This window comes from Urocampus carinirostris, chromosome 9, assembly GCF_059441175.1.
Source record: "Urocampus carinirostris isolate Australia breed hairy pipefish chromosome 9, RoL_Ucar_1.0, whole genome shotgun sequence".
NCBI classification, from domain to species: Eukaryota; Metazoa; Chordata; class Actinopteri; order Syngnathiformes; family Syngnathidae; genus Urocampus; species Urocampus carinirostris.
Window position 1 is genome coordinate 11,814,588 of NC_142357.1, and position 140,533 is coordinate 11,955,120.

Consider the following 140,533-nt stretch of genomic DNA (forward strand, 5'->3'; position numbering starts at 1 on the left):
TGGCTATTGAAAAAAGAGTTTTGAAAAATAACGTCCTTGGTGGGGACGGGACGGGACGGGGGGCAATTTCGGAGGGGTAATCCTGATTGGAAAATAGTTTGATGAATGTTGACGTGATGACACCAGGAGAAGTTAAAGGGGTCAAAAATTGCAAGATGGGACACAGCAAGCGTCTTGTGATTGTGTGGGCTTGTGTATTTTAGTCAGGACAGTGCATTGAGTTTTGTTTTGAGCAGGACTTTGTCGTACTCCTGTGGATAAATTAATGCAAATTTACTCAAGATTGACTGCTGCACTACTTGATTAAGACTGACAGCTGTTGACACAGTCTGCAAATGAGTGACTAAATGACAGAACAATGTGTTACTTTTCTTTCCTAGACATTTCCCCGCTGATTTTTAAAATGTGAAAAATAGACGTATATGTATTCCTTGTTTTTTCTGTTTGATCCTGCGGCTTATAATCTGGTGTGACTTGTACAAAACAAAGTTGATTTTCTTCCTTAAATTTGTGGATACAGCTCTTAATCAGGAGTGCTTTGTAGTCTGTAATGTATGGAATTTACTACAAATGAATGCTGCGCAGTGAAAAATGTGTCAAAAACCCTATAATTCTTGACGACAACGTTAGGGCATTTTTGACATCCTCATAATGAACCAAACTATGGAGAACAGGGCCAGATTGCCACAAAAACGTAAGTGGTCGTCTCTTTCTGTTTTGGTCATTAGTGGTTGCTACAGTATTGGACCAAATTGAATTTGTTTGTCATTGTTCCTTGAGGATTAAAGGGAAGTCTGATAAAATCTAAAGGACCTTGTAACTTTCCCTGCAGTTTAATTCAGATGTATAAATTGAGGATTTTGCTTAATTTGCAAGTGAAAAAGTTGAAATATCATGAGTACATTGAAAATATTATAAATATCGTAAAACTATTTGTTTTGCTCCTGTTATAATTTATCTGAATAATGTTGGCTCATAGAAATAAAAATCACATTATCTATCCCCTATAAGGGCATCTGAAATGTTTGCAGAGGGCGACGCCGTGTTTTGTATTTAGAGTGCATGCGTTGTGGAAAAGAGCAGTTACCGTTTTCCCGTGGCATGCGCACATGAGGAATTCAAAGCCCAATACGGCAAAATTATCAAACGTTTTTGAAACACTAACCTCCAAATAGTGCCTGCGCAACTCTAACGCTAGAAGCACAAATAGGAGTGCGCTTCACTTAGCAATTGGAATATGTAACATAACCGGAGTGGGTGAATTTGTGTCGATGTTTGTAAGATGGACAGTTCATGCGCTTACTTGAGTTTGACTTAAGTTTCTGGATGTGTTTTGGTGTAAGTTTATGTTTTTAAGGTCCTTTATACTCTGGATCATTAAAGTTGTCATAATCATGATGACTAAGGTGATGTGCATGCAAGTTTGCCAGTATATTTGTGAAAAGACATTTATGTATGTGACGCTCTGTGTACGTTTGTTTAGAGTGTGCACGTATGTAAGTCGGTGTAAATTTGTTTTGAAACATGATTGTGCATGTAGATTTATGTAACTGCAAGAGTGATTTGATGCCAGTTGGTTTTTACATATATGAAGAATATTTGTATTGCAAATTGATGCATGTTAGCGAATGCATACAGTAAGCTTACGTCTGCAAGATGAGGGGATGAAATTACAGGTGACTTTTGTGCAAATTTACTACCACAAAAGTGTTGTTTCCATGGTCATCACAGTCATCATAATCATCATCGGCCTCTCACCCTCCCCTTAACGATCTCCTTACCCCCCCGACAATCCCAACCAGGACGTAAAAAGTGTGCAAGATTACTATTGATTTTTGTACACGTGTCGATCACATTCCTCCTGGTGACCATTCTTGGTATTGCATCCAACAACACGAAAACAAAACGAAAAAAAACAGATACAACTAAACAAAAGTGATCGACTAAAGGGACTTTAAACGCCTGTTTTTGGAACAGTGTCGGACTTTGTGTGTCAAGTTACGTCAACGTTTCTTTGACATCCTGCCGCCGCTGCCAAAATAAAACATCGTTTAGTGCTATGTACACATTACATTTTTATAAGACATACCGTATGTGTGTGTATGTTAATATATATTTATATGTCTATATCATCTTATATTAGTTTCTCTTTATGTAAACCATGATGTAAACATTCAACGTTCGTGTGTGCGTGCGTGTACGTGTTTTTAGATAAGTTGTGGAAAGACCAGGAAAATCACACAGAGCTGCGTCTTATTTTGGCAAGGAGTGGAAGTGCTTTCAACTAAAGCCTTCTGCACGCCGCCATTTTGGTGCCGGGGCATCAATCAGCGGCAGCCATTTTGAGCTACGGCTAATGCTAAGTTTTGTGTTAAAGATGTATGCTGCGGTCTGATAGCTATAGCATATCGGAGGCAAGATGTCATCTTTCTAAGACTACGAAAATGGTGGCGTGCAGACCACGCTTTAGAATGAACCCAGGCGGGATTTGCAGACGGCGGCGAGAGCATCGGCGCATGGACGTGAGGTAGAGATGCTCAGCTTACACCACCCGGCTCATTTTCATGCTTCCTTCAACGCTCCTTTCCCTTTTATTTAGGTATTTTTGGGGTGGGCGCCTCCCACTGGTCACATTGTGTGCAACCAACTGCCGCTAAAGGGGATGTTTACATTCAGAATGACAAATACATTCTATCAGATCCAACCAATACAAGTCAGTCGGAGGTGGGGCTGGGTGATTTTCTGTTACAGCGCCACCGCCACTGGTGACCAATCATATTGATCTCTTCCACCCGCGACCCGAACAAAGCAAGCTGCAGATTAGATGTAAACAAGACATGTTGCATTGGTCGATTAGACATTTCACCAGCCTTTAATGTGGGAATGCTACACCTTTACTGACTTTTTCAGTAAACTGACTTGCTAAATAAAGCTAATGCTAGCATTGGATGAAAAACATGTTCGCTAAAGTTCTTTCAGATTGTGAATGAATTTGTGTACAAATAATGTGTGTTATCGGATAAAGCTAAAAAATCAGATAGATACTACCCAATCAGTTAGCCGTATTTCTAATGGGAGTTTTAAAAGTAATGTAGTCTTGGTATTTGGGATTATTATCAGCAGTGATGGGCTGTCGGGGCCTTTCCTTTTGGCCAAATAATATTTGAAACACGTGTTGTTAATTATATTTTCTCCAAGGATACTTAATGAATAATTCCAAATTATATTTCAGTTTCATTTAATTGTTCTACTTTGGGAGGTGTATTTTCATATTTATGCATTTACCCAAACATATTTCAGCTATAACTCGATGCCAGGGTCTGTAATCTACCCGGAAGCTTTCAAAAATCAGTTCTGCAGGACCTGAGGCATAACATAAGTGACGATAAAACTGTTGGTTCAGATTTTGACTCCGTGTAGTCAGGACCTTGTAGAAGGTCTTAGGATTCGTCAGCTGTTTCACGAACTCTGGCGGTAACAGAAAAATTGCAACAAAAAGGTGAAGAAAAAGATCCCTGTGACCACTGCTTCCGTGTACATTTTCAGCCCTACTTTGAAGAAAAACGTATGCCAGAAATATGACGGAACCAAAACACATGGATAATCCGTACGACAGAGTAATTGAAATCTTCTCGAGGAAATAAAGGAAGAAGGATTTTGTGCAAAAATAAAAATTATTTTTGGTGCGTAAAATTTGAGGTTATGATTGATGCTTTTTTTAGATGTGTCACAGCTGTAGCTGAAGTAAATGTTATATAGTGTTTGAGGGTTTGGTCGATTCAGATGTAGCCCTACCGAGGGCCTAGGTGTGAAATGCACAGCCCACCACTGGTTATCAGTGAGCAGGGTTGGGTAGGGTTACTTTAACTTGATTACTTTCAATTACTTTTGGATTACTCCAATACCAAATATGCTAATAAAAGACAAAAGAAACTAAATATGAATAAAATTACTAATTTTGTGCAGGCTTGGGGAGTAACGGAATACATGGAACGGCAACTATGATGTTGGCAAGCTGTTTGGATTTATTTTCATTTTGTTTCTGTCGCATTTTATGTTAGTTTTGCCGGAGATCAAAGAGATCAAAGCCAGGAGAGAAAGCTTACCACATGTTGTGAGTCGCAATTTTATTCATATTTAGTTTCTTTTGTCTCTTGTTAACATATTTGGTATTGGAGTAATCCAAAAGTAATTGAGAGTAATCAAGTTAAAGTAACCCTACCCAACCCTGTCAGTGAGTACTCAAGAGTGTGTACTCATTCTTGTTTGTGTTTGAAAAATTGTTAAAATTCCTACTTTACCGTCAATTTCAGACAAGAAGCGCAGTGGCCCTGTTAGCAGAATGTCAGTGAAATGAAAGGTATGCAATGGTCTTTCTAGCTGGAAAAATTAAATCATGGAGTCTAAATCAAGATAGCTTACTAAGGCTTATAGTATATGTAAAAATGATTCACTGTGCAGTTGGGTTAACAAGCTAAAGCTAATGCTAAAAAGCTTCAAAGTCCTAAAGGATAGACCCTTCAATAGAAAGAAGTAAAAAAATGAATGTTTACAGTAATCAAGGGAGACTGTACTAAATGACTGATGCTTACTTGAAGGGCATTTTCTAACTAAACATAGAGATGTGCAGTGCGCCTGCGATTGTTTTTTGGCTAAAGCTAATGCTAGCACCGTTTCAAGTACCGTATTTTAAAAAAAAAAGCTAATCATAGTGTAACATTAGACTCTTACTCTTCAGATAAAGCATTCCCACAAAGGATTTGAGGTCTGTTTTCCCTGTCTCTACCCAAACAAGGGCCAGTAGGGGGCGCCTTACAAATACCGGGGTTTGGGGATTTCGCATTGACGGTGACAGCAGGTAAAGCAGAAAAATCCTCCCAAGGGTGCATAGATCAAATCAAGGAAGCACTACAATTACAAAACAAGAAATAAAATCTTCATTTTTGTAAACTTTTGCCAACCTTTTAACATTGAACGTTATACTCTTTGCACACACACGACAGCTTTTTTTCCACGTAGAACATCCAACAAAGTGGGTTTCTTTTTCCTTTTTTTTTCAACAACCACACACAAGGTATGCATTTTTTTTGTTTGTTATTTTTTGTTTTACAGTGATAGCACTCCGCCCGCCACCCGGATTTTTTAAATTCCACACAGAGACACACAAACAAACACACGCACACGACAATAATTTGCTACGGAGGTCTCTCGGCACGGATTAGCGCCGCGGCTGGACTCTTAGCTCAAGGTAGCCGCCATTCCCTCCCGAACGAAAAAAAGTTCACGTTGACGCTTTATTCCCGTGGTTTTTCTTTTTATAAATGTAAACATTTTTGCGTGGAGCGGTGCGTACCACTTCTTTCTGATGTTGCGGGGTTGCGGCATTTAATAAGGCGGGACAGTCGCGGCGCGGGGCCAACGCGGGCGAAACAGTCAGCGGTGGTGCAGCGACTTCTGGGCCTCCTTAAGAAGAGTGTCAAAGTCCAGCGCGTCGTACTTGCTCTTGACCGGGCCCGGACCGGCCTCGTCTGGAACAAACGAAGTCAGAAATGATAATCAGGCACGAAAAGTGGTCAGAGGTTTAAAAGGTGCTAAGGAGATATGTTCTGATACATCAACTAAAATACAGTGGTGCCTCTACTACTGATCCACCCATCTTACGAATGTTTCGATATCCCAAGTTGGCGTGCGACTAAAATCTTCCTCGTAACCAGTTATACAGTATCCCTATCTTTTTGTGTTGTTATTGATGGTTGCCGCAGGACCGGACCAAATTGCATTTGCTTGTTATCGTTCTTTGAGGATTAAAGGAAACTTCAGGGACCTGACATTGACCTCGATGATACGGAGAGAAGTGTAGCCATCTTGATATATTACTTCCATTGATATTCAATTCAGATGCATGAATTGAGGACATGATTTCTGGGTTGAAATAGTTTAAATATTGTGAGTATGGCATAAATATTAAATCAAATACTTTCAAAACATCCCGTTTTGTTACTGTTATGCATCATAAGCTATTTTACCCTTTATTTTCTTTGTTTTGTATGTTTGTCTTGCTTTTGGTCACCTCCCTTGAGGGATATGACCAAGGTAGATAGATAGATAGATAGATGGATCATATGAATAATGTTGGAAAAAACTTTGACTAATTCCTCCTCTAGAAGGGCGTCATAAATGTTTCCACTGCTGTGTTTTGTATTTAGAGCACACGTGTTGCTGAAAATAAAGGGCTCGCCATTTTCTTCGGTGCCGCTTCAAGATTAAACGGTATTTAAGGCCACCGTGCTTGAAATTTACGGTAGTCGTTCGATAGGTAGTTACCAAGGTCAATGTAGCGCTTCCTGGTCAGTCTCCTCCCACTCACAGGTGTGCTCGGGAAAACATTCTCACGCTCCCGCCTGTGCCGCTGAATACCGGAATGGCGGATCTTTATTACACCACAGCGCTCCCTGTTGGCATACAGTGGAAGAGACAGATTTTTTAAAAAAATGATCCTGTGGAGTGATGGAAAAACTGGATCTCAACAGTATCTGTAGACATAATGAGAGAAAACATGTCTAGCAGCTCCTGCTAGCTATTCTAGAAGTGACAAGTTCATTCTGTTATGCATCAGATGCCAGTCAGTAATTTTTGCTATTATTGCAGTGTTCTTCATTGTTTTGAAATTGTATATCACTATCGACCAATCGCATTGCTGTTTTTTGAATTCCACACCCTATCGGGCAGATTTGCATTTGTAAGGTAGGAGATTTAATAAAAGCAAAGGAATCAGGGGAAAGCCGTTAGAACAGGTTGACATTTCTTTTCTAAAGTATTACTTCCTCCCTGTCCTCCCTTTGCAAGATCAGAATCCATTGATGTCTTCTCTCCTTATTTCGAGGTGTTTAATAAACTTTAAACTTCAAGGGGAGATTACTTATTGTTTTGAATTCACTGCAAAAAATGTATATATTGTATTCTGAATTTCAATGGCTCTATACTTTTAGCAAAATTTTACTTTTCATGGGCCAACTGGATTTAGGTCGGCATATCATTATTGGCCACTAAATGGCAGACAGTGGTATATTAAAGCAGCATGTAAATTTTGTGGCACTCACCTAAAATCCACCTTTAAAGAACTCCTTAAAGAGATCGTGTGTATTATTTGCCGCCCTTAGTGGTAAAAAAAACGTAATTAACAATTGATTTTAATGATATGCAAAAATACATTAACTAACATAACGTTAAGTAAATCATTTAATGTATGTTACAGTAATAATCGATTGACTGTTTTTCTGTGTTGTGATTTGATTAATCATTCTGGGTTTTTTTAGGACATCTACAAATAGGTTTGCTGAGGATGCCAGGGCTGTTTGTTATTTTGTCTATTATTATTGTGCAAAGTTGTTTGGTATATTAGGTCATTGTTTGTTGTTATGTCTATTATTTTGCACAGTGGTTTGTCATTTTAATTATAATTCCATACCCCTTAGGGCTGATCTTTTTGTAACTTTGAAGATTTATTAAACATAAAAGGCTCAGTATAAGGCCTTTAGAACAGGTGTCACTTTCTTATCTGAAGGTTTCTCTCGCTGTCCTCACCTTATTTAAGGTGTCTACTAAACTTTAAACTTAATACATACAAAAACACACTTTTAAAAATTCTCATAGGTCTAGAAATGAGCATTTATTCTATATAACAGCTAAAGGGGTCTAATTGTTTGCCATCTTGCTGCTACAGGTACACAAAAAACTTAAAAAAAAAAAAGGGGGAAATAAGGAGAAGTACAATGGTGCGTTTTGGGTACTTTGAGTATCCGTAGTTTGTATTCTCCCTTGTGATTTTTAGCTCTTGTTTTTGGTAGCACCGAACCATACAGCGATAGAAAATGATCAAATAATTGACACTCTCTCTTTAATGTAACCTACATTGGGCCTTGTTAGCAGGTTTTTTTTTTAGGTTACTTCAATATAGACACGGATTTTATGTCATAAAAATGTTGAAAGTAATTTATGTAACCTTTACTTGTCATTGACTGCAATAGAGGTATTTAATACTTGTATGTCTAGGCTAGCAGTGGATTGAAGAAAGCTTATTTTAGAAACATTTTCCATTCATCATCGCTACATGAAACTGCTGAGTACAGTTCTTTAAGTGTAGGAAATGGTCAAAAGGAGCCGGAAATGGTAGCCTTAATTGGAAATAGAGGACCTCGAAGATTTTCAGAAAAAGGTGTCAAGATTTTGGCGTTGTCAGCTACTCTCGTGTAATGTGTGGATTAGTGGATTTAAAAAGTACTTGGTCTGGTCACATACTCATTACAGATGATGACTTTGCAGTCTTCAGCGGTGCCAAACACCTGGAAACGCTTCCTCAACATGTTCTGGGTCATGCTGCTGGGCAGGTTGTGGATGTAGAACACCTGACAGTTCTCCTGGCAACAGGGAAACCATAGCAACGGTTAGCAACGGGTGAGAGAAAGCACACAGACGGACGTGGGAGGTTTTAGCATTGCAGATGTTGTCTCGGCACACACACACACACACACACACAGACAAGCAAACTTGTAGTGATTCACTACAGAGTTGGACCGGAACAATTTGTACCTCTTCGGATTTCGTTATCTTCTTTTGCTCGTCGTCTGGGCACATCTCCTGTTGTTCACTGAGGATGGGAGAAAAACTAGTTGAAAAAAGGAGCAAATGAGTGCAACAAACTCAAACAAATGGAAAAAAACTAAACACTTCGTTTTCATCATCATTCCGTGCACAACCAGTAAACCTTGTGCAATTATTTGGAATTTTTATGAGACGGAAGTGAATCACTCTTCAACGGGAATGGCATTTTTCTTGATCAAGTTATGCTTTCGTTCTTTTGGGTTTTATCAATTTTGAAGTAGCCGTTCACTTGTGTATGTGCAGTAATCCCTTGCTTTATGGCAGTTTCAATACTGGGAGGATTTAGAGTGTTCTGCAGCAGACAACACACAACAAAAGCTATCACGGGGGCAAGTTGCCAAGGTGTGTGTGTGTGTGTGTGTGCTTGGCGGGCATGGTGTATGCTGTCAGTCGGGCAGGTGCACCAGTCAATGTGTCCACCCAAAACAAACTTTGAAGCAGGGCTACAGCTGGTATTTTAGCATCTTGTTGCATTGAAATAAAATTCATCAATTAAATTGGACTCTGAAGAAAAGTCAGAACAGCGCAAGAAAATGATGATTACCAGCAAGTGCTACGAGGATTGTTATTGTGTCCGGGAAGAAATTAAGAGAGAGAAAGCAGGTCCGTCCTAACGCTACAGCCAGGCTACATAACAAGCAACCCCAAAGACTATCATATATTTTCTACTGCGTCGAAAGAAAACACCAGTAAAGGCTGCTTCGCATAAACTTTGGCCTTTATCTTTCTAGATGACAGTCCCAGGACAATCACACTTTGGAGAAGAGATCCAGATCGAAACACAGAAGTCTCTTTTTGTGTTGTTGTCCTTGGTGGTTGCTGCTGTAATGGGCAAAATTGCATTCACTTTTTATCATTCCTCGACAATTAAAGGAAACCTCAGTGACCTTTCATTGTTGCCGACGATAAGGAAAGACAAGTAAAGCGTTTTTGATGAATAATTTCCACTGCTGTTTAAATTGTATAAATTGCGGACTTGATTTGTGGGTTAAAAAGTAGAAATATTGTGAGTACGTTGTTAATATTTAAGAAAGAACTGTCAAACATCCGGTTATGCTCCTGTAGGAAAATATATGAATCATGTTGGAAAAACCTGTTTTTGCCAGTGATTATGCCGCACCGTTTGTAAAGACGTACAAAATGTCGCAAAAAAAGTAACGTAATATAAAGTATGTTAGTCAAACCCTTTCGTTTACCTGGAGTCGGCCTTGCTAGCAGGGGAGTCTGGACAAACATGAATGGATGGCGAGGGCGAGCGGGACGCTGCAGAGCACTCCGCCTCTTCCTCTGAGGTAGGAGGCGTAGTGACCTCCGATTGGCAATCGGGCTGGGTCGGTGACGATGTCGGCGGCTCGCTTACGTCCGAGCAAACAGTATTTTCAGGCCCTGGGTCGCCAGCCCCCTGCAGCAGGGCCCCCAGCATGGCAACGCTCCGGCGCCGTGATTCCCCGAGGCTGGGCGCGCAATAGTCGTGGTCGCCAAAGTCCCGGCAGGCTTCGCCGTCCCCGGCCTGCCCCATGCGGCGAAGCTGAGCGTAAAGCTCAGTCTGCTCCGGGAGTTTGCGTTGATGAGCCCGGCCCAGCCAGGAACCTCGGACAGCTTGAACAGATTCTTCACCGTCGACGTTTCTTTCGCCGTCCTTCCTGGTCTCGCTAGGTTTGAAGAGGTCATCCTCAACTGGCTTGTGAGGCGGCGTTGTAGGTGGCGTCAGACCTGCAGGGGATTGCATTTATTATTAAAAGGTGTTCAAAGGGTCCTCCTTTTAAGGTATTTCCCAATAGATTTTTTTTTAATTTGGCACAGAACATGTAGTGATCCTTCCCACAGTTATGCAAACATGTTGCAAAATATTCTACCCACCATGGTACTCGAGAAACTTAGTCTTAAAGTTGACCTATCTGGCGTATTTCCTCCAGAGCTGTGATGTCATTGAAGGAACAAAACACTTTCAAAATGAAAAAGACTGACCGATTTTATGGACGATTATGACAAAAAAACGTCCCTGACAGATATAGTATGTCTAGAGAAAAAAACTGTTATAGTGCCAGATAACTTTATATAAAGCCGTATTGAGGCGAGGGACAACAATGACTTAACAATCGCCACGAAGAGGAGAGAAAGAGGGATTGTTTCCTAGACACATATTGATAGCTTGTGTTTAATAATCTTCTTCTGATATAGCGTTCGGTCTAATTACTAGCTTCTGTCCTTTTATCATAGAATTATTTTAAAACAGTTCGTTATGACGTTCAGTTCACATACGAAACACACCGATGGGAATGGGCCATACTAAAGACCGACGGAGTAAATATACCCACTGTTGTAACATATAGATGTTGCACTGCAAATATCACATAAACATTGTCTTGGTGTATTGTTTATTCCCTCATGAACAATATTTTTCAATGTTTAGTGTATTTAGAATTCACTTTGGCACAAAACTCCGTTTTAGTGACGGTGCAGGCTTCGAGTGTTCCACAAACTGCACGCGACAACACCCACGGTTGTCAACACAACAACGATGACTTTGATGGCCTCTCCCCACTTGGATATTCAGCCTGAATTGTCAAATATCTCGCAACGTTTTTGTTTTTCGGCTACTGAAAAAGTCTAACACCGTAAAGCTCTACCATTACTTCATTTATCAGCCTCACAACGCCTAGGCATTGCCCCACAAAACGACCAAAACTCGTAACCTCTTCGACTAATCAAAACGTAAAACAATATGGCGACTGGCTTTCAAGCGTGCTGGTTTTACTCCAATGAAGTCACAGCTCAGATGACAAAGACAAGATATGGTGGCTTCAAAATGCATTATCTCGGAAAATAATTGGAAAATAGCGGTGATTTTATGAAAAAACATATACTATTTCCTCACATTTTACATGATTAGGGATTTGGGATTACTTTGAATGACTTGACATTTACCTGCAGTTCCGCAAAGATCCACACCCAGCGTCTGTTCAAAAGTCTTGCTGCTGAACTCTCTTCAGTCATGGAAAAACACAAAAGAAGAGAATCAAGTAAAACACTTTTCATCATGACCCCTCTGTTCTCATCACAGCCAACCATTCAGGCCTAGACACCATTCTTCTTCTATTTTTTGGTTCCACGAGCACACCGAACACACATTCACACACACACAAAACAGACAGTGGACGTTCAGAAAAGGCAGGCTAATGTGAAGGGTGGACTCATGCCAGGGAAACGCGTTCAGTGCAGAATTCAGAGGGAGTTGGAGATGCTCCAGGTACGCCAGCGGGAAGTTAATGAGGAAAAGCGATGGCAGGGAGGATGCCACACCCATCTGAACTCGGATTACAGTCAGAATCATTAAGCATCTTGGAGTACAATCTGTTTTGGATTACAATGCATCAATATTGGGTCGCTCGGATAGGCAATGACAACCTGGCAAAGCCATGCGTATTCATTTGGACGCGGGGTTTCAATTACCGGTTGTACTTCAAAGTGAAATCATGTATATATGTCTCCCATGGGCACACCTATTCAAATGACTTACACCGCACCTTTTATAAAAGACTTCCAAGAAATCCTCAAAAGAGCTTTTTGGAAGACCACACAGGGTTCTTGTTCAAAGATCTGAATCGGTCCTGGAATTGTACAGTAAATTCACTCAAGGTATGGAAATTGACTCACTCTTTCAGTGCCATTGATGCATATTGGGCCTAGATTGATCTTCTCAAGGATGCCTCTGGAGACCAAGGTTTCTTACGGTGACCTCTATTGCAACTTCATACCTAATCAAGCCTTCAAGATCTCTTTGTTGACCTTTCTCAAGCTCACATACTTCTAGAGAGAACTCAATCTAGATCTCCTACATGCATTTGTTCTTGACTTTGATTACTGGCTGACTGCTAAAATCCAAAACACGATGGCTACTGATGCAAGTAAATTACTAATGATCCTGGCATAAGTGTGACAAAGCAAAGGAAAATTCTTACCCTGTAGACTTGCTGGAGTCAAGAGGCAGACACAGGCAGGCTCGCTTTTCTGTCAACACACAGGAAAAAGTTTTTTTTTTTTTTTTTTTTTAAATAACAATGTATTGTTTGGGGAGGGGTCACTAAAGTAGTCCCCACAGCCACTTGATATCCCTCAAGGAACACCTGGGTAGCCCACAGACCGTTTTCGGAAGGAGCTCACCAGTGATAATGTAAACAATGGAAAGACTTATAGAGAGAGTTTTATATTGGCAAAATATTGTAGTATAGTATAGTAGCAACTTTGTTAATATTTCTGATTATTTTTTCTGATATTCTTTTAACTCATTTTTCTCTTTTCGTTCTTTATTACGTGTTCATCCCGGAATACCATGTCTAATCTTGTTGCAAACAGTGTTCACTACGTTGGTATAAATGACAATAAAGACTCTTCTATTCTATTCCATTTTAGTATATGCTTTGCAACTGGTACAATATATCATAATATTATCTGGTGTAGAGCATAGCCGGTGGTCTCACCGTTGTGGCAGGAGGTTTTGGTGACCCCTGTAGGTTCATCTTGCGCTCCCACTTCCGTCGTGGTCCCCCCTCCTGCCTGGGTTGGAGAAAGCTTGCCCTCCGCCTGCCCGGCGTCAGGCTCTTCCTTCCCGTCACCGTCCCTGGACTGCCCGGGCCGCAGCCTTTTGGCAAAACGGCTGGGGAAGGAAGCCAGACGTCTGGAGCGGCGGACCGAGAATGAGCCTCCCTCCTCCGCCGGGCTTTGAGGCGCATCGCAATGTGAGTTTTTTCTCACGGGAGAAGGAGGGTCTGTGGGGATGCCTGTCGTGCGGTTGGAAGAAGAGCATCCCGGTCCTGCTTGGGTGTATGGTGGACTATACTGTCCGTAAGGCTTGCTCACGTCGAACGAGCTATTTTGCTGAAGGAGTTCGCGAAGAAGTGAGTCAGTCTTCATCTCCCGCCGCCTCATGAAGGGAAGTCTCCGTGGGGCAAACCTTGGGCTGCCGGTTGCCACCAAGACTACCCGATTGTGAGAGTTCTTTAATGGGCGAGCAGCATCAGGTCGAGCCCGAGGCCTAGCCGGGTCCTTGCGGTCCAGACCCTGCTGCTTACGTGCGGGCAAGCAGTACGTGTGCATGTAGGTGATTAGCTCCACCACAGAGCGCAGTTCTTTTTCTGAGCTGAATTGAGGCTTGGCTGGCTCGGTAGGGGCCATACTTTGGCTTGCCTCTACCTCGCTACCCGAAGATTCTTCTTCTTCCTCATCGTCTTCCTCTGATTCACTGTCCTCGTCATCGTCTTCCTCTTCTTCCTCTCCGTCATCCAGATCAACAACTGGGGGCTCCTGGGTGTCTCGCCGGGATGTGGTGAGGTGGCGATGGAGCTCTGTGCACAGGCGGCCAGCAGGACGCATGGCGCGCTGTTTCCGCACCTGAGATGGATCCATCTGAGGGGGTGAGTGAATGCACTTACAAATTATAGGATGCTTTACAGTACAATAATATCTCTACATGTGAAACTATTCTCTTCCCGGATCGTGCCTGCATCTAGAATTGTTCTTATTATGAGCGAATCTTGAGATGCGAAAAAACTGAAAACCAAATACCGTATTTTCCTGACTATAAGGCACAATGGGTTATAAGGCGCACCCCCCAAAAATAGTTTTTTGTCCAATATTTTCCATACAAAAGGCGCACCGGACTATAAGGCACTACAGTGGGAACATCAAATAAACAGTCAGATAGTTCAGTCAAAGTTATTAACCCCTTCACATTCCGACGGCTCGCAGAGGAGCAAATACGTGTCTCAGACATCGTGTCTATACGACGTCACCAATCACTCAAATGCGTCATTCCACATATCATTTGGAAGGTTAAACTCTTGGGATTCATGAAATGCCAACCATTTCTTAATTTCTATTTCCTTTTTGCAGACATCTGCATCAATAGACGTTGCTTTTTGCTAGCTGTCTGTTTAGCCCCATAATTCCTGTTTACAAATACAGACTAGTAAAAAATGTTTTTTCCATGCCATAGGTCAACCTAACGCGTGATTCACATTCATCTTTTTCAGCCAATTGAAGGCTTTGTTTTGCCCCGCTTTAGCCTATGCGGGCCTGTAAATGCTAAAAAGCACCCAGCTCCTTTACCTCCGAAAAACTTTAGCCAATAGTGACCGATTCAAATGATGATTGACACATTTGTTAGGAAATGAAACGCCGATATATATATATATCCCAGCATACACCGCGGACTACTTGGTCTACGGGGGAAAATCTATTCAGCGACTGCTTGCCTTAGTTGCGAGATCTTGCTACTCAATATTGATCCATATCTAAGGCGGACTGTATTATAGGGCGCATGGTCAGCCTTAAAAAAAAAGGCTTTTAAGTGCGCCTAATAGTCGTGAAAATACAGTAATCTGTTCCCGGCCTCCCAAAAATATACAAGTTAAACTTATGTAGCTATAAAACAAATCTTTCTGATAACTAAAAACACATTCAAAAAACAATTAAATAATAATAATATTTAACATAAAAATCCAATACCAAGATATATTAGGTGATAGTAAAATCACTTTTTAAAAGTCTACAAAGCTGAATACTGAGTAGTGCTGGGATACAATTACAGTCTAAAAAATGCTTAGTAAAGATCCCTGATTAGTGCTATTCCCTATTACGCTCTGCTGTCTCAACTTGGACAGACAGTACCACATAACCATCAGGGCAGATGCCCAATTTCTCTATGAGCAATTGAATTCTTCTCAGATCTACACACGAGGCTACAGTGAAATGTATGGGGATGTTGTTTGTTGTTCCTGACGACCTTAGAGCGGAATTAAAATGTGAATAAAGACATCAGTAACGTATTCAGGTTGGCTGTGTCTAGAATTCCAAAAGACTCTTTCAGTGTACATGCCGCAGTTTATTGCCGCTCTGCCAGGGGAAATGGGATTGAATTGCAATGCAATGATGCTAAAAGTCTCCCAGACGGGCTAATTTAATAAAACCGCTAGTGTGATACTCAACAACAATGCCAAAGAGCAAGCGTCACTTAAAAGAAAGCATTGGTGGCTGTTTGAATGGATTTCTATACGTCATCTGGAGCACCAACTTGACATTAAAAGGTTATTTTATTGATTTTCTTTTATCTTAGAATTAAAGGAGTACAATTCATGTCATAGGTAAACTGACATCAACAAAACCTGTCTGGTGGGGAAAATTCAACCAGTTTACAACTATTCTTGTCCAATGATCATTGTAGTCAAGGATTTTTAATTATGTTTTTTTTAATTGAATTTTTTTTTTTGTAATATGGCTATGGTGACTTAAATCTGGTTGTTGGCAAATACTCATTTGGTCCTACCCTGATAATAGTTTCACTTCAACCTGATCCTTGGGTTGTCCACTGGTCTTGAAGTGGCATTGATCACCTTCTAATCTGGTCCCAGTTGGTTGAATTCTGGTTAATATGACTCTTCCCTAGTTTGACACTAATTTGGTTATGCTGTGAACTATTACTTCCTCACCTTAACCGGAGGTCGGACTGTTCGTGAGTGCAATCCCCTGTTGGTATAGCGATGCCCGTGGACGCCATTTTTGCAAACGGGCACGTTGGGCGGAGTCAGCAGCAGGATCTTCAGCTGGTAACAAGACAAAGCACAAAGCAAAATATTAGATTACCATTTAAATTTGGTGTGACCGGTGTGATTATTGGAACTTAATCTTCACATCATCATCATATTCAGTATGTGGCTCTAATATTGGAGGATACAAATACCATACTGTATTTGTCAAATCTGGGTGGGTTGATCCAAATGAGACTCATTTGTTTTAAAGAGATATAATAAAAATTGACTTGACACATATCATCATCATCATTATCATCACCATCATGGTCCATCTGCTTTAACTATAAAAAATAATTTACTATATTTTCCAGGCAATTAGGCACACCTAAAAACACAAAAATTGCCAAATATGCTAAAGTGAGCCTTATAATCCAGTGCGTCGTGTGGTCCAGAAAAAGCGGTACATATAATCATACCTGTCAACCTCCACGGCTCCATGCCCTTACAAACTGACGTATTTTCCCTTACAAAATAATCTTACACCATATTTTTTTTCAAACGTGTTTATTTATGTAGTTTAACATGTTATATTGTACATGCGTTTCTTTATATCATATATATTGTTAATTAACATTTTGTCGTGAGATACTGAGTTGCTTGACATGAATGAGGTTTATTATAAAAAAAGTTCAAAAATTAAGTCGCTTGGACGTTCGCTGTAGAAGAAAAAAGCACATGCAAATATAATTAAGTAGAATAATACCGTTTTTTTTTTCAAATTATTAATTAATTTCCTGCCTTAAATTATTGTTGGCAATATACTGATTAAAGGGATAACCAGAAACCTGTCTTTTTTCGTTTTCTCCTTTTATACTTCCTTTTTTTCTTAACTTCTTCAAAGACATAATCATTCGTAATATAATGCATCAAAGCAAGTGAGCCGTTTATGAGCCGGCTCTCTTGAATGAGTTGAGTCGAAAAAGCCGGTTCTCTAAACCACCACATGAAATAATAATAATAATAATAATAATTTCCTTGTATTGTCATTCTGTGTAACAATGTACACAGAACGAAATGTCGATTGCACCTGACCCGTTGTAGCGAGCCGATGCAGCCGCAGCCAACAGAGGGCGCCGCCGACCACTTTTTAAGTCTTAGGAATGACTCTGCCGGGGCGCGAACCACCGACCTCCCAGTCTCAAAGCGGGCGCCTTACCATCTAGGCTACTGAGGCGGCAGACGCATGCGCACAGTAGCATCAAACCGCTCGCTTTGTTTGCAACGAAAAAAAACGATACCGAGATAGAGGATACCGCAGCGAACTCGTTTGACTTGATTGATTTGCCGTTTCGTGATAGTCGGTGTATACCGGATGGTACCCATAATTGACAAATTTGCGTTTTTCCGTACAGATTTTCTTGTACGTCGTACACATCTTAAAATGCATAATAAACGTACTTTGTATGGCAAAAACGTTCAGGTTGACAGGTATGATATAATTGAAAATGCGTCAATATAACAGCATTTTTGTGGTTTATGTTCTCTAATTCTACCTTCTCTTACCATAGTTTTAATTTCATGTGCTCTATAGTCCGGTGCAGCTTATATAATAGTTTCGGATAAGATTAATTTAAGGTGAGCACCTTATAATCCTCATTTTATTGTCCGAAAAGTACAGTACTCATATCTGGAGCATTGCGTGACTTTTTCTTATGTGGTTGAAATCGGATTGTAGTCAGGTAAGCTAAATAAATGCGTTTTACTGGTTTTATGGTTGTAGTCAAGTGCAAATTTGGTTAGACTACATTGCGTGTACAATTATTTCATTCCTTTTTGATCAGGATTCTTGCCTTTGTCTAGCATTAATAGAGTAGTCAGATACATATTTATCGCGACTAGTATGGCGAACAATCACCTACCTTTGTTGCTAGTCTAGCACACTTTTGAAACATTTTGAAAACATGTTCTATTTCAGTACAATCTTGACTGCAATCTGGAGGTACAGATTTTTAACACGTAATTTTATTAGAAAATTAATTAAATCTTGTTCACAGTTGCTCTACTAGTCCCAGTCTAGCTGTCAACTATCTCATTGTTCAAACACGTTGCATTTGGGTTCTAGATTAGTACTAGTATAGCTTTAGTATGGTACCATTCTAACTTTGCCCATCATGCACGTAAAGTGTCTGTGGCATGTTTTACTAATAAGTGAGCACCTGGAAGCGTTTGACTGAACTAGAGAGGAAAAGCTTTGTGAGTCTGACTGATAGCCATCTCCCCTTTGTAGCTGAGCCAATTTGGCTGAAAGGGCAATGACGATGCTGATGAGAGGAAGAAGAGGCGGAGGAGGTGGCCATAGAGCATCCTGGAGTGGAGCCTGAAGGTTAGAGTGTGTGGGCCACATGCAAAACCAAACAAGCATCCGGAAGCACGAGCAAGTGTCCAGGGCCTCTCAAACACAATCTGCTCTACACTGGGTGACTTTCTAGCATCCATCAATGAGGGCTTTGTCACCCAATCTCACATTGAATCACATTTGGTGTAACACATTGAAGAAACTCTATCCCTCTACTTTTTCTACCCAGTCTAATCCCCTAACTACTGACCGACGTCCACAACCACCTATATACCTACCTACCTACCTACCTACGTACCTACCTACCTACCTACCTACCTACCTACCTACCTACCTACCTACCTACCTACCCAGCCAACCACCCACCAACCTGCCTACCTATCTACGTTAAACTACTAGTAATCTGTTTGCCATACTAAAAGAGGCGTAACCATTCACTCACATTTATTACTTAAACGACCCATTAAAATCTATAATGTTTAGCTGATCAATCACTTAGTTTATCTGCACATTTAATTACAATAATTTGTCTTCGAAATTATTGGAGTAAATTTTTATCTTTTCGAGATGGTTAATTCAGATCAAATCGATTGGCCTGGGGGAGCCAACTGTAGTTTACATTCAAACAGAGGGAACTTGCAACTTAAAAGCTGAGTGGCTGTTAGTTAATCTACAACAGAGGTGGGGATCATGGCTCGCAAGCCATTTAAGGCTCTTTTCATGAGTATATATGGCTCAGAGATAGGACTTGTGCAATTTTTCAATAGATTGGTTCATGCAAAGCCGAGCGATTCTGATCTGCAAAGGTTTGATACAGTACATATAGGACATACATTTAACTACAGTTTACAGTCAAAGTGTCACACCAACAGACCCTGTTGTGGCTGTAAATTGCTAAGCATTTTTTTTATCTGGAAGCTCAATTGACAATCGATGTTCATTGTTGCGACATTTAATGATGAAAAGCCACAGAAACAACTTTAACCCAAAACGAACGTTTTACCTTGAAGCTCTAGAACAGCTCTAAGAGCAATCTGATTGGTTGAGCGGCAGGAATGGGCTAGGCAGACCGGGTGCACTCTTTCTTATTTGTGCTGGATGTACTGAACGTAAATACGTTGGAATCCTCAATTGCAGTATTTGGTGACATTTTACAAATTTTGAGCGATATATTTAAATTTATATGGGACACAAGCTCTGGCATTATCATTATTTTATCAAATTACCAAACGTCACACAATGAAATGAAATGTAAACAGGTTTGGGGTTTTTCTTGAATTTTGTCTTGAATTATATTCTGAGGAAAAATATTATATATATATATATATATATATATATACTATTTGGCTTTGATGGCTCTTCAAGTCAAAAAGTTTCCTGGCCCCTGCTCTTTAAAATCAAATGTAAAAATCAGTAAGAAAATCAAATACAATAAAAATATAAATAAAAATAGTATCCAGGGAACATTAAATTATATTTTATTCGAACTGCCTTAAGGGACTTCTTCTTTATTGGCTCAATTACTGTTGTATTTCCCTAAAGAATTTTTAACTTGATGCCGCCACATCCTGGCGTGTGTCATCATTGCAGCCTCAGTCAGCTTGTTCATGATGCGCGTGCAAATACTTGCAATTCTTAAATGTGTTCGAAATAAAACAATTTTTTTCTTTCTAAGAGTTTTGATTGGCGTTTGGACTCTACTTATATAGATCTTTTTTTGATATATAGTGCTGGGACGAGCATGACGTTGCCCACAGGCACTCCCCCCACTTCCCATTCTCCCTATTTAATGTGTTACGCCCTGGGCAGTTTTGCTAAAAGTAAGCTAAAAGCAGATAAGCGCAGTGAAAAATAAAGTATACGGGATCAATTGGGCATTGTTAACTCATACTTAATAGAGAAATGATTTAACTTTTAACCTTTTAAGGACATCTCAAACAACGCACTCTACCCTTAAACATTCCAACGTGGGATAACTTTTTTCTAGCACAAGCGACTTTGACTTTTAATCATTTTCTCTCCCACTTCCTACTCTTTCTTAACATAACTGATTAACCTGCTTGCTTTGCTTCTCATTGAGAATGTTTAATCATCAATGTCATTCAAGGACAGGCACCGGTGCACATATTTTGGGTCAAAACATCAAGACGCTTTAGTCATGAGACGTATTGTTTTGGAACTAAATAATTCCACTGTGCCGTTTTGCAACCTGATTTTGGTGCAGCCTGCAGGATGATATTGTGAGGCCCCCTTGCCCTAACAGCAAGTTTAATGTAGTGTTCCTTTCGGGGAGTAGATCACCATTACGGTTGAACTGAAGCTTAAAGGACAATAGATGCACCTCATAAATAACTTTTTGTTGGTTTATCCTTAAACATGTTTCATCTTGTCCACCTTTGATTCTGTAAAATAAAACTGCTGTATTTGCTTTGTCCTACGTCACAGGAGTTAAGTGTAACGATAAATTATTTTGTAAAAAGCCATGTTGAGAACAGCTACTGTTCAGAAGATTAAGCGGTAAAGATATAAATTAGAAAAGGAGTTAAAATAAATACATTTTTTGACCCACATATCTAGGTTTTCCTGATTGATGTATTAAACTTAAAAAAATCTGCAAGAAATTCAACAGCATGCCTTGTGATCCAATGTGCTTAGTCCAGAAAATAGGGTAATTAAAACAAAACCTCTTCAGTGTGGAAGTGTGTACTGTAGACCAAAGCTCATAGAAGGAAGTAGAATGAGATTTCCAATATCCATCCATCCATTCATTATCTGCACTGCTCATCCTCAGTAGGGTCGCGGGGGTGCTGGAGCCCATCCCAGCTATCTTCAGGCAGTGGGCAGGGGACACCCTGAACTGTCGCAATGCACACAGGGACAGACAATTCGCTCGTTCATTCACACCTAGGGACAATTTGGACCGGCCAATTCATCTGACATGCATGTTTTTGGAATGTGGGAGGTAACCGGAGTGCCCAGAGGAAACCCACGCAAGCACGTGGAGAACATGCAAACTCCACACAGGAGGTTCGATCTCATGACCTCAGAACTGTGCCGCGCACACACCAACCACTGCCCCGCCATGCTGCGATTTCCAATATAAGAAATCTAACTCTACATTTTCTTATCCTATATAACATTAGGAAAGAGTGTAAGGGCATAACATTGTTAAAAAGCACAGGTTGGTTCATGCTACAAATGCCCTCATATATGAAAGCTTCTCTGAAGAGCATATGGTGATTTTCAAAGAGCGGACTTTCAAAAACCTTATGTCCCCAATTTTCAAGAGTTGGTGTAACTCAGGTGTCGAGAACCTAAGGCTCTTTTCATGAGTACGTAGGGCTCGGAGACTAAATTGTGTCTGTGCATAATTTCTCCATGTCGTTTGAACAAGCCAAGTATATGCATGCAAAGCCGAATCAATGCTCAAGCTGATTGGGGTACGGTCCACTATATATAAGACACACTGTTACCTGGAATTTACAGTCAAGGTGTAACACCAAAAAAACTCGTTTTGGCTGTGCATCGCTAGGGAATCATTTAAATGGAAGCTCATTAAATAAGCTGTGTTCTACGTTGAGACACCCAAAGATGAATATCCACATAAACTGTACATACGCCAAAACGCCAAAAGATCACCCAGAGCAATTTGATTGGGTGAGCCGAAGCTATGGGTGGAGCTATGGAAAGAACGCAAGCACTTCCTCCTGTCTCTCACCCTGCGCCGTCTGCACCGAATGTAAATACGTCGGGATCCTTGTTTGCAGAATTTGGTGACGTTTTTACAAAATAACAGCTTGCACTTCTTTTTAAAACCTGTTATTAACATCAAAACGATCTTAGGTAATTGCGGGAGGGAGACAAGTTTAAAGTGGTGTATTGATATTTGGGACACAGGCTCTGTCATGATTCTTATTTCATAAATTTGATCATTAAATGTCACACAGTGAAATAAAATGTGCTGAATAATAAGCTTTTGTCTGTAGAGCGTGTTTAGTGGTTTTGTTGAATTTTGTTTCAAAATATATGGTGTAGCTCATTCTCAAAATAAAACACAAATGTTTTGCTTTTATGACTCTTCGAGTCAAAAAGGTTCCTGACCCCTGGTGTAACCCTTTCGACACTTTGATGTATCACATAAAAAAAGCATGTCTTAATTAAAATTCTAAAGATTGATAGAATACCACCTTCCAAACAAGCCATGCAAACGGTGAAGCCTGGTGAATATTTACGCTTCAGCTACAGAGGACAAAAGCATCTTTGTGGTCTAGCTCCGGCACACATAGACACACACAAACACACGAAAAACTCCTTTAAGCATCGTGCACAATGATTTAGCGTCCTCCTTTAAGGACACGTGAGCGTTGTAGCTGGAGTCTATCAAAGTTACGAATATTTCACATCCGCTTGGTGGTTCAGATCTGGGACAGGACAAACAGTTAGATTCCAGGAAGTCTTTGGACTTCAGAGAATAACAGGGGCCTAACTGGGGGATCAACTAAGGCATCCCACAATGATGTGTGATCGGTGAAAGAATGGTCGCACGTTGAAAGAAAACAAACTAGTAGGAACTAACAACTGGTTGGATTCGACTTGACTAACGGATTTAAGCATCGTAAGCATACAGAAAAAAGGACGACAATCACAAGTGTTCAAATTAACTAATAATCCATAAAAAATTCAGGGATTCAAAACGATTACATGTAAATTAACTCTGCGGAAAAACGTGCATTGAATAATAGGCGAAGTGTACAGCCGACATAAGTAGTACTTTACAGGAAAATCAGGAAAGAAAATCTATGAAGTAGACAGGGTACTGTTGTAGAGGTTATGCATATTGTGTACCTAGAAGACTTCTAGGTTGGTCTGTGTCATCTAGGCAACAATTAGTCAACATTGACAAGAAAAATGATAAAACATTGTCATCTGCATGAATTTAATCTCTGCTGAGGGCTGTTCATGTGCAATAGCATCTCTGTCTCGACAGGTTTCATAAAGAAGCGACGGCGTCAACATAAAATATTTGTACCACATTTTCTAAAGTATGGGAGCATTTTACCAGAATAAGGCGAATAAAAAGACTACTTGCAAAGTTAGCCAAGCAGATTTTGTGTATGATGGCAATATCACAGTGATGAATGAACATATAAGAAAACAGTTGCACAGTTTACCAAAATGGAGTCTGACTCAACTCGGTGAGATTCAAATAACATTCAAGCTATTATGTTTTCATTACATGCATTGTACATTTTTTACAGGTATATTTCACTACAAATGATAGCTGGAGCATTAATCCAGACTCTTGTCTGACAAAAATATTAAAACTCAAATGCATGCAGTATGAAGAACAAAAGTCAGTTGATAAAACGTTAAAAAACGTTCAATAGCATTTGTTAAAACTGTTTGATCTCAAACTGTTGAGAATTGGTAACAGACCAATGGATGTACTTCACAAAATGCACATAATATTAGTTTTATTTATTGTTCTACTGCTGCTAGTGAGCCTGTACTTGTTTCACAGGGATACAATATGTTTACTTGATTTAAATTCGTTATTTATTTGCCTGTCCCTAAGAAACATTAAGTACACTTATGGAATTACATCTATATTGACTGAGCACTGTGCCTTTGTGGTTTTCGATCTGGCATTTATATATTTTTTGGGGACAAATACGCAGCGTCTTTGTTAAAGGATGTATTTTTCATTGTACCAAATTGTATTTTGTTTATCAACAGTTGCCACATAAATAAACTTCATGCTAAAGTTAAGAAAAAAAATGTAAATCAGACTATTTGACGAATTGTTTTAATAGTCGGTGACCATTCGAAGATTAAAAGTAGTCGTTATTTCCGTCCATTGTGGCAAACAAATAAGACAGGAAATAAAGATTGTAATGGGAAACAAAAAAGGTAGCATTTAGAGTCAAGCAAGTATAAAAGTCAAGAAAGGTGAGAATGTCGCACATGAAGTAAATGAAAAATACGCAGAAAGTAGAGCAAATGAAAATCGAGAGCATAACAGGACATGGTCCTACCAAAGAAGGGTCCTCTGTGTCCTGTGAGCAGCGTGTGATGTGATTAGCCCCAACGGGAAGATGATGAAGATGGTCCTGGTCGTCCTCGTCTTGTTCGGGCTCGTCCTCTTCCAGTGCGGGAAAGACTGAGAGACCGCCGACATCTGCGTCCACCATGCCATCAAGGCTGTCTGTCAGAGCGGCCAGCAGTGCCGCGTTCTCTTCTTCAATCTGGAATCGTTAACACAAACATATATCTGTTTTCTCTTTGGATTATATTCTGGAAAGCACATCGAGGTGTAGGTAAGGTTGTCAAAACACGTGAATGGGGACAAGAAAGACCCTTGCCTCAAAAAGCTCATCAGGTGTGCTGTAGCGGATGGAGGCCGGCGAGGCGTCTGCCACCTGGTCGGTGCACCACTGCAGTTCGCTGAGGCAGTTGACGCTGTCGAAGTCACTGGTGTCCAGCTGCGAGAGGTCAATGTCGGCAAAGTCGGTGTCCAGGCGGTCTGAACACACCTCCTCCTCCCCATACTGAAAACGTAAAACACAATAGAGGGTCAGACCAGCAGAATATATTACTTTAATGGATGACATCGAGTCTAGCATAAATTGTGATGTATGCAATTGATAGAAAATTGGAAAGTTCAATTCTTTGCCAACTATTCTGCATTGGTACCTTATACAACGATCAGCACTTTACGAAAATTATTTTATTTTTCTGCTCCCAAACACTTCTCAAACAGTCACATGTAAAAGGAAGAGATTGGAAGGGAATTTGGGGGATTGGTAGGTCTAGTTCAGAGGTGGACAATGGGTCCTTGAGGTCCACATGTCAAGAATGTTTTTGGATGCTTCTCTTCTTTAACTCAGGGGATTTAAATCACCAGGGCCATTAACAAGCTCCCACCAGCTTTCTAACAAGCTGATTAATTTGCATTAGAGTTAAAAAAGAGAAACTTCCGAAAACATGGGGGGTATGCGGCTGTCGAGGACCACCGTTGCACACCTCTAGTCTTGTTAATAAAAAGAAAAGGAGTGTGCAAATGGTAGAAAAGTAACAACTTTGGAAATCAGTCAATTTTGGACCACAACTGAACAACACACTGTGGTGCGGGTGCGAAGAACCATCGTTAAATTTGTGGTATAACTTTAAAGCCTCACTCCTTAGTAGGTGCCTTTTACAAAGAAGATATGTGTGTAAAAATATCAGGGAGAAAAGGTCTTTGCCAGGCAGAAATTTTCATAGATGTCCCCAAACTCTTTAAGCCCACGTCCTGTAAGTACTGTTCACATGAATTCGAAATCATCGTAATCCGTCCAGAAAAATCACAGGACCCAGAAAATATGTACCTTTCACACAGCACACTGATTTGGTGTTAAGTTGGGATTCTAAGCTTTGAGAAACATGCAATTACTTCATCGCCTCTTCTTCATGTTGGTGCCATTAAAAAGTGTGTACATATTCCCTCAGAAAAGAGCTACGCTCTCGACACAATCGAGGTCTAGTCTAGTACAAGTCCAACAAAACTCAAAGCTATCCATGATATTTTCTTTTCATACAGCCAAGACAAGATGAGGGTGACAAGAATCCATGCTATATATCTACTGGTACTCCTGCAGCAGGAGTAATTTTCCAGACAGGAAGCTGAAAGCCTTGTGTTTTACGGTCATACACACTGACAAACATATAGACACATATAAACTGAGGACATTGAAAAGCTAAGGAAAAAATTAATTGCATGACACTGTGGGATGAAGTCAAAACATTATGCAATCCTGGAGACATTGAATATGAAAATGCAAGTAGTTGAGTGACAGCCATTGAATCATAAGATGACTGAAGTCTACATGTGAAACAATGTCTACATTGTTGACAGTTTCTATGGGCGACTAAAACAGAAGAGTGCTATTGTGTTTTGGATGACAGCATGTCTCCCGCTACACTGACTCATTTGGTTTTGCTAATGTTCGGAGATCTGCAATGGCTGATGAACCCTAAAAGTCGCAAACGTCATTGTAGTAAATAATGATGTGGCCATATGTGTTGCAAAATTTGAGGCAATGATCAGGAAATTTTGACTGCATGTATATAAGTTTATAAGAAGCTAATATTGGCTACCTGCAATGCCGCCGCTAAGTTTTAAAAAATGCTAATGTCACTGTAGTTTTGCATCACTTGGGAAACATTGTCAAAAAAGAATAATGGATTATTTTCTAATGACATTTTAAATTATGATAGCAATCAAAACAATATAAAATAGTGGTGAGAAATATTAACACCTCATTTGTTATCCACTCCCAGTCAGTCAATGAGAATCGTGCAGCATTTATTAATTCACAAAAGCACCTCATCCACTTCAAATCTACTAAAGCCATTTTTTTTTGTTCACGCCGTTATGAATATCGAAAAGATTAACTGCTCACGTTCAGAACATTCATTAATCTTACTGCTCGTTAGTGTGTTTATATGCCTTTTAAAAGGGCGATTATGGATTAGCATATGCTAATTATGGCCTAGTCTTTGCGATCCAATTTGGTAATCACAGCTACTTCTGCCCTTTACGTGTGTTTATTTGGGACTATGTATGAAATCAAAATGTGCTGCTATTTTATCAAAATTACATAATAGTACATAAAAGTCGCTAGTGTCCTTTTGCAAAGCCACAGTGAAGAGCATTCTGGCATATGATATCGCGGTGTGGTATGCTGGGAGCAAGGTACCTGACAGACCAACCATAAAGAGAGTTTCATCACAGCCCAGAAAATCATTGGCTGCTCTCTATCCAGTCTGGAGGACATTACTGACTTGCGATACAGCACCAGAACCATCTTTATAAACCTTTCTCTCACCCCGGCCACCTCCTCTTCGACTTGTTCCCCTTTTGGTTGGCACTATATGTCTCTTAAAACAAGGACTAAGGGGCTCACAAACCATTTCTTGCTTAGAGCCATCACCACCCACAATGTCATTTAAAAACCTACTGGTTGAAATTTGGTTTGTCTATGGTTTGTATTATGCTTTTGACCCTCCTGTTTTGCTGTTGCCAGCTGAGGGAAAACAGTATGAAAGCACCTGGAAAACAAACAATACTAACAGCAGCAGGCTCCAAGCTTAGATTCGACATTAAGAACTCGAAAGACCTAAACCTGTAAGTTTTTGATTTATATGAAACTGGTATATGACTGCTTTGACGTAGCAATTTAATATGTATATGTACGTAATAGAGCTTGTGTAGTATTTTACTGAAAGACCTTCTGTTGTCCGTTTGTGTGTTTGCCACATAGGTGAAGAAATGGAAAGACTGTTTAACCTAACAGAATGCAAAACAAATGTAAATTCATGCAAGTCAGTGTTTCTGGCACTGTGAGTAAAAAGTGAGATAACGGGATTAAGGACTATTTGTATGTCATACGTACTAGTGATGATCTAATGGTAAAGAATCAGCGCCCTCACCATCACACCCCAAGTTCGAATGGCGTTTGAAACACTATATTGCGATTTGGGGCATCGATGATTATCGATTTACAAATAATTTTGCTTGAATACAGTAGTATGGAGTAAAACCCGCGTAATAACACACACCGATAAATACTGTATGCATTTCCAATTGTATTCACGATAATCTACGGTATATAAGGCGCACCAGGGCTTAAACCGCACTTGCAAATTTCTGGTTAATGTAAGGGTTTTTAAGTGCGCCTTACGATCCGGAAATTTGGTAGTTCCATCAAGCGATACCTGTGATATCAGGATAATAGGATGAACAAGGCAGTCGTGACTTGCTAGAAAAGACAGAAAAGGGGGGTTGCAGACGCCCTTCATCAGACACTCCCACTGCTTCATCTTCCTCCAGCTGCTCATGCAGGTGTTGGAGTGCGAGTTGTGTGTCTAACACTCTTTAGCATGCCGATCACATCTTCACTCCCTCACGTGCAGCCTCAAATCTGTGGATTGGCGCATCCTTCTTCTCTTTCATCTCACGAAGCTCACATCCTAACGCTAAAGTGGAGCACGGGCCTCTGTCGAGGCCTCACAATCCTTTTAAGATTCGATGCAAAATGGAATTGGCCCTCGCACCACTCAACAGTTTTTATCTTCTAAATAAAATAAACAAACTCACAAGGATTTCACTCTTGATGTCGATATTGGTCATCAGCAGTGTTCGGACTAACGCAGGGGTCGGCAACCCAAAATGTTGAAGGAGCCATATTGGAACCCCTCAAAAAACATGTTTGGAGCCGCCCAAAAAATTAAAGCTTTAAATAAGCCTTATGAGGAAGGCAACACATACTTTATATATATCTATAATCATTGATGAACGTCGAGAATTTTTGTGTCAAGTTCTTCCTCCGAAGAAACCATATTTTCCATTATCAAACGCGTCAGGTAGCCGCTTGGGAGCGCTAAAGAGCTGCATGTGGCTCCAGAGCCACCTGTTGCTGACCCCTGAACTATCGCGTTACAAAGGAATGCATTCACGGTAACGAGGTCAGTAATACAATATTAACTCAACATTACTCCGGTCCCTATAAAAGATGATCATTATAGAGAATACTTGGTTGCTTACTGTTCCTCCTTCGCTTACGATATAACAGAATACGTACCTATGCCAGCAAGTATATTCCCTGTTTAAAGGTCACAGATTTACCTTTAAAGTACACCTACTGTATATACAAGTTATGGTGGCGCTGTCTAAAGCCCAGAATATAAGAGCACTGAATCTTTTGTCTTGGAGATACTCTCCCTATCGTTTATTCTCACACCCATCAGTCTGTCAGTTTATATGCTTATATTTGGTCGTGTATCACCTGTACCGAATGGTAGGCACTAAGTGGGGAGGATGCATGGCTTAAACCGGAACAACTTAATAAACGCGGCAAACGTAAGTACACAATTTAAGGTAATTGCATGCTGAATTATGGTCTTTTTATTTGTAAAACAAGTTTGGCAATACACCATGCTTTTGGGACATAACCCAGAATCAAAAAGGTAAATCTTCAAGTGGTTTGAAGCCTAGAGACAAAATGGATATGGAGTTTCTCAAATAAGTCTTTGTTTGCCAAGAAATACGTAGGTTTAACAGCTCGACAATTTGGTGCACAAATTTTCTTCTATTTCTTTTATTTATTTTATAATGTGCTGTTTTAAAGGGTCGGCTTCTATGCGAGTATATATTGCAATCTGTAGGCGGTCATTACTATTGCATGTCAGTAATCTGGAGGCAATTACTTTATAAACGAAGTAACTAAAAACTGTAACTAATTACTTTTCTTCAGTAATGTGCCCAATACTGGTGCAGACAATGAACAACAGTTTCAATTTACTGGCCATCCCTCATTACAGGAACACGTCACGATCCAAAAGCCGCCATGATTGCAGCAGAGCTCGGGAAAAGGCTTCTCTCACGCAGCCCGGGGAAGGGTCAGTCAGAGTTCACACCGTGATTATTCAGTTAGCGCCTTTGGGTGCCCGCTGGAAAAGGTAAAACACGCTTGAGGAAAGGATGTAAAGAAAAATGTGAGTTTTTTTCCCCCTTACAAAGACAATAGCAGACGTTAAACGAATCCTTCAGTGTGTCTTTGCTTCCTGATAAGAGGCTTTAACTAGGCCATTAGGAGGAAAGAAAACGGCAGATTAAGCAAACAGGCATAAAGTAATATAGAAGACTACTGATACCTTTGATGTTATGGAAAAAGAACACTTCTAGGGAAATTTAGAGTTCAGACGAAGTTCAGCCGATTTAAAAGTGTACCAATATGATTATTAAATACATGGGTAAAACCATATTATGCAATTCTTCCGCGCTTGGTCCCGCTGCTCCGATGATTACCGTAAATTCCAGACTACAAGCTACTTCCTTTTTGCTACATTAGGCTTTAAATTAGGTGCGGACTATTCTTTTTTTCTAAGTGGCACGGAGGAAAACAGCAATTTGCTCTTTTCCTTAACGCATGCGTTTCAAATTTGAAACACAGTGGTGACGTTTTGAGACATTTATGAAATCCTATCAGATAAATTAGTCGATGTTTTTTTGCCAACATAATTCATGTAATACATACCAGGGGCCAAACAGGAGGATTAACAGTACATCTGAATTAAACAGCAGTTGAAGTTGTCTATCCAAAGCGCTTCTGTTGTGTTTCCATACGTCACAGGCCTGCACTCAGGTTTTGACCCTTGTCTGCCCTTTTAGATCACTGTCTCCTCGACTGCCTTTTGGATCAAAACTGCTGTCTCTGGTGTTGTAGATACTGTTGCCTCAATACCAAACTCCCGAAATAAAGACCACTGCACTAATTTGTTTTTGCATTGTGCTTCTGGACCCGCCAGTGGGGCCCTGATACCTCATCATCAGAGTAATTGTTAGGTTACTGGAGTTTCCTTTAATCTTTGAGGAACAATGACAAGCAAACAGAGTCCATCACAGAAGGAACCACCAATAACAGCAAGAAACCTACATCTGTGTTGCAATCTGGCATGATTCCCCACAGTATGGTTGCCCTGGCGCAGCCGTCTAGAAATACAGGGCTCACATTTTTACATGACACAGCCCTAATTCGCGTTCTCTTTTGGCGCAGTAGTAGATATGTGCTCGTCTTTGTAATCTTCATCTTTGATGGTCACATGATCCACTAAGTGAAAATGACACTGCTAAAAACTTGTCATTCGTTCGGGGGAATGACGCTGTTGGCGTTGTGCGACGTCAAGTCCAAACTTAAAATGGACAGGAATTAGTATATTTTTATGGATGTTTAAGAACGCGGCCTAAAATCCTGTGTGGGTCGTACAAAGACAACATTGATTTTCGTTCTCAAATTCGTGCATGCTGCTTTAAATCAGGTGCGCTCTGTTGTTAGGAATTTAAGGTACTTTAGCATTTTCATACTTCCAACAGCAATAGGCATCACTGATCTGAAAAAAGTAGTCAATGGAACAGAATGTCACATGCTGTCTTACAATGTAAGGGTGATCTTACTGATCCTGTCATTGGACTTGCCAGTTAATCACGCCAGCGGTTGTGGCACGCAAAAGAAATAGTCCTTGACATGCTCGTGACTCCCCAAGACTCACATTTCAAACCATCTCTCTACGGATGAACGGAAATAGCATGAAACCGTTTCAGCTGTCCCTCCAAACATTGCTCAGTCTTTAAAAAAATTTTACAATTCACAAAGTGAATATGTAGTTTATTAAGATCTTTTGAAGTCTTTCGGTCATTGGATTTTGATCTATCAAATGGGGTTGTGTTCAGTCTATTTAAAGTGGACCGAAAAAGTAATTTCGAAGTGTCTTTTTAGGTTTGTAAAACTTTTTTTTTTTCACAAAGTTCACTTTTGAATCTTATAAAGATGTCTTGATGTCGGAAACTTGATATACGTTTTATCTATTTCCATCAGGTTTTTGCAGACAGGGAATAGGATAGAAATACATGTATACACAAATAAATACCACATACACGACAAATACATTCCAAATAAATAATGAACACCTTAATAATACACGTAATCCCTAAATATAAGACATGAATGTAATATTTCTTTTATGAATTTATTATTTATTTGGTCATTTGTTTTAGTTGTGATTTTGTCTCGTATTTTGTCTTGTATATGGTGTCTATTTTGTAGTGTATGTTTATGTGTATTTAATCAGTGATAAACAATTTGGCTATAGGTAAGTATGCCAGTTTGACATGCCTCCTTATTTAAATAACGGTTTTATTGTAATAAAATACACTACGAAACACAAGACAAAGTACATACCCCCCAAAAAAGACAGAATAGATAATTTTTTAATAATTACAATCTCGATTTTATCACGATTCCTTGAAAAAAAAAAAGCAATTTGGAACAATTTAGCACACTGCTTATCAATTACTCTCATGTGTTACAAAAATATAATAAATAGCTGACATTTTAGCTATTTTTTCAGTAAACATCTAATGAAAATTTGCATGAACAAACAAAACCAAGAAACAAGCATTTGCAGCTGGCAAGAGCGACCACAATTCTAGCATCAGTAGTTTTCCTTTGTAACGCTATAATTAGCTGTTCAAATAACTTGCATAAGCAAATCTATCGGCTAAAGCAAAGCTAGCGATTTGTCAAAGCAGCTAGCAGTTGCGTTAGCCAAAATATGTGCTAAATCAAACACCAGACACAATATACACAAGGCTCCAGAGACAATTTAACAATCTTTCGATTTGTTGAAATCTTGTTTAACGCCTTCATACTTTGATTTGGTCATGTCACCCATCTAATGGTAAAGAATTAAACTCAATTCATTAAATTAAATCCAATTCAGTGGGCACTATGCTATTTTTTGTTGTGCTGCGATTATAGAAACCAAAAGGCAGTAAAAAACAGACAAATTTGGAAGTAATGTACATGCCGAACGTCATGACTCCTCAGTGGGCTGCAGGAAATGTGGTCATCCCACAGTGACACTGATACTATTCCTTTACCCATCTTGGACTTTTATATTGTTTCCTAGCATTAAACAACAGGGAATCATAACACAATGTTGTGAAAGTCTGTTTTGTTATATTGGGCTCGAGAGTGAACTTTGAGTGAGAGGTGATAAATAAACTACCGTATTTTACCCACTATAAGGCGCACTGGAATATAAGGTGAATTTGCAAAAATAGTCTTTTCTCATATATTTTTCATATATAATGCATGCTGGACTATAAGTCACCTGGAATTTAAATTACTGTAAGAGTTATCTGAGTGCACCAGTCCCCTATAAAAAGTAGTGCAATCAATGATCAGTTGAAAAATGTCACTGACCAAAATCCCAATCATTGCATGCAACAGGAATTGAACCCGAGCCACCAGTGATACAGATGACATACGAAAGGGCATTTGCATTCATCCCATTATCACACCTCTTTTACTCATGGTGCCAGAAACGAATGTTAAAAGAATAGAGAAAACAGAAAGCCCTCGTGAAGGATATAAAAAAACGCTAAAAAAAAAACACAAAGAAAGAAACAACACTTTTATGCATTTGAGGATGAATCGGACCTTCCATTTATTTACATCTTTCAAGACAAAATTTGTTGTCTCCAGTCTCTAACTTTCTTTTCTGGCACTGTGAGTAAAACATAGTCTGATAATGAGAGAAAATCAAATGCCTTTTTATATATAATCTGTATCTGTTAGGGTTTGATATGTCCCCTTCCACAAAAGGAGCTAACCGGGTCTTGAATGGGTTGAATCACCACACACCTGTCCCCAAATTTCCTGACTTTTTTTAATGAAGTTTTTGACACGTCATGTCGTGAGGTCATTTTCATTGTCATTTCCACTGCAATTTCTAAATCTGATTAGTTTTTTTTGTTTGGACCTCTTGTGATTGTGTTTGTTACTTTGTGCATTGCAATTCCAGCCTATTTCTCACTCTCAACTTGATTTGTATTTCCACTTCCATACCAGGTTTGTTTTCTTTTTTTTCGGGGTTTTTTCTTGGACACTTTTTTTGTAATTGTGCCTACTTGATAGTTTGTCAATTTGTTCCTTGCATTTTACATTTCAGGTTTTATTCTTTGTTTCTGTTTTGGACTTTTAAGGTTTGATTTTCTATGAACATCTAAATTGTTCTGTGCCCTCTTGGTTTTTTTTTTGTTCCTGGTTTTGCCAATATATATCATTTTTGTTTTAAGCATCCCTGCCTCTGTTACTCCAATATGGGTCCAGCCTCAAAAACATAACAATATCACTGGTGGCCTAGTGGTTAAGTTTAAGCGCTCTCACTGCCGCTACCCAGGGTTCGATACCCATTTTATACTATGTATTGCTATCTAGGTCAACTATGTTTTAGAAATGATCAATCATTGCACAGATACGGTAATATACTGTAAAACACACTACACGTTTAAATACTGTATACATTTACAATTTTATCCACCAGTATTTTACGGTACATAAGGCAATACCGAGTTATAAGATGCACTTTTACATTTCTGGCCAAGTTGGGGTTTTTAGGTGCGCCTTACATTCTAAAAAAACACAGTACAGTAGTACCTCTACTGCGGATTGAATTCGTCCTGGGAGTAGCGTCGTAACCTGAAAACTTCATAAGGAGAGAGGCATTTTGTATATAAGTTTGCTAATCCGTTCCAAACCCCACGAAAGTACAGTATGATTTTTTAATAAATGGTAAAAGCATCACAACATGAATCAAATACATGTTGAAATTAGATTTCCGCACAATAAACATAAAACAAGGGGCATATAATGTGAAAAAATGAAGAATACAGGAAAATATCCATTAACCTGTTTGCCTTGATTTATTGAAAAACTGATCCCGTGATGTCTGCCTTTGCCGGATTTTGGCAATCCTTCGGAAATGCGCGACGCGAGGCAGACACAGCAATAGTCGGACTTGTCAACACTTTTTTCAAGTGATTCCTTTCCACAAATCCCGAGACTCCATGGACTATTTCCAAAATGTCTTTAATTTGAGCGGATTGAATAATGCGTGTAGCCCGAAACACTCCTTCTCCTCGTCTGTGAACTCTGAACTGCGATGGTGACACGAGAGCATGCTGGAAGCACGCATGCGCACCTGTTGCCAGGCAGATCTGAAGCAATAGCCAGTTTTTTAATGTAGGTCAGTTAGTGAAAAGCGTCACTGGGGGCTGCACTTTCTCTGTCTTTTGTTTGGGAAACTCTGGGAGCGGCGAATAGCAGCGCGCACTGTATTGTATGTTTGTAATATTTTTCCGTTCAAGGACCTTCATAATTTAATACTTTTGTACGTAAAAACATTCGTAAGCGGAGGTTCAACTGTACATCTTTTTCATTCTAAGTCGGATGAGTAAGGGTCTCAGAGTGGTTATTTGAAACATTTAGACCGACAACTATTCATATTCTCCATAACACCTATGGACAATTTCGAACACGCAATAAACGACAGTTCAAAATACAGTCCGCAGCTCAAACTGTCCGTGACATTCATAGCTGTGTATTATTAGTCAAAATCGTCTTGACTTCCATGTGTGGTCAAGCTCGGCTCGGTGGTAAAAAAGAAGCGAGCCAGAGAAAGCGCGAGGCTGCAGGGACGATGGCGCATGAAAGCCGAGTTATTTATAGCGTTCCTGCCTGCGCATGGGAGCGCTAACCGTGCTAAAAGAAGCGCGTCGGCGGAGAAAAGCCGAGCGGCCCCTCAGCGCCGTCCCACGCCGCTGAATTTAAACACCTTCTTCTCCAAGAGGCGCTCGCCTTTGACGAAGACCAGATGACTGCGGCTCCTTATGAAGGTTAAATTTAGACGCTAAGCTAAGGGGCCGGTCACACAGCCGTTTGCGGCTGAATCACGGCTAAAATTTTGCGGGGTTTTTTTGCCCATGGTTGCCCGGGATGGAAAATGCGCAAATTTGGCCAACCCGCTGTTCATCGGTGGTATGCCCGCAATAGACGCCGGCGACTGTTCCGCTTCCTCATCGCGTCATTTCTGCGTCATTTTCTCGTGTGGACCATGGGTATAAAAGCTCCCGAGCCGGTGTTGTGCCCAAATCAGACTCCTACGCAACACCCACACCCACACCGCCCCACCCCCTCGCGTGACTTTTTCATCCACGTTAACAAACGCATTTTGTAGAATACGATCGCACTTTATTGTTTAAATAAACGCGTTATATAGACTAGGATCTCCCAATTGTTATAATTAGCTCGCTTTATAGTTTTAATAAGCGTTTTATATAGAATACGATCGCTTTTGTTGGAAGCGCAGCAGAATGCGCGTTCACGCGAGGGCGGGAGGATTTCCCGTTCGATTACGTTCACAACAATAACAAAGACGGAATGGTTTAAGTTGTATTACATTTCCAACAAATGCAAGGCGAAGTGGTTTTGGTTATATATTCGCCATTATATTCCCTAAAAGTGAGATAAAACGAGGTCTTAATGGTTGGAGTAGCGAGGGGATGCAATTCTCGGCACCGGGCTGTAGAAATCATAACCGCACAAAACACAGTTCCGTGAAGATCAAGATTTCAAGCTATGGCATCATTTTTATTCTATTATCTTGAAAAGAAATGTCAAGAAATAAATATGGATTAAGACGAGGTCACTACGCTGACGGGGGGGGTTTAAGGGTTATCTGTTTATCATCTTTATTCATTATCCATTATCGATCAGTTCATAATACGCTACAAAGCTTAGGAGCCGGGACTCTTACTCTCAGCCAAAAGGCCAAGCTAAGGTCCAAGCTTTAATGCCTTGCTGCGACCATTGCGAATGCACCGCAAGATTTTTTCGAATTGAAGAGAAACTACACTGACGGGGATCCATGTTCACCCCCTTGACGTCACGAGCACAACTGACGTGTGCTCGGCATTCGCGCTGTTTATACGCGGAGAAAGGCGTTTGACTGTCACACGCGTAACACGCTAATTTCACGTAATAACACCGCGATACAGGCGCAGAACATGCTATTACCATGCTCCACCCACGATTACCCGCTGAAATTTCCCGTCCTACCCATGTGTAAGCACGCCCTGGCCGCGGCCAGAGCACGTCGTTCCGCGTCATTTCCGCGTCATTTCCTCGTGTTGACCACGTGTGCGGCACGCGGTTTAACACGTGCTCAAACTTTTGAGCAGCTCAAAAGTTTTGAGCGCGGCCAACCACGTGAAAATTTCCGACCGCGAGTAAAGCACTGCTCTATCTCGTCTATATGGCGGTCTCAAAACGTCCAACAGCGCCCAACAGCAGCTGCTTCACGGCCAGAACTTTCTGGCCGTGGATCAGCCTCGATACGTTCGTGAAAGGCTGTGTGCCCGCGCTCTGAAGATTTGAGCAGCGCCAAACAGTTTCGCGCTGCCACCCGCGCGCGAAATTCCGACCTCGTGTTAAGCACCGCTGTATCTCGTCTGAATGGCGATCTCAATGCGTCCAATACCGTCCGCCTCAAAGGCAGAAATTTCTGGCCGTGATTCAGCCGCAAATGTCTGTGTGACCGGCCCCTAACATGCTAAAGTACATTCATTTAAAGCAAACTTTTTAAGTTTGGCTGATTAAGGTGTTAAATTTTTTGTAGATGCCGATAGAGAAACGTAAACCCGATACCTTGGAGATCTATGACGAAAAAATATAACAAGCCAATCCATTTTTCTCGTTTGCATTTATCTGTACTCGTTATGGTTCACCGTATATTTGTTGATGAGGGGACACGTTCATCAAATTGGTTTGAAAAGACTCGAAATATACAAATAAATACATTTACATATAAAAACTTCAATTACATATAAAAACTTACAGAATTACAGAAAATGGCAAATTAGGGCTGCAACCACAAATTGATCAAATCAATTAAAATCGATTATCAAAAGCATTGGCAACACATTTCATCTTCGATTTGTTGTGTCGCCCAATTTATGCGTTTCTCAACACGTGAATTCAATGCAAATAAGAGTGCACTTTTTGTTGTCACGTTGTAATGTAATAGGGCTGTTGACGGGACATGCTTGTAGTACCACTTTGATCCAGCAGAAGGCAGCTCAAGACCACGTTTTATTGTGTGGCGTCCTCCTTATGCACGATGTCATTTTGAGCAAAATCCAAATGGATTTATATCGCACTATATATGCAACTCAAAAGTGCTGTGTAAAAACATTCAAAGTACAATAAGATATCTGACAAAATAGTCACATTCTTTGCACCTTTTTATATTATAGACTATTCTGTTATATTTGAACAAATAGGAGGAAATGAAAAAGGTATCCTATAAAAATCTGATTAATCCATTAATCGGAAAAATAACCGAGCGATTCCTCGATTGTAAAAACTAATCATTAGTTGAAGCCCTATAGCAAGTTTATAAACATGTGGGTTATAAATGCCAAGTCTCATGGTTTCATTTTTATAACGCTGACAAAAAACACTGAAAAAGTGGAATGGAATAGATATGTCATGTGACCCTTAGAGCTCTGCACGTTATTAAAAGTGTCTATTGATCCAAACATGGACGAAATCCAATACATGCTGTGTTGCATGAGGTCAGCTGTCACACCGACAAACACACATGCACATAAACTTCTATTACATGTACTTAAAAAGCGACACACAAGGTCAAGTTGGGCATGAGTGCATTATTTCATTCCCTCTGATGCTTTTTGCATGCAAGTAGGGCGAGGTTACGTGAGCAAATTATTAGAATTTGCGGCCTTTACAGTGAATAAAAGGCACACTTCACTTTAGGTTTTCACATAGTATTTTAATATTACAAACACAAATAAAATCTGCTTAAAGCATTTTTACTTTTTATGCTGAGTTGCTGGCTTGAAAGGGATATTTTGTATCAATTAGTGCCTCATAGTGGTAAAAAAGAGGGGGGGGGCTGACATGTTTGTCCCCCATCTTGCTGCTAAGGGTACAGTTTGGTCACTCTGAGAGTTTAAATCTCTGTAGTTTGTATTCTTCCCTATGTTTTTTAACACTCTTTTTTGTTGCACTACTCAATACAGCAACATCTAGTGGTCAAATAATATAGACTGTCTCTTTAAGAAACTTTTTTTTGAGTATTTGATATATTTCAAAATATTCTCCGGAACTTTACATTATTCTACTTGCTGACACCATCTTCTGGCTAAAAATGATAATTGCAGCCTTTGTCAAGTTCCTTTTGTTGCGTGTCCAAGTATACAAAATTCTTAGATGTGCTCGAATAAATTCTTCCTTTTTTATCGTTTTGGGGGTTTGGGTCGGCATTTGGACTGTATTTGAAACAGTCATTTTCTTACTTTCACCATTTTCGTCCTAGAATTAAAAAAAAAAATGCAGGCACCCACGTGAAATTAATCCCCCCCATCCCCCAACCTCCCTTCTTCTAGCCTATTGCGCTCCATGGCATGAACACCAAGAGTAAATGTATAGAGAAAGTATAGATAAAAGCAGATAGGCGCGGTTGAAAAAAATATATAGGGCCTTTTTGAACTCAGTTGGGCATTGTTAACAAATACTTAAAGAGAAAGTATTAAACTTTTCAAGGGCACGTCAAACTACGGAGCCCATCTTGATGAGACACATGATTAAAGTTAAAATGTATTGTTTTAAAAAATGTTTTTTATTAAAACAAAAAAGAAGCTCTGCTATTTAAAAAGTGACCACTTTCCCATCATCCCCAAAGCATGTAGTACTATCTAGTGATCAAATAATACTCACTGTCCCTTTAAGGAACTATTTAAATCAAGCAACATTATTTGATGTGACAATTAAAAAAGCAGCATTGTAGAATAATGGATGAGTATTGAACTCAACTCAATGTAGTCTGGTACTTTTGAAAAAAGGTCATGAATATTTCATATCCGCTTAAAAAAAATTGCCACTCCAGCCATTTAAAAGGGTACACCTATGCACTTCTGTTTGGCGACTCGACATTTCATAATAGCCCAGCTAGATTTGAGCTTGACTTGACTGTTTAGCTGCACCTGCTAGCAAGCGACAATCCGTAGTAGCAAGTGGACTTAGCATCTCCTGTTCCTCCATTTGGAAACTGTCTTGCAACTGCTCGTAAAGGTTAATAGTCAGATGCTATTGAATCAATTTTCATGCTGAGGCAGACACGATGACCTCATAGGCAAGTACTATCACATTACTTCCTGAACTTCTTACTTTGTTTTTTCCTGATTAGACAAATTAATTAGTCCAGGCGTATCAGAATTTTAGCCTGGTTTCCAAGAAGATCTTTTGTCAATTTCCATCCAAATCATTCTGAATGAAGATTGGTGGTCACTTTTTTACATAAAAGATTATCCATTTTGTTCCGGTGTTTATATGCTGTGCTATTTTAGTTAGATGAGAACCACGGCAATATCGGTCACTTATATCACATGTAACTAGCGAATATTGTATAGGATTTGAGGTTCATCAGAAAAATCACTTTTATTATTGACATTATGATTATATACCTCATATAGGGTTACCATTTGAAGGAAAAAATAGCTTTTCCTTCCTCTGGATATTCGAATCAACACCTGGTTTGTCAGAGATGAGCTGCGTAAAAACAAGCGCTGGAGTGAGCAGTTCCATTGAGGTTATTAATGATGAAAAAATAAAAAATAAAATAAAAAATTCAACCAAATTTTCTGTGATTGTGAGTAAGGAAACAAAACCATATCATTTCACAAGTGCGCTTTTGAAATTGTTGACAGGGCGAAAAAATGCGGGATATGCCAAAAACCAAACATTAGTCAGTGGAAAACCAATCCTTTGTCCAGACTCAAGGCAAGACCCCTATAAAAGTTGATCCAAACACCACTTAAAACAATGTAGGGACTGGATGAATGGATACTTTGAGACAAGAAGTCAAAAAGATGTATTAATTGCCACTGAATAAATGAAGGAGGTATAAATGACTGAAATAATGGAAATGATATACGCTCCCCTACTTACAACCAAACGACCTACGAAAAACTGTAGATACAAACATTTACTTCGGGAAGTCAAAAAATATCTGGACATTTCTGTGAGTTAGATTTTGTATTGTGTGCACCTTTTTCCAAGTACAGGACAGTACAATAGTGCTTCTTTCTGCTGCTAGCGGCATGTGGTGGCGCTGTGAAAGCTTACCCAGCATCCACACCGAAGAAGAAATCTGCTTCATCTTCCCAGTTTGTGTGTAAAAATACTGTACTGTATCTCCAGCGCGCTAAGAACTTTGACATTTTTATTGTTGAATATCTTGTGCATCCTTTCAATACGGTTGGTGTTAAGTGGAAAAAAGAGGCGAGCTGTTTCTTTTGAAATTAAAGTGGAGTAAGAAAGCTTGATGCGGTAAAGAAAAAAGTTTATTTTCTGCCACTTTCTACCACGGGGTTGGGGGGGAGTCGTTTAATTGTTGTAGGTCATCTTCCAAAAGTAAATTCAACTGAACTTTATTTATCTTTATAGAGCATTTTGGCACAAAACAATACAGGTTACTTATACAAGCCTTAAACATACAAAATATAGCACTGAAGCAACTTAAGAATTAATTCAACTTACGAACGATCTCGTTCATAAGTAGCGCAGCGTCTGTAGATGAAAACTCATACAACCATGATCATATAAGCAGTGACACATTTCAATTTCACTATCTATATACCAAAATATATCTCTATACTTTTTTTTTTTACGGAAATGAGATGAGAATTTCAAAACGATACCTCCCTTCTCTAGTTGATAGTATATTACCATATATACTGGGCTTCCTGGTTTAATTGTTAATCAAGTCAAATTGGCACATAGCAGTTCTTCCGATACAGCAGGAATAAAAGTAAGCGCTCAGTAGAGTACATTGTATAAGCGCGCACACATCCGCACACAATTATACAGTATGGTGCTAGTGTGTGACGGTGAGAAGTTGAGGAATGGCGATGAAGAGGCAACTTCACTATAATTACCTCACACCCTCGCAGAACATGAAAATGGCCGAACAGCCCTCCCTTCTTGCTCCGGCCCCCCGTCACCCCACCCTTTCTTACTTTCTTGGAGGTCACTTTGACGGGAAGTGGTTTAGCATGACAGCCAAGCACTATCGATTATCTGGACCGTGATTGTGCACATGCACGCAAAAACTTTCAACAGCAACACACACACAATTCAGACTTGACACCTAATACTGTATTAGACTTTATTTACGGGTTTATAAAGCTTCGTGTAATCGGCACCCTTCAGAGTTAGGGCCTTTATACTGTATACAACAATATATTCAGTGGTGTTGAAATTTATAGTATGTGGGATTGAACATTTTAACCGCAACGTTGGGTGAGGTCTGTGTCTGGCGAGATTTACAATAAAATAAACCTGCATCTTATTCATCATTGTATATACATTTGCAATTTATATAGACTGCAGTCTAAAGAGAAAAATAACTTAAATTGTCTTTAAGGAAGTCCTTTAGAATCATAGCCTCAATAGATAAGTAATCCTTCACTACGCGAAAAAGTCCATGCAACCACAAAATAATTTGGGCATGGCTTGACTTGCTGTTAGCTTGCTCATATGATCTTAATAAATTGTTTGGGGCTGAATTGTGAGCAAATCTGAATCCTTGGACTCACTATCGCCCTCTGCAATGAGGCAAGTGTGTTGCGTGCCTCATATTGCATCTGCAGACGCTCAGCATAGTATTTATTTAGATACTGCTCCTTTTAAAAAAAAGCATCAATAGATAGGTAATCCTCCATTATGAAATAAAGTTCATGCCACAACTAATGCTATAGCTTGCTAATACAATAACAAATTGTATATTTTGGGGCCGTGGAGTGCAGAAAATTAGAATCCTTGGTCTCAACATCAACTTGTGCCATGAGACAAGAGAACTGCGCGCCTCACTCTGCATCTTAATCCCATGATTGTCTGGCAACCAGTTCAGGCTGTCCCCTGCCCGATGATTGCTGGGATGGGCTCCAGCACCCCTGCGACCCTACTGAGGATAAGCGGTGCAGCTAATGAGATGAGATGAGATTTTTTTTCCACTGAGAATCCTTGGTCTCGCTATTACCCTCTGTCTTGTGAGGCAAGAGAATTGTGTGCCTAACTCTGCATTGTAATACATACAAACTAATTTTATCAATAAGATTTAGAATATGTGAAAATTCCACGATTTTGAAAAGAAAACCTCTAAAATTGTGAAGTTTTTTGAGAAAGGACTTTACCCCTGCTGAGACCCGAGCTTCTTGTTTGATGTGCATATAAGTCCACGAGGTCTTAGGAGGTTAACACGCAATGAATATAACTATTTGATATATTTTTAATGTTATATTTCAGTGATGACAGGTGAGGGACAGCTTCACCTGCCTTCCGACTGCACGTCACTGCATTTTAAGGATGATTAACTTTGTGATTTATGACACACAAGTGAACTTCTGTATTTACTGCAGGTCAGGCATTTCCATACCACAAGTCAGCATCTTCTCAAGTTAAGACTTTTACGTACAATAAAGCAGCGCCAGACAAAAGGAAAGCTTTCACAGCGATTGTAATCAAAGCCACGAGCATCTAATAGCAGCTTTACCACAACAACAGAATCTAATAGCGGGATGCAATTTAGATACAGTATTACAAGACCGCGTCAACAAGGGGCAAGACCTACACAGACGCCACGATTTTTGTGTGAGTCATACATAAAATACGTGACAGCAAGCTGAAACTCCTGAAGATGAGATCTTTACATGAATACCAGAATGTGTTTGCATTTACTGAAGTTGAAGATTTAAATAATAGAACACAAGCTGTAGTGAAAGTGAGACAAACATACATGATATTTGTATTCACTGTGTTTAAATAAAAAAACAAGGCAGCTAATAGAAGCAAGATCTTTACACAAATGCAAGATATTTGCATCTAGTGAAAGTGAAGATCTAAATTAGAGGGCAGCAGTGTGGTGCCTTTGACGGGTTACGAAAATAGCTCAACAGTAATAAGGTCATTGTGATGTCTAGGAAATTTTATGGCATAAACATTGAAAAAGACTAATAGAGTGTATATTGGTACTAATGGTCTTCATACTGTCATAAGACAACATTAACATGATTAGTGCCTTACATACACAATAAATTCTTAATAATTAATCTGAATATATATTTTTCGAATTAGCGTTTCAATTATACATGTACTTTCCCAATGCAGTATATCAAGAAAGATATTTTTGTGGTTGACTGCCTCTAGTTTAGCCCCACTCTTAATGATAACATCGTAATATCATGATAATAACATGCAACCACAGGTAAGATCTTGAATCCAAGTTCAAATCCTAGCCTGACCCGATTTTCGGAAACTCTTGCTGACTTCCTTATGTTGTACTATTTTCTCTCTCTCTCTCTCTCTCTCTCTCTCTCTCTCTCTCTCTCTCTCTCTCTCTCTCTCTCTCTCTCTCTCTCTCTCTCTCTCTCTCTCTCTCTCTCTCTCTCTCTCACACACACACACACACACACACACACACACACACACACACACACACACACACACACACACACACACACACACACACACACACACACACACACACACACACACACACACACACACACACACACACACACACACACACACACACACACACACAAAATGCATTATGGCAGGCCACAAATTAACCATGCGAGGGAAGGGAACTGGGAGGAGACTCATCCACTGATGCCTGCAAGAAGGATTTTAAGACATCTAAACACAGCCCACCAGTGTGGAGCAAAGCACAAGAGGAAACACTTAAATAAATCAATTATTATTACTTCATGAGGTGCTGGTTTTAATTTATGACTCTTGTTGAAAATGTGTACTAGAGGGTAGGTCTTCACATATAGTTCACTGACAACCAGGACAATATTTTTGTGGAGTGAAGGCTTTAGGCCTACGAGATCGATAAAGGCCACCAAGAGTAGATGCAAAATGTCTATGTCTTTGTAGTTTGATTTCAGTCCTTATTTCGAGCTTGGAAAAATGTGATTGACAGGTATGGCTCAGTCATCGAGGATGATCCTCTCCTCCAAGCGTCACCAAACCTGCCACTCTATTCCTGAGCCCTGAATCGGCTTTTCCTCCCGCCAACACTTCCTACCGCCATTTCCATCGATCTGTCACTCAGGATTGTCCTACCTTTGCTCCCAGTTTTCTCAAGCTGCCACAAGGCCGAACAGAAGTCATCCTGTATAAATAGCCCCATCCCAAAAGATAAAAACAATCCTACCTTAAATATGTTTCTTATTACACTACCTATTGCATTTTCTATCTTTGCTTTTCTCTGCCTTCACCTAATGGGAAATGAACCAACCTAGAATGAAGGGATGAAGTCGACCAAGCAATTTCCTGTTTTAGGGGGTAAAATTAGAGGTAGGATTGTGCCTTGGAATGCAGCAATGCTGGGATAGAGATGTTAAATACAACATCTAATACTCACACTACAGTGTTAAAGTCGAATGTGACTGAATCCTAATGTCAATCTCACTATTTCCTGGCAAAAACAAAACATTTTGACGCCGACAAACCATTCAATTTCTTTCTTTCCACAAAGATCAGTGTCCCACTTGGGTAACACCCTGTCTTGAACTGTGCCGAAGGTGTGAACATAATGAATACATTTCGAATTCGCATAGAACCGCTGATGCGGCAATTTTGCGTGAGCGTTGGTTGTGTTGGGAGTACCTTAAACTAATGTGAAGTTCAGATCATAACTGTATCAGCATTCATAAATAAAGCTATCATTTAGCTGCCCCTTTTCATAAGTACATTGACATGAACGCAGGTAAGAAAAGTTTAACCTGAGGCATTTCATTGTTTTAGTTGCAGACAGTTGCAGCTCTGTATTAGTGTAAACCAGGGGTACCCAATACGTCAAACGCGCTCTACAAGTCGATTGCAACGACAGAGTGGGTGGATCGCGTAGCATTAAAAAAAATTAAAAAAATGTCAGCACATCATCTCCTCACTAAAAAAATTACAGTGAGTAGATAATTGGCAGACATATTTTATATTGAATATAAAATATACGTGGTGAGTGTGTGTTGTTCTATACTGATAATTTGAGTCTTGATTCATTGAAATACAACAGTAGTATAGTTTTATATCGATTTTTTGTGGCGGGTAAAACATTTGGTCATTTTGTCAGTAGCTCGCATTCTGAAAAATTGTGATCACCCGTGGTGTAAAGGGTAGTACCAGTGGGGGTGTACGATTTGCAAAAAGCATTATTTTATAGTGGGCAGCACGGCGGCGCAGTGGTTAGCGCTTGTGCGGCACAGTTAATGTCATGGGAACCTGTCGTGGGTTCAAATCCAGCTCCAGACTTTCAGTGCGGAGTTTGTATGTTCTCCCCGTGCTTGCGTGGGTTTCCTCCGAGCACTCCGGTTTCCTCCCACATTCCAAAGACATGCATTTCAGGTGAATTGGCCGGTCCAAATTGTCCCTAGGTGTGAATGAGCGAATGAGTTGTCTGTCCCTGTGTGCCCTGCGATTGGCTGGCAACCAGTTCAGGGTGTCCCCTGCCCACTGCCCGATGATTGCTGGGATGGGCTCCAGCCCCCCGCGACCCTACTGAGGATAAGCGGTACGGCTAATGAGATGAGATGAGATGAGATTATTTTATAGTCTGATTGCAGGATGTTGCGCTTTTACTATAACGTGTATTTCCTTTGCACTTTGAAGGCTCTCCAATCACATAAGGGCCTGTGACAACGCGATAGAAAACGCCATAATTCCCATTTGCAAACTGCACTCGCTTCCGAACTGGAGTGAACAAACACGGGTTTACAATTATATGAGAATCATCTGCAATAGATAAGCCTGATCGTAGCTTTTCACACGCCTGCTTGCGCACCGCACAAAAGAAAGACGAGCTAGCGGTTCACGCGCACCCATATACAAGGAGCGCTGGTGTGCGATTGGATGCGATTGATTCCAGCGTAATCCTCATTGGCTTGCTTGGTGAGTGTGTGTTGTTCTATATTTAGCTCATACGCGAGTCTCATGACTTGCTTTTGGCAGCCTGCCGCTGACTTGAGGAGCGTCTGCCACGGCCAGATGACCTCTCACATACACACGTGCACTCATATCAATGCGTGCCAATCATTATAATTCCGTTTAATATTTCAAAAAGGAAGTCTGACGTTTACAAAATACTGACTTAATAAACACTGGAAACGAGAATATTTTCGGGCCTCACCTCCAGTACATGCTATGTTAGGGTGGTCTTATTTTAGAACGTTAGATTTTTTCGTCATCAAAGGCCTGAATATGCCGCTGAAGCATGAGAAAAAAATTCCCGTGGAGTCTCACATTGATCAGACATATTTAAAAGGTGCCTCAAAGGCATTTTGATACAGTGTGGTCCTTATTTATCAGGAGAATTTCCAAAATCTACATTTCGACGATTAAAGGCCTGAATATGGTTTGAAACCATGAGAAGTTTCAGGTGGATTGGGCATGTTTAAGATGTGCCTTGATGCCAATCTACCCATGCAGTACAAGCAATTAGAGCAGTGCTTTAGACAGGATATTTTTTAAAAGTGCAAAAATATGGCAGCTTTCTCTTCCTCAATGAGGAAAACAAGACGTTTAGGGAGGCAGGGAGCCTTGTGGTGGAGGAGGTGTTATTGTTTTAGGAGAGGGCCAAGATCTCCATGAGGCCAATAAGACAGACCTCTGTTGCTTTCCTTGAGTTATTACTCTGTTAATACTGTTATAACCAGATTGTAATTTTAAAAAATCAATTCAAATAGGCCCATTCAACCAGTAAAACACCAATTAGAATGGCAATTAGAAAGGGCACCACGTTGGAGATCCCTGGATTGGAAGGACCATAAGACAAGATTTTAGCTTTTATTAGCGGTTAAGTCTTTACATAGAGAAAACACAACTTGTTATTTTGTCTGAACTAGAGAACATCTGTAGCATATAAATAATTTTTATGACAAGAAATGCATTTACTGATAGTTAAAGTCTTCAGGTAAGATAAAATATTAGCATACAAGAGTTACAGCATTTCCATACATATTACTACTACTGCCGCATTATTGCACAAAAAGTGTCCCTGATTCAAGAGGAGGTCAAATGCTCCCAATCAGTCCCTGCAAGGGAACGAGCTCATTAGAAGGCAACCGACGGGAACAAGCTCCATCACTCCCACACGCGCTACTACGCCATGCTTTTCATTTTCGCGTATCAGTATCCTGTCACATGCTGCGGGGTTGCGCTTGAGGGGCATGACGCTTATTAGTTTGCCTCGGGTGGACATCAAATGACACAATTAAGGTTGCATGGGTACCACAAAGATGTCTTTGTTTTGTTTTCGATGTGTTATAGTCTTTCTTTTCCTCTTTACGGCATTGTTAGAATACTGTGGAAAATTCTTTATTTCCATTGCTAACAAGATAGGGAAATGGTTTGCAACACCATTAGACATATATACAAAACACATTTAGTAGCAAACACACTTTTAAATATAACTCACAAACTATACATTTTTCACAGTCTTACGCGCTAATTATGGTTGTGACAACCCTGGGAACAAGACTGTCTCAGACCCCGTTAGTCCTCGTTTTATGGGATCTGCAGCCCTTACCAGAGGGTAACAGGTCAAAGAGGTGATGACCGGGGTGAGAGAAGTCTGTTGCGATATTGTTGGCACTGTTGCACTCTTCCAGAATGGGCTGAGAGCAGCCAATGATCTTTTAGGCTGTATTGATAACACTGTATGGTCATCCATTCAGCTATTCTTTATGTGTATATTGAATTTACGTACCAAATACTGCTTATATTCAAAATAATTTGACAAAATAGTTAACATGCTAATTGTATAAGGCTAATTCAGTAGAACAGGTGTCTCAGACACACAGCCCGGGAGCCAATTACGGCCCGCGGGATGACAGTTCGAGGCCCCTGCTTTAATATGAAAGTTGAAAAGGGACAGTGTGTATTTTTGACAACTACATGTCGCTGTATTGTGTTATGCAAACAAATAAAGTTAAAACCAGCACAAAGAAGAGTACAATTACCGAGACGCAAAGTGACTAAAACTCACCATTTTTTTTCTCATTTTTTGTTTTTTGGGTATCTGTAGCAACAAGATGGCAGACAATAATGTCACGTTATGTAAAAAAAAATGCTAACTACAAGTATCCTTAAACATGCATGTCTATGTGATAGTTCATATATTTTTAAATATTACTAAATATTACACATTGTGCCTTTTAAGCTCTCATTTTCGGTTTCACTACGCATGACAGCGACATCTAGTGCTGAACTAATATACACTGACCCTATAAAATATGTGCAGACCATGAAAAGTACAGATTCATTTATTATTGATTGGTTTATTTTCCTATTTTTGTTTATTTTCCTATTTTGTCTTAATGTTTTTTTATTTTTAGATCTAGCAATGTGAAGCAAAATTAAAAAAAAAACTATTTGAGAACAGTGGAATGTATTTATTAGGGCTTTTCTTGTGGTAAACCTTCACGCCTAGCTCCATTAAGTTTGAGACCCCTGACAAGGACTAAATATGTTCCTCTATACCTGATAGTTCAGAGTCAGATTTTTAGTGTAGACCTCCACCAACGTTGCACCACCTGAGCCTGTATATATTTAATACTTCATACTGTACATTAAAGCAAATATCAGGAAATATTTCATCCTACAGGGACAAAAATGCTAATAACATCCTCTGCGGTTACAAATATGTGGTTTAGAGGTATTAGGAATATGTGGTAAAGATATAATGATGTTAAACCATCATTATATATGTTTGTCTCGCTTAGACTGCTGTATGGCGTTTTGCCCTGCAGCATGAAAAACACTTATCGCACACACACACACACACATGCACAAACAGATGCACCGTGCCAAGGTCGCCGGGTAGGATTTCTAGGAAAATGCGCATATAAGAAACACGACACGTGGCAGACACTGAGAGCAGGTACGTATAGATGAAAGCAGCTCAAAGACTGATTAAACAGGAGGACCACATTTCCCATCAGACACTTCTCTGTAGTCCTGGCAAAATAACCAACTGATGCTCCACAGTTGAGGTGCCAAACTCATTTTAGCCCGCGAGCCGCACAGATGAAAACAAATTCTTACAGGGGCCAGAGTACTAAATGAATGGCATCAAAAGGGTGCCTTAGCTGGAGGCCTGGGGAACTTTTCGGAGGCTCAGAGTTAAATTATGATTCACGGTGGTAATATTTGATTATAAAACGATTATTGAGGGGTTTTGTTTATTTCCTCAATATCTTTTTTCCTTTCCATATTCTCTAGTAACATATTCAATATTTTGTCGTGTTTATCAACCGTGCAGTCGTAAATAAAAAACAAAAATAGCATATAAACACAAATTGAAATGATTAATTGATTGAAGTATTTACGCTTTTGAATTTTTAAAGAATTTTTTTACCTGATTATGGGAACTTCGCCTTTCATTTTTCATATTTATTTTAGAGAGGAGCTAAAGCTTCTTTAACCAATTGCAGACACTCAGGTGCTATTTTTTAAACAACACGTCCGTGACTTTTATTTTAGGTAAACATCGGAATGAGGCAGGACGGTAGTGGTTAGCGCGTGTTAGCACAGTTTTGTTGTCATGGGATCCAACCTTCCTATGTGGAGTTTGCATGTTCTCCCCTTGCTTGCGTGGGTATCCTCCAGGCACTCCAGTGACCCCTCCCCCCCCGACACACACACACATTCAAAAAACATGCATGATAAGCTAGGATGGGATCCAGCTCCCCTGCGACCCTACTGAGGATAAGCGGCGCAGATGATGGATGGATGGATGGATGGACATCGGAATGGCGGTGCGACGGATGGGTGGTTAGTGAGTAGCCCCATGGTGCGCAGGTTCAGGGTTCAATTCTAGCTACTTGCCTTCCCGTGCAGCGTTTGCATGTTCTTCCCATGCCTGGGTGGGTTTCCTCTAGGCACTCTGGTTTCCTCCCACATTCCAAAAACATGCATGTTCAGTACACTGGCCGGTCCAAATTGTCCCTAAGTGTAAATAAGCGAGTAAGTTGTACATCTCTATGTGCTCTGCTACTGGCTGGCAACCAGTTTAGAGCGTCCCCTGCCCATTACCCGAAGATAGCTGGGATGGGCTCCAGCATCCGGGCAGCCCTGGTGAGGATATGCGGTGCAGAAAAATGGATGGAACATCGGGATGGGCTCCCTATTTGTGCTCCGGTTGATTAATGCTAATCAGCAAATACAGCTAGAGTGGGGGCTTTGCGAGTGGAGCCTGGCTTTGGGTGACATCCAGTCGACATATTTAAACTGCAAGTGATTATTTGCTCATTTAGCTCTTGTGCTTCGCTCGGCATTGTCTCGCAGGACACATAAAATGATGTGGCGGGCAAAATTTGGCAAGTAATGAGTTCAAAACAGATTGTGACGATGGACTGCGGTAATTTCATAAATTAAATGTAAACAAAGTTCGGTGTCGAAAATGTTTGAATTTAACTGTTAACTTAATTGTACCGAACAATATTTTAAATAAATATTTTTCCTGGTTGCCGGTTTGGTTCCATGAGGTGAAATGAAATCCAACTGAAAGGTAGCATTAAAAACATACCAAGGATGGAACGCTGACTGAAGGAGTGAAGTTGTTCTGCAATGGTGTTAAGACTCAGTTGCAAGATAAATCGGTTATTTTGCCTGTTTCCCTTTTCTGTATAAACACTTGGAAGAGACTGTAACTGGGCAGATTAAGCATTTATATCACAGTGACTAATCTAAATGGCCTGGACACATACTCATGCATGCACGATCACACACTATTCTATCTTCCGTTTCCCCACCATCCTTCTTCCTCTCCCGCTCTAGATGTCTTGGAGGTGACGCTCCACCCTCCACTTCGTGCTTTTCAATATTTGTTCGTGTTTGAGTGCAAATGTGGTCACGACTCAGCAACGATCCTGTCTTTAGTTTTGTAATTTTAGCAATAAATGACATGGCTGTCATGGACATTTTGCAGTTTACTTCCAACAATTTGTATTTGACATTAAAACTGCATCGGAGAGACGGCTGTTAACTTGTAATGTGGCAGGCTATCGTTATTCATATTAGGTGGCAGCCATTTTGGCACTTGTTGTTAGGTTTTCATGTCTTCATAGCTGCTCAGGGCAGCCAATAATGAATCAACTTCAGAAAACCGGTGAGCTGTGATTGGTCGTAAGCTGAGCCCTGAGCAATTATTATTAACTTACAAGAGAACGTTCAAAATGAGTAAAATGAGTAAAAACATGTGGATTTGCAGCCTAATTCATGTAGTACACCGTAAAATAACCAGTGCTAATTTAACACTTGTAGGTAAGGACTGTACAGTATGTTTACTGATGTAGTGTTAAAAGTTTTTTCATTAAGTGTTACTTTAACACTGTTTATTTAAAGGTACTCATAATGGTATTTACACTTAAAGAGTAAACGTTTAACACTACTTTAGTGAACATACTGTATGGTACTTATCCACAAGTGTTATATAAAGATTTGCTATTTTACTGTGTATTAATCAGTTGTAGGCTTTTCTTTGCATCTTAAGGGCTTTTGTACAGTCCTCTCCTGTTCTCCTAGCACACTCAATATTGAATCGAGGTCTCCTTGTTCTGAGTGTAGACTAAACTATGAACAGTTTCCCCTTGAGGAAAATTATATATTACATAACATACACAGTTCTACCTTTAAAATTATATGTCATTGTTTAAGTGACATTGTATTTTATATATCACTTTCCAAAAGTAGAAAAAACTCAATAAGCAAAAATAAATCATTATATAAAGGTGCATTCTTTAAATATTCCTAGTGTCATGGCCAGCATGGTCGCCGTGGCAACCGGCTGAAGCAGATCAGCTAATTTGCGTATGTGCTACTTAAGGGTGGGTTGTGGGTTTTGCGGGTGCTGGTTCATTGCATTTTCTGTCTGCATTTCCCGTTCTCTTTTGCTCTGTCCTGTTTTGTTTGAGTCAGAAAAAACCTGTGTTTGCACGTTTTTGTTAAAGCCTGTTTGTTCTGTCTTGTCCCTGAGTTTTGGACGACTTTTATTTTGGTAAATAAAAGTTTTGATCGTCAACGCAATCGAGTTCTCCCTTCCTGCCTCCTGCCTCCGTTCTGGTCCGGTCTCCCTCGCGACAGAATGAGCCAGCCAAGAAATTAACACAGCGGACGATCCCGTCCGACCCCCTTGCCAAGCGACGAGTCAGATCTGTCCGACGCTGATGGCGCCTGCCTCTCCTCGTTTCTGCTTTTTCGGAGGAGGGAGCGAGCTTGCCCCAATCGAGAGCGTCGACCCATCCCGGGGTGCGAGGGTTTTGGGTATTGCCCCGGGAAGATTTGACGCCTGCCTGTTCGACTCTCCTGCCTGCCTGTTCGACTCTCCTGCCTGGCTGTTCGACTCCCCTGCCTGCCTGTTCGACTCCCCTGCCTGCCTGTTCGACTCCCCTGCCTGCTTGTTCGACTCCCCTGCCTGCCTGTTCGATTCCCCTGCCTGCCTTTCCGACTCCCCTGCCCGCCAGTTCGACTCTCCTGCCTGCCAGTCCGACTCCGCTGCCTGCCAGTCCGAGTCTGCTGCCTGCCAGTCCGACTTCGCTGCCTGCCAGTCCGACTCCGCTGCCTGCCAGTCCGACTCCGCTGTTTTGGCGGTTCTGATTCTGCCTGTCCTGTCTTGCCGGCTCTGTTTCGCCTGTCCTGATTCCGACTCTCCTGTTTTCGCCTGTCCTGTTTGCCTGTTCTGATTCTGTCCTGTTTGCCTGTTCTGATCCCGCCTGTTCTGATTCTGCCGATTCTGATTCCGCCGGTTCTGATCCCGTCTGTCCTGTCTTGCCTGTCTGTTCTCGCATGTCCTGTCTTGCCTGTCTGTTTTCGCCTGTCCTGTCTTGCCTGTCTGATTTCGCCTGTCCAGTTTGCCAGCCGGACCCCCCCTGCCGAGCGCCGAGTCCGATCATCCGACGCCGATGGCGCCTGCCTCTCCCCGTTCTTGCGTGTTCGGAGGAGGGAGCGGGGTTGCCCCAATCGAGATCGTCGACCCATTCCGACTCCGCTGCCGATGGCCTGTCCGACCCCCCTGCCAAGCGCTGATTCCGATCCGCCCGACGCCGATGGCGCCTGCCTCTCCCCGTTCCTGCGTGTTCGGAGGAGGGAGCGGGGTTGCCCCAATCGAGAGCGTCGAACCATTCCAGGGTGCGAGGTAATAATTTTTTCTTTTGGGGACCTCAGGAGCTGTCCCTTAAAGGGGGGGCTCTGTCATGGCCAGCATGGTCGCCGTGGCGACCGGCTGGCCCCGCCCCCTGGGCACCAGCTGAAGCAGATCAGCTAATTTGCGTATAAAGTTTCAACTAGCAATAAACCTACTTAAGGGTGGGTTGTGGGTTTTGCGGGTGCTGGCTCATTGCATTTTCTGTCTGCATTTCCTGTTCTGTTTTGCTCTGTCCTGTTTTTTTTGAGTCGGAAGAAACCTGTGTTTGCACGTTTTTGTTAAAGCCTGTTTGTTCTGTCTTGTCCCTGAGTTTTGGACGACTTTTATTTTGGTAAATAAAAGTTTTGATTGTCAACGCAATTGAGTTCTCCCTTCCTGCCTCCGTTCTGGTCCGGTCTCCCTCGTGACACCTAGGTCAAAAAAAAGTATATTATTTCTACATAAAATGAGGCTCGCCGAGAGCGAGCTGACATGGTTGTCTGCCACCTTGCTGCTACGGGTACCCAAAAAAAAAAAAAAAAAACCTAATAAATTGGTTCCGGACTGGTCGTTTGTATTATTCCTTGTGCTTTGTAGCAGGGGTTTTCGGATATACAAAACGATCCAGTGACATCTAACGGTCAAATATTACAGAGACTCTTTTTAAAAACAATCTATATGTTAAAATGCATGACATTCCGGTATAGTTCTGAATTAAAAGTGGTATTAAATATCCCTAATGAAAATAATTCGTTGTTTTCTCGCCAATTGACGCCGGCTTTACTGTTTGTATGAAAAGTCATACTCCTGATCAAAGCATAAGACTAAGTGACACTCATTTTCATCATTCTTGTTAGTTTACATCGAAATATAGATGTTCTTTCTTCTCATGAGACCTCCACCAAACTCCTAAACATCAGAGAGACCCACACCACATGCAAGATTGATGACGAGGTGTGAGAAAATGAAATTGAACCCTACATCCATGTGCATTTGTGATATTTAATAAACAGGCTCAATTTTTCACGCTGAGCGAAAAGCTGGTGCTAGTAAAACGGGCAGGGGGTCAGTTTGTTTTGAAGATCAATCGCAGCCAGGACGGGGGAAGCTGTTCTGGAGACAAGTCGAGCGCCAAAATGTGTGAGTGGGGGTATGAAACAGCTGTCGGAAACACACATCCAAAAAGACAAACACATAAGAGAAAGGGTCTGGCCGCAAACATATCACAAGTGAAACTACGCAACATGGGCATATTTGGATCACGAGCGGCACGAACTCTATTTTATAAGTGGCCACGGTCCACCACGCTTATCTGCTTTTATATTACTTTCAGTAACGCTGTTTAGGACATGCCATAAAATAAGTAGAAGGAAAGTGGGAAAGAGGGGGTTAGAGAGTTTACGCTCGTCGTCACAGTGTTTCGTTAGTGTAGCATGAAAACAGTAAAAGTAAGAAAAGGCTTGTTACAGTCTCAATGCAGAGCCAAACCCCAGAAACGATGAAAATAAAAGAGTTTACACGAGCAAGTCCGAGAAATGCACGTATTTGCACGTGCATCATGAATGAGCTGATTGAGGCTGCAATTATGACTTTAAGCCACATTTTCAAATTCGGCACAGCCCCTTAAAAAAATACAACCTAATGGAACTCACTTCAGCCCCTTGCAGTCAGAGGGCCTGTCCAAATGATACAGTTAAAACTATTTTTGTCCGAGCTTCCAAATAAATGTTTTTTTTTTTCAAGCCACACTGCCAACTAGTGGCCTGACAAATACATGAAATGACATATTGTCACAAAATCATGGTGTCAATTTCTAAAAATGACAAGATTTTAGAGGATGCTGACTCACAGCTTCTTGTGGCAATGTCTAGATGAGGCGACTACAAGATACCATCCAAAATTCCTGCAGACATTCTTCCTCACTATTTGACACAGTGGAGATAATATACAGCAAAAACAAGCACAGCTGTCACACATACTTGCATCTACACACTGCAGTGATTACAGCTGCAGTCGCACAGATTCTGCATACCTAAAGACATCACACATGAATACACGGTGCACTTAGCTATGCCAATGCAATTACAATCTACATAATACATACACTCCACCAGTATTAGCTTGCATTAGTGATTTAAGTGAGTCACTTCAGGTGCAATTTGTATCATTCCCACTGCGTAGAGTGAATGGAATCAATTGTTTGAATTTTGTTTATCTTGGATAATACGTCAGGTGAGAACTGTTTTAAAAATATTAGATGCATTTCGATCAAGACACCCACCCAAGAATGTAGTCCTAAATACCCAAGTCAATGGGGTCGAATGCATTCTCGCGAAATGTTGGCAACATTATCTATTATTGACACAAACTTTTCATGGTTTTTCAGTTAAATCTCGGAAGAACACTTCATAAAGTATTGGAGAGTCATTAAGTTGCTTTTGTGCACTCCAGCTAACAAACGGGGAAAAAAAACAACATTAGCAAAGTAGACCAAGTAAGCATCAACGTGTGCTCACTAATAAAATTTGGATCTCCTCCAAAATATAATGGCTTCTTCTCAAACTATGCCACTGAATGCAATATAGTCTTTTTGGGCTATCCGGTGAATTTAAAAAAATAAAACTACATTCCATAAATTCAGTACGCACGGCAAAACCTACTGTTAAAAATTGTAACAAGAAAATGAGAACGTGAACGTGAAAGTGTGAACAGTAATATGGAGATGAGAACCAGGATTAATTTTACCTGAAATTCTGTAAATTGCCTGACCTCACACAGTGTAGCACGTTCAGCACCATAGGGTACGAGAGGCACTTTACAATTTTCTGGATTGCACCCATTGAATTACCAATGGTTTTACTGGGACCAAATGAGATTTCTTGCTCAAGCGCACTTCAACTTTGCACTAGTGGGCAAAAATTCACTAAACAACACTGCCGTAACCTAAAAAGAGCTGTGCATTAGTCAAAATGTAAATTTTATTGCAATAAGTGTACATTATATTAAAAAAACTGCATTTTCCGCAGTATAGGGCACAGCGGATTATCAAACACACTTCCCAAAAATAGTATAGTTTTGTCATATATATTTTTTTATATATTAGGCGCACTGAACTATAGTGTCATGTTATTAAAACAACAAAGATGGTTATAACTGTTGTGCACTTATACACTTACGGTAATTATAAGGGCAATTATTAATAAGTCGAAAAAAATCGATGACCAAAATTGCTAAACCATGCGTACAGCCGTGAGAGCGCAGAAACATAACCACTGGTTTACCAATGATACAGATGACATCTGAAAAAGGCATTCAATTTTTTCTTATGATCACAATATTTTTTACTCACGGTGACAGAAACAAATGTTAGACAATGGATGAAACAGAAAGTCTTGCTGAAAGATATAAATTAAAGCAGCAAATCATGATGAGTACGAGAGGCACTTTACAATTTTCTGAATTGCACGCATTTCCAATCTTACGTAAACGTATTTTGCAGTATAGAGGGCACACCAGGTTAAAACCCGCGCTTTTAAATATCTGACCAATTTGGGGTTTGCAGGTGCACCTTATAATTCCAGGAAATACGTATATTTATTTGGGCTCGAAATTGTATTTTAAAACCACCTTCAGACAGGAACAGGTCTGAAAAATACAAAACAAAGCACGCTTTGTTCTCCTCAGAGCTTGATTGCTTTCGATCCAGCAGTCAAACCTGTTGTTTCGATCCAAATGCTATCAAAACGCTATCATTTCCTATCAAAACGAAATTGCCTTCCAAGACACTTTTTCTTGTGAATGCATGTGTGTGTGTTGTGGTGCCGTTTGTGAGTCAGCGATGGTCTTTGCCGCCCGAGAGGAAGTACATGCACACAAAAATGTACCCAAAAATGCATAATGCAGACAAAAACACCATCATGAATGCATGCACGAATGCATGCTCATAGAGTTAGTACGCTAAAAAGAGGAAGTGGTCACATGTGAATGTGACAACAAAAATATTCAACATGTGTGGTTATGCGCATGTGTGGTACTAACACAAAGACAGACGGTTGAGCCATCTGCTTCAACAGCAGCAACTTTTTGCTTCCCACCATATTGTTGCTTTTTATTAGTGAAAGGTTTAGATTTCACGTGACTTGTGGTTACCTGTACATGCAGAAGAGCTCTATTGTAGTGCTGCCAAGCCTGAACATTCAAGGATGTAATTCGGGCTTTTTTGTTCGAACAAGCCATAGCATCTATTAACATGTGGATAAGTGTTCATAGTGAGTCAATGAGTCCAATTGGCTGGCTAATGCTAGTTTATAAGAACAAAAACTCCTCATCCAATGAGAGCCTGCTTAGCTTTTGCGTTTTCGTCAGGTACAAGAGCTTCACTGAGGTGGACAGAAGAAGGCTGCAGAGGACAGTGAAAGCAGCACAGCGCATCATTGCCTGCCCTCTTCCCTCCCTGATTGACATCTACTCCACCGATATTTACTACATATAATAATAATAATAATTTCCTTGTATTGTCATTCTGTGTAACAATGTACACAGAACGAAATGTCGATTGCACCTGACCCGTTGTAGCGAGCCGATGCAGCCGCAGCCAACAGAGGGCGCCGCCGACCACTTTTTAAGTCTTAGGAATGACTCGGCCGGGGCGCGAACCACCGACCTCCCAGTCTCAAAGCGGGCGCCTTACCATCTAGGCTACTGAGTGGTATCATTAATAAATTATTATTTTTTTAATTTTTGAGACAAATATCTCTGATCCCGCAAAAATCGAAAGCCTTTTTGATTGAAGCAAAAAGAAGATTTATGCATGAAATATACGCAATTAATATTTCTGATGTTTTCAAGCATTAGAAAATGTTATGGGTGGGGTGCGTTGTTTGAAGTGTCCATAAAAAGTCAAAAGTACAATATTTTCTCTATTGAGTAAGTGTTAACAATGCCCAACTGATTTTAAAGAACACAAACATTTGTTTTCCCACCACACATATCTACTGTTATGGACGTGTAACAATTTATGTAGCGCAAACAGGCTGATTGGGTGGATTGTATCTTCCTGCTCGTCCGAGCCTTTTCTTTTCTCGTCTATTTGTTATTGTGGCATTAAAATGGTGAAAGAAGAAAGAGGCCTATTTCAAGTATAATCCAAATGCCAACCCAAAACCCAAAGAAAGATGAAAAAGAAGAGTTTATACTTGCATGTGCATCATGAACGAGCAGATTAAGGCTGCAATACTGACTTCCAGCCAGGAAATGGCGGCATAGAGTTAAGTAGCTCCAAATTCCATACAGCTCCTTTAAGAATGTTTTGTCAAGTTTGTTCTCCACAGAAAAATATCACTAAAAACAAATATATTCCCTCCCTTATCGTAGTCTATTTTCAAACATTTCTAAAAAAAAGTTCCAAGCAGCCACTTTTGATAGCACTAAAGGGCCACATGCGGCTCTAAAGGTTACTCACTCCCGGCCTAACTTAAAATACAAAACCAAACGGCTTTGTCGTTATAGCACATTTCAGAATTGAGGCATCCCCAATCTGTTACAAATAAACCAAGACACAATAGTCAAAATAACATCACAATGCACAACTACTTGGTCATGCTAGATACAATTTTTTTCTTAACCGGTAAAGTTTATAAAATCACATTTGCTCGCAATTTTTGATTCACTCCTTCTTTTGTAACTTCTCCCAGACTGCTGATGCTAAAGTTAATTTACCGGTCGTTCCGAAGTAAGGCTTCCTCCATTCCACACACTACATAATTCCACTCAGGACAGGTTTGTACGTGTATAAATAAGGGGAAACACAACTGTCTTGTTTTTCTTTTCTTTCTTTTTTTATTAAGTTTCCATAAAGACTTTGAAAACAAGTACGCAAGCAACGCTATTACTTTCACAGGCACTTTGTCGCAACTGTTGACAAATGTGAGATGACACCAACAAGGACATGGACACGTCGCAAACACTTCTGAACTTGTCGCCAAATTGCAGAAAAGCAGCATAATTTGACTTGTTATGGTTGAATTATATCACTTACTAAAGGTTAAGGCGTTATATAAATGGTTTAAAGACAATTCAATATGAAAAGACTTCTTAGAACAGAAGTTAAACCAAAGAAACCAAAGAGTGTTGATCCATTAAGAATCCATAGTTCAAGAACGTAAATAATCTCCCCAGCAAGTACTTTGACAGGGAACAGAAAACGAAGTACGCGCGGCCTCAAATGGTAGCGCCGAAGTGTACACTGAGCAGGCACTTCGACGCGGCGCTGAGATGCATTGCCCAAGTCTGTGTTTCTCAAGTAGAAGTACACATACCTCAGAATATCACTCAAGTTGAGGGAAAAAGTAGTCATCCAAATTAATTCTTTAGTAAAAGTAAGTGCCTGCAGTGCAGATCCTCCACAAAAACAAAAAAAAACTGCGAGAAAGAAACCGGACCAGGTCCAACTTAATTTTTCACATTGTCTGCCCAAAATTCATGCTGGATTCGGGCCCAAGATCTTACCTCTACTATGTTTGGAAAAATGTGTAGGCCTATTCATATTTTATTTTTTTAACTATTTGGAAATATCTTATTGCTGCTAAATGTTATCGCAGTACTTCTCATTGTACTAACATAGGGAGGTATCCAAGCACTAGAATGTTCACTACGCTGTTATCAATGACAAGACAATTCAACTAAACGCATTACAGAAAAATTAGTTGTTATCAGGTTTTTAATGACTGCATAATTTTAGTGTTTCTTCACTTTGATGCTTGCGTGTCACAAACACTGAAGCGCACAAGCTCGCACAAAGAAGTGCTAAATATAGACAGCCATTGTTGAACTCCACACAAGCAGCATACATTGCAGTGTCCTCCTTCCCATAAAAGTCCAGAGATTATTTAGTGCATTTGGGATCAAGTTTACACCCTTCCACCATTTAAAATGAGTTGTTTTATCATAATTATTAGTATTATTTATGTATAATGCACACTTGTGTATAACACGCACCTCTAAACTTTTATTAAATATCGGTAAAACATTGTGTTTCAATTTTTCTCGGTCCAACTTAAGCATTGTAAGTAACAGTTGTGGGCTTTGAGGGCCTGCAAGGCCTTCCTTCGAGCCTAAACATAATCTGAATTATTTGATGGTAATGTTTTGTCCTGTTCTCCCTGTGCTTGCGTGGGTTTCCTCCGGGCACTCAGGTTTCCTCCCACATTCCAAAGACATGCATGTCCGGTTAATTGGCCGCTCAAAATTGTCCCTAGGTGTAAATGAGCGAGCGAATTGTCTGTCCCTGTGTGCCCTGCGACTGGCTGTCAACCAGTTCAGGGTGTCCACTGCCCACTGCCCGGAGATGGCTGGGATGGGCTCCAGCACCCCCGCGACCCTACTGAGGATAAGCGGTGCAGATAATGGATGGATGTTCTGTCCATGAATGCTTATAAATAATTCCAAAGTTTCTGTTAGCTTCCTTTCACTGCTTCTCCCTGGTTGCGCTACTTCCAAATGTGTGCTTTCGATTCAAGGGTTTAACCAATCACATTTCAGTCATTACTTATTGCCAGGCTCAGAAATCTACCCAGAGGTCTTCCCAAAAAATGGCCTTGAGAAACGTCACGGTTTTTATAAACTTTGGGGGCGGTAATTCGCAAAAAGCGTTTGCAAAAACAGCCCTTAGAGCTGCTCAAGGAAATAACACTGTTGTATTAATTTAATAGCAAAAGGTCGGACAACTCTGAAACGAGAAAGCTTTTCGCAAGTGGGAAAAGGTTTTATCCGCCACTTTCAGCCTAGACCCAATCCGAATGGACCTAAGGTGTCTTGTGGAGAGAGAGATGCGGTTGCATTTAATGTTTTGCCATTGTTGTCGGTGATATTTTCATTCCAATCAATCATTGTGCAAATACATTAATTAATTAATTGTTGTTCATTACACATATAAAAATCAATAAACAATTTTAGAAATGAAATGAAATGAAATGAAAATGAAATGTATTATGTACAATAAAACAAGTCCGGATGTAATTATGTCATAAAATAGTAAACTGTTTTCTATGTTTGCTCAGGGAGGCACTTCAGAACTTTTAAAAAATTTAGCCTCAAAGCCACTTCCACTTTCCAACATCAAAATTTGGTAGGCACAGCCATCATCCATGTTTCATCTCGATGCACAAGCACTACTCATGAGATGGGGTTATTTCCGAACGCACCTGCCCTGCACTTTGTGCCACTTAAAACAGAACGGCACATTTGAACACTGTAAATACAGACAGTTGGAAAATTCAACCCTTGAATCCAATTTCACTGCATGACATTTGGTAGGCATGTCTATGTTAAGTGGACCGAAATAAACATTCTTAAAGGGATACCAAAGTATTAAAACATACATAATGTGAAAAACTAGAACATGTTTTTGCATAATACCTATATATATTATATATGTATATATGTATATATGTTTATATAAAATGTCCTAGCAAGCTAGTCACACAATTGGCTTTCATGTTAACTAGGTTTTGAGTGTTTTAAGACAAGTTTTGGTAGTTTATATGGAGAATGCTTAGGCACAGATGGGTGCAGAAATGGTTCAACAAAAAGCGAGCAGCCAAAATGGGGCAAACTGGTAAAAACACACAGATAGCTAACGCAGGCTATACCAGCCGGACATGGCCGGCTAGCTTGCTGCTTAAAATGGCAAACCGGGACCAATTGGCAGAAAACGGGAGGCTAGCTGACAAAAATCATGCAGGAAGCAGCAAGTATAACCACGAGCCAATGACAAACACAAAACCAACCGGGGAAAAAAGACAATGATCACGCCAGGCAAGCCAGCTAGATTACCTTAGCCCAAACAAAACTGGAAGCCTTCGGGATAACCGCACGCTAACGGGGAAGCTATCTGGACAATATTATATTCATTGCAAAACACGTGGCAAAAACAAGGAAAGAAAAGTCACAATCACATACCTATGAGGTGTCAAAGACTAAAAAGGAACACACGCTGTACAAGAGGGCAGATAGACTTACTGGACGCAGCTTGAGATGACGAAAGCATGGAACTCAGACAAAACCGTCAGAAGTGCCCCAGCGACACGGTAAGCAAAGTTCCAATTACTCCAAGCTGATATTAGCGCTATGCACGATAACTACAATCGCTGTCTGTTTTTCAACGGGGCGCGCTATTGTTTTTGTTTTTGTCGTCACCCGGTGACATCACACCTCTAGGGTATATAAGATGAAACTGTTAACTTTGAAAATGAATCCCTCAAGATCCATTGGGTATGGAATATTTGGAAACATATCTGCATGATTTTGGGGAGGAACACTACATATTTTGTGTCTAATTTAAAAAAAAAAGGTCTTTTGTGAGCCCTTTAAGACACCATGTCTGACAAGACAGATAATGTCAGCCATTTTGATTTAAAGCAGCCAAACTGAAGCGTAACCTGAGCAGATGTGCACTTTGGATGCGGCGTCCATAAAAAGACCGAAGGAGACGACTACTTTCAGTTGGAGTAAAATTGCTCATTAACGTTGAATTGAAGATTGTGCCCCGAGAGGGACAAGCCAGCAGAGCACGTCATTGAGGTGTAGTCTTTCATTCGCCCCTTGCCAGATGACCAAATTCAATTTACTTTTTATTACGGGGTGCTTTTATAATTAAATCCAACGACAAACGACTTGAAACAATACATGTCGTTTTTATAGCCCAATAGCAAATATCTTATTGCTATTAATTACTGAACTGCTCCCTAAATCTATAAATAAAGACTAAAGTGGGTTCTCCCGACGTTTCTTTCTTACGCGAGTCGGGAGAGGAAGCATGCATGATGCACACTGTATTTATAGCCGTACAGTTTCCATGACACTCATCCTCACGCCGGCCCTCAGACGCTGCATTCCCAGCCTCCCGAGGGTAGCAACAGTGGAAAGTAGGAAGGAAGGGACGCCATATTTGAAATGGAAGACCAAAGACGGGAGTGAGCAGAGTTTTATCGATGAGTTTGTCCAGGCTGCCGGGATGCCTGAAAGATTCCGCTCAATGAGACTGATACAATAAGATGGAAATATTAATTGCTTGAAATAGAACCATAAACTCCAATCCCCCAAAGACAAAAAGAATAAACATAATAAAATATAGGAAAAAGTAATAAACTAATATTGCGGTAAGGACGAGCAATATACCGCAAAAAGGAAGTAAATCTGGGTGATTACAATTTAAATCAATTATCAAACAAAAATTATAAGCAGAATTATTTAATTCTTGTTGGGGAAATTAATTAAAGATATGAGAAATTCCGGTTTCTTAATCAAATTTACAAATTTACCTCGTATGAAAAGGGACCACTGTACCTTATTTTCACGACTAACTACTAGGTATATTCGGGAATATCCCAGTTTGGTCTAGATCAGGGGATGGTGTCATAAGAGACGGCTCAGCTAAAAAGTCTCTGTAGTGCGAAGTGGAAGGAGAAGAGGACGACGAGGTGAGCGGAGAAGATGAGGTAAAATTTTGGACTATTTGATAAAGTTTCAGGAGCGAGCAGAGAGAGTGGGAAAGGTGAGATGGCACAACATTCATTTGGACAGGTAACTTAAAATTTGTTTTACCTGGTTATATCAGTATCAGAAATTATTTTCCCCCCATTTTATTAACACTCCACTTATTGAAACATAAATATTTTGTTTGTTTGTTGTACATGATTCAATTGTTTGTTTGTTTGTACATGATTCAGATTGAATCGTTTCTTGTACATGATTCAATTGTTTGTTTGTTTGTACATGATTCAAATTGAATCGTTTCTCCGGCGCCGTCACGAATGGCAGCCACTCCAGCAGCTCCCGTGTTATTTTCCATTGTTCTCAGTTATTTTCGATTGTTCTCAGCTTAGGGATGCTGCTGGAAAAGTGAATTTCCCTTCGGGGATGAATAAAGTATCTATCTATCTATCTATCTATCTATCTAATTGTACTACAGTGATGGTAAGGGGTGCAATAAACCACACTGGTCTGCATAATGCGCATACTTGTTCTTGATGGCGGTCTTTCATATGTAACCAATACACAAAAACACACACTTCACACTAAAACACTAACACACAATACAGTCGTGAATATACGGTTAATAGTTAGCGTCTTTTATTAACGTAAACCATCCTCATCCTGAATTACGAGACTTCTTGAGAAGCCTTTAGCAACAGCTTTAAGTGATTAAAATGAAACACTCCCTCATTCGAACTCCTGTTGATTTGCGGATTTCGCAAATTTTCAAATCGTGGATTTTTTTAAATGGGTGTTAAAATGGCTAGTAGAGCTAAATTGGAAACAGGTAGTTGTGTTAGCAACAAATGTAGTATGTTGCTGTCTGATCAGTTGTCTGAAAACAGATGTAACCAGTGGTATGAATTTATATTTTAAGGCGGTCATTAAAGCTGCACGATTAACAGAAATCTAATCGATATGACGTAGTGCATTGTGTAATCGCAAGACGCTGTGTTTTTTTTTCTAAGATTTATACTAAAGCTTGCCAGAAGAGGTCACTGTTTTCTTATCGTAAAAATATGTCAATATGATTAACCCTTGTGTTGTTCTCATTTCAAGGACAATTTTTGTACTTGTTTATAAAGCTTACATGGAAATGTGAATGAAAACAACACGTATTTTAATGTTGGGACCAATCTAGGAAAATACATACAATTTAAAGTTAAATAAAACATATTTCAAGGTGATTTTTTTTAACAACACACTGATGGGTCATTTTGACCCGAGGACAACAGGAGGGTTAAGTACTCACACACACAAAAAAAAACTAGACCAGAGAATGACCTTTTTCTTAAATATCAAAGATCGCCTCAACGCTAATTAAGAATGATTTGGAAGTATTTCACCCATTGTTAAGCAACAGTAGTTCAGGAGGTAAAGCGCTTGTCCTGAGATCAAGAGGTCACAGATTCGATTCCCGGCTCTTCCGTGTTGTATGTCAAAGTGTCCTTGGGCAAGACACTGAATCCCTAATGCCCCTGATAAGCAGGTAGTTTCCTTGCATGGCTGACACTCCTACCGGTGTGTGTGAATAGGTAAGTGTGAAGCACATTGTAAAGCGCTTTGGGAGGTCTTCATTGACTGAAAAGCGCTATATAAATGCAGACCATACATTCATTTATTTTATCTTATCAAGCTATGCTCCAGGTAGGAGCTCTGGACCTAACGATCAGCCCCAATGAAACAATTCAAAGAACTGTGATAATTCCATGTGTCTTGTTGTGCTCCCCATTTATAGGAACACATGGAGGTGCACCATTCCCTGATGTCTTTTATCCAGAGAAAATAGAAAAAACAATTAGTTAACTTCGCAGAAGAGTACAGTGGCTGACCTTTTTATACCAAAGAGGAGGGAGATAAGGCTGGTGCAAGAAATCTTTTCCGTGTTTTGTTTTTTATAATCATAACTCATCATGGACATTGCCAGATTAATTGGCTAAGTGATTGTCGCATGATAATCTGGCGGAAGATTATTCAACTGTTAAATAGTTCTCTAAAGAACCGTTGGAAAGCACTTTTCTCTGGCGTAATTTTTGTCACCCGTACCATGAGAAGCACACAGGTCTGTTGTAGGGGGAGGAGAGTTGTGGGTGGGAAGGGAGCTTCTTTTGGATGGTTCAGGTCATTTGAGGACCGAGTTTCTTTTTTTCCTGCTAGGAAGAAGACAATTCACAGATCTGAACAAGAGATAATTGATAGTGTCACTAGTGTGATCTTGTGTGTTAGTGTATCTGCGAGTGAGAATGTGTGCACGTGTGATTGTGCAATCCTCAGTCTCCACGGAGATGCAGCAGGCCGGGAAGCAGCCAACATGGTGGGCGCCTGTGCATTGCAAATCTCTGCATGTGTTTGTGTATGCATGTGAGGGGAAATTAAAGTAGTATTTGCATGAAAAGACATACATTTTACTTCATACCTTCCAATATTTTTCGCACTATACACATAACCTGGATTAGTTAACTGAAAGACTGCCTGCCACATTCTATGCTTCAATCCTTTAAAATCTATTTAAAGGGACTGTGTGTGCTATTGGACGACTAGATGTTGCTGTATCGTGTATTGCAAATGAAATGAGAGTTAAAGGATCAAGAGAGAATACAAACTATGGAGACTATGGGACAACAGATACACATTTTACATTAGGGCTGCAATGAATAGTTTTTTTCAATAATAAATCAATATAATGTTGTATCATTTTATTTTAAAGGACCACTGTTTATTATTTGACCACTAAACGTCGCTGTATAATGTAGTGCAACCAAAAAGCACGAGGAAGAATACAAACTTCAGAGACTCATAGTGCCCAAAACGCATTTCAATTTCAATTTTCCAATCTTGCCTTTTTGAGGTTTTTGAGTAACCATAGCAGCAAGATGGCGGACAATGCTGTCAGCTCCATTTAGGTCAATCACATGCGATGTAAAATACCGTAAATTCCGGACCATAGAGCGCACCTGATTATAAGCCGCACCCGCCACATTTTAAGAAGAATACCGATTTTGTACATACACAAGCCGCACCTGTATATAAGCCGCATGTGCCCACATTTAAACATGTAACACAAACACAAAATTAACCCAAACCCGACTTCGAGTCCTGCGATTGAAACTAAGGGGGGGTGGGGGGGTTGGGGGGGGGGTTAAAGGTTATTTTTCTATCTTCGTTATTCAGTATCCATTATCTGATATCAGTCAGTTCATAATACGCTACAAAGCCTAGGAGCCGGGACACTTACACTCAGCCAAAAGGCCAAGCTAAGGTCCTAGCCCTAAAGCCTTGATGGGGGGGTTTGGGTCCATTATCCGTTATCGGTCAGTTCATAATACGCTACAAAGCCTAGGAGCCGGGACACTTACCCTCAGCCAAAAGGCCAAGCTAAGGTCCTAGCCCTAAAGCCTTGCTGCGATCATTGCAAATGCACCGTTCCCGGAGGTACTGCAATACCGGGCCGATGCGTGGAGTGGACAGAGCAAGCTCTTATTCCATCTCCGGGTTGCAAAAATCAAAGATCATGGGGCCTGCTTTTGTGTCTGTCGGAATGCACCGCACTGGCACATTACCACTAGAGCACCAACAAGGTCGTAACTTCTAGATTTACTTTATCGATCCGTACCGATACATTTGGGTTCTCATAATCGGCCTCGATGCCCTTCATTAAAGTCCACAGTCCAAAAATCACGGTTGGCAAAATGAACGGAAAATGATACCGGTACTTAAGGTTTGATGCAGACCTGCAGAGTCCAGGTCCCGTTGAAAGTAATCCAAGGAAAAAAGTGTATATTTTCAAAGGTAAGGGTGAGGAAAATATTTTAGATGAACACATTTATTTACGGTGAATGTTAAGTTCTCGGTGTAGGAGTATTTTAAAAGATGCATGTTTATATATTTCATGTAATTTAATTTAATTTGATTATTTGATTCAATACTGTTTTTTTTTTATTTAATTACGTTTTTCACCATTAGGAGGCGCTAAAATACACACACTGTCCTTGAACGGAGATATGAACAAAACCTTGTTCTTCACAAATTTGTATTGGTCTATACTGGCTGTGTGATAAAACACAATATAGAAAAACCCAAGCCAAACAAAGATCGTTTCAGTCAAAAAAAGTCATAATAATAAAAATAATGAAAATATTTTTTCATATTCGTATACAATATTTTTCAATATTTTCAGCTCACTTTACACATAAAAGAGTTCAGTTAAAAATGTATAGAATAATCAAAATAACTTTGCTAATTATAAATTATGAAGTTGAATTATAATTATTATTTTCATTTTTACATTTGTTTTTTATATATATTTTTATTTTTTAAAAATCCAATATTTTTCATTTGCTCTTCATTTCAGGAAGTTAAATTACAAACAGAAAAGCAGAATAGAATTGAATACTCTTTATTGTCACTAAGAACAACGTGGTGAACATTGTTTGTAACGAGATTGAACATCGCACTCCAGGATAAACAAAATAAACATGTAATAAAGATAAAGTGATTAGAAGGGAAAAATGAAAAGAATGTCAGTATAAAAAGGCAAACATATTTACAAAGTAGTGCTTGGATACTGGCCCAATTTATATAGTAATAAATAAATAAAACTCAAAATATGCAACATTGTTTTTCTACAGAATTATTTTTGTGGTTTTCATTGAACAAAGATTCACAAAAATAATCCCTTTTTTAACAATGCCAAGAAGGCGATGACTAAAAATGTCTCAGCTTTATAAAACATGTGAGCCGTCATTGGTCAGTTTCAGAGCCCCGTGCAACAGTGGACAAGTGGTAAAATAGCTGCACCCCTGGGTGCAATGAAAAAGGATGGATATTGCAGCCAAACTCATTCTGCATTAATCAAAGGGCCGTGTTTAGACAAGTAGTTATGATAATGGCTTGACTTCCTCTTTTGGGAATGTTTGTAATTGTAGTGTTATTGTAATGTAATTGAATCAAAAAAAAAAAGGGATAACAGATTCCAGCGAGCATTGTGGCCATTGTTTTTGACAAATGTTTCAAGCATGAATACTAGTCGCAAACATGGGTACCAAGTTAATTGCATAACTGGTTTACCCTCTTTTTGATAGTGGTCACATGAAAATGAGATTTCATAGAATGCCAGTTCATTACTGTGACTATTATTGCGCACTGTTGTTTGTTGGTTTGACTATAACATCATTGTTCCTGTCCCCCAATTATGTTGCTGTTCTTTGATTTTCACACCCTTTAGAGCAGATCTACTTTTGTAACTTATGATATTATGAAATGTTATAAAAAGTATCAGCTCAGGAGAGTTCCTTAGAAGGGGTTGGAGTTTCTTGTCTGAAGAATTCTTTCCCCCTCCTCCTTACAAATTCAAAGTCCGCTGATGTATTTCCTCTTTATTTTGAGAGTAATGTATACTTAAGTTTAAACATATCAAGTACTATAAAAAACAATTGTCCTTCAATAGCCAACTGTTGCGTCTACCGTCCAAAAACGGCCAAGTACTAATTAACCAGTGACCGTTGAAGCTCTCTACCTCTTTGTGACACACAGACACACACGGGCACAGCAATTTTTTCATAATGGACTATGCAACTTCTCAAATGAAACAACTTGTGTGTCCTTTTTGTTGTCTAAGAACCTTTGATCCAGTTTCACCACACCAGAACTTTGTCCTCTGGTAAAACACTCACATAGCTGCACACAATCGCAAGCGAAACAATCTGCTGTCTGCAGTGGAAGGCTAACATCTTTAAACCCAAGAGACAAAACCAAGTTTAACAGAAGTCACCTTTAAAACATTGGACGGAGGCTTTTGGTAGCTTCATTCGACAGTATTAGCCAAATATTAATGGGTCTTAAATGGTTGTGGATTATTAGTAGTTTAGCTTTGTGGTAATATTCATGACAGTTACTGTACAGTTAAAGTATACATGGCTTCAAATGTAATTAAATTGATTCATATATTTCCTATTTTAAATGTATATGATGAAAATATTAATTTTAACTACTTAACTACTGCACTATAATAAACCACCACATTAATTGGCTTGTTATCACCCGCAAGCAAAGCAGGAGTAGTGATAAAGTTTTCATACGTAATCGATGTATGTATATCTGTTTGTGTGTTTTTCCACCCATGAAAAGATGGGAGTTTAGATATGACCACCATCTTTCACATGCAGTCAGGTCGTTTACCCTACATGCCTGAAAGAAAATGTTTGACTCAGCACTTGTGATTTTCTTGACTCAGCATTTTCTCAGAAAGATGCTCCACTCTTACAGACCAGAACAATATTGAATATAAACTCCACCATCTTTCGCAGCCAGTCAGGTAGGTTACCCCAGATGTGAAAACAGCCAACAACAGCTTTCCTAGCAATACATTCTACACTCCCAGGCCAGAACAAGCTTGGTCTGGACTCAGTCTTATTCATCGGGTTTTCCATTCTCGTGTGCCGGTGACCCTGCCAAAAAGGGAAATGCCATCCAAAAATGGTTTCACTTCTAAAGGTGGGGGATGCTCTAATGCAGGGGTGGCCAACCCGGTCCTCAAGAGCCGCATGTCCTGCATGTTTTTGGAGTTTCTCTGTTCAAATACAGGTGATCCCAATCACCTGGGTCATTATCAAGCTCCCGCACAGCTTGCAAACAATCTTAAAATTTGCATCACCTGAGAAACCTCCAAAACATGCAGGACATGTGGCTCTTGAGGACCGGGTTGGCCACCCCTGCTAATGGCAAACAGCTATTCTGGTTTGGTGGCAAGCAGATAGCATAATTGCTGTTAACTGTGACATAAGGGGAGGCAGGGGAGGTAGTGCCTCACCTGTCATTATGTAAATATATAATAAAAAAAATACATGAAAAGGTTACAATTATTTAGCATTGAAGTATTTTATAATTGAACTTCAAAACTTGGGGATTTTCTCTGAGAAAATCATTGATTTTTCACATTATATTATGAATATTATTCATACAATTAGTAATGAAACGTAGTGAAACGTAATACTTTGCCAAGCGCCTGAAATTGCACAGTGAGGCACGCAACTCTCTTGCCTGATGGTAGTGATAGTGAAAACAAGAATTCGGATTTGGAGCACAACTCAACACCATACAATGGAATTAGTGATAGTACTAGCAAGCTAAAATCTAGTCAAGCAATCCAGTATTTTCTTTTCTCATTACATAAGACTTTTTTTTACAGTGGAGGATTACTTATTTATTGATGTTTTCATTAAAAAAGAGAAACAAATGCATTTATAGATTAAGGTAAGACAATAAATTGCCTGTATCTATGCTACTGTTTATATATAGCTTTCTTGGTCCTCAACCAAATGATGAAAAAGATGAGCGTCATTTATTTGTCAATCTGACTGTGCCTCACACAAACCTCACCGCATGTCACTGGATGCGTTAGTTTGTTTACCGCATAACTAAGTGGATTTAAAAATAATAGCGTCCGTGTCTAAGATGTAAAAAACCATGCCTCAAAGCGAGGCGGCAAGCCAAAAATAAACTCAAGAGGACATGTTAGCTGCATCTCACAAGGTCAGATTAAAGATAAAATTGTGGACCGCGTGCCTGTTCTGTCATCTATTTTTGCTGGCGGGCTGAAATAGAATGGACTTTAGCAATTAACACACACGCTTAACACATGTACGCACACACACGTTCATATACAGTACACGTCTATTAATACGTACACAAGTGTGAGCAGACGCAGCCCTGTCCATCCATCACTGTCACAGTCACACAGAAAATCTTAACACCACAACACACAGGAAAACAAAGGTTAGACGTGTCAATCAACGCCAAATTGTCCCAACAAGTCCAAGTGACCCACAAAGAATGCCCTTATGTGAACTTCAACTCAAAGACCTCTCAAAGATGAACAAATGTCAATATTAACTTCAGTAGTTGTGTTTTAGGTTTGACTGACAAAAAACATTTTTGGCTAGGTTCACACTGCAGAGAAATCAGTTTTTTCTTTGCACGGATACGACCTGTATAAAATCTGTTTAAGTACGTCTGAACATATCAATTTTTTTCACACAAGACTGCGTGAAGGTAAGATTTGACGGGTATACAATCTTAGTGACTCCTCCCTGCAACAGCCCCATTCGTTCCAAAGTAGAACGCACTTTTAGCATTTTGGTTACTTAACACATTTTCATCGTGCATTTTGTTCTGCATTCTGATTGGCTAAACAGTCACCCCACCCTTTTTCTGCCTGTGTCTGTCTGTCCGTCAATAACGTTGTGGTCGAGCTGTACTCGTAGCTAAAACAGATTGACGAACCTACATTACAGACACACAGATCATTTTTAGTTTCCAGTTTCTTTAAGCCATCATGTCAACAAAACGCTCTGGACCCACAAAAGCACCAAAAGGCAAAGAAAGATGCTTTCGCGACAAAGTTGGACTTCCCACATGCTAAAGAAAGGTAAAATAATTTTGATTCCATAGTTTTGTTTTCCTAATAAAGTCCACATTATGGCAACAAAATACCATCTAAAGTAAAAAGTAATTTTCACTGCTTTTAAGTAATTGGTAGAGCAATAAAGCAGGAAAATAATTTTTCTAACTATATTTTGACAGTACTTCGTTAAGCAAATGCTTGAGCTAGTAAATAGGGTTTGTTTTTTTTGTTTCAATGTACAAGAGAATATTTCATTAATAAGTAAATAAAGATTTCTACTTTGTGGATTTTGACAATCAAAAGTCTTTTTTGGACCACAAACCCTGGAGATTGTGAGGTGTTACTGTACCTTTAAAAAAGTGTCATAACCAGTTTTAGAAAATACCACATTTTGTTTCACATAAAAATATATGTGCATTGTTGTTATTATTATCCATCCATCCATTATCTGCACTGCTTATCCTCAGTAGGGTCGCAGGGTGCAACATTCCATCTCAGGAATCTACGGGCAGTGGGCAGGGCACACCCAAAACTGGTTGCTAAACTCACCAGCTCATTCACACCTAGGGCCAATTTGGAACGGCCAATTAATCCAACATGCACATTTTTGGAATGTGGGAGGAAACCGGAGTGCCCGGAGGAAACATACGCAAGCACAGGGAGAGCATGCAAACTCCGCACAGGAAGGCTGGTAGCAGAATTTGATCCGATGACCTAAGAACTGTGCCGCGGACGCGCTAACCCCTCAGCTGCCTGTCGCCTTGTTATCATTATTAACTCGCTATTTGAATGGGTCGTATAGAAATATACCAAGAACCTTTACCATATGAAATTCGGTGGAGAGTCTATCAAGAATACGCCACAAATATGTTTTGAAAAGTGTCATGACATTTCCTGAATTCATTCAAATTATTTTTCTGCACTGGGGGGAAAACAATTGTTGTCTTGGCAGATTATTTTACCCATTTTAAAATATTTTTTGCCCAATTTATTTATTTTTTGCTCGTAATTTATTGTCGTCTTTGTCCATAATGAAAATGTTTTCTGCATGGTGATGCTCCAGAGGGAAAATATTCCAAAATATGAATAATAACATTAAAACGGGTCAAAATGATCTAAAAAGGGGAATATTTTGTACTTTATTATTTTATCATTTATTGCAGCTTGGTCATCCTGAAAGTTGGATTATCTCTTCTGTCGCCCCTTCTCAAAGTTTGTTATTTTCCACATACTGGGGTTTTTGAGTTTTCCACTGCAGCATTTAGATAACGGGATGTTAAAATAGTGGCCTCTGCAGTCCTTTGAAACTTCTTGTAATTAAGTGCTATACAAATACAGGGTTCCTACAGCTTAAGGCAGGTTAAATTCAAGACTTTTTAAGACTTTTTAATGCCTTTTGAAATCAGATTTAGGGCCAAGTCGACAACAAAAAACCTACAATTGAAACAAACAAAACAAAAAAACAAATATATATCGTGCCTCGTATACATTACCAGGCACAGCTTTAAGCCATGACAAAAAAACATCTGTAAGACAGTCACTTCTCATTATGTTTAAAGATTTCCCATGGGCGAAAGTTGCTATGGGTATTGTGGGTAGACCTAAGACATGTGTTCGCTCTGAAAAGCCTGACTGAAACCACATCACCGTTTTGATAGTCCCTTTTTTGTGGTCACGCCATGTTGCCACGAAAGTAAATAGGGGCAGTAGCTCAGGAGGTAGAGCGCTCGTCTTGGGATCAAGTGATCCCAGTTCGAATCCCGGCTTGTCCGTGTTACATGTTGAAGTGTCCTTGGGTAAGACACTGAACCCCTAATACCCCCAATAAGCAGGTTAGCGTCTTACATGGCTGCAATACAAGGCCGCTATTGGCGCTTTGGGAAGTCATTGACTTGAAAAGCGCTATATAAATGCAGATCATTTCATTTCATTTAAATAGGTGATTTATCCCCCCCCAAAAAAGGGACTTAAGACATTTGAATGCCTATCAAGGCCTTATTTTTAGAATAATTAATTCAATGCCTTTTAAGACTATTCAAGGATCCGTGGGAACCCTGTAACGATTGTGCTGCCAACTTTACACCCCAAGCAACAGAGAACGACAAGCAGAAACTCAAGTCGAGGTTTTATGTTTGATGACCAAACATCAAACCCTCAACTCCTAACTCAGCTTCACAAGGTCAAGCCCTCACTGAATATGATCAGTGTGTGTGTGTGTGTGTTTGCCTGTTTAAGTGTGTATACAGGTCAGAATCCATGCAGGCTAATGTTAAACTTGACCTACGCTTACATGTTAACCGCAGGTCACGATAGGGTCGTGCTTTTCGTTTTGCTGCTCTTAACTCGAAAGGCAATGCACCCACAAAACTCAAAACAATTCCCCATCAAACATCAACACACGCCATGGATTATTAACACACTATCTCTCACATGACTACACACAAACACACACTACTATACATACTGACCCACAGGACGCAACCAATCACCCGACTCAAGGCTAACACACCCTGCAGTCCTGACACATTTCAGCAGCCTGTCACATACAAGGGCGGCAAACAAACCCACTAAAGTGTGCACGTGCACGGACTACTTACATACACATGAAGGTGCTAACAAATGCATCATTATTAACACACATAAATACAGGAGAGAGGCCGGAGTAATCAACAACTGTGTCCTTGAAGCATGAGGGATGCCGTGCTTATGCATACACACACGGTATCCTCGCACAATGGAGGTGACGTTATTAGAAAATGTGTGTGCGCGTGTTCTCTATGAAAATTCTCCACAACTTCCTGACATATCACCCAGATATGAGCAACAAAGCCAAACAGTTGCGCTCTTTTCAACTCGAGTCTCCTTCTCGGAGCGCTTCATCATTGGGCGGCTTCTACAGTTGCCTTTTTGTATGTGGATAGCGCAATGGCCCAGTGAGGAAAATTGAAAACAAATAGACAGCTTACATTTAGAGGTGTCCCCAAGTTGTCACATTTGGAAAATTGAACCAAAAAAACAACCTGAAAGTCCTTATTACCTAAAACGCTGCCAAAAATAGATACTGGGACGTTCTACTATGAATGGGGTGCGTTGTTTGAGGTCGTTTGAGGTCCTTAAAAAGTTGTTCTCAAAAACACAATTTTGCTTATGTTACTTGTTAAGTGTTTTCTTATTTATTTATATAAGATGTCTCTTTTTTTTCATTTTTAGCTATACTTTTTGAGTGAAACAAAAGCAAAAAGTAGGTCAAATATTGAGATAGAAAATGTAAACTTAGGTGAGGAAACGTGAGCTAATTATTAATACATATTGCCCCAAAATGCTGAATTGATTTGATTTTTTCTTACATCCGATACCTCCACAATGTGCTACGAAATAGATATTCAATTTTTCTCATATTTTTCAATGTACTTGCAGATTTCTACATATACATATGTTATATGTTTTAATTGTTTCAATAATAGACCATTCCGCAAATTGTTTTATATCAAGGCAAAGTAATTAATGATGCCCCCTTTTGAAAAATTCACTTTGATAATATCCATCCATCCATTATTTGCACCGCTTATCCTCAGTAGGGTCGTGGGGGTGCTGGAGCCCATCCCAGCTATCTTGGGGCAGTGGACAGGGGACACCCTGAACTGGTGGCCAGCCAGTCGCAGGGCACACAGAGACAGACAACTAACTTGCTCAATCACACCTAGGGACAATTTCAACCGGCCATTTAACCTGACATGCATGTTTTTAGAATGTGGGAGAAAACCGGAGTGCCTGGAGGAAACCCACGAAAGCACGGGGAGAACATGAAAACTCCACACAGAAAGGTTTTATCTCCTAACCTCAGAACTGTGCCGCGGACGCACTAACCACTCATTCGCCGTGCTGCCCCACTTTGATACTATGCGTGACAAAATTCAAAATGCAAAACATTTGTTTGCATGGTATTTGATTATATCTTAATAAACTGGTGGATGGTGGTGAAAACCATGACTACAAAAGTCATAGGGGTACCATTTGCTGTGGTGTGTCTAGGCCAAGAAAAGCCAGGCCCATCCCTCTCCGGGCTAACAAATGCTTCCACCTTGTGCCGAACAGAGGAGCTTTTGCATGTCAGAATGAGCTAACCACTACTATACGGAAACAGTGAAGAAAAATGCAAATTCAGAAAAATCAAAACAAAAATTTTGTTTGGTATTTCTTTTTTAAGCTTTTATTTCGGTGGGCCGGATTAAAAAGCTTGAAGGACCGCATGTGGCCCTTGGGCCCTAGTTGGCCCACCCCTGTTCTATAAGTAAAAAAAGGTCAAATATTGTCCCCCAGTATTGTCACACGATGAGAACTTGAATACAAAGGCTTCGATTTTAGAAAATGGACACCACTATTAACACATTTTTATAAAAATAATACCCAAAACAAACAGGACTCTGTGTATTTTTGCAAACTAATATTAACAAAATTATTCTCACAATGTACTCAAAGTTTTTGAAAACGACTTAAAAGGGGGTTCACAAATTTTAAAATCATTACTTACATGAAATTTTGTAGGAATGTACGTCTTAATGAAAAAGTACCAAGGGTGTCGGCCATTTAATAGTCATTTCCTGAAGGAAGCGTTTAATGACAAGAGAGAAAGACCAGCAGACAATTGAGTCTATGGCAAAAAATAACCTTAAACAATGCCTGTCCCGGAAAAAAAATGGATTGCTGTTTCCACTCTGCAAGAGCAATTACAACTTCATTAGCTTTACTTTGGAGCGAATAGCAGCCATAAAACCTTTCATTAGAACATTTTAAAAGCATCTTTAACATCATCTGACATCATCAGAAGTGAGAGGGACAGAACCAATCCTTGTAAAACAAAAGATGTCTGTGTGAATCAGACTGTCAGTGCATTGAGTAGGCCGCTTAGCCGACACCAGAAGATAACGTGCATAAGTGGCTTAGTGTACAACGCTCCGAATTAGTCCAGTGCGACCAGTTCAGTCTTATTTTCAAAGTACTCTAGTCCAAGTTCCACGACACCTGACAATCCTTTTACTGCTTTTAAAACAACCTGAAGTATAATAAACCTTACCCTCGCCGACCCATTTCCATGATACCATTAATTGTATCTATTTAAAAACAACTGACCTGCAGAATAAAGGTGAGACATTATAAAAGGAATAGTGTGTATTATTTGACTACTAGATGTTGCTGTATTGTGTAATCTAACCCAAAACAAATGTTAAAATGACTCAAAGTGACCAAACTGCAACATTTTTCTTCTCATTTTTCAGCCCAGCTTTTGAATGAATGAATGAAGGATTGAATGAATGAAACTTCATTTCAAACATAACAAAAACAAACAAAAGTAAAAAAACAACAACAATGTTAACATGACATGTCCAAAAAGGAGTAGGAATCCAACCCCTTCGACTTTCTTAATAATCGCGTCTCACAGTTAGCTCATGCGTATTTACGTAAAACAAACACTTCACGAGTACACATATTTACATTGGTTACAATGACAAGATACTAGGGAAATAATTATAATAATAAATAAGAGCAATACATTTACAGTCCACTCGATGCAAAAAGTAGTCCGAAAAAGAAAAAAAAACACAAGGTAACAAGGTTTTTAGCGGTTCCCGTAGCAGCAAGATGGCGGACAAACATGTCAGCTACCTCAAGGTGATTCTCATCTTATGTAAACTATACTTGAATTATTCAACCTACCAGTATTTTAAAAAACTGTACATTTACATGATAGTTCATTTATGTTTTCTTATTTGTTAAAAATCAATATTTATTGTTTAATTCAATAAATTACGTTTTTTTCTAACAGTAGGAGGCCCTTAATTATAAAAACTCTCTTAAAAATGCTTAAAAATTTACATTAGTCTCTATTTTTTTTTCTAATATTTGTTTTAGAGAAGAGTTACATTTAAATATAGTAAATATTCATCTTTTTAAGTTACTGAATTCCGACAGGTAAATAGGGTACACACTGTTTTTTAATTTGTTAAATGTTGGGTTTATCATGAATCCTTATTTATAGTCGGACAAAACCTGTGAGTGTTATTTTTTTCAAATGATTAAGTGTTTTGGTGTCGATTAAAATATCCAATTCAACACCATTGATTGGCTCATACTTAAAAAAGAAAAGTGTGTACTTTCGGACACGTAATGAAAAAATTTTTTAATTAGATGTACATAAATAATAAGGATTTTTTTTTGACTATTTTAATTTAGAATAATATGTTCCTGATTTGCCCTGCGTTTGGCTGGCAACCAGTTCAGGGTGTCCCCTGCCCACTGCCCGATGATTGCTGGGATGGGCTCCAGCACCCCCGCGACCCTAATGAGGATAAGCGGTGCAGCTGATGAGATGAGTTGAGATGTTCCTGATTGTTGTAGATTAACTAATTTGTCGAATCTCAAGGTTTCTTCATTTTCCTCATGTTGAGGTTTTTGAGTTTTTCCCTGCCCTCATGTAGGTTTTATATCAGAGGATGGTGTAATAATAGTCTGCAATAGTCCGTGGTCTGTGCAGCCCTTTGAGACTCTTAGTGATTAAGGGCTATACAAATAAACATGGCTTGACTTGAATAATAAACAAAAGATCTCATATTTTGTAATAGTCAATTGCAGCGCTAATTAAAAAATGCAAGAAAACATGATGACATTTTAAGATCCACGGTAAGTACTGTAATACTAAACTAAAAGGGTTCAGAGAGCTGACTAATTTTGGGAAAAGGGGAAACAAAGGACAAGGTTTTGTGGCATACTGTATTTTCAGAGATTCACATTCAAATAAATTATAGTTATTAAAACGTGCTCCACACGTATTCAGTATCATGAATGGCAAACTGATTTGGTCATTAGTAGTAAAAGTTAGGCAATTATCTTGTAAATGATCAAAACTTCTATTCATACATGCACTCATACCAGTCAACTTGTATGCTTCTCCCTTAATTTTGTACATATAAGTCAAATTGTGTACGCTGTATAACAATTTTTGAACGGGAATCACCCCAAAATGTTTTTTGGGGGGTTAAACTGATCTCGTCTTGCCCATTTCCGCTCTAATCCAGATTGTCTTGGTCACTGGTAGAAGACGACAACGTCACCGTAGATTACTAATATCAGCACGGTTTTCTACATAGTTGCTGTGGATAAATAGGTGCTACGTTGTGTTTGTAAGGTTTATTATCGCTTAAGAAGGGTAATTGCAATCTTTAATAAGGGGCGCAATTGGCTGAGATTGACAGGTATGTATTCAATTGTAGGTTTAGAATACAAATGTTCAACGCAGGTATGTCTAAGAAAACAATGTGACAAGTAAAGAAAACAAAAAAAACATTGACAGCATAATTGATGAATCAGCACAATCTTCAGGAAGGTGCGTCGATTATTTGGGATTATCGCAGTCACCCGTTCAGTACTTACTACAATCAAAAGTGGATTGTGGACTGAAGTGCATGTGACACAAAGACTCATGTAGCTGCTACTAGCAGCTCCATATTAGGCATTATCACACACACAAGGGCCGAGAGACATCGAACCCTAACCTTCGACCTCCTCTAGGTTTATCTCCACCAATTGCAGGATCTCTGCGGCATCTACAAAAAGCGGAACACATTTGCAAGGGTGCAAGTGTGTTTGTCCCACGGTCTTTGAACTTGCTCACATTACACTGAAAAACATCTGCTTCTCGCAGATTCATGTTTTGTGTTCAAGGCAAATAAAACACACAGTAAGTACATAAAAAACTGTATTTCTTGTCTATCGAGTTTTTAGAATATTATGTAAATGAAGAGTTTAACTAAGCTATGATGGACGGTCAATGGTGAGTCTGAAGTCTTGGAGGGGGAAAACAAATGAATGCAAAACCTACAGCAGAGAATTAGCATAATTCAAAGTTGGAATCTTTATGACAGTGTTTGCAGTCAGTCAAATGTCATTAGTGGATTTATTGGTGTTTTCAGTCGTTTCTCTTAAATGGGAAAAGGCGGTGCAAGCCAATTTTTTCCATTCTTTTTTGAAGGTCTACAAAAATTTTAGTTATGTAGCTATTACGCATAGGACATAGGGCTGCACCTAAAAATTATTTACATAATCGATGAATCGGTCGATTGTTATTTTTGATTAATTGATTAATTTGATTTCTTAACGACATTATTAATATATAAAAATATTGAAATTTGGACATATAGAAAACTAGTGCACAAAATAACCGAATATTTTATGATATAAAAAATGAAGCAAAAAGTGCAATGCTTCTCAAAATGTCCGTCATTAAGACTGAGCATCCCATCCTTATTACAACCGACCAAAATAAACTAAACATGTTGACTTCTAAAATAAATTGATTGAAAGGATTGTACAGTTCAAACTGGATAGAAGAAAATGTTGTTTTTTTAAATGATCAGCAATGCTTCAAGTAATATTATTACCTGAAATGCTCAATAAGGTGCATCTTTCCATGAAATCCCAAATGATTTACTTGTGAGGAGCTTCAGCTATTTTTAACAGACTCAACATGCACAGGCACGTGATACAAAAGTCAAAATGCTGAAATATATATATATATATATATATATATATATATATATATGAATAGTAGAGCAGGCATGTTGTACCCTCAGATGTGTGTTTTTCTTTTCCAAGCATTATCTTACCAAAGAAGAGGCTCGCGACCCACTGAAAACAGATCTGCGACCCAATTTAGGGACCCACCAGTTGAGGTACATTGCTACAGAGGACCCATTTTAGTGGCTAAAACCAAGAAGTAAATAAGTCAAAAACGAGAAACATGATTTAAGAGGTGCAAGGTTTTACAAATGAGTTTAGTTTGTAATGAAAGGAGTACCAAAAATTTGCATTGCGTTCTTGTCATTGTTCTTCTGTGGTATTGATTCATTGTTTCGCTTGCCACAAATGACTATCGCCATCTAGTGGCAACATCCAAAGTCCAGTCCAATTGCAATTTTTGCTCCTGAATGAAAACATGGACAAGTGAGAACACTTTTCTCAAAGGATGAGACACTCTTATCTTGAAGCACCAAATGAACCGTAGCACCAATTTTTTTTCACTCTGGACAGAAAACAAATGCGGTTTCAAGGCTTTAAAATTTGGATTTTATTATTTTTACTCTTCAAGCTGATTTTTACAACACTGTATTGAATTACATGATTATGTTGATGATTATGAGCTGAAAAATCCTTTATTTAAATTTGCCTCAGCTGGAGAGGATTGCAAACATCCTGTTTGTTTTCTGTAATTTGTGTAGTACACGATTCAACAAGCATTAGTCATCTCAGGAAAGAGATATTTATCAAAGGAATGCAGGACTAAAACACATCCACACACTCTGGTTTAATTGACAGCTCTTACAGCACACTCGGACCTAATGATATTACATGGATGTCTTTCTCAAAAGTACATTTCCAAAATAGATACACAAAAATGATGAATGGCATCTTAAGAAATGTAATTGTGAAAGCTTTTGTCATTTACCATGTACCGGTAGTACATTCCTGTATTTATTTGATGACTGATCAGTCGAAAACTTATAATTGACCAAATTTGCACAACATTTGATCAACTGCATTCGAACATGGAATATAGATAGATAGATAGATAGATAGATAGATAGATAGATAGATACTTTATTTATCCCCGCAGGGAAATTCACATTTCCAGCAGCATCCCTTCGCTGAGAACAATACAATAATAAAGCAAAAGGAATACAATATACAAATACCCAATGTGACGTGCTAATACCCACTGTAGCGTGTTGTATAGAGTATTTAAATAGTGCTACATAAAATACACACTGCAATAAAAGTACGGTAATATACAATGTAGGGGGTGTGGTTTAATGTGGGCCTTTACTCCGCCGGGTGGAGTTAAAGAGTCTCATGGCATGAGGAAGAAAAGATCTCTTCAGTCTGTCCGTGACAGTAAGAGCACCGATTCTTACCTCATTCGCTACCAATGATGACTAAAGATGTCCAAAAAAAAATCAATTTAAGTGCCAATATCCAATATGTTCATCAGATTTGTATCCTATATTAATGAGGAAAAAATATGATAAATATATGCGATGTGCCATTAAAATGAAGGATTGACAATGAAGGCTTACAATGGCACTAAATTTAGAACACATTTCTAACATCTTTAGTCGTCAATGGTATCAAGTCAAGACATGTTTTTTTGTATAGCTCTTAATCACAAGTTAAAGTCAAAAACATTTCCTGAATTTTTTACAAAACTAAACCTTGCTTAACCACTAGACTAGTAGGGTTATACAGTAGATGACATATGAAAAGGCTTGAGCTTTTACCTCACGCAACGGTACCACATTGTGGACCCATAATCTAAATGATTTACAGCCAATGCAAACTATAAACACAATACCCAACTAAAATGTGCAATGTATTGATTTAATGTCTTTCAAAGTCTGACTCAGTGTCAAACAATTACTTTAATTGTGGCTCCTAAGTATTCAGCAATGCGTTACCGTAGAAAGAGTGTGATGATGAGATCAGATCTAAGGCCTGGGTCATCTATAACCCTCAGGATTTAAAGGCGCTCTCATCACCGCAATCCGGGTTCCAATCTCCTTACTATTGGTCTCGACACAATGTCTGTGAACTTCAATTCTTGTTTTGAGCTAAGAAAAAGTGAAACAATGGTTTCACATTATTCCAAGGGCCCGTTAAACTGTTTGGATTCCGGATATCTAACAAGCTAATGAATATTCAATCAAACAGGTTAAACTTGATATGGTATAAAAAAGTAAATAGTATTTTGTAGCCTTTTGGATTTCATATCCTGTCTTTTTCTAGCACGGGGTAGCCTAAGGGTGAACGTGTCACTACTCAAGTGTAAATTGGGCGAGTTGAATCATGCCAAGTGCGATCCCGCTAACGTTTGGAAAAGGCTCGCTGGAGGCTACGTGAACCAGAGCGCTCTTACTGATGAGGGAGAAGAGGAAGAGACTCTGTACAGTGTGCAGGGTTCTTCTTAGCCCTAAAAGGTCCATCAAGAGAACTCCCACATTTTGCTAATTAGCCTCGTTTTGGTCACAGGAGACTGTGAGGCCATAAATGGAACGTTTCTGAAGCACCAACGTCTGCCGCTTTGCTATTTTTCTCCCGAAGCTTAGCTTAGTGAGGAGCATGAGACCCTAAAATGAAAACCTGAGACGTTTACCTTGAAAGGCAGGCAGGTCTACTTCAATAGCCTAGCATAAGCATTAAATTTTATCGATTTTAGTTGCCGTATATATCCATAAATGACGCGCACTAGTTTTTGATTAAAAATCGGTATAAAATGTTATTTCATTTTTTCTCAGCTCAAACAAAAGGTGTGGTGCGTAGTTTGAGTTGTCCTTAAAAAGTTTAAAAATAAATATTTTCTCTATTAGGTATGTATTAACAGTGCCCAGCTGAGCTAAAAAGCCTTTATATTATTATAGAATGAAATTGGTGAAAGGAATAAAGAGGACCGTTTCAAATACAGTCCAAATGGCAACCCAGACCCCCAAATAGATGAAAAAAGAAATGTTTATTCGAGCATTAGCCATACGAGCAGCTTGATAGAGGCTGCAATTATGATTTCAGCCAGAAGTTAACGTCAGCAAGTAGATCATTTTGAAGTTATGGACACCACCCGCATTGTAAGTGACAAAGGTTATTGAATCGAGCGGCCATGATTAAAATCATTTATTGTCAACGTAAAATATACACAGAATAGAATAGAATAGAATAGAATAGAATATACCTTCATTATCATGGTTACAAAATGGGTTGAACATATTGTGACAACAAAATTGGACGTGGCACTCCAGTTTCACATTTTACTGAGAGAAAATCAAAAAAAAAGATAAAAGGTAATTTACACAATATTTACACAAGAAAGTGTTGGCATGTAGAGGCAGTAGATATTTATATTGGGTGTTTACATACAGTTTTGGGATTAGTGCAATATGCCGTAGTGCAAAATAGGCAACATTCTGCAAGGTAAGCATAGGCATGAATACAAAAGTAACAATGATGATGTATTTATTTAATGTCCTTCGAAGTCAGATATCCCAAAGAGTAGTTTTCCCCATGGGTTTTTTTTTGCGTACATTTATTACTTCTAGGACGACTTTCTTTGTTTTCCATTCTCTGACATTTGTACCATCAGCAAAAATCGTGTGATAAAATTGGATGTCTTTTTGTCTGTCATTTATAACACTCGTGGTCTAGTAGTTAGGATTCCGCAACCCTGGTTCTATTCTCGTTGCATCCAATGTTTAGCGACTGTGGTCAGCAATTTTTATGACTGATCAATCGTTGCACAAAGACATACGACACTACCATAAAACCTTGTGTAGAATGCACACTCAAACTTTGAGTTCTTTTTTAGGTAAAAAAAAATGTTCGTTATAAAGAAATTCATATGATAGATTTAAATGTTATTAATTCATGAATTAATTAAAATGTTATGAAAGCGAGTGCTGTCAACCATAAGAAAGATTACAAACTATGAAGATTGAAAGTGACCAAAACCGTATTATCTTACTAAGCATATTTTTGCCCAGCCTTTTATAAGCTTTTGTTTTTTGGGAGTACCCGTAGCAGCAATATGGCAGACAATCTTGTCAGCTCCCTCCAGGTGAGCTTCATATGTGGTAAAATATAAATTTCCTGACTTGAGAGTATTTTAAAAATTCACGTTTATAAAAGAATTCCTGCATTTTTGCTTGTTTTTCAAATCAACATTCTTCTATTGAAGGTTTTTTTTCTACAACTAAGAGGAACAAAATAATACACAATCCTTTTGATAAAATGTATTATTATCATTATCATCATTATTATTATTATTGTTGTTGTTGTTATTATTACTTTATCATAACAGGTGTTATGGATGTTATAGCTATTGCCTTATTGTGTTATTCTTATTGCATTGATTTTCATTAATTTTAATGGTATTCGTTGCCCTTACTGTACTCATAATAAACATGAAAATTTGACATACTGTGTTTCTATGATTAAATATTTGACAGGGCAAGCAGGAATCAGACAAGGGAGCACTGTATGATAGGGTGAGTAATTCTTGGGCCTTTTTTATGCGTATTTATTATTTTCTTTAGATGTTTTTATGTTGAATTCATTCTTATTTAGTATCCTGTGTTACATTGTATGCATTGTAAGCACCCCTTAAAAAATGAGACTCTGCTTCTGTCTAAAGCAAAACACAGTACAGAATCAATTGGGAGTTGCTTTGCTATTAGTTGTAAGTCTAATGTTAGTGCTACGCCCCCTGAATTAGCATAGTTAAGAAAATGTTGCATCAATAATGGTAGTAGTTTCTGCCTAGTCTTATAAAAGTTTTATGTATCTTAACTTTTAATATCACGCCTTAAGTTGATCCTATTGGCATAAGTGGTAAAAAAATATAGATCTTTTACCAAGCAATGCTTCTCGATTCACAGCCCCGATTGAGGTAATTGATTATAATATTGCAGTGAGGTAAGGGAGTTAATAGTGTGATTTCCATCCCTCCATATTCGTACTGTGATATCATTTTTCATCTAATGTTGTTTTTCTCCCCTTTAAGTGATTGAACCGTTACGATGACTAAAACAATGACGAAACTTTTTACGAAACTGTACCTAGTGTTATCGAACATCGTGTTTTTTTTCTTTGCAATCATAATGAAATTTTGCTCAAAGTCAAGGTAGTCTATAGAGCAAATTATTGGCATTACTCTGTCTGGCACCTCTATTGTCTTTAAGTTGTTGTCGTTGTTTTTTTTCTGAAAACGTCAGACTCTCTCTCTCATATGTCTTATTTTTGTCACCACTCACTAATAGAAATAAATACATATAAAACCTTTCTACCAGCAATCAGAGCGGGGACGTTATTCAAGCACTTCATGTACTGCCCCCTGTGCAACATTGACTAACCTTCTATTTTTATGCTCGAGTGTGTCAGTGCATGGATGTGTGTGTTTTATTCACTAGTGCCAAGGTAAGAGCAACAGGAAGTCTACAAAAGGACATAAAACGTGTACGAATGGAAAGATACAATCAAAAAAAGCGAAAGGATCAGAGCAGGCCAGAACAAGCACGAGAGTGTTAAACAATTAAAGCTGTGTGCCTGCGTGTGTGAAGGTGTGAAACCTTGGCACGCCCAACAAAGGAAGCGTGAGCATGACACAGATTAGCTTGATGTTAAAACCAGTCGGGTAATTTAGTAACTATCGATTGTTAATTATTGCACAGGTACAGTAGAACCTTTGCATCTAGAGAAAGACTTTATCGGAGAGTCGAGCTCAAACTGAAGTTATGCTCGAATGGCATTAAAAAAGCCAATCTGAATTCTGTTACACGTGTATCATTGCTACCTGCATAGAAATTCCGAGTCTGATTGTGATCGTTCTGATGTCAGCATACAAAGAACTCAGTTTAAAAAGACTTACAGTAGCTTATTCTTTGGCTATTCCCATAACTGTTAATGCCCAAAATGCATTAAAATGTGTCATTCTTCGACCTTAAACATCCGGAAAAACCCACTTAACATTGGAGCACTTTGATGCTTTTGTTCTACAAGTGCTGGGACCCTTGTGGTGCATTTCTAACAAAAAAGACCGGAGAGCATCAGAGTCTTTTGTTTTCTTCCCAATTTTCGGAGGTTTCTTGGCAAATGAAATACATCTAAAAAAAATCTTAAACAATATAACACATAAAAGACAAAATAAGTTATCTTCTTTTGGTATTTTTATAAATTCAAGGAAAGATTTCGACACGATACATCACAATATACTACTCAAAAATTACATATGGAATACGATGAATTACCCATTAGTAGGTATGATAATATCTCTCAAATAGATCACAATACATAAATATTGTTGACATAATCTTCAAATCTTTTGAACATTATCTGTGGAGTCCCTCAAGGGCGAGTGTTAGGCCCTTTATTGTTTTCATTGTATACAAATGACTAGGGTAATGTAACATCTATGTTAAAAAAAGTGTTTTTGCTGATGACAAGACAACGTTACGCTGGGGTATACAATACCAGGAATTACAGAAATTACAGTAGAACTTTACAAAGTCAAGAAATTGTCTTATAAAAACAAACTGTCATTAAACATCTCAAAGACAAAAGTTATGGTATTTGGGAAATCAAAAAAGACATAGAAGTACGGATTTCTAAGTCTTTGTTTTTAAACATATGATAGTTTTCATGGAACAGATCTACAACAGATGTACACTATAAACAATTTTTTACATTATTTTTCCATGTGTCTAAAAGTGAGATAAGAATGATTGATTAGGCATTGAGAATATACTTTAATTTCCAAAAATGTGTTTGCAGGCAGGTCCAAAGCTAATCTCCAAATTGGGTTTTAGTCAGTTTTCCTGATTTAGGATGGTTCCATTTTTAGGACCATTACCCCAAAAGATTCATCTGGGGTTTTAAGAAAAACACAGCCAAACTAATCAGGCAAAGTTTCATCATGCAGCAAAGTAATTGCCCAAAACACAACTGGTAACGCAATATACTGTACATGTCATCTTGGGTTAAAAGTAGATGGTCTTAGACTGGGCAAGTCAGTCACCAGAACTTGATACAAGAAAAAAATCAAGAACTGAAAGAGGCTGCACTATAGGCGTAAGAAAGTTAGGACTGCAACAACCAATTGATACAATTGCTTCAAATCGATTATTATAAGCATCGGCAACTAATGAGATCATCGATTCGTTGTATCACATGATTTATGAGCCACTAAGTACGTTAAATCAATGCAAAAAAGAGTGCAGACAATTCCGTTGAGACGCCAAGACCATTTTTATAAAAAGTTAACCTACCCTTTTTTCAGATTTTTTTATTGACCATTGCATCATTAGAAACTAAATTGGCATGAAAGTTTGAACTTTGTAGTGTTTGACAGTTTCATAATGAAACAAATTTAACAATTTTCAAGGGAACAGAAAGTGAACCAGAAGTACAGAGGAAAAATGGTAAATAATTAAATACATTAAAAAAAGTAGAAACAAAAATAATAATAATGACATTTTTCACTCTACATAGGGGGAATATTCTTAAGCATAGTATAGATCAATTTCATTTGGAGAATATTGATCATATTCAAAGATATAACAAAAAAAATTGTTGACATTTGAAAAGTGTGTTTAAGTGTTTTATACATTTGTTGTGGATATTAAAATTTGCTTCACATAAAATGAAATGTATTGCTCTTGTTTGTTTTGTTTGATAAGTCCAAATATAATATGACATTTGGATGAGGTGATATGAAAAGAATATTTTACATATTAACAGGTGTTTACCATGTCTATTGTTAAGTTAATTGACAAACACTTGGATTTCTTTTATCGTTTTCTCTTATAAAATATTTTTTCGTTTTGTGCACTATTTTTCCATATGTCCAAAAAGAGGAAATGAAAAATGTCTTTAAGAAATCTGATTCATGGGATAATCTTAAAGAAATCGCCTGATTCATCAATTCTGAAAATATGTGTTAGGTGTAGCTAAAACGCTATGTAGATGCAGACCATTTACCATTTACTGTATTTTCCACACTATAAGGCGCACCTAAAAGCCTTTATTTTTTTCAAAAGCTGACCATGCGCCTTATAATACAGTGCACCTTATATATGGATCAATATTAAGTCGCAAAGTCTTGCAACTAAAGCAAGCAGCCACCGACTAGATTGTCCCCCGAAGGCGAAGTAGTCCGCGGTGTATGCTGGGATTTATATACCGGCGTTTCATTTCCTTACCAATGTGTCAATCATCATTTGAATCAGTCACTATTGGCTAAAGTTATGCGGAGGTAAAGGGGGCGGATCCTTTTTATCATTTACAGGCTCGCATTGGCTAAAGGGGCGAAACAAAGCCTGCAATTGACCGAAAAAGATGTACGTGAATCACAGGTTGGGTTGCACTACGGCATGGAGAAAACATGTTTTACTATTCTGTATTTGTAAATATTTTACTCTCCTGGATTTACTACACTCACGGTATTAAGAAGACCATGGTTACGTGAAGGCTGCAAGAGAACTCAGGTGAGCTATGCGGATTTATATTTTCCCGGTATCTTGTTTTAGAACGATCTTGATGTTTCTGTGATGAGTCTATTTTTAAACTAAATTCAATTTAAAGTGTTTATTGTCATATGCATAGTAAAGAACCCCGTTTCCCTGCACAATAAAATTCTTACTTTGCTGTCCACACAGTTGCCAGCAAAAAATAAAATGGAAACTAAGAAATGTTTGTTTTGGTGACATCGTACGGACACCGCATCCGCATGTGTCTACGACACGTATTTGCTTCTTTGCAAGCTTTCGGAATGTTAAGGGGGTAATAAGTTTGACTGAACTATCTGACTGTTTTGTCGACGTTCCCATTGTAGCGTCTTATAATCTGGTGCGCCTTATGTATGGAAAATATAGGACCAAAAACTATTTTTTGGGGGTGCGCCCTATAACCCGCTGCGCCTTATAGTGTGGAAAACACGGTACTCTAATTCAAATATAGAACATGATGCACTCATCTAAAATAACATAAAATATAAGTGCATATAACGTGAAATTTTTACCACTGTTTTAGTCTTCAAAGTGGTGCGCTTTAAAGCCCTCTTCGACTCACCGCCGATGCCCAAAAATCACACTCAGCAAAAGCCAAAATTCAAAAATGTTACCCCCCAAAATACTTCCAAATAAACCCTAACATACGAAAGGTTTTATGAGAACTCAGCAGGAAAACACAGGCATGGACACACACCCACATACCCACTCAATTGACAAGAATTTGGCTTGTTACCCATTGAGTATTACATCAGTGCGGAGGGCGGCATTCCTGTTTTAAGACGTGCCGCCTTGTCTGAAGGTAAAGAACACACCGTGAGGCTTCGTGAGGGCGTGTCACTGTGGCGACAACACTACTACCACTCTATGACAAGGACAAAAGTATTGAGACACCTTGCAAAGTGAAAACTGTATCTATATTTGTACAACATATTATCATTGCCCACTTTATTAAATATTCAAGGTTCATTTTTTGGAATATGATTTACAAATAAAGTGATGTGCATTCAGGTTTGTGTCTGGTGAGGTTTTTTTTGTTTGAACAAATTTATTGACACTAAAAACAGAAAACAATCATGACAATCTCAACAGCAATTAAGCACATTCACAATATTATATTCCAATATTACGTTTTTAACAGCAAACACAAAGTGAGGTTTGAACAAACCTTCTCGAAAATCAAACATATTCACAATTTCATTATATAACATCTTTGTTAGTGTCAATAGATCCGTCCAGGCCTAAGTCGATTGTCCTCGGTCTGAACAAATCCACCGACACCAACAGCAGCAAAACACAGCCATCAAGCATATTCACAATTTTTTTATATTTGACAATATGACGTGACGTGCTGTATATATAAACAATGGCATAGAAATAAATGTTTTATTGTCTTAGCTTAACTCATAAATTAAGTCTATGCGCTGTTCCTTTTGAATAAAAGTGTCAAAAAAGTACATGCAAAAGAGAAAAAAAATTACTGGATGGCTTGACTTGCGGTTAGCTTGCTAAACTACATGATAATTTTGTTCTGTTTTAAATACTGACACCTGCAAAATAGATTCATTGTTTTGACTATTATGAACTGTTTACATCATTGTCACAATCGGCCAATCATTTCGCTGTTCTTTGAATAAAACTACCTTTAGGACACATCAGCTTTTGTAACCTAGGTGATTTTCTGAAAAGTAGGGGAGGTCCTTTAAAAGAAATTGGAATCTCATAACGGAGGTTTGGCTTCTCTCCAAGTTATCTTTGCAAGTTCAAAATCCATTCATGTCTTCTCTCCTCATTTTGAGCGTCCACTAAACTTTAAACTTATTATCACAAATCTAATTGTTTTGTCGATAAGGTGTGCACCAAATCAGAATCCTTGGTCTCACTATCAGCCACTGCCGTGAGGCAAGAGAATTGCCTGCCTTACTCTTGCATCCACAGACGCTCAGCACAGTAATACACTACATACTATTTGTTTTAATGATATTCATAATAAAACGTGAAAATTCCTTGATTTTAAAAAGAAAATCCTAATATTTTGAAATTAAATAAGAAAATATAACTGACTAAATATAACTATTTAACATATTTTTAATTTTATATTTCCATGAAAAGAGGTGAGGCTGTTCCTTTCGTGCCTCCCCTGAATGCACATTGTCAGATTGTACGAAACGTTGGCTTTTACTAGGGCAAGGTTACATACACGTATGGAGGCTGCTTTTAGACTCCTTTGCAACATTAAAACTGGAGTGGGTCATTTCTAAGTAGAATTGTCTCTACTATGTACGTGTTGACAATGCCCACATGAGTTCAAAGAGCCCTTATAATGCTGTTTCCACTGCGCCTATCTGTTTTGTCTAACTTGTTCAGGGCAGAAAACATTAGGTAGGACGAATGGACCAGGGAACTCAACGCTGAAAGTATGAGAAGGCCTTTTTCAATTCCAGTCCAAACGCCAACCCAAAACGCCAAAAAGATAAAAAAGAAGAGTTTATTCAAGAAATGTATTTACTTGCATGCGCCATATAAGAAGCTTAACAGAGGCCACAAGGATGAAACAATCCAGGAGATGGTGGCAACGAGTACAAAAGTTCCAAACGCCATACTTTTGAAAGCAAGTCCAAAGTTGTAATGGCCATACCACACAAGTCTAAATAACTTTTCATCTTGTACGCTCACTTAAAAATGCCCATTTTTACACATTAGCAGAGAGTTTGGCCAATGAAGTTTGACTCATATTTGAGATGTCAGGTGGGTGGTAATTCATTTAGCAGCATCTAGCAAAGCTTGACAGCATCCTTCCAGTGCAAAACGTTCATTAAACGTTTTGCATATAAACTCTGTGTGCGCGTGCGTGTGTGAGAAAACGTGCACGTGCCAGCATCACGCAGCAGCAAGCACCATGGAGTATGATGCTGCAACAAGACCAGTGTGGTCACGCAAGTTCCAACGGGCCTTTGGGAAGTAGGTCACCGAGAGAACGAGCGAGGCGGAGAAAAGCCGAAAAGATAGCAAGAGAGAGAGAGGGAGGGAGATGAGAAAGAGGAAAAGTATAACCAGCAACGGACCTCACTTCCAATCAGCGCTAAAAAATATGAATTCATTTGAAAGAGTGATTTATCCAGACATGACAGCGAGATCAAAAACTTGGCTATTGCGCTCTGCCCACCCAAAACCATAAAAAAAAAGGAAGTGAGAGAAAAAATTGTTCCCTTTAATGGTGGGATATGAATATTTGATCTTATTTTGTGGCTTGGAAAAGCAAATGTTCAGGCAAGATGCCTGATTTTCTGCCATGTATTTTTTCATGAAAAAAATATTCACAGTAAATACTTTAGTTAATTTTGTTTAACGCGCCATTTCCGTCTAAACATTTCTGCCTTTCTTGTATTTGTATTTATTTTGCTTATTTAAATGTATTTTACTAAGTATATTTTTAAGATCCAAATTGTCTCTGTTGTCATTAACATATATTGCCAAAGAAATGTTATTAGCAACTGTATATAAATAAACTTTACAACAAAGATACACGAAATTAAATCAAATATGTTTACACAAAAAATGTATATGTACACCAAAGTGTAAACAGCCTGTTTCCTGCAGTTAAGGGGAAGGAGGTGAAAGACTTGACAGCACTAATGTAGTTATTACTATTATTATTAAATCAATAAAAATATTGACGTCGTTATGAGTTTTTTCAAACTCATTTTTTTCTTTCTTACTATTTTTTTATTTAAAGTTTTTTTTTATTATATATATTTATTGGTCCATATTTTGTGTTGTATTTCTTCTCAATCAAAATTCATATTTTGTTATCACTTTCATTTTTTTGAAGGATTGTCTTTTTATTATTTAAATGGACACTGAGTATTATTTAGTGCCTCTTAGTGGTTAATTTTCATTTATTTAATTAAAAAAATATATTGATTTGAATAATAAGCAAAACATACAAGAACTATCATTTAACATGCGGCTCACCTAGAGGGACATGACATGAATGTCTATCATCTTGCTGCGAACGATACCCCAGAAAAAAACAAAAAATCTTGGGAAAGGCTGGGCAAAAAAATGATAAAGATATTGGGGTTTGGTCACTTTGAACCTCTGTAGTTTTTATTATTTCTTGTGCTTTGTACCACGCTATTTGAGTTGCAAGACACATTGCGGCGAGATCTAGTGGTCAAATACTGTATTATACAGTAATTCTCACACTTTTTTGGTAGCTTACATATTTTGCTTTTTTTCCCTTCATTTTGGAACAGTCATTGCTACTCAAGACGTTTTATAGATCCAAACATAATAGATATGTTTTCTAAATGTTGCACAGGTAAATTGGCTACCTATTAGAAATTTGCATTCAAAAAAAATAATAATTTGAGACTCAAGCATTGTTCACACTAAACAATGAATTACTAGTTACTGCCTAATTTTAAAATGCAACAAGTCTAGCATTGGTAGACCCCTGAGAATATCACTGAAAGCAGCATTTGGGATTTGCTCTTCCGGGACATGGGTTGGTTTTTTTTTCAGACACAAAGCGCAAGACGATGATTTGTTTGACTCGCGGTAGAGCACTTGATTCTCAAAGCTGATCCCACTTGCAGGTGCTTATTGCGTCCACACATAAACACGCACACGCACGATAAACTTTCCATCATTATGTTTGGCCAATCCCTGACACATTTATCCTCATGGATACACACTTAAATGTCATCACACATTATTCACTGCAGTAATAAATCAGCGTTATAACATTTGAGCACCATTAAGGACCGTCACGACGGCAAGGCGAGCATGCGTGTAGTGTTCAGCGTGACATGGATACACCTCATTTCGTCCGCGCTAATCCAAGCCTTGCTTACGGATATCGACTTGGCCATTCTGCACTGCAGTGAGACTAATTTGGATCTCGTGTCTCAAGAACTCCTCCTTAATGAAGCTGGGGTTCCAATTTGTTTTCGTTTTCTTTGAAGGTTTATTTTCGTCATGTTCATTCTGTTCTACAAAGTTAAGTGTTTTATCTCATTGCCATTGATTTGAAACAAACAAACAAAATCTTTCTGCCATGGATAGATGCAATACAATAGAAGTTCAGTTAGGTTAACACAATTGTTCAAAAGTTTGGGTCGTGAAGAAATGTACTTACTTTTAAGGAAAATAACTGCTTTTTCTATAATGATAACATCAAACTTTTTAATAATACACATTACGAATAAATGAATATTTTAGCTGTAATTGTATGGTTTTTAATGGCATATCTTAACATGTACAAAGGCCCGTTTCCAGCAACCAGCACCCCAGGGTTCCAATAGTACGTTGTGTTAGCACAGTTAAAAACAGTTTAGCAGGTTAGAGAAGCTAAAAAACGGACCTTCCTTTGAGCTCGACAAGTATCTGGAGCATTACATTTGTGGGTGATATTAAACTTTCGGAATGGCCATAAACAAGGGAATCTTGTCTATTCTTTTTAAGAAAATGAAGGCTATTACGTGTGAAGATTTGTCAAGTACTATAGTTATTGGTGTATAAATCGCACTTTTTTGTACCCAAAAACAAACTCAAAGTTTGGTTACGCATTATACACAAGGTTTTACAGTAGTACATTACTGTACTTGCGCAATGATTGAACAGTCAAAACATAAAAAATTGTTGGAGACATCTGCGGTGAGTGTGCCGATTTTTAAGCACTAGATAAAACCATTTATTGACAACATAATAATAATAATAATAATAATTTCCTTTGTATTGTCATTCTTTGTAACAATGTACACAGAACGAAATGTCGATACACCTGACCCGTTGTAGCGAGCCGATGCAGCCGCAGCCAACAGAGGGCGCCGCCATTTTACCAATTAGGTATGACTCGGCCGAGGCGCGAACCAGCGACCTCCCAGTCTCAAAGCGGGCACACTACCATCTAGGCTACTGAGACACAATGCTACTATAAAGTTGACAATGTATTTATTTAACGTCTTTTGAAGTCTGATTCAGTATTAATAAACAATTTTAATCATGGCCCCACATATTCAGCAACATGGTACTTAAGTATGGATACTGTCATAATGAGATCAAATATAATGCCTTTTCCTGTGTCATCTATAACCCAAGTGTACTTACTGTACTGGTTAAGAATCAGCGCTCTCACCACCGTGATCTGAGTTCGATCCCGTTGCAATGGTTTTCGACACCATGTTTGTGACCAACTTAGTTTGAGCTGAGAAAAGTATAGAACACATTTTAAACCAATTTAAAGTGTGCGTTACACACTCATAAATACAGTTCCTGAAGATTTCCTGCAACAGAGAGAACAGCACAAACAGGATTCCCCAGAGTAGAAAGAGAAGTGAGAGGCCCCGCTGCACAACCAGACAAGAGAACAAGTACATTAAAGTCTCCAGTTTAAGTAATAAAGGCCTTACAGGTCCTTAACTAGCAGCTTGGGTAAATAGTACCAGCAAAACATCTACAGTGAAGACGTGACTCCGAGAGGCTGGCCTTCAGAGTGGCAAAGAAAAAGCCCTTTCTGAGACTGGACAACAAAAGGAAGAGGGTAATATAGGCAAAAGAACACAGACGTTGTGCAACTCATTTGATAAAGAAAAGTGTGACTTTTCATGGAAAGCCCCAAACTCCATTACTTCCCTTCCACTAATACGTGTCCCACAACGTTGCAGCCCAGTGAGTGACCTATGTCCTGGTTTCTTAAAGCAGGCCGTCCGAGGCTTAGCTCGCTCACTGCTGCCATTAGTGAGTCGTCGTGGCTAATTGAGACGTCGGCCATGTTGACCTGATGCGTATGAAGTTGCGCTTTGATTGTGGAAAACTAATCCCAACAAATCAGCGGTGGAGGGAACGAGTACGAGTACGACATGTCATAAAGTGCACTTGAAGCAAAAATGGCAATCTTTGAAGTTTGATTGACGCTCTCCAGCAAAGATTTCAGGATTGTTCAAGACTAGATTTGTGCACTTTGTACTGTCTATTTTTATGACAAATGTTTATGTTTTTCTTTTCATTTTATGCTGTTGATAATCGTGATGTTTAATAATTCTGCACATCTTATTGTACTATAAAGCGCACCTTAGTACAAGGCGCAGCATTAAGATTATTCACATTTAAAGCGCACAAGACTACAAAAATTACACTAAGAGCAAAGTTAGCATTACAGAAATATAAATGTTAGGAAGTCTGATTTCACATCTTAAATGAATTATTTAATTAATAACTGGTTACAGTATGTATAAAGCATTTTGTTGAATTTTGTATTTACCGTATTTCTATAAAGCATAACAGATTATAGGGCACACTTTTTAACTTTGCGGTTGTAGGTGCACTTTATAGTACAAAAAAAACCCACAGTATTTTTCTAAAAATACTTTTATTTCATTTAATAAAAGTCAGTTTTCATTTTGAAATAAGGTTTCAATATAAATCTAATAACATTATTCTATCTACTGTTTTACATTGTTTTTTAATATACCTTTTTTAATTTTTGATATTACTTTAAATATATTTTAAGCTTTAATGTACTTTTAATTGTTGTATTCACTGTAATTTTCCTAATGTGTTTATTAATGTCTCATTTTATTATTGTTGAGTACTGTATATTAATTGTCTTTTTGATAAAAAAAATCTATATGAATTGAGTGTGTGCTTGTCTTATTTTAGTAAATATTTGTTTATGTATGTTATATGACATATTAATTTTATTTTATATACTGTATTTATAGTGTATATTCTTTGTTCTCATTTGTTTTGTATATGCACTTGTAAAATCTTTCCATTTTGTTTTTTTTATTGTTTACAGATCTTTGATTCAATGTTTTTTTTAATTGCAGTTTTGTCATTCTTCTTGTTTGGTCATTTTCAAGAAGTTGATACAGATAGTTGATAGTATGATATGTTTTGCGCCTCTAGTTTTGGGAAATTTATGGCAACACAATATAAAAAGTAGTTAAACACAATGACTTGTAAAAGGCTCTGTGGCAAGTGAGGAAATGCAGTGTCAAATATTCAAATACAGAAGAATTGTCTTCATTGTCACTGATATCAACGTTGTGAAAATGTGTTTGCAACGAGATTCGACAGGGCTCTCTAGGGTAAACATACAATAAAGACTTTTTGCCTCCACCCAAAGTGAACGTGAATTTTATCCATTCCTGTTTTGGATCAGATACATTGCCGTATTGATAGTGTCAAACACACAGAGTACATGCACAAACACAAATGCCCACACTCGAGGTGCATGAGTACAGTATCTAGGAAGTTAAAGATAAAGTGGATACAGTGATAGCCGAGGGCAATGGAAGGAAGCATCAGGAAGGCCTGCTGTGAGCCTCCATGCTGGCTGTCCTATTTCTTTGGAAGCCGATTTATCATTGGAACCTCCACCTGGGAAATGTTTTTTTTTTATAACACACAGAACACCGTCTTGACAAAGGCTGATTGCACAGGTCTGATACAGCACACCTAGCTTACATTAAAACATAGTTCCGTTCCGCATCTTCTATTCAGAGACACACAGGGTTCATTTAGAGTAAACTATGGGTCTGGAACCTGTGGCTTACGAATAAAGTGGGGCTCTTTTAATGAGTCCGTCTGGCTCGGAGATTAAAATCCTTTTTGTAAAAAATTTAGGCTGGGAGTGCAACACCGTGTTTATACCACAAGCAGCAGGACCGCTGATGCACCTTTCTACCTTTAATGCCAGTAAGAAGAAAAGTCTTAAGGATTTTTTACGTGTCTCTTAGCTAATGAGAATCATCAGAATACACAAGCAAGTGCGATGTCTGCCTACCAATTACTGGATATTTTTTCAAGCAAATAGTTGCTGCACAACCTCCATTTGCAAACTTTTAAAGCACAAGTTGCTGTCAAAGAATCACATTTCTGAAAACAGAATGGGGGACAAATAATGACCACACGATTCAGGTAATAACATTTGTATAATTCTCGTTTGCAGTTTTTTGTGAATTCATACGGGATAAAAAACCTCTGCTGGCACATTGTTTTACTCACAACTGAGATCTAGTCAATCGCCTGGACAAAACAATAACCCAGTATGGAATGGAAATCAGTACAGAAAAAACAACCCCCAAGGTACAACCATAAACATCACAATCAACCACCAAAAGCTTGAGCCAATCACCAAATTTAACTATCTTGAAGCTGGCGTATCAAAAGAGGGGTCAGAACCAGAAATCATAGACTAGGATAGCTCAAAACACAACTGAACTTGCCAGACTTAAACCAAACTGGAGCGACAAGAACATTGCAGTGAAATCCAAAATCAGACTCATACAAGCACTGGTTATGTCCATCTTACTCTACGCTTGCAAGATATAGACTCTAACAGAAAAGCTGGTAAAGAAAATCCAGGCCATTGAGATGCAATGCTGTAGGAAACTTCAAGAATCAGCTACATAGCCCACATGACAAACGAAATGGTGCGTAACACCATCAGAGGGCACATCGGACCCAACGAAGATCTGTTGTCAAACTGTTGTAAACTAAAATATCTGATCTAGAACTGATTTAGATTTAAATGCACTTGAAATGAAGATGGAGAGAATGACTCATCTGACCCATCTAATGACATCATTCTGCAGACACCGTCACTTCCGTTCCAAATGAAGCGTCGCCGATGACGTGCTCTTCGCCTGCTGTGCTTAAAGTGTCCCTTATTGCTACTGATGCTAATAATTGGATTCTCCCTGCAGCTGTATTACATCTTAAAATCTCCCTAGTGTCTCCAACTTAAGGCAGGCCACTCAATTCATTGCTCGGGTTATTTTCACAGCAATATACAAAATGAGGAAAGAAAAAAACGAGTGCAGTTGCCTTCGGCGTAAACAGTTCTACTTTATCTCATTCTCTTGCGCTCTCTCTCTTGACATGATGCCAGTGTTTTGACTGGAGTTTGCTCTGATGCGGCCAATAAGCAAATCACGTTGTAAGAGATGCCTGGACACACACCAACATGCTCAAAGGTGTGAATGAAAATCTGGTGAGCAGCAGAAGCTACGCCTCAGCATCGTAGGCTAATGAGTAATTGGAAACAGTTATTAAACAGCTTAGGATATTTAGTCACAACACTAGGGCTGCAATGATTACTCGACGTAGAAGAAAAACATTGATAACAGAAGTAGTCAACAATTTACTTCATGGTCGACTATCGTTGCCGACGCATTTTTTCCAAAAGAAAGACACATCACATCTGTGGGAGTCGTGCATGCACAATAGCCAATGGTGTCTCTGTCTATAGTGGTAACATAAACACCTGAATGACGGCGTCAATACAAACTACGAGTACCAAAAGGTCTAACGTTAGGGAGCATTTTAGCCAAGATACAGCCAATAAAATGCCTACTTATGAAGTTTGCTAAGACATTTTTGTGATTAAGGCCTATATAAATAAATTTGACTTGACTTGACTTGACCTTGTGTATCATGGCAGTAAATAGGTGACGCAAGAACATTTAAAGAGCACGTCGGAATTTTAAACGAAACGGAGACCGACTCGCCTGTGTGAGATTCAAGTGACGTTAAAGCCAATACGATTTTGATGACATGATTGTACATTTTATATGTGTATATATTGCTAGCTTGAGCGTTATGCCAGAGTATGTCAGACCATCGTCTTTGAAATTAAATACATGCAGTGCAAAAACAAACGTCAGTTGTTAAAATCGTTAGATTTCAAACTGTTGGGAATCGTTAAGTGCCTTTGTTACAAACTTTGCAATTGACTACTGAGTGTCCTTCACAAAATGGACATCATATTTGTTTTATTTACTGTTTTGCGGCTGGTATTATGCCTTTCCTTGGTTTTCAGGGATAAAAATGTTTACTTGATTTTAATTAATAATTGATTTGCTTGTCCCTAAAAAAATTGACACAGGTTTATTTATGGATTTAAGTCTCTACTGACCGAGCGCAGTGCCTAACTGCTGCATTTTTATTTTGTTTTTGAAACAATCAGGAGTATATTCAATAAAAGATCGATTTTTTGCTGTATTATCATGTGCCACATAATTAAATCAACTGCATTTAAGAAAAAAAATAACAGTATCCAATTATTCAACTAATCATCTCAATAATCGGTAACTGGTTGACTCTTGATATAGTAGTTAGTTGCAGCCCTAAACAACAAACAATCTCAAAAGAACATGCCATTAATTGGATTAGGGCACCTTAAAACAAAAAGAAAAAAAATGAAAAAAGCATTGGAGTATTTTTTTTTAAGAATCGAGAACTTTTTTTTCAACCACACAATAAATGTTTATTGGAACTTACTTTTTTTAGCCTGAATGGATTAATTGTATTCTCATGCATTTCAATGGGATACCGTACCTCAATTAACAAACATAGGCCTGTATACAGTATGCTGCTCCATCTTGTGATCAAATAAATAACATTTTATTACATTTGTTCATACCTGCTAAAAACAGTCTAACATATGGATAATTGAGAATTATCAACCCTGAGTAACATATACAAACGCTAACTCAAATGCAATGTATGAGAGGAGCACACACACGCGCTTGGGCACACGAACGTATATGGTCGTTTCCACCAGGGGTAATCCACAAGTGGGATTATTGTATGTGATTAAGACTTGGGGATCTACGAGTTTAGGGGGATTAAACGGGGGCGAGGGCAGGTTACGTCACTCGATCAAATTAGCAACCTGCTGTAGGTGTATGCAGGAAGACAGAAAGACTGCTAAAAGAGTCACTTAGCATTTAAGCAGTGTCTGAAATAACGTCTGCCCGGACGCCCGGGGCCTGCATCTTAAACGTCGGGCGTACAACTAACAAAACGTCTCCACCCGGGTTTCCGACAACTTTTTTAATGAAAAAAAAAAAAAAACCGAAAACGATTGCTTTATTCCGATTTCAAAATCTTCGTTCGGTTTGAAAATTTCGGAATTTCGGTTCGTTAGGCAATTTGCATACTCGGCAGCCAATCAGAAGCCTGCATCGAATAACTTCGTACTTCCGGACTTTCCCAAGCGTTCAAAAGTCATGTATTTGCATATCATTTTCCAAAGTAGACGCACAGAGAACACAAGAAAAATTGAGAAGTGGTTAGGAATCAAGCCAAAACCTCAGCCCCAGAAGAAAGATTCAAAAGAAGCTAACAAAATGTATGACGCTACAAAACGTATACGTACATTAAAAGAATCTTGGAAAGAGGAGTTTACGTGGTTTGTAGCAGACGACGCAACGCAAACATTGCATGAATGAAGATGAGTAAATACAGGTACATACTGATGGCAGATGGAAAACAGCAATTTCATATACATGCACTGAATGTTATAAGTAGATTTATAATAAACTTAATTTTAAAGTGTTGTTCTATTATATATTCTGATTATCAATCCTCAATACTTTGCAAGAATGGTTTTTTTTTTGCGATTAGTCGTCTTGTGTTTCAAGTTGTGAAAAATGGGACAGGCAACTTTATGGCTGGGCAGGCAACTTTTCAGAGTTGTCTGCCCTGGTGTCCGGTAACATTTTGTCATGAGTTTCAGACACTGATTTAAGCAGTACTGTCTGTTGTCAAAGTAACGGCAAATGTCGGGTGAGGTCACACTACAGGCAACATGCATGTCCAACAATGTCAAAATCTGTCCTGAGAACTGTACTTCAATTATTGTAATTCTTGGTTCAATTGGTTTTTGACAGTGCAAAAATTACAAAACTGTTTTTCGTGCATCATTCTAGCCTGCTCAATCCAAAGGTAAATGACTGCTTTTAAAGCAACAATGTAAAATATATGACCACTAGATAGCAAGGTTGTCTAATGCAAGCGAAAACCAGTGCCACAGCAAGCAGCTAGACGACAGACAAACATGGTGACTACCAGGTAGGGATACACTATTTCAAAATAAATACAAGAAATGACATTGGTATGATAGTTGTATGATGTATTTTTTCTTAATATTCAGATAAATGTTGTTGCTGTTTTTTTGATGAAAGTTTTTGTACCACAAGAAGGCACTCAATATTATAGACTTTTAACAATGTAAAATGGTATATGAGTTAAAAAAGAAATAAAAAATAATAATACAAATTGAAGTTGATGAATAGCTAGCGCCACATGTGTCTCTCAAGCTAAGAATTTCGACAAAAGATCATTTGATTGATAGCAAACTAAACCGCAGGTATAAACTTGGTCAGGTGTGCAAACGTATGTGCGTGTTAAAAAAAGTTACACAGATTTTGATGAATAGCTGCTGCCATGTGTTCTTCTCAATCAATCAAGCTATCAAGTTAAGCTACTAGTTATTCTACAGTTAGACATGTTTTTGAGTTAGCTAAGCAACTGATAGGTAAAACTGGTTGTAATTCCTGAAGACACTAAGAAAGTGTTGTGAAACTAAATGTGAACATCTAAACAAACTGCTACATGCTAAGCTAAGAATTCCATCAAAAGACCATTTGATTGATAACAAACTAAACCACAGGAATAAACTTGGTCAGGTGTGCAAATGTTTGTGGGTGTTAAAAGAGTTACATACAATTTTGATTTGATGGATAGCTGCTGTCATGTGTTCATCTTGCTCTCTGCACTATTGTAATTACAGCGTTATTGTTACAGTGTTAATGTTACTGTGTACCTGACTTGTTAACCTGACCGCCCATTTTGCACATCTGGTTAGCTACTCTTCTTGCACTATCGGCACTATGGTAAAATACTATACGTAGCCAAAATACAATACAACTTTATATCTGTACATTCAAGGAAACTGTGGGGGTCAGATGCATCGACATTTCGTTCTGTATACACGTGTACTAGAATGACAATAAAGTAGATCTGAATCTGAATCTTAATCAAGCTATCAAGTTAAGCTACTAGCCATTCTACAGTTAGACATGTTTTCGAGTTAGGTAAAACTGGTTGTAATTCCTGAAGACACTAAGAAAGTGTTGTATAACTGAATGTGAACATCAATTTCATCATTTGATAGCAAACTAAACCACAGGTATAAACTTGGTCAGGTAGGAAAATGTTTGTGGGTGTTAAAAAGTGACATAAATTGTTGAGTTGATGGAAATCTTAATCAATCAAGCTATCAAGCTAAGCTACTGGCCATTGTACAGATGAACATGTTTTCTAGTTAGCTAAGCAACTGATAGGTAAAACTGGTTGTAATTCCTGGAGACACCAAAAACTCTGTTGTGTATCAGAAAATGTGAACATCTAAACCTAAACTGCTACATGATAAGCTAAGGATCCCAACAAAAGATCAATTGATTGATGGCAAACTAAACCACAAGTATAACTTTGGTTGAGTGGGCGAACGTTTGTGGGTGCTAACAATGTTGGCTTTTGATTTCCTGACAGGGTTAATTCAAGGTCGAAAGACAATTCATAAAAAGCTTAATTGTTTGTTTGTTTTTGTTGTTAGAGTTTTAAACATGTTGATGCATTCCACATGCTTTTAAATATTTGTTGCTCTTCAGTTGCTTTGTCGGGAGCGTGCCAGTGATGTATTTGTAATGGCTAACAAAGGGACAAAGGAACATGCAGATGAAAAGACCGGATGGACATAGAAGCTTGAACATTGGCTCAAGTTAGGGAGGAAGTCGATGTGTGCAGGTACAAGGTCTTTACACTATCGAACGGACTTAGCTATCAGTTAATGCAATAAAGTCTGATAAGTGCTACAACAGGAATTTGGCTAACATACTAGCGAGGCGACTGACGTTATTGAGGCAAAAACCGGGTTTTAAACAGGTTCAGTCAGTTTCCTGTTTAGGTTAGAAACTTAATGCAGATTGATGATCTCCCAATGGTCAGCCTCTAAACTGCTTTTAACGGTCTAGGACAAATCCAATGTCATTGTGTGTATGTTTGTGTGTACATATTGGCTTTCAAGGGCACAGATGTAAAATGGAGAAAAGGTGAAAGGAAATTTCCATTGCCCATTGGACACACAAACACACACCCAGGTGCCAGCAGGCTTTGTCGCTGCAGCAACCAGGTGCCCTGGGCAGGTACAGACTGGTGTGTGCAGTGTCAGCATACACTTATTATTATATACACATGCGCATTCACAGAAGAAGGTCGAGTCATGTTTCACTACTTTAGCTGACAAAGCTTTTCTTGTTATTTTTAGTTTTTTTGCCTCATCAAAAGAAAGCTTTATTAATATGTAGTGTACTCTGTGTGTGACTTAAAACCCTTCATCAAAATAAAATGGCAGGTTTCCTGTAATGTTTGATGAAGAGGACTCTTTTGGAGTTATTTTCATGATACACGTTGCTATTTGATTTTGTGCTACTATGTGTAACTAGCATTTTTTTCCATTAATTTAATGTTGATGATTTCTGTTGATACCCTTACAACATTTATTGCAGCCTGGTCATCTTTCTCAAAAGTTCATTTTCCTTGTGCTGAGGTTTTTGAGTTTTTCCTTGCCCTCGTGCAGGTTTCAGATCAGGGATGGTGTAATGGTAGTCGGTAGTCTGTACACCCCTTTGAGACTTCTTGTGATTAAGGGCTATACAAATAAACATGACTTGACAAGACTTAATTTAAGGCTGCTTCAAAACAAAACCCTAGACTTCCTGTGTAACATTGTGCATAATTATTTTAATTTTTACTCCTGTGTTACTATTAGATTTGATGTCGAAATGTGAAACTGGCAAAGATTGGTTTGACCGAATAGAATAGAATAGAATAGAATAGAATAGAATAGAATAGAATAGGTCTTAATCATCATTGATAACAACAATAGATATGGCGTTCCAGGATAAACAACATAAGCACATAACATGGACTCAAAAGAAAAAATGAGATAAAAATGTCGAGAATAAGGCAAAATAATTAGCTAGTGATTGGAGACTAGCCGAAATTGTAGGTGCAGTATTCGCAATGAATAAAAGTGCATCGAAAAAATAGTGCAGTGAAAATGTGTGCAAAAATACTTATCAGCAACAAAATTCCCAAATAAACTGATAAATAAGATTTAAACACCTATTTTTCTATACAATACCTATGTTTCAATACAACTGGCAATATATACATTTTTTTTTGTTTTTGGGTGGTGATGGCCCTGGGAGAGAAACGGTCTCTGAGACTTAGTTCTTGGATTAAGGGACCTGTAAGTGCCTACCAAAGGGCAGAAGGTCAAAGAGGTGGTGTCCATGGGAGAGAGAAGTCATAAAGATGATGAGTTCCAGAAATTAAAAAAAGGCTGCTTCAAACCAAAATGACTAACTTTGTCGCTTTAAGCATGTTTTTTTTGCAACATTTACCATCAATCTGAACAAAATAGACATTTCTACCAGACGGCATGAAGCTTACTAAAACCAGATTAGCATGAATGTCCAATCCAATGAACATAACTTAATAAGCATGAAACACAAAATGGAAGCTGAGTAAGCACCTTGATGAATTATTGAGCGCAAACACGATGCTCTCTTTCGGGGAGCGCATGCACCCAATGCCAGATGCTGCGTCAACCTTTGAAGGATTTGGAAGGGTAGCAGGCCGATTTCCATCTCTAAGGTGCTCCCAGGTCAAGCGTTAACCCACCGAAAGGGATTTGACATTATTACTTTTATAAAGTACAGATGCCAAAATGATGCATTAAAAAAGTCCAGCTATACCTTCAACACAGAATGTATCAAAGAAGTACTTTGCTACATCAGACAACATTTGTTAAATTCTTAACACTTTCTTCACAAGTGCAGAATGGAAACAAAAATTGTATATTACAACTAAAATTAACTAATTCGATGGCGGACGTCTTTCTCAAATTGGGAAAGCCGCTGCCAGCTAATTTTTGACTGTTTGATTCATTTTTTAAGGCCTACAGTTTAGTTTTGTGGCGATACTGTATAGGCATAGGACATATCAAAACAGAGCTAGAACCCTCATCTTTCATTAGAAAAATAATTATGTTTCTAGCTTTTACCATTAGTTAGTAAACAACAGTTGAAAATGTTTTTAGATACATTGGTCATCCTGAATTGCAAGCAGTTTCTTGCAAGCAGTTTTGTTGTTGCCAAGAAAACTTTTGAGAAAAACAGCTTTTGTGAGAGGATGCATTTTCACTCCTGTGCATTTTTTTTATTACATGTATCTAAAAAATGCTTTCCATTAACACAATGGGCACTTAGCTTGCAAAATAACATTTTATTGCAAGAACACTGAACTGATGCAACTTTTCACTGCCGGAAGATTCCGTTGACACAATTCTGGTCACCATGGTAATCGGGCTCCCTCGGGCGACCGCATTTCTGAGGACATGCACAAACCGTCACCCCTCTCTGACCCAATAATTAGACGTCATCATCTTTTTTTGAAAGAAATAAGCTATGTGGAAGAGATTGCCTTTTACTATTTGTCCATATCTCCGCCACAACTACTTGCCATATGGGGACGCCTGCACAAGCTCATTCACCAGACATAGGAAGCAACATTAGGAAGTATGGCTTCCTCGATATGCGCACAAATATCTGATTAAAGTCACTCCTACCATCTAATGTGGATTTATTATTTCCAGAGGTTTGATACGTTATAATAGTTTAAAAAAAAAAAAAAAATATATATATATATATATATATATTTTGTTTTGGCACTCAGGTACAATGCTTTTGAAAACATATTTATACGTTATGGCATTGAATAAGGTTATATACGTGACACTGACTTTAAGCTGCTCTAACATTTAAATGGCGGTTGCACCTGCATCATCAGGATAAATGCGCTCACTGAGGGACTGACATTTGAGACAGTCACATGATACAGACATGCAGGTTATATTGCTGACTCACAGTACGTGGGAGTGCAGAGGGGCTCCGGTGAAGTGACTTTGTGCTTTATTAACTTTTCCATTTGCAACTTGTCCTATGAAAGTTTGCAAACGGAGGTTGTGCACCGCTTGATTGGTCATCTTTAAAAGCACAAGTCGTTTACTGCCATCGGCTAGCCAAAGTTTTCCAATTATTCTGACCTCAAACTGAGTTTTTTTTTCCTCGCACTTCTAATATGTGAGCGTTTATTAAATATCAATTTAATGGTGGTGAGTTTGAATTACAAGTGACCAACCTTAAAATGCATTTAAGGACATGACTCAAATGTGAGATGATGTTTTAACTCACACCTACTAATTAGGTGATAGCAATAATGAACAATAGGTCAATTTCAAAGTTCGATAGCCCACTTCATATTAGATATTACGACGGTGGCTGACAACAAATTTGCCACTCTATTCTCCCAACTCCTTCTTTTCTCTACAAAGTAGTAATGGTGTTGTTATTTTGTATCAGTATTGTTGAATGCTCATACTGTACTTCGGTCTGGAAAAAAATGACATCAAACGTGACAGTACAAGATTATTTCTGAGACCTCGAAAATCATAGAACAGAAATCCCTTGATAAAATGTAGTTTTCTACTCCAGGATTGCATTGTGTTTTGCATTCTGAATAGCGATACAGTCTCCAAGCTCATTATTTTTTGACGGCACAGTTGTTATTTGTAAAAAAGAAAAAGGTTAATACAGTACTTTTATTTGTGAAACAAATGTTCGAACCTTTAAAATAGGTTTGGTCTTTGGCTTCAGTAATCTTTATAGTATAAATGTTTTTACATAAAATTATTTTTTTTACTTCACGTCTATGATGTGTTGTTTTTTGGAACTCAGCCCCTGCGATAAACAAGGGCTTATTATCCTAAAGTGAACTAAAAAAATCGACTTCATCAGCAATTTGTTAATCTCAAGTCAAGTCAAGTCAAATTTATTTATATAAGCCCTTTATCACAAAAATGTCTCAAAGGACTGCACAGGATTACAATGACACAATTACCTGATCTTAAACCAACATGCGGGCAAGGAACAACTCAAAACCTCAGCGTGAGGAAAAAGAGAAACCTTGAGAAGGGACCTCACAAGTCGTATCCCCCTTTCAGGATGACCAGGGTGAATTACATTTAGCATTACAGTACACAAACATAGTAAACACTAGGTAACATGTTGAAAATTTGTCCGGAAAGTGCATGACAGCAGCAACGCCCCCAGCCTGTGAACTAGTCCAGAAAGTCTTTGACAGCCACGACGCAGCTTCCCATCTCTGCCAGCTGGTCCATGCAGGCGTTCAATTTGATGCACTATTTAGATGTCATTTTTTATAATTCAAATCTTATAATATCTTGTTCTTCAGAAGATTTACATACACTTCAAGTAATATTTCACCCCTGAAAATTATATAATTTACCACAGTCCCAACAGACGGCGCAAGATTCGACAGAGACTAACTGGCCTCCATGCAGCACATTTACATAATAGCCTTGCACTGAAGTTAGTCAATTGAAATGCCCAACAGGTGGCAGACAAAGTAACTTCCAATTGCTTTATTGAACAAACATTGAAAAAAACATGTCAACAGTTGCATTTATAACATAACTGCACAGCTACAACCGAAACAATGGAGCTTGATAATGCTTGCAGCAGTAAATAGTTAACAGTAAGGTGTTAACCTGGATCAAGTAGAGAAAATAACACAGGTACTTATCTGCATAGTTTTTATTAATAATGCAGAATAACATTTTAACACATTACCCTAATAATTACAGTGTTTCCCAAACCATACTAAGAGTCTGGTGGGCCGCCAGAGTTCAACTGGTCCCGCCAGAGAATCCTAAACTTGTATTATCAAAATATATAATCATATTCTTAAATATTTATAAATGCGAAGTTAATCAGAACAACGTTTAGATTTCTCATTATATAAGAGATCGGAAACGCCAGGACATGTATTTGTGCTACGTTTGTCTGTCAGTTAGAAGGAACCTTGCTGGGCAATGTGATAAGACAGCTGGGTAAAATGTGACATCGACGAGTGTCACGTGTCCCTCAAGTTGAACATTTTCAATTCTCGGCAACCAGAATAAAAGGTTTGGCACCGTGCAGAAAACCTGCCAAGCACCTTGTCGCATTGCCGGCGATTTCAACAAAAAACGCAGCGGTGGCATTGCAAGCAATTGGAAACATTTGCTCAAAGCAGGCAAACGCTTACAATAACCTCCTGTAAACCATTGAAGAAGAATCTTGTCATGGCAACGGTACTGATATTTATACTGTGATTTACAAAATCACTGATATGAGTATTACATTTAATTAAACTTAAAACTCATATTGGTGATGTGGTCTATTTACTCGCTGATACGATATCTTTAGAATAGTACAGTATCTGTGTCTAAACAACAATAGGTATTTGTAGTCCAATAAACTGGCGGGCAAAATGAAACTCCGGTCTCGATTACCATGCTTTGTGGGTCTGACTTGTTTTGTGTCTCGTTACCTTTAACTAGTGTATTTATGATTAAGTAGTTTCCAAGGGAACACATTCATCATAGATCTAGATTTTTGACATTGCTCTAAAATTCATCTGATCAATGCGTTTGAATTTAAAATGTTTAAAGTTTTCTTGCCCCCGGAACCCCCTACACTGTTCACCCGCCAGAAAATTCTAAGGGAAACACTGAATTAGTTTTTATTATCACCACTTTCACGGCTGCCATTGTTTCAATTCACACAATTTAACCACGACAACTCCAGCCAAATCTATTTATAAACAAACATTTGTCCATTTTTCCATACCATACATCTTTCTCAAACCTGTCCGGCTTAGACAAAAGCAACTGAAAAACGGTGGCCCCAAAAAGAAGCATGTGAATTTGCAACAGGGGAAATGACAGCCAGCCAGCTCAGAGAGAGAAAAGGAAGAGTCACATGCTGGAGGGAAAAAGAGAAGGACGAGGAGGAGGCGCGCCACCATCGACGTCACGTTAACGCCTCCCTACCGCCTCCCTCCTCCACTACGACTCACATGACTGCAGCAGCTCGGTTCTGTAACACATCATGAGGAGTAGTATTACAAGAGGGCCGAGCAGCATGCACACCAATTGGCAGAAAGAGAAAGAGAGCAAAGGGAAGGGAGAGAGTAGCGTTTAATAACCAAAGTAAATATTAACGCAAAAGATAAGATTCAAAGCAGACACTTGATGTTCCTGTAACTACAAAACATTTACAACTGACATTATTTTTTGCCTAATGCAACGTGACATGCACGTTGGCTGCGTTTAGAAGCTGACCTATTCAGACACTTGTAATTCCCACACATTTACACCTGACATTTTTTTGTGTCCTATTGCAACGTTACATGCACGAATGCATTTGGAAGCTGAACCATGCACTAGTCGTGCTCGTTTTACCTCTCGGGAGCTCAGATGGTCACAAGGCCTGTATTTTAAGAGCAAGGTCACACTGTATAAATCAATGCGCATGTGCGATGAAATACTGAATGTTGCCATGTAACAATGCAGTGCTGTGTAAAGGTTATCAAACTGTGATAAATAAATTGATCACTGCATTAACAGACAGTCTTAACCTGCTTAGTGCCAATCCGCCTGAAGATTTGATGCAGTTGCCAATGTCACACAGCAGTGATGCAATGCGTGGGTTAGTGCAGTGGTTTGCAACCTTTTCTGTACCACGGACTGGTTTAATGTCAGACTAAATTCAGGTGGCCAAGACCAATGATAACATTAGCAATAATACCAATAACAATACTATCGATAAAAATACTAATAATGCGCCTAAATCCACTGTGTAATCACTACACCACTATGGATCTGTATAACAGGAAAAGGCATCAGATTGTATCTCATCATGGCACTCCTTTACTCAGGGATACCACGTTGTAGAATGTTGTTTTGTGTGACCTCTTTCCCGTAATGCTCCATTACAACATTGCATAATCTGGTACTGTGAGTATAATAATTAAAGTGTATACAACATAATGTAGTTGAAAATGCCTTTTCCATTCATCTACAATCATAGTGATCTAGTGGATCGGATCCGGTGCTCTCATCTCAACAAGCTGGGTTTGATTCCCGTTGCAACCAATGCTGAGTAAATGAGGTCAGCGATATTCGTCAATGATTGCTCATTTATGGTGATATGCTAATGGAAAACCTTGGTGTAACGAGCATCCAAACTTTAAATTTAAATAAATAAGGCTATTTTTTCTGTGCGGCCCGATTATGGTCCACGAACCGGTGGTTGCCGACCACTGGGTCGCTGGGTCTGGGGTTCGTTCTCGATGGGGATAAGGGGTTTGTTGTGAGGGGAGGGGGGTGTCCAAAGCTAACATGTTTTGCGTGTTTGGTAACCGAGGCATCCATCCAAGAGCAAGATGACGGATTAAGCCTTGATCCCCAGCCGCTCTGTCCTGTCATCCGTCAACTGTTCACGGAGCTTCGGCTAAAAAAGACCACATTTACGCTTTACTTCACCTTTTCCCTGCGCCAGCACGCGTCCCTGCGCAATGCGTGACATCCAAACCGCAGAGGACGGCCTCCCAAACACATCGGCGCATAGCATTGCCACAGAAGGGTTGCATATATAATTGCAAGCCACGTCTCGTCTTGGAAAAGTTGCGAATGGTTGCGAGGTGCACAAACGCACCTTGACAATCCGCTTAAAAGGTAGTTTCTGTGACTGCAGAGAAACCGTTCACACATACGAAGGAAATATGTGACTCGGATCAAAACAAACGCCAGTTCCGAGTTTGGTAACAAGCTGTTACGCAAACTGTTACGTGCCACCTGAAAACACCTTAAATAATATCTGGGAGGGAACCTTGGGAATTGACCCAAATTGGAAGCGCAGCAAGCGGTCTGCAGAAGAGCAGATTATTCCCTCCTAGGACCGCCAACGCAACAGCTTCACGCAAGCACGTGCCTTGCAAAATGTTAAAGCATAATATGCGATAAAACATTTTTGTTAAATGTGCGTGGTGACGCTTAAAAAGTCATTCTAGGATCGGGAGTCAGCATGGTGCACCCCGGGGGCTCGGTTCACGTGTTGACGGGGGCACCACGTGTCCAAGCCGGTTTACACTAACAGCTAACTTCTCCCTTGAAGAATGCGTCAAAAAGTTTACAAAGTGCAGCTCTGCAGTCCCACATTCAGCGCGGGGGGGCATCCACAGCCAAGCGTGCACCCCCAGGCGCGTAAAAACAGTAATCTATCTCCCACGAATCATCCAAAAGGAAGATGATGACATATCCTCCTGCACGTGAACACCGCAAAGCGAGACACCACCGAGTACCAAGCCGGGAAGTTGCCGCTGACAAGCCGGCGACAGGCTCCCTTAAGCCGGCCTCTCGCAGCTCGGAGCCCGCTCCTGGTGATGGTGCAAGCGGAGACAAGCCAAGACGAAGCAAGCCAGGGTGGCATTGAGGCTAGACCCGCACAAGAGCCGCCCAGGAGGTCTTACCTGGCTGTCGGGGTTCTCTGTCAGGTAATTGAAAACGAAGGACGAGAGTTCCTCATCTAATAGTGGAGCGCAGTCCGCCATCTTCTAGTGAATGAGGTGCGGTGAAGCCAAGTGGCAGAGTAATAGAAGGAGAGATGCAGTGACTCTTGCGTCCTACGGGGGGCGCTTTTGTTTACACAGGGATCACGCTCGTTGGCACTCGTACACAAACACACGCTTACATATCAACACGCATATATCAGTAACAGTAACTTGACGATCCCGAATAAAAACAAACACATATGTCACTAATTGAAGAGAGAGGGGTGGACCTGCAGCAATTATAAGCATGATCTCTTTTTTATTGTTTGAGCGACACATTGAGTTTGAAAAAAAAAATGGTGTCCCATCTTGTTAAAATCTGATTAATCAGGACAGTGTTTGGCAACCTTTTTGACTTGCATACCCCTTGAGAGATTCATACCTACCCAGTACCGAACCTACCTCGTTAGACTACCGCTTTTCTCCCCTTAAAAACACCTTCCGATTTAAAAAGAATATCTACTGCTTCTTCAAATTTAAAGGTAGGTCGTCATGCAAGTGTGACATTCAATGCCATAATACTAATTTACTGGACAAGAAATATAACAATGCAACATTTGTCAATCTCAGTAGACGGTCACAACAAACATCATGAATGAATGAATAAATGCATGTCCTTTATTGTCATCATACAAGTACAGCAAAATTTATTTTTAGTACATTTAAAACAAATTTAAAAAGTAAAATTGTGCAAAAGGATGTAAAAACATGAAAGACACAATTATATATGGTATGTGTATATTCACATTGGCAATTGTATATTACATTGAGCTAATAGATGGGACCCACAACTCCAAATTTCAACCGCCTTCCAATATTTTTGAGGCAAAACAAAGAAAGTGCCGTAACAAGACAATTGTAGTCACACCACTGTTTCACCAATTTTTTTATGTTTTTATTTTCAGAATAAAAGTTTCACTTAAATGAATGCACCACTGTTTGGAATGGCGTGGTTAAGTGACTCCACCAGCGACTATTATTGTGCACCAAAGACTTGAGAAGGATGGTGATGACTCCATGATTTCAGACATCCATTCAGCTAATACTGACAAGTCGTATTTGTTCATGTAAACATTCTGCATTGACCGCGTTTCCCGATTTCCCAAATTTTCAATTTTAGTTTTCAATTTTAAGCTATTTTATAAATTTTTCATTAGACTAGACAGACAAATGCTATTATAGTTAAAGATACAGTAAATATAAATAGGGCTTCAAGTGCTATCTTCCTTCAGGTTCTCACTCTGTTCCAATTTTGATTTGGAACCTACCTTTCATATTAAATAGAGAATCTAATGTAGGGTCATGCTCCAACAGCAGGATAGCTAGCCTGCTAGCTAGCTACTTAATAGAATTAACTACATTGGTTTTTGCCGTCGTTTGTTCTTATCTCTTTGTAAAGAATAGAGGGTAATTCATACCTGTCAACCCCCACGGCTCCATGCCCGTACAAACTGTCGTATTTTCCCATACAAAATACAATTATATATATTTTTTTTTCGGAATGATGCATGATGGGAAATCACCAGGCGGCAGACGCATGCGATTGACAAATTTGCGTTTTTCCGTACAGATTTCCTTGTACGTCGTTCTCGTCTTAAAATGCCTAAAAAAACGTATTTTTGTACGGCAAAACCCTACAGGTTGACAGGTATGGTAATTGTCAATACAATGATAGATTTTTGGGCTCAAGATGGTGAAATGGTTGTCATCAATATCGAAAAATGATGACAATTTTCACAAAAGTTTATCAAAACAAGCTGCGGTCTCATTGAAGTTTTTTTCTTGCAGTGATGTGATGTACTTGTTTAATATACCTTCGTTTAATGCATACAGAGTTTATAACCGAGGAAGCATGGCAGCGCAGTGGTTAACGCGTGTGCGGCACAGTTCTGAGGTCATGAGATCGAACCTCCTGTGTGGAGTTTGCATGTTCTCCCCGTGCTTACGTGGGTTTCCTGCGGGCACTCCGGCTTCTTACCACATTTCCAAAAACATGCATGTCAGGTAAATTGGCCGGTCCAAATTGTCCCTAGGTGTGAATGAGCAATCGCGTTTTCTGTCCCTGTGTGCCCTGCGACTGGCTGGCAACCAGTTCAGGGTGTCCACTGCCCACTGCCCGAAGACGGGATGGGCTCCAGCACCCCCGTGACCCTACTGAGGATAAGTGGTGCTGATAATGGATGGATGGATGGATGAATGGAGTTTATATCGTATTTAAAATTAAGAGTGCAGTCAATGTCACCACGCGTATCCCACTCTCTCTCACACACACATGAACAATTGTCATACGTAATTAAAAATTACTTGTTCACGTTGTTCAAAGTAATGTGTTAATTTAACCCAAAAGCAAAATCAATATCAAACACCAAGGGTGCCAATTTCTTTGTGGGCAGTGAAAAGCTAACAATTGGCTCGAAAAGTTTAGCTTTGCGAACATCTATTATTAAGGAAAAAATAGACACAAAATTAAGTTATATAATCTTTTCTTCCACGACGCAAACAAATTTCAAGTAGCAAAAATAAGGCAAGCGTGACTATCGGAAAGCATGAAGCTAATAACATGGCTAGCAGTAACAGTTGGAAAACAATGCTTAAAAACAAAAGTGGTCTAATCTTTTTTCAAAACACAAACTCATTGCTTTGAGCAAGGACCCAAAATATTTTTGGGACAGGGATTCCACAAAGTAATAGAAAAACAAATTATCTCTGTTATATTTAAAAAAGCCAGTTTTTAGGGAATAGGTTGCAGTACAGCATTCATTTTAAATAGCCCAGTTTTAAGTGCAATATCCCCATTTAAAGTGCAATAACCTGGTTGTCTTTTATTAAAGACTATAGTCTTTATTTTATATGTGATTACTTTATATTAAAGTTGAATTATTTAATTTGTATAAGTACACTATATATATATATATATATATATATATATATATATATATATATATATATATATATATATATAGTGTACTTTGCCAACTGGAGTGCAACGCTAATTTCGTCGAAGCAACACAATAATAATAAAAGTGGTTCCGAAATGATCAACCTACTTAAATAGCCTTTTGAATATATAATTTACTGTATTTTATGGTTTGCATAAAGGTTGGTATAAATACTTTACATCAATCAAAAATTACCTTTAATGTTTTTCTTGGGACTGCCTCATAGTTCAGAGGTTCTGGGTTCAATTACGGCTGCCAGCCTCATGATGTGGAGATTCCATGTTCTCCCTGTGCATAAGTGGGTTTTCTCTGGTCTCTCCAATTTCCTCCCATGTCTCAAAAACATGCATAGCAGGGTTTGATTTTCCGCTCCAAATTGTCCCGAGGTATAAGTGAGCATGTGAAGGGTAGTCTGTCTCTTTGTGCCCAGCGATTGGCATAAAACCAGTCCAGGATGTCCCCTGCCAACTGCCCAAAGTCAGCTTGGATGGGCTCCAGCATTCCCGCGACCCTAGTAAGGACGAGAGGCTACAAAATGAATGAATGATTTCCCTTTGGTCACCACCTTTAATTTCCTTCATGAGCAAGGTTGGGTAGGGTTACTTTAACTGGATTACTTTCAATTACTTTTGGATTACTCCAATACCAAATATGCTAATAAAAGACCAAAGAAACTAAATATGAATACAATTATGACTCACAACACGTGGTAAGCTTTCTCTCCTGGCTTTGATCTCTTTGATCTCCGGCAAAACTAACATAAAATGCGACAGAAACGAAATGAAAATAAATCCAAACAGCTTGCCAACATCATATTTGCTGTTCCATGTATTATTCGGTTACTCCCCAAGCCTGCACAAAATTTAGTCATTTTATTCATATTTAGTTTCTTTTGTCTTTTATTAGCATATTTGGTATAGGAGTATCCAAAAGTAATTGAAAGTAATCAAGTTAAAGTAACCCCACCCAACCCTGTTCATGAGGGATACTAAAGAAGGACAGACTTTCTCGTGCTCCGCATGTTTCAATCATCATCTGGGTTGCTTAAGCGAAACAGGCCAAAACAAGCGCTGGAGTGAGCAATTTAAGGTTTTTATTACAATAAAACAAATAAAATAAATAAAACAGACTATTCTGGGGTTTAAGTACAGCACAAGGCTGTAATGATTTCTCAAGTGTGCTTGCCTGACAAATATTTATATACAAATAGGGCAGAATACTAAGTTACTGGGAAATTCCCAAGGCACCAGCTTTTGAATCAGTCCTTAGTCCAAACTAATTTCTGTTAGTTGTTTTACCAAGACTCACAACTCTCTACCATCAGTAACTCAGAACACGGTTAGAACAATGTAGAGACTGTATAATGTCTTGTTCACAGGGGGACAAGCCAGTCCTCAATGGATGCATGTCCTGCACGTTTTTGGAGCTTGTCACATGTGTGTACAGTATTTTCACATCCAATTTTTCTTTCTCTGTTTTGGTACGGTCTGATGTGTTGATTTTTTCACCACGCAAAAGATCATGGAAACTGAGCAGCCGCCAGAGAATTGAAGATTAATGAAATAAAGGTTTTCAAGTGCAGGAAGCAAAAGAACGAACCCCAACAACTTTTTATCAATGTGTTCAACTTTGTAATCAATACTTGAATAAACCACAACCAAACTCAGTTTTGTTACTGCTGTATTTTCTAGTATGCACACTAGTATGAAAAATGCCACCCCCCCCCCCCCCCCCATTTCTTAAAATGTCCCTCCTTGCGCAAATGTTACTAAAACGTCTTCGGATTTAATTTTTGGGAGAATGTAATAGAACAATAAAGCACAGAGCATTTACATCTTTCATGTGTGAGGGGAAACATTTAATGCAACCCGAGAACACTCGTGCCCTATTCTGCAGATGCACCTCCTGTAGTGTTATGTTCAGAAATAGAACAATCTACAGAGACTACACAGTTTTTTCGCGGTGCCCCCTATGGTTGTGAAAAAACAGTATATATTGGCGACAAATAAATGATTAAAAAAATCATGTGAAATGATTCTTTTAGTTGTTGACTGAGTCTATTTAAACCTTATTCCAATAATTAACCTGGTAATAACAAAGCTCACAGTTCTCGGACCCTTTAACCTTGGTCGTAGGGGCACCACTTTCAGTTGTGTGTCTTGGGCAAGTACATCCTGAGGGCACCCATCCCTCTCCAGGCTTTTTTTGGTTGCTGCAGCATAGTAATAAAATGATAAGTTGTTATTTTAGAAATACAAATGAAACTGGGTGTGCTTAATTAATTACAAAAGGAATCTCTCAGCTCAAACAATTTGATTAAAATTTTCATTTTTATTACTCTTTGCGGGTGGACCCAAGTGAAGGGAAGCAAGAACTGAGACAGGGGTGATTAAAATAGGGATTGTATTTAATTACAAAACCAGAAACAAAATAACACACAAACAAGGAGTCACAAAACAGCGATATGTCCAAAAAAAAAACAACCCTGACATGATCCGAACCAGAAATAAAGACCCAACCAGAAATGGGGATGAAAGAAAAAAACATACAAAGGGTCACAAAAGTACAAATTTTCCAAACAAAACACCAAAAACAACAACAAAAATGCAAACGCAGTGACCCGACCCTGTGTGCTGTCCTTACATACATTATAAATGGTCAAGATAATTAGGGACAGGTGTGGAGATTGGGCTTCCTCTGGGGGAAGGTGGCATACCAGATCCTAACATATTTAAAAGAATGAAAATGATATACTGTAACTGGGAAACCCACATGATTATGACAATATTCAGGGATGCATATCAATATTAAAACAATACTGCTCAACACTAAATTGGACGGCTAGGTGTGCGAAGAAAAGATCCATAGAACCAAAGTCAGAGGTATCAGCCAATTTGGTTTGATGAAGCACATACACGGGAATTTAGTGTTCATGCAAATTTTACATTTAATTGCTCTGTACAAAATTAAATTGGACAAATGTGTTGGTCATGACCTTAAATTGAAGAAGTAAATACATTTTTGGGTTAGATAGATAGATAGATAGATAGATACTTTATTCATCCCCGAAGGGAAATTCGGGAATGCAGTGCTTTTCAATTACTTTCTGTTGCGCCCCACTTCGGATTAAAAAAATATATATATTTCGCGCCCTTCCAAAAAAACTTGTTTTGGTGTAATAGCATAAATTGTCAGCTTAATATATTCGGCTTAATGCTGTACGCTGCGAACATTTAAAAAAAATAGCAAGCACACCTGTATTTCCTCGTCTACTACAGTGAAGCTGACTGCTACATTTGATTGGATTAACTTCATCTGAGCTTCAGGAGACTTTTATTTTCCTCTTTATCCCCCTTTCTCCAGCCTGTTTTTCATTCTTGTTAAATATTTTTTCACTGGAGGTTTTGCAACATTTCATGTCTACACTTGATACTCCTTTTCTCGACTATGCATGTGCAAAGCATGGATGCTTTACCACAGTTGACACCCTGCCAAAGATAGCGCCACTGGCCTATAATGTAGTGGAGGTGCAATTGCACTGTATTCTAGGACAGTAATAAAAATAAAAAAAACCCTGATGTCAAATGCGCCCCTTGGGGGTAGCCCCGTGCCCCCACAGGGGGGCCCACCCGACTATTTAAGAACCACTGGATGAATGAAACCTTTTGCGGGTAGATTAAAATAATCTATGGTAGGGGTATGTCTATCTTTAAAAAGGAATTTACAGTTAAACACATGGCTCACACATGTACATTCGGCGTGTAAAATGAGTCACTAGTAAAAAAAAAAAACTCTGCCGCGTTGTTCTCCTAAAAGAAAAATTCAAAAACACTCCCAAAAGCCTTTCTCATTGTGTGTAAAGAAAACTATAGAAAACTATACAAATAAACTTGACTTAACTTGACTTTTGCCAATCGTGTGCCAGCTCCACTCCTTCCCTGTTTCTCATTCCTTTGAATGTGAATCATCAATTTGTTGATCACGTTTCCAGTAGGCATGTCTCAACCAAAACTGCACAATGTTTGCAAGCAGTGTTTTTTTTTGGTATGTTTTTCCCTGTACAAAAGAACAAGCTGACGACTAGCGTTTGTTGTTTTAGCTACTTTTACCAGAGAGAGGCTTTGATGATTATGGCGGTGCGCATAGACGCAGCGGCTCACAGCTCTTCAGCTAATTTTCTATGTATTACCGTCTCTTGTCTATTTTGCTTGCTTTCTGGACACATGCATGGCCAATAATACCTATAGTCGGGAGAAACTTAATTCATGTGTTTGTTACCTCCCATCTCCATTACTGTAATGCACTACTTTCCGGTCTCCCAAAGTCCAAAATCAGGAGCCTTCAGCTGGTACAAAATGCTGCAGTGAGGCTTTTAACTAAGACAAGAAAAAATGATCACATTACCCCTTATTTAAGCTATCCTGCATTGGCTCCCTGTTAGCTTAAGATGTGATTTTAAGGTTCTGTTCGTAGTATACAAAATCATGCATGGACTTGCTCCCTCATATTTTTCAGATTTAATTCCCCCCTATGTTCAGGTCTGGAGCCTTCGCTCTGAAAATACTGGTCTACTAGTGATCCCAAGAGCCAAGAACAGATCTGCAGGTTCAAGAGCGTTTCCCATTCGTGCCCCAGTGCAATGGAATGCTCTTCCCCTGGCGATTCGATCTGAAACCTCAGTGGAAATGTTTAAATCTAAGCTTAAAATACACTTCTATTCTATAGCATATAATTAGACTATATTGTATGTCGACAATATCTGTGTATTATTTGTTATTACAACATCCATTGCAGCCTGGTCATCCTAAAGGGGTTACCTCATGTGCGGTTGCTTCTCAAGGTTCCTTCATTTTTTTCATGTTGAGGTTTTTGAGTTTTTCCTTGCCCACATGTAAGTTTTAGATCAGGGGGTGGTGTCATAATAGTCTGTGGTCTGCAATAATCTGTGGTCTGTGCAGCCCTTTGAGATTCTTTGTGATTAAGGACTAAACAAATAAACATGACTTGACTCGATAATTAGCCACTGGAAACTGATTATTGCGAAGGTCAATATAGTATTATAATGGATTGAGAAGAATGCTATATTTTGCAGACTCTTTAAAAAAGTAAGCTATAAGTTTGCTTGTCACATGACATGCTGGATCAGATATGTCCCCCAGGCCTTGTGTTTGAAACCCATTGTGTAAGTTTTTTTTTGTTTTTTTCATGTTTCTCCCCACCCATACAATGATATGTAGTTCATGCTGCAAACTAGCTCCATAACAACGTTGGACAGGCTTTGACAAGCTAAACTAAGCATAAAAACAAAACAAAATCCCAAAACAAATATTATCACTTTGGGGAACTAGAATTTTAAACACAATCTATTGATAACATAATAGCTGCTTTTATATATATATATATATATATATATATATATCATGTTTAAAATGTAAATGGTTTGCATTTGTATAGCGCTTTTCAAGGCAATAAAGACCTCCCAAAGCGCTTTACAATGTGCTTCACACTTTTCCCTTTTACAGACTAACTAACTGACAGCAGTTCGAGCCATGCAAGGCAACTACCTGCTATCCGAAGCATTAGGTATTCAGTGTCTCGCCCAAGGACACTTCAAGATATAACGCAGAGGAGCCGGGAACTGAACCTACGACCACTTGAGCCCAAGACGAGCCATGGAAGGCAACTCTACCTCTTCAGCCAATGCCGCTTCAGATATAGATAGATAGATGGATAGATATCTGTTTGTTTGTGTGTCTGTGCATCTGTCCACCCAACAAAGGGGAAGGAGTTGAGATATGACCACCATCTTTCAGAAGCAGTCAGGTAAATTACCCTAATCCTTTTTACTTGCCAGGGTTTTTTTTTTGTGATACTTTTCTTTTTTTGGTCGCTTTTTTTTCAGGACTTTTTTGGGTAGATTTCCTTTTTATGGTTTGTTTTTTGACCATTTTTTTAGTCATTCTGTGATTGTTTTTGGGGTTGTTCTTCATAGCAGAAGGAGTGGGAAAAATAGCCGTGTTCAGTGTTCCATTCATGATTAGAAAGTTAAAGAACTATTAATGCAGACAATCGAACTAAATAAAAATAATTGTTTTGTTTTGTCTTTTCAGCCTATTTTGTGTTAAAGTGAAGATGTTTAGTTTTCAGCGGCCACCAGGTAAATTAAGTTTGAGATCCCTGCTTTAGGTTGAACTAATGCAGCTATTTGTACTGTTCAGGTTCTCACTTTATGAGTAAATTATCTTGTCAGTGACTTTTGCTTGGCCTGGGCTAAGGTCACTCGATTCCTGTGTTTTGTGTGTGTTTGTGTGCGTGCATGTGTGTGCGTGCATGTGTGTGTGTGACAAAACACAAAAGATTAACACTTGAAGACAGGTGACAGCTAAAGTGTAGTGTGTTATTCGAGGCCTGGCTGGTATGACTTGACCTTTGCATGAGTATGTTGCATGAATGTGTGAATACATGAAAGTGCGTGCTGTAATTGCATGCGCTAGCTTCTCCTATGTCTTTGGGAATGTATCAATAAAATTGGCAACATTACAAACATTTGTTATTAAAAAGAACCCCTTAATGCATTCTGGAATGTGTGTGTGAGATTGTTTTTTCTACACACACACACACACACACACACACACACACACACACACACACACACACACACACACACACACACACACACACACACACACACACACACACACACACACATTTACACGAACTATTACAAATAAGTCTGTCTCGTCTCATGACAGATGAGTAGTAAAAGTCCAGCTAAAACAGGAGTGGGAAAACTCTTTGGAGTTGCAGGCCGCATCGGGTTAAACATTGTTGGCAGGGGCCCGGGGACCTACCCCTTTTTGTTTCTTATTTTCATCCATCCATCCATTATTTGCACCGCTTATCCTCAGTGGGGTTGCAGGGTTGCTGGAGCCTATCCCAGCCATCTTTGGGCAGGGGACACCCTGAACTGGTTGCCAGCCAGTCGCAGGGCACACAGGGACAGACAATTTGCTCGCCCATTCACACCTACGGACAATTTGGACCGGCCAATTAACCTGACATGCATGTTTTTGGAATTTGGGAGGAAACCGGAGTGCCCGGAGGAAACCCACGCAAGCACGGGGAGAATATGCAAACTCCGCACAGGAAGGTTGATTTGAACCCATGACCTCAGAACTGTGCCGCACGCGTGCTAACCACCGCGCTGCCGTGCTGCCCTCTAATTTTCATTTATGAATAAATATACTTGCATACATTTAGGCATAAAAGTTATTTAAATCGATGGATGAATAAATGAATGTTTGAATACAACTTTTATTTCAAACGTGACAAAACAAAAACAAAACAAATTGAAAAAAAAAACTATTTGACTTCATTATTAATTGTGTCCCACAGTTAGCTCTTTCGTAAATTTACATACAACAAACACCTCTCAAATATACATATTTACATTGGCTCTGTGGATACACAGTCCATTCATTATCATCATCATCACCATCACGACTTCCATCACTGTTTTTAAACTACCAGATTGATTTAGCTTTACCCATATATCAACTCTATAATGCCATGAAGAGGATTTACAGAGCAGAATTGAATGGAAGGAGAACAAGAGCAAGGCTGCGATTGACGTGGATGGATGGTGTTATGAGTGCACTGCATTAAAAAGGTCTAAATATAGTGGAAGCTAGAGCTCTTGTTGGTGATAGGAATGAATGGAGCGGTGTTGTAAAATGATAATGGGATGTTTAGATGTGTAGGGCAACTGTATGATGTGGCAGGGGTAAACCAGTCAAAACTGTCAGGCCCTGCTGTTGAACAGAAGAGTGTGTTATGTTACCCTGACCAGAGTGACACGGGCGCGTTCTTGTGTCCCATTTCATCTGGAGGGACGAAAGCATGACCAACTTGGGTGCCTAGGTGTTTAACTTGTTTGGGTGTTTGGACATTTGGGTTGGCCATGGCCCCCCCAAAAATTTCGTGCGTGTTTTTTGCTACTTTTTCCCTTTTTTATTTTCTTTGTTTTTGTGTATGTGTTTGTCTTTCTATCGGTCACCCCTCTCGAGGGATATGACCAGTGTGGATAGATAGATAGATAGATAGATAGATAGATAGATAGATAGGGTTAGCAATCACTCCATATCATTCAGTCACCAATAATGACAGTAATAACAATTAATGACAGTTATGATGGTAATAATAATGATTATTATTATGATTATATTAATATAATCATAATAATAATAATAATATTAATAACAGTAACAATGTTGATTTGCTTACATCTACCTTTTGCTAAATCTTTTATACGTATTTTCTTTCTCTCTGTACTTAGTGTCATGATTACTGACGCAAGGCACCTGAGTCTGCTCCTTTGGTGCCAACTGCCTCGGACACTTATCGGCTGCTTTTCTCTTTTAAAAACCCCAGTCTTCCTGTCACATGTTGTCAGTCCGTCTGTGAACCTCAGCTCATGCTAAGCAAGCCTTTTTGACCCTCACTCTCTCCTGTCCTGATTCCTGTTTGATTCTGAGCCCTTTTCTGAAGTTTTTGCTCCCCCATCCCGGCCATCGTTCTGTTTTTCCCCACTCTCGACACTGCCTTCGCTCGCCACGGAAATACCACTTCCGCGTCTGAGTAACCGCTCCCCACTATCAACGATCTATGGAAACACACGCAAGTGGGTCCTGTATTCGTTCTGGTCCTGACACTTTACCAATATTGTTTTTTTTGTATCTGGATTTGAACAGGTGAATATTTGGACATTGTTTAAGCTCATTCTGTAATTTGCTCTAAAGTTTAACTCCACATACTGACACAGACATTCTTTTCCTGGTAGTTCTCACCGGTTGGATTTTAAAGTTACTACAGCCCCTCAAGTTAGAGCTACCTTCCTTTCGTGTGAATAAATTGTGTATGTTCTCAGGTGGTATATCTTTGTTAACTTTGGAAAACTCCACTAGATCAAACAGTTTTGATAATTTGGACTGCAGAAATAGAACAATTGGATGATCACAGTATCCTGCCTTGTGTATAATTCTTATTGCACGTTTACAAAAAGGGGATAAAGGGAACTTTTGTCATAATTGCCCCAAACCTCTGCACAGTACATTAAGTATGGCAAAACTAAAGAATAATATTGTAAGTACAACGCATTATAGTTTAAAAACAATTTGGCTTTATTAAGAATGAAAATGCTTTGAGATACCTTAGTTTGTATGTGTCTGACGTGTTTTCCAATTGAATTTATTGTCTATTGTATTTCCTAAAAATATATTTCTGATACTTGATCGTGACTCGGTCAAAAATCTGGGTGTTATATTTAAACCTAATCTGTCGTTTCAGTTATATGTGAAAAAAATTACTAGAATACTGAATTACTTCAGACAGTTCAAAGGGTTGGCTTATATGTGAAAAATGTCGAAAAAAGTTGACTAAGAATTTTACTGAAAGACCTTTCACTCTCCTTGGGCAGAACGACATTGAACACCATATTTTACAGACAGTTGGATAGGTTAGCCTAAATGTGAAAACTGACAGAAAAAAATGCAGACTTGGCACTTTTATTTTGCTGACTCAGCACCTTTCCCCAGAAAGACATTCAACTCTCTCAGGCCAGAACAACTTTGGCCAGGATCACAATCTTTTAATCAAAAAAAGTGTTCAAATGCAATTTTTTTGAGTGTCAAATATTTTTTTGCATTCAAACATTTTTTTCTTTGATTGAAAATTTTTTTTTTTTTGAGTGAAGGTTTTTTTTGTTTGGAAATAATTTTTAGGTGATTGAATAATAAAGAGGTGGCAGCATGGCAGCACAGCAGTTAACGCTTGTGCAGCACAGTTCTGAGGTCATGAGATCGAACCTCCTGTGTGAAGTTCGCATGTTCTCCCGTGCTTGCGTGGGTTTTGTCCGGGAACTACAGTCTCTCCCCACATTCCAAAAACATGCTTGTCAGGTTAATTGGCTGGTTCGAATTTTCCTTAGGTGTAAAAGAGCGAGTGACTTGTCTGTCTCTGTGTGCCCTGCGACTGGCTGGCAACCAGTTCAGGGTGTCCCCTGTCCCCTGCCCACTGCCCGAAGGAGGGTGGGATCCAGCACCCCCACGACCCTACTGAGGAGAAGAGGTGCAGATAATGGATGGATGAATAATAAAGACACAAATCTGCCTTCATAAAATGGTTTGGCATCTCAACGCGACTGATGCTCTAATTGTGCACAGCCATTTTAGTTGACACTGCAGGTTGTTGTGGCTTATTTCTCTTTTTTTGCTTCTTTCAGCATTGTCTGGTGGGCCACATATATTGCGTGACGGGCCACATTTGGCCGGAGGCCATGAGTTTGAAACCTGTGCGCTAAATGGTTGATTGATTTTTGCAAAAGCCCCGCCTCCCTAAGATGATGCTTACGGTCTTACATTCTTCGGAACGCTTAAAGTTGTAAGCTCACAGCTGTCAAGGCCAAAGCATAGTCTCAAGTTTAGTCTGTGGTTGTTAACAAGGAAACAAATGGCATATTTCTTTCTCAGGTCATTCTCCCTTTTTTTAAATGAGAACAGCTGCAAACTTATTACTTTCTCGGGTAGTTTGAGGTAACTCAAAATGGTTCCTCAAAATATAAGATAAATATAAAGTTCAAAGTGCATGTTAAATGCATGTTAAGGTGAAAGATCACCGGTGCGTTCATTAAACTCAACAAGTGATTTAGTTTGCAGCAATTTCAAATAACCGTTGTTGCATGAAACAGTTAATCTAATCAGGCCATTCAAAATAACACAAACGGAAATTGGTTAATAATAAATATGAGCAGCTCAGTAAATAATTGAGCACAGAATATACCTTTGAACCTTTGATCTATGACCTGAACTGATCCCCTGACTTTGGTGATAGTGGTCAATCGAAAAACGTAATTTATAATAATATAGTTTGACAGTCAGATTTGTTGATGATCTAGAACCAAAACACATTTAATTAGATTAAATTACAATTTTCTTTGAGATTGGACTCAATGTAACAGTCTTTTGTGATCAAAATTGGGCGATACGGAAATTTTAGTATTGATTCGATCCAAGTAATACATAGTAGTATCAATCAATACCGATCCGAAACCGCTACCCTTTTGCTTGAAAATGTCATGATCATTGAATAATTGGACATTCCCCCTTGAGTTAGTTTATATTTACAGTGCAAATATTTTGGGGACTAAAAATGTTTCTTTTTTTGTTGAAAAATAACTACAATTCAAAATGTACCAATATAAAAAATAAATAGAAGCATTTCTATTACAACTGTTTCAGAACAGCAGCCAATAGAGTCAAATTTAAAATCAGCAACTTAACAGTATCCAATATAACAATATCAACATGCCGACCGTACCTTCCTTTGCACAATTTTTGAAAATAAAGACAAAAGGTGCAAAACGTTTAAACAATACAATTTAAAAACATTTATCAGTATAAAAACACTTGAGGGCAGCACGGCGGCGCAGTGGTTAGCGCTTGTGCGGCACAGTTCGTGTCATGGAAACCTGTCGTGGGTTCAAATCCAGCTCCAGACTTCCTGTGCGGACTTTGTATGTTCTCCCCGTGCTTGCGTGGGTTTCCTCCGGGCACTCCGGTTTCCTCCCACGTTCCAAAAACATGCATTTCAGGTGAATTGTCCCTAGGTGTGAATGAGCGAATGAGTTGTCTGTCCCTGTGTGCCCTGCGATTGGCTGGCAACCAGTTCAGGGTGTCCCCTGCCCACTGCCCGGAGATGGCTGGGATGGGCTCCAGCCCCCCCGCGACCCTAATGAGGATAAGCGGTACGGCTGATGAGATGAGATGAGATGAAAACATTTGAAAAAAAATGTTACAGTGCAAAAGTCACGAGAGTAGAAAAAAAAATCGGCAAAGTAACAAACAAGCCCTTTTGGCTCTGTTGCCAAAGTGACAACGGATTTACACGTTTACATTTTTGGTTGTAGCCCGTTGCTCCCTGTATTGTGAACGTTTTCATCTGTTTATGTAAATTTGCCACAGAATCGGACCCCTTTAACACACAAATGCCACCTAGGAAAGTCCACACTGCGCTGCACTTCCTGTTTGCAGTTTTAGATATGGCCTTGCAAGAAATCTGGAGCAGCAGGCCAGGTAGGGAGAGTTGTTATAAATGTGCCTGTCAGTCATATACTTTGTCGGACATTCTGCAGCTGCGCTCGTTCCTTCTCCCAAGGGATTCATGTCATCACGGAGTAAAAAAGATGCAGAGACACATGTTTCACTTAAATAAGGAAACTGCCCATCTGATCATCAGCTCATGCTGTCACCAACTGCTTGCCGGGGAGATCCTGCCTTTGTTGCCTTTAATCAATATATGACTCCGCCCAAACAAATAGTACTGTGTACTTTATGTTACATTTATGTGTATGGCGACAAAACATTCAACACAAATAGCATAAACTTAGAGAGCGGCGTAGGGTGTAGTGTGAGAGAAAGAAGGATTACGCTATCTGGATATAGAAGTGGCGCTTGTATCGATCTCAGGACAATAATATCTATCCAATCCAAGTACTTACTTAGTATCGATGATATCGATAATTGGAATAAATCCGCCCACCCTTACCCCAACTAATGTCTAATGTACACAATTCAAGGACACATTCCTTCACAATTTTTCAAATTCAAAGTGTTTATTGTCATATGCAGACTAACGACCCACGTTTCCCTGCATAATGAAATCCTTACTTTGCTGTCCACACAGTTGCCAGCGTAAAAAAACGAACTAAGAAACTATATACATGTATACATAAAAGAATATTGGACTTGGAAAAGGCGTATGACAGAGTTGACAGAGAGGCGTTTTGGCAAGTGATGGTAATGTATGGAGTGGATAGAAAGTTGTTGGAAGCATTGAAGAGTTTTTATGTGAACAGCAGAGCTTGTGTAAGAGTAGGGAGTGAGACAAGTTAGTGGTTCCCTGTGTTGACTGGTGTAAGACAGGGGTGTGTGATGTCACCATGGCTGTTTAATGTGTACATGGATGGTGTGGTGAGAGAGGTGAATGCAAGAGTATTTGGCAGAGGTGTAGAGATGGTGGATGTGGCAGGTAAGTCAGTTGTTGTTTGCAGACACAGCGCTTGTGGCTGATTCTGAGGAAACATTGAGAAGGTTGGTAATGGAGTTTGGAAGAGTATGTGATAGGCGTAAGTTATGTGTGAATGTTGGCAAGAGTAAGGTGATAAAGTGTTCACGTGATGGAGTGGGCATGGCGTTAGAAATAAGGTTCCACAGACAGGTGCTGGAAGAAGTTAAAAGCTTTAGGTACCTGGGTTGTGATGTGGCTGCAGTTGGTGGAATCGAGTGCTAGAGATTGCACAGAGTGAATCAAGGAAGCAAGGTTCTGGATGCTCTCAGGAGAGTGATGAGCAACAAGAGTATGAGTGTGGATGTTAAGAGGGGACTGACTTGAAAGCAGATTGAGAAGTAAATTAAATGTTTTTGAGATGAAGTGTCTGAAGAGTATGTTAGGAGTAACAAGATTGGATGGATTGAGAAATGAAATTGTGAGAGCCAGAACTAGAATAGTAGTGGAACTGAGAAAGCGTGTGGATAAGAGAGTACTCGGTTGGTTTGGACACATGGAGAGGATGGATGAGGAGCAAATGTTGAAGAAGATTTACAGAGCAGAAATAAATGGAAGAAAAATAAGAGGAAGGCCGCGATGGACCTGGATGGATGGATTATGAGTGCACTGCGGGAAAAAGGTCTAAATATAGTGTAAGCTAGAGCTCTTGTTGGTGATAGGAATGAGTGGAGAGGTGTTGTGAAAGGATAGTGGGATGTTTGGGCGCGTTCCAAGGGATGGGCAGGACACCTGTATGATGCAGCAGGGGTAAACCAGGGAAAGCTGTCGGGCCCTGCTGTTGAACAAAAGAGTGTGTTGTGTCACCCTGACCCAAGTGACACGGCCGCTTCTTGTGTCCTGTTTCATCTGGAGGGACGAAAGCATGACCAACTTAGGTGCCTAGGTACCTAACTTGGTTGGGTGTTCGGGCATTCAGGTTGGCCATGTGTTTTGTGCTATTTTTTTTCCTTTTTATTTTTTTTTAATTTTCTTTGTTATTGTATGTGTTTGTCTTGCTGTTGGTCACCCCTCTCGAGGGATATGGCCAAGGTAGTTAGATATATAAATAGACAAAAGAATATTACGAATATTAAAAAGATGAAAATACAAGATTAACTCATGAGGAAATAAGAAAAAATTAAGAAATACACAGTTGAAAGTGACTGAAGTGCAATAATAATCCAAGTATGGTCCACTTTGAAATGTCTGTAGTGTAACAAAGTGTCTGTAAGTGTGCCGGACGTGTCTGTGGTGTATTGTTCGATCAGCAGCCGTTTAAGAGTCTGATGGCAGAAGCGTGGTTGCCGTGCAGGTAGATGTGTGTAGCGTGCGAAGTCTAAGGAGCAAGAAGGACGCGAGGATGTAACTAATTCCACCATTCATTCCTCACCGGACAACCGAAGCTTTACACTCAGCGCACACGAACAGCCACAATGGCGGCATCTTTTGAAGATCTCTACAAAGACTACATTTGACTCAGCTAAGTCAAATGATTCAGCAAAGCTAAAATTTGGTCTTTTAAATATTAGATCGCTTGCTCCTAAAGCTTTACTTGTTGATAACATTATTCGTGATTATAAACTTAACTGTATGGGTCTTTGTGAAACTTGGTTACGCCCGGATGAGTATTTAGCGCTAAATTATGCTTCACCCCCTCACTACCCGAGTAGCCATGTAGCACGCACGTTGAAAAAGGGTGGCGGTGTCGCGCTCATTTCTGAAAAATCGCTCAAATTTAATCCTCGTACCTCTAATAATTACAAGGCGTTTGAGGCTCTTGTGATGCGGTCCTCTCTATTGTCAATTTATGTAATAACTATCTATCGCGCACCTGGGCCATACACAACTTTCTTAGACGAATTTGCTGAACTTTTGTCTGAACTAGTAACCTATGCAGAAAAAATTATAATTATGGGGGACTTTAACATTCATATGAACTCCCCACTCAGTTCACTTACTATTGCGTTTAGGTCTCTAATTGATGCATTTGGTTTTAATCAACTGGTTGATTTGCCAACCCATAAAGATGGGAACACAGTAGACTTGATTCTGACTCGAGGAGTTTTAACCTCAAACATTATGGTGTTACCGTGTACTACCGTTATCTCGGATCATTATTTAGTTACATTTGAGGTGCTAGCTACATGTAGTGTTAAAAAAGCTAAAGGATTTAGCGGACGCAATATGAGCACTGGCACAGTTTCTGAGCTCTTTGAACTCCTTCCTGGAGCAGTTGCGTCCTTTCCTTTATACAATGGCTCGATTGACTCACTCATGAATGACTTCAATACCACCCTGACTAGTGTCCTGGATTCAATAGCGCCCATAAAGCTAAAATCACGTCCTAAAAGACACACGCCTTGGTTTACTGATGAAACTAGAACCCTTAAACAAGAATGCAGGAAATTGGAAAGAAAATGGCGCGCTACCAAGCTTGAGGTTTTCCATCAAACCTGGTGTGACAGCTTGTTAATGTATAAAGCGGCCCTTGCCTCTGCAAAATCGGCCTACCTTTCGAAGGTGATTGCGTCTCAAAAGAACAATCCCAAAGCCCTTTTTGACACTGTAGCATCGCTTACAAGGCAACAGACTATCGCAGATAGTTCGACGCACTCTGCTCATGACTTAATGGTCTTCTTTACTAAGAAGATTCAATGCATACAGGAAGAAATTGCTAAAGAAATTATTAATACCACACATATTAAAGGGCTGAAATCTACAGATGCACGACAGGGTGGCTGTCCTGGGAAATTGTCCGGTTTTAGTGAACTGTCACTTGATGATCTCAAACAGGTGGTGAATGCGGCCAAACCGACAACCTGCCAGTTTGACCCGCTCCCAGGTTCACTTATTAAAAGTCTTTTTGGCGTCCTTGGACCTTCAGTTCTAAATATTATAAACATATCACTCTCCTCAGGTGTGGTTCCAGCAGCTTTTAAGTCCGCCGTTATTAAACCCACACTGAAACGACCCAACCTTGATCCAGAAATCTTAAGTAATTATAGACCTGTGTCAAACCTACCTTTCCTCTCTAAAGTACTTGAAAAAGTAGTGACACAGCAGCTGAATGTTTTCATATCCTAGAATAACCTTTTTGAATCCATGCAATCAGGATTCAGGGCTAACCACTTTACTGAGACAGCTCTGATCAAGGTAACAAATGATCTCCTACTGGCAATGGATTCTGGCGCTTCATCACTTTTGCTGCTGCTGGATCTTAGTGCTGCTTTTGACACAGTGCACCACAATTTCCTACTAAAACGGTTGGAAAAATGGATTGGTCTCTCAGGAACCGTCCTCTCGTGTTTCAGATCCTACCTCTCAGATAGGACGCACTGTGTTAAATGTGGTGAAATGACATCTGAGCCCTTTAATGTTACCTGCGGTGTTCCGCAGGGTTCAGTGCTTGGCCCCCTTCTTTTCAGCATTTACATGCTTCCATTAGGTGATATTATTCGCAAGTACAATATCAGCTTCCACTGCTACGCAGACGACACTCAACTATATCTTCCGTTGGAGGAATCTCCCACACTAAACTGTGGAAATTTGGAGGCCTGCCTCATTGAGATAAAAGAGTGGATGTCACTCAATTTCTTGCGTCTTAACTCTGAAAAGACCGAAATGTTAGTCATTGGTCCATCTAAATGCCGTGACTTATTCTCAAAAACTGCTGTGAACATTGACAAATGTCACATCACACAGAGTGACTCGGTTAAAAATTTAGGTGTCATATTTGACCCTGATCTATCCTTTGAAATTCATGTAAAGAAAATTACTAGAACTGCTTTCTTCCATCTTCGTAACATTGCTAAAATCCGTTCAATACTGTCTCAGTCTGATGCCGAAATTATAATTCATGCATTTGTTACCTCCCGTCTCGATTACTGTAATGCACTACTCTCTGGTCTCCCGAAGTCTAGAATCAAGTCTCTTCAGCTGGTACAAAATGCCGCAGCGAGGCTTTTAACTAGGACAAAAAAGTACGATCACATAACACCAATTTTGGCTAACCTGCATTGGCTCCCAGTTAGCCATAGATGTGATTTCAAGGTTCTCTTAGTATTATACAAAATCATACATGGACTTGCTCCCTCTTATCTTTCAGATCTGATTTGCCCCTATGTCCCGGTCCGAAGCCTACGATCTGAGAGTGCCGGTCTTCTGGTGATCCCAAGAGCAAAGAAGTGTTCTGCTGGTTCGAGAGCGTTCTCCATCCGGGCACACCGGTGCTGTGGAATGCTCTTCCCCCTGAGATCCGACCTGCAACCTCAGTGGAAATGTTTAAATCTAAACTTAAAACTCACTTCTACTCCATAGCATATGAATAACCTACTCTTCTCGTCGGCTGAAAAATAGTCTGTGTAATATAGTGTAATAATCTGTGAAGCCCTTCGAGACTCTTCGTGATTTAGAGCTATACAAATAAAAATGACTTGACTTGACTTAAAAAGAGTTCTTTCGACGAATGGTCCTGTATTTCAATTTCCTCTACCTCTGTCCTGATGGCATAAGTGTAAACAGTCCGTGTTGTGGGTGGGTGGGTTCCTTATTGATGGAGGCACGCCTCCTGTGGACTCTGCGGTGGTATGTGCTCTGCAGAGAGGGCAGTGGAATCCTGGTGATCCTCTGAGCGTGTTTGAAATTTCAATCTTTTATTTAATAGTGGCTTTTTAAACAAAGCTGACAGTTTCCTAGATCTGTATAACAGTGGGAATCAATGCGGGAGTTGACTGTTTGGTAGTGCTGTTTCTTAAAGGTATTTTTTTAGTGCGTAGGTATACCCCTAGGCTTTGCTAGCAATCACGGCTGTTGTTTATTAAAAATCTTGTGGAATCACATGACAGTCTATAAAAGTCTATAATACGGATGAATTACTAAATTGGTGAGGAAATTAATAATTGTTATGTTTAAAGATTAACTTTGGAATCTTTGATAATAAGTGTGTATAATACAGCAGAGGCCAAAAGTATAGAATAATTCATTTAATGACAAACGAAAATACCAACTATCAATATAAATACTATATATGTATATGTATATGTATATGTATATGTATATGTATATGTATATGTATATGTATATGTATATGTATATGTATATGTATATGTAGTATGACGCAATGCTTACTGTATTATGTGAATTTGAACGAAACAGGTGTCACGGCGGCTGGTTGGTTAGCGCGCAGATCCACGGTGACTAAGTTCAGGGTTCGAGTCCAGCGATTCTAGCTTTCCCCTCTGGAGTTTGCATGTTCTTCACGTGCCTGCGCAGGTTTCCTCCGTCAGGTTGATTGACCTGGTCCAAGTTGTCCCTAGGTGTGAATGAGCGAGTGAGTTGTCTGTCTCTGTATGCCCTGCAACTGGCTGGCAACCAGTTCAGGGTGTCCCTTGTACACTGTCCGAAGATGGCTGACATGGGCTCCCTTACCCCCGCGACCATACTGAAGGATAAGCAGTGCAGAAAATTCAAGTCAAGTCAAGTCAAATTTATTTATATAGCCCTTAATCACAAAAATGTCTCAAAGGACTGCACAGGATTACAGTTACAAAATTACACATTTACCTGATCTTAAACCAGCAAAATGGATGGATATATTTAATTGTATAACATCCTTACAAAAAATATTTTTTTTACTTCACTAATTTAATCTATCACCTTGCAATAAACATGGGCTGGGTGACATGATCTTTATTCCTTTATTTATTTGTTTGTTTGATTGCTTGTTCATCCCTAAATACAAATGATGTATTTCATGGTTAAAATATAAAAAACGGTATTTAAAAAAGAAAAGTTAATTCTGATAAACATGTCATTTGCAATATAAAAATACCTATTCCATTGGCAGAAACTTTGCTTGTTTTAAGTGTAATATTTTAAAAGTGCAATATTTTGAGTTTTTTGTTAGTATAAAATTAGGAAAAATATACCTAAAATAAGGGCAGCATGGCAGCGCAGTGGTTAGCGCGTGTGCAGCACAGTTCTGAGGTCATGAGATTGAACCTCCTGTGTGGAGTTTGCATGTTCTCCCCGTGCTTGCGTGGGTTTCCTCCGGGCACTCCGGTTTCCTCCCACATTCCAAAAACATGTATGTCAGGTTAATTGGCTGCTCCAAATTGGCCCTAGGTATGAATGAGCGAGTGAGTTGTCGGTCTCTGTGTGTCCTGCGACTGGCTGGCAACCAGTTCAGGGTGTCCCCTGCCCACTGCCCAAAGAAAGCTGAGATGGGATCCAGCACCCCCAAGACCCTACTGAGGATAAGCTGGATGGATGGATGGATACCTAAAATAAGCTATTTTTTCTTATCCAGCAGATTCTAATCGTTTTGCTCAAAGTACATTTTTTTTTTCAAATCTAGGAAGCAAATAATCCTTCAAATGAACAAAATGTGTTCACTTTGAGTTTCCGTGCTTTGTGATCTTCCTGGTGCTGTGTAACACTCGTTTTCGGTTGCACTACACAATACAGTGATATTTAGTGGTCAATCATTATACAGTGTCCCGTTAAATGCATACAAGTCAAGTCCAGTTCATTTGTATAGCCCTTAATCACAAGAAGTCTCAAAGGGGTGTACAGACTACTTTTACACCTTCCCCTGATCTAAAAACCTCAGAATTGAAAAGGAGTGGCAACAAATAGGCACATTTTGACTAGCAGTAACTATTTCCCCATTTAATACATAGTATAATTATGTTTTAACATTTTCGTTCAGCGGCACATTTTAAACAGATGCAATTACTTTTTTTGGTAAAAAGTACTGTAACGCGTAATTAATACATTTCTGTAACTCAATCTTCAATACTATATGGTACAATACTCCATTACTTACTAAGTGCAAATTGTTAAATACTCACTCAAGTGCGCACATACAATACTCGATCCACCAGCAACATTTGTTGAAGGGTGGGCATGTTTGGATCTACTTACAAAGTAAAACTAAATACAGTTATGACAGCGTCGTCTCAAGCACACATTACAAGAAAACTGAACTTCTCATGGAGATATTCTTTTAGGCCCAACCGGCCTTAAATTCCAATCGGGTTGGGTGGGGTCAGTCTTGGTCTTAAGATTCTAGGCTGTGAGTGGCGAATAAAACCTTTACCCTACTTCTGAGAGCCATCCTACTCTGGAATTGTCTGAAGCTTGGTCTCTTCAAGTTTATGGGCATTTGGCATAATCCCTTTAGTTGATTACCGCCCCTCAGTTTGTGGAACTGGTGATGTTTCGTATCACCTGCTAGACGCTTAGACGCAAATTTAAAATCTGATTGGCTAAACCAAGAGCTTTCTTAAAGACCGATGTTAGGTTAAAAATCCCTCAGGATTTTTGTGAAGGCCTTTGGGTAGACTTCTGAGCCTAGGGACAACTAATGGCTGAAATGTGATTGGTCAAAAGCCATTATATGAAAGCACACATCTGGAAGCAACACAACCAGGTAGGATCAATTATTGAAAGCTGACAGACAATTTAGCATTATTTAATAAGAATTAATGGACAAAATACGTGTTTTCAAATACGCACCCAACATTGATTTTGACAATTTCAAGATTAATACATTGCCAATTATTGTTGGATTCAGATGACACTCATTCAACTAACACTAAATAATATAATTGCTATATATCACTCAGGCATTTTTATAGGTTATAAATTAAACTGCAGAAACACAATAAATCTAGGACTATACTTATTCAAGTAAATGTTTACACCAGCCAAAAATAGTCAACAGCATTATACGGTACAATAGCAAATGGTGGACTCCATACTTCCTTTCATGTCTGCCATCTGTAAGCGGAGAACGAGTGAGTCTTGGAACGTCGACATTCGGATGTTTAGCCTTGGCTCAGTTCGTTCCATTGCCAGTACGGCAACGACCACACCGAGCTTGAGCGCTCGCTAAGCTTCGCCGCTATGCGTGGCAGCTGCATAGCTCACATTGCTGCAAGGGGGATGGGGGGTGGGGGTGGCCTCCAGGAACAACCCGTCCTTGCAGCCATAAATCTGCGGATCGCGACAGAATTTGGAGGCAACGAGCCTGAGAGATAACTTTGCGCGTTTGACATCACCTCAAGTTGTTTACAAACAGGTCAGGTTAAAGCTAAGAATACTGAAACGTGATACTATGCCCAAAACATACACTATTTACATTCAAGACAAGGGGTTCATTTGAGCTGGAATGGTGTCGTTTATTAAATGAAATATTTTGCCACGATATTGTGATTTTTTACTGGGAAAATTACTTCTTGGTAATATTTGATGTTATATTTCAAAATACAATTGAATGAGGGATATTCGTATGCATTGGTATTTGCAATAAAAACATTGAGGGAAATAATGGAACAGGAGAGTGAATTTGTACCAAGGAAATAATATTTAATATTTATGTGTCAGCCTCGGCTCCGGAGGAGGAGCAGGTTGCCCGATAAATGTAGGGTCAGCTGTTGAAATTCTGCTCTGTTTGAGATATGTGTCCTTGAGGAAGGACATTTCATACACATTGCCTCCGGTGCAACTCAGGGGGTGGCCATTTTTTTACTTGATGCAAATTAATCTTTGAGTAGTACTCAGAGATTCATTTTATATGACAAAAATGAATACTAATTAAAATTGTAGCAATTAAATGTACAATTACAGCTTCTCTTCCTCGTTCAATCCGGAATATCAAAGTCAAAGGGTTGGAAGGGTCAATTAAAAAAAAATAATTAACAGTCGAGGCCTGGACTGATTAAATGTTGAAAAATGTTAAAAATGTACCTGTCAACTTCATCTTTTTCCACTTATTTGATTTGTTCCTTAATCATTTCAAACCGTGTAAATTTGGTACAGGATAAACAAATAGAAATAGGACTCATTTTTTGGTATTTCGGCTCTAATTCTGATCGTCTCTGTAACTGGTAGCAGATGATAACATCATTGGAGATTACTGATATTCTTGCGGTACACTAGAAAATGTTATGCTCAACCTGTGGAAGATCCCTCAAGCCAGGCTCAGCTTCGTGATCCGGGTAACCTACAACAAGATCTGTCCCCTCTGCAGAACCATCAACGCTAGCCTTCAGCACATCCTCTCGGGCTACAAAACGGCACCTTATCAAAGCCGTTACAGATGGTGGCAGGATGCTCTCCTGAAGAAGCTGGCAGAGATATTTGAAGTTTGCAGACGGGAAGCAAACTGTCATCCCGCTACCCAATCAAGACACATTATCCAGTTTGCAAGGGTTGGCGAATACGCACTTCACTGGCTAGTGAACTGAAAATGAAAGTCAACCTTAAAAGACAGTTGCAGTTCCCCAGGGAGATTACCGAAAAATCATTGCCGCCAAACATGGTGCTGTGGTCTGTAGCCACCAAGGCGGTCCTCCTAGTGGAGCTCACTGTCCCTTGGGAGGATACAAAAGAGGCAGCATACGAGAGAACATGGGCAAAGTATGAAGACCTAGCAGCCGAGTGCAGAGAGGCGGTCTGGAAAGCCACAGTATGCCCAGTTGGGGTGGAGTGCAGGGATTTTGTGGGCTCATCAACCGCTCGCCTTCTCAGTGACCTTGGATGCACAGGAGCTGGCCACCAGAGAGAAATAAAGGGGCTATCACAGGAGCCAGAAAAAGGCAGCTTCTGGTTGTGGTTGCAGGGTAATGATAGAAGCTGGGGGCCTTCCAGCAACACCTAGGGCATCAGTTAGGCTGGAAGGGAGACTTCCAAGCCATCACTTTGCCACAGGGAGATGTCCTGGACACAAATCAGGTGGTCCCCAACTGATGACCCAGTCCAGCCCAGGTATTCAGGGTGCACTAGAATTCCAAAGGCGCTGGGGAGGCGCGTGTGGCAAAAATGTCCGATAGCAATACCACCGTTCTGGATTTGCGATTATTTTCTCTCACCCAGGTCTCTCTGCTACTGTCTCAATCTCAGCCCAAGTGCGTGACTGACAAGCAAACTTGTATGACTACTTGATAAGTCTCTCTCACTAACTGGCCACTGGCTGGCCTGCTGCATCCAGTCTGCACGGCATGGGGGAGCGCGTAGGAGGGCTAATACAAGCTAAAATTGACAGAGGCAAACAGGAAGCACCGAGCGGACTTATTTTCAACAACAGAAAAGGACAATGCCAGGTGTCATCCGTATAGTAAAGTGGTGTGCTAGTGCGGCAACACCACAAATTTACATGAACATGTGAACTTGCAGCCCCTGCAGAGAGCAACAAGCTGCAACCAAAAATTTAAACATGTAAATCCGGCCTTTTTTCCCGACTTTATTTTCAACATATTGCGCAACGGAAGATATTTTACTTGTCTTGTTGACGTTGTTATGCAGTATTTCCTTTTTTTTTTCTTATACTGCTGCGTTTTTGGTGTGACTGTTTTAGCTTTTATTCTGAAACAGGTGTAATAGATGTATTCGTTTTTATTCTAGTTATATAGCTATTTAATTAAAAAGAAAAACATATCAGTTCCTGGAGTAGTTGTAGTGTGTTTATTGTATTTGTAAATTAACTCAAAGGGAGAAGAAGTATTCTATTACTCAATGATTTTGATGTTTCCGAGCAAAAAGTATCGGTATCAAATCGGCATGGATCAATACTACCCTGCTTTTATATGGAACAGATCGATTCCCAAATTCCCAGGATCGCCCACCCTTACCCTGTATAGTCTAGTGAACTTAGTTGAACCTACTGGAACGCTAACAAATGTATTCCGAAATGATCAGATAATTAAAGTAACATTTTCTCATCGCTCTATAATCTGTTTTTGTATAATACTTTTAATCTTTAAAACATGCTAATTTCCCATTAAAATACAGTTGCTTTCTGTTTCAAAATTGTATTTGTTTAAGGAAGAAGCTCTTTTGTTTACAAACATCCTATACTATGTTGCTCATTCTTAAGGTTTCGTTGAAGA

The 140,533-nt window shown here is 39.2% G+C and overlaps 1 protein-coding gene and 1 pseudogene across 2 annotated transcripts; both read right to left on the reverse strand.

The window, feature by feature from the left end:
- Window positions 1–3,056: 3,056 nt before the first annotated feature.
- ppargc1b (peroxisome proliferator-activated receptor gamma, coactivator 1 beta) lies at window positions 3,057–113,644 on the reverse strand. Of its 2 annotated transcripts, none has more exons than XM_088344540.1 (12): window positions 113,521–113,644; window positions 24,909–25,094; window positions 24,582–24,791; window positions 16,149–16,262; window positions 13,143–14,052; window positions 12,624–12,672; window positions 11,590–11,648; window positions 9,858–10,374; window positions 8,590–8,647; window positions 8,299–8,417; window positions 6,325–6,452; window positions 3,057–5,528 (listed from the first exon to the last, which is right to left on the reverse strand). In XM_088344540.1, the coding sequence occupies exons 1-12, from the start codon at window positions 113,599–113,601 to the stop codon at window positions 5,434–5,436; spliced, it is 2,526 nt and encodes an 841-aa protein (XP_088200666.1). In that variant the 5' UTR covers window positions 113,602–113,644; the 3' UTR covers window positions 3,057–5,433. The 2 variants fall into 2 exon arrangements, with proteins under 2 accessions (XP_088200666.1, XP_088200665.1); XM_088344539.1 differs by having other exon boundaries at window positions 13,143–14,067.
- Window positions 68,146–68,235, reverse strand: LOC148359324 (U2 spliceosomal RNA; annotated as a pseudogene).
- Window positions 113,645–140,533: the final 26,889 nt, after the last annotated feature.

Excerpts from the sequence above, each read along its gene's own strand:
- ppargc1b (XM_088344539.1), bottom strand. The coding sequence starts at position 113,601 with ATGGCGGACTGCGCTCCACTATTAGATGAGGAACTCTCGTCCTTCGTT. Across the intron at positions 16,263-24,581 it reads ACACAGAGGACCCTTCTTTG|CTGAAGATCCTGCTGCTGAC; the intron begins GTAGGACCATGT and ends TCTTGTTACCAG. Across the intron at positions 11,649-12,623 it reads GACTCCAGCAAGTCTACAGG|AGAGTTCAGCAGCAAGACTT; the intron begins GTAAGAATTTTC and ends CCATGACTGAAG.